We start from the raw sequence: 140,804 nt of genomic DNA on the forward strand, positions 1-140,804 counted from the left end.
CCCCTGTCACTTCCAGAAGTGGTCATTGTAGCGACAGTCTTCTGGGTCTCATCAATTGAGAAAGTGGTGCTAGTTGAAGAAGTTGTCCTGGAACAAGCCGTGGACATTCCTTCATCAACACGTCCTTCCTGCGGCATGAACCCAACGTTGTAGAGCATTGCCCCAATGGTCGCAAGTAGAGATTTGTCTGATTCCAACTGATAGCACTTCCCTGACCTCAGTGATCTCCTCCCTAGAGGGTTCAGAAACTGTACTAGATCCAGCTTCCTCTGCTGACTCTTGCCAGAAGAAGCTGCTCAAAACACTCCCCTGAGTTGTTACCCGTGTTTATGATAGATGTAAGGGAAACTAGAGCAAATACAGGAGATTAAATGTCTCACACTTATCTTACACATTGGACATCATAGTGTTATCATAGTGATACAATAAAGTAATCAAGTAGTGATTAGGCATTGGCACTGAGTCAAAGCTTGGCATAAATCCAAGTGAGCACCCAGCAGAGGACAAACCTAGGTTTCCCTGTTTTGAGACAATATTAAACTGTGTCAAATACACATTTTGGAAGGAAGCAATCAAATAACATTTGATTGCACATTGAGTTTACGAAGTATTGTAGATGATGAAATTCATCAATACATTGAGTAAAAAAGCAAGAGCTAAAAGCATTTGACGACAGTCCCATTGGCTTTTAAGGCAGGTCGGCAGGTTTTTTGTGAGAAATGCACCGATGGTAACAATAGATGAGTGTTACCTTTTGGGCTGACCCCATTTAGTCGACTTGTCGATTGTTTGGTCGATAGTCTGTTGGTCGACCAAGATTTTTTTAGTCGAGCAGTTGCAAATACACTACATGACCAAAAGTATGTGGACACCTGCTTGTCGAACATCTCATTCCAAAATCATGGGCATTAATATGGAGTTGGTCCCCCCTTTCCTGCTATAACAGTCTCCACTCTTCTGGGAAGGCTTTCCACTAGATGTTGGAACATTGCTGCGGGGACTTGCTTCCATTCAGCATTAGTGAGGTCGGACACTGATGTTGGGCGATTAGGCCTGGTTCGCAGTTGGAGTTCTAATTCATCCCAAAGGTGTCCGATGGGGTTGAGGTCAGGGCTCTGAGCAGGCCAGTCAAGTTCTTCCACAACGATCTCGACAAACCATTTCTGTATGGACCTCGCTTTGTGCACGTGGGCATTGTCATGCTGAAACAGGAAAAGGCCTTCCCCAAACTGTTGCCACAAAGTTGGAAGCACAGAATCGTCTAGAATGTCATTGTTTGCTGTAGCGTTAAGCTTTCCCTTCACTGGAACTAAGGGGCCTAGCCCGAACCATGTAAAACAGCCCCAGACCATTATTCCTCCTCTACCAAACTTTAAAGTTGGCACTATGCTTTCGGGCAGGTAGTGTTCTCCTGGCATCTGCCAAAACCAGATTCTTCCGTCGGACTGCCAGATGGTGAAGCATGATTCATCACTCCAGAGAACACGTTTCCACTGCTCCAGAGTCCAATGGTGGCAAGCTTTACACCACTCCAGCCAACACTTTGCATTGCACATGGTGATCTTAGGCTTGTATGTGGCTGCTTGGCCATGGAAACCCATTTCATGAAGCTCTCGACGAACGGTTCTTGTGCTGACGTTGCTTCCAGAGGCAGTTTGGAACTCGATAGTGAGTGTTGCAACCGAGGACAGACGATTTGTACGTGCTACGCACTTCAGCATTCGGCGGTCCCGTTCTGTGAGCTTGTGTGGCCTACCACTTCACGGCTGAGCCGTTGTTCCTCCTAGACGTTTCCACTTCACAATAACAGCACTTACAGTTGACTGGGGAAGCTCTAGCAGGATATACATTTGGTGTAATATTAGCAATTATTGGTACCATGATTGTCTTCGAAATGTGTATTTATTTACACAAAGCTTGGACACACCTACTCATTCCAGGGTTTTTCTTTAATTTTACTATTTTCTACATTGTAGAATAATAGTGAAGACATCAAAAATATGAAATAACACATATGGAATCATGCAGTAACCAAAAAAATGTTAAACAAAACAAAATATATTTTATATTTGAGATTTTTTAAATAGCCACCCTTTGTCTTGTAGACAGCTTTGCACACTCTTGGCATTCTCTCAACCTGCTTCATGAGGTAGTCACCTGGAATGCATTTCAATTAACAGGTGTGCCTTCTTAAAAGTTAATTTGTGGAATTTCTTTCCTTCTTAATGCGTTTGAGCCAATCAGTTGTGTTCTGACAAGGTAGGGGGGGTATACAGAATATAGCCCTATTTGGTAAAAGACCAAGTCCATATTATGGCAAGAACTGCTCAAATAAGCAAAGAGAAACAACATTACTTTAAGACATGAAGGTCAGTCAATATGGAAAATTTCTAGAACTTTTGAAAGTTTCTTCAAGTGCAGTCGCAAAAACCATCAAGCGCTATGATGAAACTGGCTCTCATGAGGACCGCCACAGGAATGGAAGACCCAGAGTTACCTCTGCTGCAGAGGATAAGTTCATTAGAGTTACCAGCCTCAGAAATTGTAGCCCAAATAAATGCTTCACAGAGTTCAAGTAACAGACACATCTCAACATCAACTGTTGAGAGGAGACTGTATGAATCAGGCCTTCATGGTCGAATTGCTGCAAAGAAACCACTACTAAAGGACACCAATAAGAAGAGACTTGCTTGGGCCAAGAAACATTAGACCAGTGGAAATTTGTCCTTTGGTCTGGAGTCCAAATTTGACATTTTTGGTTCCAACCGCCATGTCTTTGTGAGACGAGGTGTGGGTGAATGGATGATCTCTGCATGTGTATTTCCAACCGTAAAGCATGGAGGAGGAGGTGTTATGGTGAGGGGGTGCTTTGCTGGTGACACTGTCAGTGATTTATTTAGAATTCAAAGCACACTTAACCAGCATGGCTACCACAGCATTCTGCAGCGATACGCCATCACATCTGGTTTGGGCTTAGTGGGACTATCATTTGTTTTTCATCAGGACAATGACCCAACACACCTCCAGGCTGTGTAAGGGCTATTTTACTAAGAAGGAGAGTGATGAGTGCTGCATCAGATGAGCTGGCCTCCAAAATCCCCCGACCTCAACCCAAATGAGATGGTTTGGGATGAGTCGGACCGCAGAGTGAAGGAAAAGCAGCCAACAAGTGCTCAGCATATGTGGGAACTCCTTCAAGACTGTTGGAAAAGCATTCCAGATTAAGCTAGTTGAGAGAATGCCAAGAGTGTGCAAAGCTGTCACCAAGGCAAAGGGTGGATATTTGAATAATCTCAAATATAAAATAAATGTTGATTTGTTTAACACTTTTTTGGTTACTGCATGATTCCATATGTGTTATTTCATAGTTTTGATGTCTTCACTATTATTCTACAATGTAGAAAATAGTAAAATTAAAGAAAAACCCTGGAATGAGTAGGTGTGTCCAAACTTTTGACTGGTACTGTATATATTTTTAAGGAACTCAGTCCGGCTTTAAAAACGTACTCTTGAAAGGTGTAATAGTAGAATGCACGAGGTGCACATTGGGTAGTGCATAATCAGTTCCTCTTGTCATGTTAGTCATTGCATACCTTAGACAGCTATTTATAACTTGTCAGAAATGTCCAGATCAACTAGCCCATTTCAGCTAACGTTTTTGTATTGAGGTTTTTTTGCCCATAGATATTGTTGTAATTTTTTTGTCACTCAAATATCACATGAATACACATTAGACACGGCAAAATGTATAGAATTGCAAGACAATTTGCATTAAAACTGCAGAATTTTCTTTGCACCCCATGACAAAATGTGTAGAATTGCAGCAAATAAGCTTTAAACCTGTGAACAGTTTGTCATGAACAGTGCTTGTGCCCATAGAAATAGACGTGGCGCGTGTTCGCAGGGGTGGCACGGGATGTTCCCCAATGCTGGAAGTTAAGTTAAAAAGTTTGGGAACCCCTGGTCTAATGGACCGACTTGGAAAACGACAGCTCCCGCACTTCTTCCATCCCAAGAAACAGTGTTGATAACCTTACCAATAAAAGCTATGAAGTCAACTTTATTCATGATCAAATTGTCCTTTAACACCGCACATTCATGAGCGCAAGATTTCTGAACGGGCCTCGAAACCATACCAGAACCAGCAGAAGCAACTGTCCCGACAGTACAGTGAGGGAAAAAAGTATTTGATCCCCTGCTGATTTTGTACGTTTGCCCACTGACAAAGAAATGATCAGTCTATCATTTTAATGCTAGGTTTATTTGAATAGTGAGAGACAGAATAACAACAAAAAAATCCAGAAAAACGCATGTCAAAAATGTTATAAATTGATTTGCATTTTAATGAGGGAAAGAAGTATTTGACCCCCTCTCAATCAGAAGGATTTCTGGCTCCCAGGTCTCTTTTATACAGGTAACGAGCTGAGATTAGGAGCACACTCTTAAAGGGAGTGCTCCTAATCTCAGTTTGTTACCTGTATAAAAGACACCAGTCCACAGAAGCAATTAATCAATCAGATTCCAAACTCTCCACCATGGCCAAGACCAAAGAGCTCTCCAAGGATGTCAGAGACAAGATTGTAGACCTCCACAAGGCTGGAATGGGCTACAAGACCATCGCCAAGCAGCTTGGTGAGAAGGTGACAACAGTTGGTGCGATTATTGGCAAATGGAAGAAACACAAAATAACTGTCAATCTCCCTCGGCCTGGGGCTCCATGCAAGATCTCACCTCGTGGAGTTGCAATGATCATGACAACGGTGAGGAAAAAGCCCAGAACTACATGGGAGGATCTTGTCAATGATCTCAAGGCAGCTGGGACCATAGTCACCAAGAAAACAATTGGTAAGACACTACGCCGTGAAGGACTGAAATCCTGCAGCGCCCGCAAGGTCCCCCTGCTCAAGAAAGCACATATACATGCCCGTCTGAAGTTTGCCAATGAACATCTGAATAATTCAGAGGAGAACTGGGTGAAAGTGTTGTGGTCAGATGAGACCAAAATGGAGCTCTTTGGCATCAACTCAACTCGCCGTGTTTGGAGGAGGAGGAATGCTGCCTATGACCCCAAGAACACCATCCACACCGTCAAACATGGAGGTGGAAACATTATGCTTTGGGGGTGTTTTTCTGCTAAGGGGACAGGACAACTTCACCGCATCAAAGGGACAATGGACGGGGCCATGTACTGTCAAATCTTGGGTGTGAACTTCCTTCCCTCAGCCAGGGCATTGAAAATGGGTCGTGGATGGGTATTCCAGCATGACAATGACCCAAAACACACGGCCAAGGCAACAAAGGAGTGGCTCAAGAAGAAGCACATTAAGGTCCTGGAGTGGCCTAGCCAGTCTCCAGACCTTAATCCCATAGAAAATCTGTGGAGGGAGCTGAAGGTTCGAGTTGCCAAACGTCAGCCTCGAAACCTTAATGACGGAGAAGATCTGCAAAGAGGAGTGGGACAAAATCCCTCCTGAGATGTGTGCAAACCTGGTGGCCAACTACAAGAAATGTCTGACCTCTGTGATTGCCAACAAGGGGTCAAATACTTATTTCCCTCATTAAAATGCAAATCAATTCATAATATTTTTGACATGCGTTTTTCTGGATTTTGTTGTTGTTTTTCTGTCTCTCACTGTTCACATAAACCTACCATTAAAATTATAGACTGATCATGTCTTTGTCGGTGGGAAAACGTACAAAATCAGCAGGGGATCAAATACTTTTTTCCCTCACTGTAGGTCCACTTACTACAGGAACATCCATGTAAGCTCCATCAGTCCGCACTGTAGTTCTACCAATCTGTTTTACAGCCTCTGAATATGATACATCATGACTGATCCTATATCTCTGAGCCTCTCTAGCCTCTCTCTGCACCTGGCATCCACCAAATGCTGCACTGTGTTTTCCCCCACAATTACAGCACTTAACCTTCACATTGCTTCCTCATTCACCGTGTTCCACTCCACACTTATTTTCCACGCACATATTTTCTTTCCTTTACACTGAGCAGCTACATGTCTCATTCTTTGGCATTTAAAACATATGGCGCAAATTCTCTAACATTGAAACTATGGAATCCTATTTGTACTTTTCCCGGCAAAACGATCTCAAACCTCAGCATCACTGATAAGCTTCCACTTCTTTGCCCCTCTTTCCTACTGATCAACCTTTTGGCCTCACTCTGCCTCCCTTCACATTTTCTTTAATATCATCTATAGACAGATATTAGGACCCCAGTGATGACTCCCCTCAACCTAGCATAATCACCAGGTACATAGCTTTTAATCTTCTTCCCATTAAGCTTTTCCATTTGCAGAATCTTCCCTTGCTGAGCCTGGCTACCACAAAATATTATCAATCTAACATTTCCAAATAACCGGGATAGTTTAACTTCACCTATCTCTATGGCATTAGTTATTCGGATAAGGTATAAATGAGGCCCTGCGGTCTCATCAAACACCATCACAACTTTCCACCAACATTTTACTCTTGCTTCCTACCATGAGCCTCTTTTTGCTTTCTACACCAGAAGCTCCACTGATTTCAGTATCATGATCTCTCTTCTTCCTGTCTTTCCACTACAGACCATTCAGATCCTTGACCGTCATCCTCCCGCTCCATATCTTCAGAACGGTCACCCATATTGATCGCATTCCAGCATAGCTGTTGCTTCTTCAACGTTCTCTCCATTTCGTCCACACTACTCGCTGCCATTTCAAGGCGATGCTGCGTATCTCCTCAGCATCATTAATTATTTGTGTACCTCTTCTCTATCTCGAGCGCTTCTTTTCTCGCACTCTCAACGCTTTCCCGGGAGTGACGTCACCAGAGGTGTGCGCGCGCAGAATTGTGATCCTATGAATAGGTCAAGGGACACAAAGATTTTTATTCCAAAAAGTGACTTTTCACAATGTTGTGTCTGTGTAATTATAGTCTACCGAATACACGATTGATCAGATCTATGCATACATACAATAAGAGAGAAATGCGCGCTTTTCTATCAAATTATACAACAAATTATACATATTGAACTTCCATCCTCTCAGGCCAGGAGCACAACAATGTAATTATTTTGCACTATGGCCTATTTATTGCCTTACCTCCATAACTTGCTACATTTGCACACTGTATATATATTTTCTGTGGTATTTTTGACTTTTATGTTTTGTTTTACCCCATATGTAACTCTGTGTTGTTGTTTTTATCGCACTGCTTTGCTTTATCTTGGCCAGGTCGCAGTTGTAAATGAGAACTTGTTTTCAACTGGCTTACCTGGTTAAATAAAGGTGAAATAAAATAAAAAACAATGGATGAATGAATGGTGTATCAGAATCGCCGTTATAATCATTGGCCAGTACTGAGAATTAAGTAAAACCACAAGTACAAATCCCTATACAGAGAATTAAGTAAAACCACAAGTACAAATCCCTATCTCCATCCATGGCTAATTTAGGAAAGGGCCAACTTTAGCTAGCTAGCCACCAGAGGACAACAACACAACAAGATGCAACAATTCAAGTTCTCAATGAGATTTGATAGGAGTGACGCCAAAATCCAAGCTGGCTTCCGTTGACTTTTTTTTGGTGCGCCAGGACCATTCACAGTTGAGCTTGTTCAGTTTAGCTCAACGCTGATTGGCTTATTTTTTATCCTTTCTTTATCAAAGGAGGCCAAAAGCTCCATTCAATGCTACGGGCGGCAACAATGTCATACTCGTTTGGATCAAACAGCATCAGATAGATGGCTACACGTAGAGAGACAGAGGGGCGCTGTTTCGCTTTCTCCGGTGAGATACATTCAGTCTCTTGCGAATTGAAGGGAAATTATGAAACAGAGAGACGAAAGATACAATTATTTTATTGGTGAATTTTTGGGGGAAGCTCGGCTTCCCTTGACTCCATGAATACACGCAACTACCCCCTCCCACCATTGCTGTTGGCAGTTGCCTTGTTGGTGAGGTCGCTCATCATCACCAAACAGGTGATTAAATACAAGCTGCATTTTAATTAGGCAACCGTTCAACAATTGACCCAAAAACATGGACGAGGAGTTAGCCAGTGCTGGTAAGACATTTCTATCTTGCCATAGGCTAAATTTATTCTAATTCCTATAAAGAACTAATTATAATTCCAATAAAGAACAACCAATATAAAATCAATCAATCGTATTTATAAAGCCCTTTTTACATCAGATGTGCTATACAGAAACCCAGCCTAAAAACCCAAACAGCAAGCAATGCAGATGTAGAAGCACAATTCCTTTTTAAATCATCATGTTTAACAATTGCTTTTTAAATCATCATGTGGTGATGAGACATTCTACCAGAGTTTAATTATTTTCTTCAAAGATGTGTCCAGGAGCTTTCAGTGCCCATCTCCCTCAGTTTGACAGAGGCTTCTTCGTAAACCAGAGTTTGTCTGCGTCTGCTCTGTCAATGGAGGGACAGTCCACATCACTTCTGCCTCCCAATGGAATTGTGGTTGAGTATTGTGACTCCAAACCATCCATCCTGGCCTCCCTCTGTCAAGTCTCCCAACCATGAGTCCCTCTCTCATGCCCTGAACCTGAACTCTTTGCTGTCTAAGGAGGCCACACAAACACCTTGGCTCACCATACCTGTGGAGAGCAAGTCCTCTACTCCCACTGAGCCAGTGCTCCTCCAGAAACCCAAACTAGCCTGCCCATTGGACCTGTCCTATGTTGATCTGACTGCCTCACAGGTTGCCTTGGAGGTCTCGCTAATCAAACCCGAGACTAACAGTCCCAAACCGATCCTTGAATCAAGCACGTTGGAGTCGACCTGGAGTCCCAAGTTCCAGTCTGCACCACTGTCCCTGGCTGAGATCTCCCTGATCTGGTCAGGAACACCCCCATATGCCAATAACACATAGGAGAACCAGAGGTCCTGGAGATAGGCCACTATGGGTTCCAGCCTGAGCCAGACCGCAAGCTGAACAAGCCAAAGTGGGCATGTGACAGTGCTGTACTGAAAAGCTGAGGTAAGGTTCTCAGGCTCAGTAACTGCTGCTGTGTCTTGGCAAGCAAAAAGTCATTTTGGTGAAAATGGACCACACCTGGCATGCTATTTCCTAATTAAAAGTGTATGTATATTTTTTTTATGGCTGGGAAACTAAGACTTCAGAGGTTGTTTAATGGCTTGTATATTGACATGTTCTCTAATTTCACCTTTACAGACAAAGGGACACAAGCAAGAAGAAGAAGTATGAAGAAAATGTTTATTTTACAATCTATTATAATAAAGTTTTGTATTTATTAAATCAACCATGCTTTGAGTATTTAGGAAATGGAACACTTTTTATTACACAGTAAATGCCTAAATGTGTCATCCTTTACCACAAAAGTAATCAATCAGATATGGAAAGCCTTATACAATATTCGTTTCACTTGTCAGATTTAGTACATGAAACAAATCTCAACTATATACATTCAGTTTGAAGGATAGGGAGTTACATTCTCTTATAGTTACTGGAAAAACTATATGGATACATCTAGATTGAGTGTGTGTATATACAAGCCCTTGAAAAATACATACAAAATTGCACACTCATTGGTTGCTAGTCATCAGAATGGGGAAAACCTGGTCTCTGTGTCAATATCATGTTCCTGTATGGGAGCGATGGGATAAATCATTTAAATATATTAATCACAATGTCAATCATTGCCTAGATCAACAAATCTTGTGTGCATATATCAGAGGGTCTGATGTTCATATGGCTCACCTGATTGAGCTTCTTGAACTCCACGACCTGGAAGAAGATGTGCTCCAGGATGTGTTTGGCATCCCTCTGGTCTTTATCCAACTTCCCCGTCACCCCCAAGATGTCCCCACACTTCCTCACGTAGAACTCTAGATCATCGTCTGTGCCTGCAGGGAGAATAAATTAAACACTTCATTAATTCAAATAAAACCTGGGGTTATCACTGACATTGTAGGAGATCAGCTAAAACAAGAATAGGATGTGGTTGAACACTTACATTTGTTGGAGAGCTGTGCCAAACGCACTTTCTCAGAAGAGAAGGTTTCATCCAGGTCAAATAGGTCAAGCATGGGGGGAGGCAGATCCCTAAAGGCAGGCGGGAAGACCTGCTCAAAGCAACCCATAGGAAAACAGACAGCTCTTGGAGGGATGGCAAATTGGTAATTTTCTACAATGATCAAGTGTGTATAGTCACATCACGAAATCCCAGTCAATAAGCTCGATTTGAATACAATCACTAATGCACATGCCATTCTCAGTTGAGTGTATAGAACCCACACAATGGTTGAGCTAGAGGAGATTGTGTAGAGCTAGAGAGGGGTGCTGAGGGGAAACTTACAGCAGGCTCCAGCTGGGGAAGGGGAGTCTCAAACTGAGGTGTGATCAGCTGGAGAGGCTCATGTTTGACATTCATCTGCTTGTAGGAACTGCAGGAGGACAAGTCAAACACGTTGTCAACAAACATACCGTACGATCAAGGACCTCAGCCACCCGAGCCACGGCCTGTTCACCCCGCTACCATCTAGAAGGCAGGTGCATCTAAGCTGGGACCGAGAGACTGAAAAACAGCTTCTATCTCCAGGCCATCAGACTGTCCTAAACTTAGTCACTCTTACTTGCCGGCTACCACCCGGTACTCAACCCTGCACCATAAAGACTGCTGCCCTATGTTCATAGTCGAACATAGGGCACTTCAATAATCTTTACATACTGTTTTACTCACTTCATTTGTATATACTGTATTCTAGTCAAGGCTCTTCCTATATAACTAATGCTGTACACACCTTTTTTATTCATATACTGTCTATACACAGCATCATATACATATATATTTATATTCCGGACTCTGACATTGCTCGTTCTGATATTTCTTCATTCCTTTCTTTTATTTTGGGATTTGTGTGTATTATTAGGTATTACTGCACTGTTGGAGCTACATTTACATTTACGTCATTTAGCAGACGCTCTTATCCAGAGCGACTTACAGTTAGTGAGTGCATACATTATTTATTTATTTCATACTGGCCCCCCGTGGGAATCGAACCCACAACCCTGGCGTTGCAAACGCCATGCTCTACCAACTGAGCTACATCCCTGCTGGCCATTCCCTCCCCTACCCTGGGCGACGCTGGGCCAATTGTGCGCCGCCCCATGGGTCTCCCGGTCACGGCCAGCTACGACAGAGCCTGGATACGAACCAGGATCTCTAGTGGCACAGCTAGCACTGCGATGCAGTGCCTTAGACCACTGCGCCACTCGGGAGACACAAACATAAGCATTTTGCTGCACCTGTGATAACATCTGGAAATTATGTGTACGCGACCAATACAATTTTATTTTATTCATGATTTGAACATGCAGGCATGGCAGACAAAACAACCTGTAGCCACTTCAACTATGGCCTACTGTAGTGAAAACTGATGTCTCCAGTTTATAAAGCAGTATGTGTTCTCACCTGATGACTTGGGGTAACGTGTTTGTTGATAGTTTGAGTAGAGACATGTCAAACAGGGAGGTAAAGTCTCTTGGGTTTTCCTCTCCCTCTTGCAAGCATACTCGCAGTCGCTCAGACAGGCAGCCTGTGTCTGGTAGCATGGTGTAATCTGTGATCTGAGCCAAACAGAATGAGAAGTGTCACTTCTAGTACTCAAAGGTAAAACTGCAGATCCTAAAACATGCCTTGGCTTCTCACCTCGGGGTCCTCTGCATCTATCTGGTTCAGATTAATGTTATCACCCATGAGCCACTGGAAAACAACATCCTGTATAACAAAAAGAGAAAGGGAACATTACAACCAAATGGAGTCAGTAGGGGATCAAATAGTGGATCACCAAACATTACACCATTACCATTACAGTGCTATAGGGATAACACTTTCACAACTCTTCTTGTGTTACTGTGAAGCCTCCCATCAGGAAGTCGTCAAATACCCTTTTCACACAACTGAGCAAAGCCAAAATATGCCCAGCGATGCTGTACTGCCCTGGCCTGGTTATGCACCCATTATAGTTGCTGGAACCATTCTGGAAAGGACAAAAATCTCCAAACCAGCACATTACAGTTGGGTTGGCATGATCATGTGAAAAGGGTAAAATAGCCTACATTATTGGCTCTCAAACATAACAAGGCTGAGTGTTTATAGACAGACACTCCACTCACCATTATTTTACTGTTCTCCTCTTTGTCTAGGTACTGGTCACTGAACATGTGACAGGAACCCATCACTGCCAGTTTGCCTGCCTCCTGAATTACAAAAAAAAAAACAGTTGACACAACTAGTAAATAACTGACATACTGTATCTTTTAAATACAATGTATAATCATGTTGTGGTGTTTGCAGGTCAACGGGAGCTACTCACCTTGACCTGATAGAAGGCGAGGACAGGCCTGTTGAGGGGGAAGCAGACAGACCCAGTGGAGAGAACAGCCACAGCAGGCTTCATCACACTCAGTGTAGCTCCATACGGGTACACAAATGTGAGGGCCCTGTTCAAGTACACATTAAGAATACAGGTTCAATATTTTACCAGGGGGGCACTGACAAGCCAAACTACAATCACTGTTTCATTCATTTGTTTGTTTAACAAGGACCAACTCCTTTAGGCCAATCTGCCTGTTTGTTTAGGTTTGGCATATGATGTGATTAGACATGAAACTGTGATCATCTTTCTGTTCTCTGGTGAGACTGTTGACAGTTATGAAAATGAAAACAAACATACACTTGACAATGATGACATGAAAACAGAGAAGACCTACTGTGCATTGTTCCCGGCACTTTCATCTTCGATGATCCCTGTCACCACCTTGCCTGCAGCCCGACTGATCTCTCTAAAGGATTAAAAGCAAGATGCTTGCACAGTAGCGCATGTGTCTTTCATAGCTTGTGGAACTATCAACCCCATTATCCTTTTCTGGTACATTTACTTCATTGGCATTGACAAGAACGCAATGATAAAAGCACTATTACATTGGGACAAACCAAATATCAAAATGTCTAAATGGTTAATCAACTAACCTGTTCAGAACACCATTGGACACAAGTGCTTCTTTTGGATGGAAATACTTGTAGTAAACATTCCTCACGACAGCATCTTCAGTAAAAATGAGAATGAAGACAAAACACTCATCGTCAATAAAACTGACAGTGAAATATCTGGATGACAACAATCTGAGTCACAAGGTCTATTCCACTCATATAATACTCACCATTGTTGACCATTATCCCAAACTCCTCAAGGAGGAAGTTGATATTGGTGTCATACTTCATCTCCCCTCCTTCACCCAGCATCACAAGGACATCTCCTCCCCCATCCAAGTACTGCTTCAGGACCTCCAACTGAACATGACAGAGTTAATCAATGTCTGACTCAAAACATAAACCAACCAACATACCTAACAGTGTTTAGGTTGTCACAAACATTTTCTATATTAGTGGAGTGTGTTGCTTCAGAATCGCAATGCATGGACACATCAAACTTTGATATTAAACTTTTAAATCTGTTATTTTAATATCCTGATTACTCTGCCCAAAACTCAATTCAAAGGCATGTTATTTGACCTCCTACAACTGACCAGCAACACACCTCAGCAGCAGTGAACTTTTCCCTGGGGCCAGCAGTAATCCACAACTTCACACCATTCAACTTCTCCAAGGAGAGCTCCTCTTTTATGCTGTGTATGAACAAACATAAAACCACATATATGAAGAGGTTACCTTATTATGATGACAAATACGTGACTACAATGTATTGTTCTTATGTAGTTACAGCAAGCAATATAGCCAGCTAGCTAGCTTCCTAACGTTACCTCTGAATCTTCCATTGTGCCCTGAGTCTCTTCTGCAGGGACTTGTAACCATTGTTGGCAGTGAACAGTTCTCTCTTGGATGCGTTAAAAACAACACTGTTGCGCTGCTCCTTCTCCATTGTATGTTAACTTCTATTTAAAGACATGTGACAAACACGTTGTTACATTATTGCATTGCGTAGCTATATGATGATCTACTCAACGTTAGCTAGCTAGCAGCTAAGTTAGCTAGCTACCTTACACAAATCGTTACTGGCGAGCAAAATGTTGAAGGACCAATGATTTGCTGTTTCTTTGTATATTTGAACAAACTAGCTAGATCCCTAATACATATTAAAATGTTCGCGGATTTATATAAATATGATAATAATCGTTGTACGCGAAGTTAGCTGGCGAGCTAAATACCTCTAGAAACCATCTTCCAGTGGCTCAAAATGGCGCATTGTGGGTACAAAACTGATCCACAAGAGTAACCATGGGCGCTACCTGCATAGCAACGGGAGAGGGGATCACAGACATAGGTATAAAACATATCGATAGTGAAGTGTTATATGATTTAAGCAGAAAGGGTAGAAACCCATAGCAACCTTTCCCACTTTTGTTGCCGATTTACACGTAAACATTATGGACATTGTTGAATTCGATGTTCATAATGGCAAGCTAAGACTGATGGTTTGGCTAGCTAAACTAGCAAGTCTGTTTGTAGCTATCTAGTAAACGTGCTAGGTACTTCAGTGGATGTTGAACACATTTATACCGGAAAATGAACTCATTTCTAACGTTAAATGTGTTATAGACATGGTATAAAAGGAATAATCAAGGTGGGGCTCTATGCGTTCTCTGGAAAATAATGCAACTCCGCTAGCGCGTCGTTCAACACACCTTCCACGTCGAATGTTTTTTCTTCTTCTAAAAGTTGCCGGGATGTCACATGTTCTACTTATATCAGTACACTCCTAACAACTCAAGCATTACGAAACGTATATTTCTATTCTATCAAATAAACCTCACGTAGCAAATAAGCCATTCGTCTTTTTGTTGCCCAAATTCGAAACTCTCATTGCCCTCCATAAAAAAACGAATTGCTTGGTGGGCGAAACAACGAAAAAACGCCACCTGCTGGAGGGATACATGTTCCACCGAGTTCTTCTTCGGTGGGGTTTATCGGCGGTTGGCATCCAACGTTATGGTGCATTACCGCCACCTACTGTACTGGAGTGTGGGCCAGAGACAGGGAGAAACTAAATCCCCCGCTGCCAGCCCTGTTGCTCTTAAAAAATATAAGAAAATATGATGACATTCTACTCAATATACTATTTAAACTCATTTCCTGTATCCCCTTCTCCCTCATACTAGATCTCAGCCTCTCTCTTTCCCTCTGATACTGCCCACTCTGTAGCAATACATGCTCCACTGTCTCTTTTTCCTGGCAATAATCACACTTTCCGGTTGGATGCTTTCCTTTTATTAAAATCCATATTAATCACATTTAAAGTCTTATTTAACCAGCTGTGTCCCATCTTTCTGCCTAGTTGGGCCTCTCTCTTCTTCTTATTTTATTGGCAAATCACAACCAACTGGCAGGTGCATACACAGCCACCTACTGTACTGGAGTGTGAGGCTGGTCACGACCTATCTATACCACTATATTCTCTTAATTAACCCTGAATTTCTAATAAAATAAAATAATTCCCTACAAACTTCACTACTCCCATCACCCAAAATACCACCCACTCCCCAATCCCGTTCAACCTATCTGACTCTGTCAAACAACCTCTCCCTGTCTACATCATACATTCCACAAAATAATAATACATTCAACCATTTCCTCAACCATACAGCCATTACACATTCCAGTACCATGTTTCCCTATCAATTTCAAAGAGGAATTCAATCGTGTATGCCCTAATCTCATCCTACTCAACATAACTTCCTCCCCTCTGTTCCCATCATATGACACTATCTCCCATATAGATTTCCTTGTGCTATAAATGGGGGTGCCACAGGGTTCAATTCTTGGGCCGACACTTTTCTCCGTGTATATCAATGATGTCGCTCTTGCTGCTGGTGACTCTCAGATCCACCTCTACGCAGACAACACCATTTTGTATACATCTGGCCCTTCATTGGACACTGTGTTAACAAACCTCCAAACGAGCTTCAATGCCATACAACACTCCTTCAGTAGCCTCCAACTGCTCTTAAACACTAGTAAAACTAAATGCATGCTTTTCAATCGAACGCTGCTGGCATCCGCCCACCCGACTAGAATCACCACTCTCGACGGGTCTGACCTAGAGTATGTGGACAACTACAAATACCTAGGTGTCTGGTTAGACTGTAAACTCTCCTTCCAGACTCACATTAAGAATCTCCAATCCAAAGTTAAATCTAGAATTTGCTTCCTATTTCGCAACAAAGCCTCCTTCACTCATGCTGCCAAACATGCCCTCGTAAAACTGACTATCCTACCGATCCTTGACTTCGGCGATGTCATTTACAAAATAGCCTCCAACACTCTACTCAGCAAATTGGATGTAGTCTATCACAGTGCCATCCGTTTTGTCTCCAAAGCCCCATACACTACCCACCACTGTGACCTGTATGCTCTTGTTGGCTGGTCCTCACTACATGTTCGTCGTCAAACCCACTGGCTCCAGGCCATCTATAAATCACTGCTAGGCAAATCCCTGCCTTATCTTAGCTCCTTGGTCACCATAGCAGCACCCACCCGTAGTCTGCGCTCCAGCAGGTATATCTCACTGGTCATTCCCAAAGCCAACACCTACTTTGGCCGCCATTCCTTCCAGTTCTCTGCTGCCAATGATTGGAACGAATTGCAAAAATCTCTGAAGCTGGAGACTCTTATCTCCCTCACTAACTTTAAGCATCAGTTGTCAGAGCACCTTACCGATCACTGCACCTGTACACAGCCCATCTGAAATTAGCCCACCCAACTACCTCATCCCTATATTGTTATTTATTTTGCTCTTTTGCACCCCAGTATCTCTATTTGCACATAATCTCTTGCACATCTAGCATTCCAGTGTTAATACTAATTGTAATTAATTTGCACTATAGCCTATTTATTGCCTTACCTCCATAACTTGCTACATTTGCACACACTGTATATATATTTTCTGTAGTATTTTTGACTTTATGTTTTTTTTTTACCCCATATGTAACTCTGTGTTGTTGTTTTTATCGCACTGCTTTGCTTTATCTTTGCCAGGTCGCAGTTGTAAATGAGAACTTGTTCTCAACTGGCTTACCTGGTTAAATAAAGGTGAAATAAATAAAAAATTATTTAAAAAATGTCTGCCCTTAGTACTTTCATCCCAGTGTCTCTGCCAGCAACCTAACCCATTTTTCCAAATCAATGTTTTAATTTCCCCTCTACCCAACTGCACCTGTATATCCACAATATTATTTTTCACTGCTTTTTTTGCTATTATATCTACTACATCATTTCCATAAACTCCTGTATGAGCCTGAATCCAACAGAACTGAATTTCAATACCATTTCTTTGTAAGCCCAACAACAGCATCATTATTTCAAACCATAAATCCTGACGTTCTGACTTTCCAGATCTTAAACTACACAAAACTGATGCAGTGTCCGAACATATTACTACTCTTCTTGGTTGTACCTCCTCTATCCATTGAAATCCAATAATTATCGCAACCATTTCTGTTGAATATACAGATAAATCATGTGTTAGTCTCTTGCATAGATTAACATCGAACTCAGGAATAAACACACCTGCTCCTGTCTTCCCATTCATGGGATCCCTTGAACCATCTGTATACACTGCAAGGCAAGAATAAAACGAATTACTAATATATTGATCCACTATTGTTTCTACATTATCTTCTTCACACCACTGTTTCTTTTCTTTGATCAGGCTAAGACCAACATGTGGTCTTGTATAAAACCACGCCTCTTCCTCTCTGTAAGCAGTCAGTCTGTAACATCAGCCAGGAAAGGACACCGGCTCATGCCGTGTTCAAAACAACTGGGAACTCGGAACTCTCCAACTTTGAACGGTCATCCAACTCGGAATTCAAACTTGTGAATTCGGGCCTTTTTGTAGAGCTCCGACTTTCTGACCTGAAAATCACTGACGTCATGATTTGACCTCATATTTTTCAAAGTTACCAGTTGTCTTGAATGCACCAGTAGCCTAATCCACCAGGTACATTTATGTCAGGGGAGAACAACTGCTCCCTCTCATTGAAGCCACGAAGATCAAGGTTGACCGCGGTCCTGCAGGCAATGTTTGCAGAAAACAGGATCCCCCATTATAGTGGAGGGGGAAATGGCAATCTTCGTGGTCAAGCTTTGTGTAAATAAATACACATTTCGAAGACAATCATGGTACCAATAATTGCTAATATTACACCTAATGAATATCCTGCTAGAGCTGCCCCAGTCAACTGTAAGTGCTGTTATTGTGAAGTGGAAACGTCTAGGAGGAACAACGGCTCAGCCGTAAAGCTTGCCACCATTGGACTCTGGAGCAGTGGAAACGTGTTCTCTGGAGTGATGAATCACGCTTCACCATCTGGCAGTCCGACAGAAGAATCTGGTTTTGGCAGATGCCAGGAGAACGCTACCTGCCCGAAAGCATAGTGCCAACTTTAAAGTTTGGTAGAGGAGGAATAATGGTCTGGGGCTGTTTTTCATGGTTCGGGCTAGGCCCCTTAGTTCCAGTGAAGGGAAAGCTTAACGCTACAGCAAACAATGACATTCTAGACGATTCTGAATGTCAACAGTTTGGGGAAGTCCCTTTCCTGTTCCAGCATGACAATGCCCACGTGGACAAAGCGAGGTCCATACAGAAATGGTTTGTCGAGATCGGTGTGGAAGAACTTGACTGGCCTGCACAGAGCCCTGACCTCAACCCCATCGAACACCTTTGGGATGAATTAGAACTCCAACTGCGAACCAGGCCTAATCGCCCAACATCAGTGTCCGACCTCACTAATGCTGAATGGAAGCAAGTCCCCGCAGCAATGTTCCAACATCTAGTGGAAAGCCTTCCCAGAAGAGTGGAGACTGTTATAGCAGGAAAGGGGGGACCAACTCCATATTAATGCCCATGATTTTGGAATGAGATGTTCGACAAGCAGGTGTCCACATACTTTTGGTCATGTAGTGTATTTGCAACTGCTCGACTAAAAAAATCTTGGTCGACCAACAGCCTATCGACCAAACAATCGACAAGTCGACTAAATGGGGTCAGCCCAAAAGGTAACAATCATCTATTGTTACCATCGGTGCATTTCTCTCAAAAAACCTGCCGACCTGCCTTAAAAGCCAATGGGACTGTCGTCAAATGCTTTTAGCTCTTGCTTTTTTACTCAATGTATTGATGAATTTCATCATCTACAATACTTCGTAAACTCAATGTGCAATCAATTGTTATTTGATTGCTTCCTTCCAAAATGTGTATTTGACACAGTTTAATATTGTCTCAAAACAGGGAAACCTAGGTTTGTCCTCTGCTGGGTGCTCACTTGGATTTATGCCAAGCTTTGACTCAGTGCCAATGCCTAATCACTACTTGATGACTTTATTGTATCACTATGATAACACTATGATGTCCAATGTGTAAGATAAGTGTGAGACATTTAATCTCCTGTATTTGCTCTAGTTTCCCTTACATCTATCATAAACACGGGTAACAACTCAGGGGAGTGTTTTGAGCAGCTTCTTCTGGCAAGAGTCAGCAGAGGAAGCTGGATCTAGTACAGTTTCTGAACCCTCTAGGGAGGAGATCACTGAGGTCAGGGAAGCGCTATCAGTTGGAATCAGACGAATCTCTACTTGCGACCATTGGGGCAATGCTCTACAACGTTGGGTTCATGCCGCAGGAAGGACGTGTTGATGAAGGAATGTCCACGGCTTGTTCCAGGACAACTTCTTCAACTAGCACCACTTTCTCAATTGATGAGACCCAGAAGACTGTCGCTACTATGACCACTTCTGGAAGTGACAGGGGTATTAGCATTATCACTACCCCAGAAACCCCACTGCAGAGTCTGCACCACCAGGAAGGTGGACTGGACAGCCCTGTCTCCTCAGAGAAAAGAGTGGCTGAAAGTGGCAGAAACAGCCCTGCAACTTGGTCAGATGCAGAAGGATTAAGTACTACAGAAAAGGCTGTGTTGGAGCTAATGGAGAGGATGGTGCTTAGCCGGGAGGATACAGCATCGGCAGAGAGGAGCCTGGAGATCCTCCTCTCCTGTGGCATTCTCCGTCCTCACACTGACAATTTAGTCGACCAACTGCGCAACCTTTTGATGGTGAACAGCACCATCTGTTTCCGGCAGGTTAAAATCTGAATCTGCTCTGATGAAGTCCAAAGTAACAGGGGGAACTCCAAAAGAAGATCTCAATGGAGGGTTTTCTAGAGATGGCATATGCTCTCACCGAGAGATCTACACTGAATTAAAATATAAATGCAACATGTAAAGTGTTGGTCCCATGTTTCATGAGCTGAAATAAAAGATCCCAGAAATGTTCCATATGCACAAAAAGCTTATTTCTCTCAAATGTTATGCACAAATTAGTTTACGTCCCTGTTAGTGAGCATTGCTTGTATACTCTAAAATATGCAGTTTTGTCACACAACACAATCCCACAGATGTCTCAAGTTTTGAGGGAGTGTGCAATTGGCATGCTGACTGCAGGAATGTCCACCAGAGCTGTTGCCAACATCGTTTTAGAGAATTTGGCAGTACGTCCAACCGGCCTGACAACCGCAGACCATGTGTAACCACTCCAGCCCAGGACCTCCACATCCGGCTTCTTCACCTGAGGAGTATTTCTGTCTGTAATAAAGCTCTTTTGTGGGTAAAAATGTATTCTGATTGGCTGGGCCTGGCTCCCCAGTGGGTAGGCCTGGCTGCCAAGTGGGTGTGCCCCTCCCAGGCCCACCCATGGCTGCACCCCTGCCCAGTCATGTGAAATCCATAGATTATGGCCTAATTTATGTATTTCAATTGACTGATTTCCTTATATGAACTGTAACTCAGTAAAATCTTTGAAATTATTGCATGTTGCATTCATATTTTTGTTCAGTATATAAGGCTCAAATATTAATGTGTCGGGGAGATCTATGCATAGCTAGTTATTTGTCAATTAAGCTATTCTTATAATATTTTTTAACGTTGTCGCAATTACATGGCTACTGTTTAATAGAAGGGAATTCCAGCTTTCCAATGGTGCAGATTTATTTAGGCGCCACAGTGGAGGTGGAAAGCTAACAACGTAGAAGTTAGTAGGGATTTATTTGATTTTGAATTTGATTTTCACGGTAGTACAGAATTGGGAAGATCATGACTGGTCGTACATTCCAGCACAGTAGGTGGCGGCATGCACTTTAAACGTTTGTTTGCGGACCGCCATGCTATTAAAGAAGAAGAAGCAGAAGGGGGGAAAAGAAAAAAAAAGAACCGCGCGAGATAGAAACTTGAGCGCGGACTAACGTTGGTGTTGTCAGCAACCCAGAAGTGGAGTACCCAGCTCGGCGACAAATATAGTTTCATGAACGTGGATTATATACGACAAACACAGATTTGCTCGTGGTATATAGTTTGTGAATGTATGCACGACGTGGGTGTCAAATATATACAATTGTATTTTAGCTAAGGGTTTTGGTGGTAAAACAAAGGGAAATGTCCTGGTGGTTGCGCGGGTAAGTAATCGGATTCTAACCTTGTTATTGTTAAGGTTACAGCAACTGTTGGACAAATATCAATGTCGACTCCACATCCTATATTTTCAATAGAACAGGGATTTATGCAGCATTAATAATTTATGAGATTACTGGATGTCACTGATTATTTTTTGCACGTTTACGTGATTTGAAAGTGTTTTTGTAACGCTACCACGGGTGATGTCAGATGTTTTTAACGTCAGCTAGCCAAACGTCATCAAACAATAAATGTATCTAACGAATTTTCTCATACCGGAGTAAACGGAAAGCACCGAAATGTCCGCCACAAACGTTAGTTCCCTGAATCTGTTTGTAGTATATAGCTATTGAGTCAAAATGTAATGTGTGACAATTTAGGCATGCGACCCACCCATGCCAGCAACTTTTCAGGGAATAGAATGCATGCATACTAGATGTGCGGGCTGGTCAGTTTCTGTTTCAGAAAGAATGCTCTAGATAATCTCTTTGCATGGGTTTGATCTCTACCACACCCTGTTGACTGGTTGCTTGTCTTTTCAGAGAGGATGGGGAGGAGGCTATGTATCAGGACACAGACTCAGATGTGGCTGAACAGAGAGACTGTGGAAAGGTCAAAGTGAAATGGACACAAGAGGAGGTCAGTTCATGTCCCCCTGATCTATAAATGGTTGGTTATTTGCAACAAGTGGGGGTGAGTTGGCTACATTGCTCATCATAAAATGGCTGTCCTTTTTTCTCAGGATGACAATCTGAAAGCATTGGTCCAAAACCTGGGACCAAATGACTGGAAACACATAGCCAGTTTTTTACTGGTGAGTTATATCGACAGATTACAGGATTTATTCTGTAATATCCAGTTGACAATACAAATAATACAACTGAAGCGTTAAAATAGGAAAGACTCCAATTTGCTGTCTGAAGGCATGTGTGGTTTCAATTGCATTAAATCATTAACTGTAAGGTAACCCTTTTGCACAGAATCATTCAGAACAACAGTGCCAGCACCGCTGGTTGAAGGTTCTGGATCCAGATCTGGTTAAAGGGCCCTGGACCAAAGAGGAGGACGAGAAGGTTAGTGGTGTGATGGCGATCATTTTACAATCACAGGGTTCGCACAAGGTGCTTAAAGTTCTTGAATTTGGCACTCTGAAATTCAAGTACTGGAATACCTTGAAAATCAGACATTTTCTCAAGTTGGTACTTGAAAAGTACTTGAATTAAAATAAGAGGAGAACAGAAAATGATCAAATGTGTTTATGAAAAATATTATAAAAATGTGCTGGTCTTGCAAATTGATTTCCAGGCAGACTACCCAGTTTTATTTCCTCACGTGTTTCGCACTCTGGTTGCCCGGCGAGCTCGCTCATTCCAGCCACTCAGCCAGGCAGGTACAGAACTGACTGATTAGGCGCCACCAAACGTCACATCGACAGCTAAAATGTTGGGCAAATGAAGATTCAACCCTGCCTGTTGTGCGTATGGAGAATTTCTGGGATCTTTTATTTCAGCTCATGAAACATGTTTTACATGTTGTGTTTTATATTTTTGTTCATTATAGTTTACCCACCTTTTTTGTACCACTACATCACTGGACCCAATCAACCCACATCGTGTAAGGTGCAAAAAAGCGCCAGACATTGACATTGTGATCATGGCCCTGAAGAGCCACATGAAGGGAGGAAAACAACGCTGCTTCCTGCGCTGGCGCCAGTTCTACATTATATGGCTTTTTCTCTGCAACAACCTCCAGAGCTTTTTTTACCAATCGCCTCATTCACAGGGCGCCCGCGATATTCTGCTTTAACAAGCGGCAGCCATGCTCCTGCCGTTCTGGTGGCCGTTCACATGCTGTTTTCCTCACACAGCCCACCCGCCCTTCTCCCGACTGGCCACACTAAAGATGCCAGTTGGAAGCAGGACACTTTTTCATAGCTATTAAGTAGTAGATTCCCAAATGCCCAATAAAAATACAATACAGTCATTAAGCTGGAATTGTGTAGTAATGCGAATAGGAAATGTGTGTTCACCAGTAGGCATGTCCCAAAACTGCTCATCACTACTCAAATTACAAAATCATTAGTACTGACTTACCATTCATGTATGTAGTGAAAATATTGAGTAGAACCTGTAAGGTAGTGATGAATAGTAAGTTGATTTTTTTCATGAGGTTGTGGCAATATACTGTCATCTGGTGGTGACTAGAAACAATTGCATAATAGGAACTATTACAAATTGATGGAAAAAGTACTTGAAAGACCTTGAATTTGACTTGCCACTGTCTGTACGAACCCTGCAATCAGTTCTACTAGACTTCTTCGTAACAGCAAACTTGTTGAGTTTTACCAACCGTCGTCCAGTCAGTTCTCAGAATCATGTTTATTGTCCTACAAGAGGAAAATATACCTTCCACTGGCTGCTTTGACTCCTATCTTGTACTGCAGACATGGAGCCACTCAGCTGAGCCACATTTTCAGACAACCCTCAACCCTGCATTCCTCTCCACAGGTGATACAACTGGTGAAAAGGTATGGCAACAAGCAATGGGCCATAGTGGCTAAGCACCTGAAGGGCCGGCTGGGGAAGCAGTGCAGGGAACGCTGGCACAACCACCTCAACCCGGATGTGAAGAAGTCCTCCTGGACAACAGAGGAAGATCTCGTTATCTACAAGGCCCACTGCATGCTGGGAAACCGCTGGGCTGAGATTGCCAAGCTGCTCCCCGGAAGGTAACTGTCTTGACTGGTACTCCAGCTAAGAGAATCCCTCTATCATGTCTGTGCTGAAATATCAGGATCACTCAGAACAGCTTATTGGTCTCCACATATTTTGTGATAAATGCAATTTTTATGGATTGGAGACATTTAGGGACAGCATTTTGTTCCACGTCATTAGTTCACCTTCATACTCTACATCTTGATTACTACAACATTATGTTCAAATTTCCCCTTACAGGACAGATAATGCTGTGAAGAACCGCTGGAACTCAACCATCAAGCGTAGGGTTGAGATGGGCTTCTTTAGTGGGGTGGATCCTACTCTGAAGCATCATCGTGTGGAAGCAGAGGAGGGCATGAACCACCACAGTAAAGATCAGCAGGTAGGTTCTGCTTGAAATCAGTTTGACAACATCTGTGCAATGCTCACCGTAATCCTCAATTGAATGTTGTGCTGTGAAACATGATTTATTATGTCTCTACAGATGGACTATGATGGTTCTATGGAGAGGGATCCAGACCAAGACACCACACTGCTGGTAAGAATTCAAACACTGGATGCCGGCCACCTTCTATGTGGGGAAAAAGCAGATAAACTGTAGTGTTTTTTGTGATAAATATATAGTGCAGTAGATACAGAGCATGTTAAAATATCACCAACCTATACTATTCTTCAAGGTAGAACACATTGTTCTGCTAGCTGTTTGTGTTCATTCAAATTCAGTTCATCTATACTTCTCTCTCATACTGATTTTCAAACTTATGTTGACCCCTACAGGAGAATTCCAGTACATCCACTGTGAGAGGCGGACCAAGGGAAGCAGGCTCCCACAAGGCTCTCTCTCCTCAACAGTCAAAGACCCCCAAAAGTGAGCCAAACACCCCAGGAGGTGAACTGAATACCAATAGCTGGGTGGTGGACAGCTCAGGCTTCCTCTCTCCCAATGGCCCAGGCTTAAAGGAGGTGATGGAAATGGTGGTTGGGGTAAGAGTTCTGGATGGGTTGTAATACCTCAGTCTTCTTAGTTTTACCACGTTCATCTTCTACTTTGCATACATCACCAAAGAGGTTACATTTGAACAGATATGTAAAACAAGAGTAAGAGTGGATTTGGGGCAGACCTAGCTTGGAAACTTATATTACATAAACTCTTCCTTCATTTCTGTTTCTTGCCCTCCACCAGGACCAAGATGGCTGGTGCAACATGTCTGTCTTTGATCTGCCTGAGGAGAGCCAGAGCCCAGAGCGGACCCAGTTCCGTCTGGAGGGCAGCGCCCTGCAGGAGCTGAGCAAGGGCAACCGGGGAGAGCTGATCCCCATCTCCCCTGGAGGAATCACCCCACCCTTCATACTGACCCGGCGCAGCCGCCGTCGCATCGCTCTGTCCCCTGACTCCAACAACTCCAGGACCCCCAAGAGCACCCCGGTCAAGATCCTGCCCTTCTCTCCCTCACAGGTAATGGCTCGACCACCATGAACTAACACACAGTGAGATGACTCGTCAGTGCCTTTGCTTTGTACAGAATGATGTATAAAAAAATTATTAGGGGGTGGATCTGTTTTAATATTGCAAATAGATTGTGGCTTCTATCAATGTAATTGTCTACCTCATTTCCAATCCCCCATATATTTTTGGATAAATATATACAGTACCAGTCAAAAGTTGATACACCTACTCATTCAAGGGTTTTTCTTTATTTTTACTATTTTCTACATTGTAGAATAATAGTGAAGACATCATGTCGTAACCCAAAAAGTGTTAAACAAATCAAAATATATTTTATATTTGAGATTCTTCAAATAGCCACCCTTTGCTTTGATGACAGCTTTGCACACTGTGCATTCTCTCAACCAGCTTCATGAGGTAGTCACCTAGAATGCATTTCAATTAACAGGTGTGCCTTCTTAAAAGTTAATTTCCTTCTTAATGCGTTTGAGCCAATCAGTTGTGTTGTGACAAGGTAGGGGGGTATACAGAAGATAGCCCTATTTGGTAAAATACCAAGTCCACATTATGGCAAGAACAGCTCAAATAAGCAAAGAGAAACGACAGTCCATCATTACTTTAATACATGAAGGTCAGTCAATACGGAACATTTGAACTAATACACAGTGAGAACTTTGAAAGTTTCTTCAAGTGCAGTCGCAAAAACCATCAAGCGCTATGATGAAACTGGCTCTCATGAGGACCGCCACAGGAAAGGAAGACCCAGAGTTACCTCTGCTGCAGAGGATAAGTTCATTAGAGTTACCAGCCTCAGAAATTGCAGCCCAAATAAATGCTTCAGAGTTCAAGTAACACACACCTCAACATCAACTGTTCAGAGGACACAGTGAATCAGGCCTTCATGGTCGAATTGCTGGAAAGAAACCACTACTAAAGGACACCAATAAGAAGAAGAGACTTGCTTGGGCCAAGAAACACGAGCAATGGACATTAGACCGGTGGAAATGTGTCCTTTGTGTCTGGAGTCCAAATTTGAGATTTTGAGTGAGAGACAGAATAACAACAACAAAATCCAGAAAAATGCATGTCAAAAATGTTATAAATTGATTTGCATTTTAATGAGGGAAATAAGTATTTGACCCCCTCTCAATCAGAAAGATTTCTGGCTCCCAGGTGTCTTTTATACAGGTAACGAGCTGAGATTAGGAGCACACTCTTAAAGGGAGTGCTCCTAATCTCAGCTTGTTACCTGTATAAAAGACACCTGTCCACAGAAGCAATCAATCAATCAGATTCCAAACTCTCCACCATGGCCAAGACCAAAGAGCTCTCCAAGGATGTCAGGGACAAGATTGTAGACCTACACAAGGCTGGAATGGGCTACAAGACCATCACCAAGCAGCTTGGTGAGAAGGTGACAACAGTTGGTGCGATTATTCGCAAATGGAAGAAACACAAAAGAACTGTCAATCTCCCTCGGCCTGGGGCTCCATGCAAGATCTCACCTCGTGGAGTTGCAATGATCATGAGAACGGTGAGGAATCAGCCCAGAACTACACGGGAGGATCTTGTCAATGATCTCAAGGCAGCTGGGACCATAGTCACCAAGAAAACAATTGGTAACACACTACGCCGTGAAGGACTGAAATCCTGCAGCGCCCGCAAGGTCCCCCTGCTCAAGAAAGCACATATACAGGGCCATCTGAAGTTTGCCAATGAACATCTGAATGATTCAGAGGAGAACTGGGTGAAAGTGTTGTGGTCAGATGAGACCAAAATTGAGCTCTTTGGCATCAACTCAACTCGCTGTGTTTGGAGGAGGAGGAATGCTGCCTATGACCCCAAGAACACCATCCACACCGTCAAACATGGAGGTGGAAACATTATGCTTTGGGGGTGTTTTTCTGCTAAGGGGACAGGACAACTTCACTGCATCAAAGGGACAATGGACGGGGCCATGTACTGTCAAATCTTGGGTGTGAACCTCCTTCCCTCAGCCAGGGCATTGAAAATGGGTTGTGGATGGGTATTCCAGCATGACAATGACCCAAAACACACGGCCAAGGCAACAAAGGAGTGGCTCAAGAAGAAGCACATTAAGGTCCTGGAGTGGCCTAGCCAGTCTCCAGACCTTAATCCCATAGAAATTCTGTGGAGGGAGCTGAAGGTTTGAGTTGCCAAACGTCAGCCTCGAAACCTTAATGACTTGGAGAAGATCTGCAAAGAGGAGTGGAACAAAATCCCTCTGGAGATGTGTACAAACCTGGTGGCCAACTACAAGAAACGTCTGATCTCTGTGATTGCCAACAAGGGTTTTGCCACCAAGTACTAAGTCATGTTTTGCAGAGGGGTCAAATACTTATTTCCCTCATTAAAATGCAAAACAAATTTATAACCGTTTTGACATGTGTTTTTCTGGATTTTCTTGTTGTTATTCTGTCTCTCACTGTTCAAATAAACTTATAGACTGATCATTTCTTTGTCAGTGGGAAAACGTACAAAATCAGCAGGGGATCAAATACTTTTTTCCCTCACTGTATATTATTTTTTCCTTTTATTATTTTCCCCTAACCCTACGACCCCTCTCCTAATTGGAGTAAACTAATGGACAGCAACACTTAGGCTTCTACTTCCAGTTTATACATACTATGTACATTTTACGGACACAGTATATAATATAATAATATGCCATTTAGCAGACGCTTTTATCCAAAGCGACTAACAGTCATGCGTGCATACATTTTTGTGTATGGGTGGTCCCGGGGATCGAACCCACTACCTTGGCGTTAAAAGCGCCGTGCTCTACCAGCTGAGCTACAGAGGACCACCATATGTTACATTAGTTATCTTTTTGTTTGGTTTTTAGTCCCATTCTTCAGCTACCCCCAACCCCTCCCATCTATCTCTGAAGACCATCCAGTTTGGATTTCCATTTGCCATATATTACAGAATGATGTTGCCAAAAACACATTCTACCAATTTGTTATATCCTTCACATGAAATACCATATTTGTATTTATATGGTATGATTGCAAGTGGATGTTAGGGGTCACATTACTCTGAATATGTTTCCAGTTCCTCAACATGTGGACCAAACAGGATAACTTTGAACTGGAGAATCCATCCCTCACCTCGACCCCAGTCTGCAGTCAGAAGTCTGCGGGTACCACACCACTACACCGTGACAAGACTCCACTCACACAGAAGGAAAACTCTGTGTTTGCATCCAAGCTTTACCCAAATTCAGGGTATGTAATAAGTCATTATTGACAGACACATTTCTTGTATGTAATAAGTGATTATTAGCATGCAATATGATGACTCTTGTGGCAAAATATAATGATATTTAGTTTATTTTCATAAAGGTTCATCACACCCAACCACAAGTCAAATCTTTACACCATCCCGCGTACTCCAACTCCATTCAAAAATGCCATGGAGAGGTATGGTCCTTTGCGACCTCTGGTGAGTCCCTCATTCGCTACAAATGTCAACGAAAGCAACTTAATTGTCTGTGTGGATAATCTATTCAATATCCCACTGAAAGCATTTTCTTTCTTCATGTCTAAGCCTCAGACTCCGAACGAGGAGGACTTGAAAGAAGTCCTCTTGAAAGAGACTGGGATTGAGCTGATTGTGACGGATGAGAGTCCACTTGAGCAACGACGCAAGCAGGTGGTGAGTATGACGAAAGATGGCAGGAGGAAGTTTACATCTAAGAAGAACCATCATTTACGTCAACCAATGCTGCTTCTTATGAAATGGTCTGAATATGTGGTCCATTCCTTTGGTCCCAGCATCGACCTCCAATGAAGAAAGTGCGTAAATCTCTGGCCTTGGATGTCATGGACTGCAAAGAGACGGTCACTGCCAGGCATCAGTCCATTAAGTTTGAGCCCCAACCCTGTCCTAAGGTACATTCATTAGACATGGATGGAATTCTGATGTTATTTTTGATAGTGTTGTCATTGATTTGTATTTTGTCTTGTCTTTGTTATAGGCTGAGACGTCTCTCAACTCCTCGTCCTTTTGCATGAAGTGGGAATATAAAGAGGAGAATGTTCTGGATCAGGGCTTCTGTTTAAGACCCGGTGAGAGTTGTGCATATTCCAACCCAGTGCCACCAACCCCAGTAAGATATCCGTCTGTCTTGTATCATATTTTATAATATGTATTTCCCTCATTTGTCTGTTTGTATCTGAAGTTATTGATATGCGTTGTTGTGTCCTAAGATGTCCCAGGCATGGGAAGCAGTGGTATGTGGACGGACTAAGGACCAACTTATAATGACAGAGAAAGCAAGATATTACCTCCGCTCACTAAAATCCCACGCTCCCAACCGGGCCCTCATCCTGTCCTGAGCCCTCCCTCACTACCAAGTTCTCACTAATGCCGTGTTCACATGCTATCAGAGTTGGGAAAATTCCTAGTTGTGTCTGGGAAGTTTCACTTAAACGACCCTCTAAGTTGAATTACAAGTGGGAAACTGAGAAAATGTTGTGATGTTTCACCAGTGCCCATTTACCTTTTCAACCAAAAGATGACAACAAATCAGTTGACAACTACAACCTTATCAATATGGAGAATGTAGCTAGTTTGACTATATTGTCAATGTTAAGCAAGCTAGCTAAGGTTATTATTAGCAACGTAGCTAGCTTATCAAGCTTTGGTTGAATAATTGTCCTGACCAAAAAGTACATGAATGAAGTCGTATTTCCGTCATCACAAGTAAGAAATAGGAAGTTCTGACCAGCACGTGAATGTGGCTTAACGCTCTGCTGTGCAGACATTTTCATTGTGTTAAACATGCTTAACATGTTTAATGTGACTATTCCAAACTTTATTGTGTTGGTATTCTTTCATAGCAAGGTTATATGTTTGTTATATGTTTATAAAAGGTGTTGTAAAAAAATAATAATAATAATGATGTCGTGCTATGTTGAGCAAGCTCAACTGAACTGAAGTAGTGTTTTCTCAGTCCTGGATACTTGTAAATATGGGAAAAAATTTTTATTGTAGGGCAACTGTATAATGTTATTTCAAGTTTTTCGAATGTAAAACTGTTTGAATCTACACACACCATTTCCTAGTAAATTTTACCACAGTCCATCAACAATTGAATAATCCACACTTGCATCACGTTTGTCTTACTCAAAAGTAATGTGAAGGTCTATCTTAATGTTTTCATTTTGATATCTCAAGCCCCCACGGGGGGTCAGTATGAAAAATAATATATGCACTAACTGTAAGTCGCTCTGGATAAGAGCGTCTGCTAAATGACTAAAATGTAAAAAATAAATATACATGTCATTTTGCACTTACATCTCAGTATTGAGTTTTGGTTGTAATTGTCTCATGCATTTGATTACCTGATCAATAATGAATGGAAACAAGTTGACTCACACAAGTGAACAGTTGTTGAGTGGTTGCTGAAATGTTTGTTTCCTATTATCTATTTTTACGTTATGTAGTCTACAAGACACTAAGGTTTATTATAGGCTACTATTTTAAGAATAAGTATTTGATGTGAATATGCATCACTGTAGAATAATCATCATACACTCAGGTTGCCCTATTCCCATGTCCAAAATTGTATAATTTTGATAAGATTATGGTGCTTTGAAATACAGGATTTTTCTGCTGAAAACAGCTAATGTTCTGCATGCAGATAACAAGATGTATGAGTAAATCATCTGTTGACTAATGTAAAAAAATAAATAAATGTATGGTGCCATCTTAGAAGTTGCCTTTTATTGACCTAGTAGGTTGGGTGAACTATTGATTTTCTGATAAATTATAGATGGGGCCAGATTAGGATTTTGAGAGACTGGTTTGTTTCTTGTTGAGGACCAATGAAAAACGGACACAATGCACTTTTTGTTTTGAGGGGCGGGCACAGGAGCCCGGTAACGTTTGAAAGGTACTGAAATAAAATGTGAATTTGTATGTAAATGTACAATATTTGCGGATATTATACGAGATTATTTTATATTTAAAACGCAAATTATTCTCACCCACATTTCAAATGGTCCAACAAACCTCTTGTTCTGATTCCGAACAAGTTCATTCATTTGCAGGAGTTGGTTGTAACCAATTAAACGAATAGGAGTAACGACACTAGCTGTTAGATTTAACATGGAATAAAACAAAGCATCTGAGGATATGCGATTTAAACATTTTAATGTATTGTAGTGTAGTTGCACATAATACGTTATGTGAAAGGTGTTTGTCATAATAATACATACCAAATCTGAAAATGCAATTACCACCCCATGTCTTTGAAATGGTAGTGTCCAAGGCTTGGATCCCGGAAGCAAATCCGGCTGTTTGGTGACGCTGCATTAGACGACAAGATATGGCCCAACCTCGTAAGTATTTTAGGGTTTTGTTTGCCCTAAATACCATATAAGTAAACTTCGTATTAATGGTTGCTATCATAATTTAGTAATATAATATATCAGTGATTTTACATTGCCAGAGTTTTCGTAGTCTACAAATGGCGCGTGCAGGTATGTAATAGAGTTAGCTTCCATTGGCATTGGTGATGTCACTAACGTTAGCTAGCTAACATTTACATTTTACATTTTAGTCATTTAGCAGACGCTCTTATCCAGAGCGACTTACAGTTAGTGAGTGCATACATTATTTTTTGTATTTTTTTATACTGGCCCCCCGTGGGAATCAAACCCACAACCCTGGCGTTGCAAACGCCATGCTCTACCAACTGAGCTACATCCCTGACAAGGTTGTATCTAGCTAGCAAGATCTTGCTAGACATGTATTTTACAGGTACATCATCATGAAGACCATTGGATTGTATACAAACTAGCGTTGTCTGTAATATGTCTAGTGAGTTTGAAATATCTCGCTTACGTTAGCTGATTAGCTAGCTTGTTAAATTAGTTAGCTAAGTTAGTTAGCTAGCTAACCAGGTGGTTCCTCTAGTTAAGGAATGGGATGTTCTGCATGGGTTTCTGTGCAATGGCTGCATGATTGAGTCTACGAACTACTTCACTAGTCTACACGTATAAGATGGGGAATTAAATGGTTGCAATATTTCCTGTAACCATTATGTATGTGCCCACAGGTTTGTTCAGCTTGGTCCTCCTCACAGTGGCTCTCGGAGCCCAGGCTCTGACCCCGTCCCATCACCTCTCCCTGTCAGACGTTGCGAGACTTCAAGCCCTCCTGAGCCAACCCTTCACAGACCTGGCATCAGCATACTACTCGATTGTTGGTCTGAGCAAGCTTGGAGCCTCAGTTGCTGATGAAAATGTAAGTATTGAAGGAAAGGGGCTTGACTGGAGTACCCAAAACATGTATCCTATGGCATGTTTAGTGTTTGCACCAGTGTTAAGTTTGCACCTTAGGCTATTCACTTCCACAATGACCACAATATTTTCCACTGCAGAAAAAAATCCTAGGGAGATACTAGTACAGTTTGTTGCCACATCAAATCCTTGTTTTTCCTTTTGCAGGATGCCTGTCATTTCCTGAAGGCCCAACTGGACCCCATGAGTGTCGACTCCCTCTTCTTCGCTGCTGAGGCCAGTCAGGCCATCTCAGACTGCGAGGTAGGTACTCATATAGGGTGCTTGATTCTATATTACCAAAACATGTAATTTGCTCCCACAGCAAGATGAACCAGCGAACAACATTTATGTTTGTGGTTTTGGATGCTCTGCCAGTGAATTCTTGAGTAATAGATTGGTTCTGTTGTCTTCTTTATTCATCCTCTTTTAGATCCCGGTGTCCAATGAGACCCGTGACATCCTTCTGGCAGCAGTCAGCGAGGACTCTACAGTCACACAGATCTTCAGAGCTGTCAGCGCCCTCAGTTCCCTAGGGCTTCCTCTGGCTTCACAGGAAGTTGTCGGTGCCCTGGTCGCGCGTATTGCCAAGGAGGACAACGTCTTGGCGTGAGTAATACCTGCTGGCCTGGCAGGTGGAACAGACTTGCTGCTGGATCATTTCTTTGATCGTTTGGGAGATCTGCCATGTTTTCCTGGTAGAAATGGGTTTCTGAACTTCATTGTTACTTTGAATCCTTTCAAACAAGGTCTACTTTTGAACAGAAGGTATTCCTATGGACATGGATCTAAAGCTATGACACCGTTTTGTCATTGTATAGTGACTGTTATTTTCTTGTCTCTCTGTACAGGATCACCACGGCACTCCAGACTGCCACCCGTCTCTCCCAGCAGGCTGAGCTCGGAGGAATCCTGGAGGAGATTGAGGTACGTTTCACAAGTCCACCAGGTGGTGCTGTGCAACAGGTTTTGTCGGGTAAATTACTTTGCAAAGTTACTAATTCCTCACATGCAAACTGGTTTCTCAAGCAGAGGTGTTGCATTTTAACCTTTCTCTCCCTCTTAAGGATCTTGCAGCACGATTGGATGACTTGGGTGGAGTGTACCTCCAGTTCGAGGAGGGACTTGAGGCAACTGCCCTGTTTGTGACAGCAGCCTACACTCTCTCAGACCATGTGGACACAGAGCCTCCTCTGAAAGAGGTAAACTGCTCTCACCATTTATGTGGGTGGTAGATTGATGCAGGGGAGTTGCAGGCTGCATGAGTAGGGACAGGGATTTTTCCTGAACATGTCCTGTATTAGACCTCTATATAATAATTGGTCATAGAAATCTAGAAAAACAACTCCCACCTACCTCTTTTTTTTTTTCAAAGATAACTACGCATTTGGAACTAATGTGAGCTGTTTTCCACACAGGACCAGGTGATCCAGTTGGTGAACTCTGTGTTCAGTAAGAAGTCCTGGCACTCCCTGTCTGAGGCGTTCAGCGTAGCATGTGCTGCTGCCGCCCTCTCCAACAACCGCTTTCAGGTGCCAGTCATCGTCAGCGCCCAGGGGCCTGCCACCGTCTCCCACAGTCAGCCAATCCTGCAGGTACGCTGCACTAAATGTTTTTATGACTTGGTTGTCATCAATTTGAGACACATTTGAAGGTTTTCGCATGGATCTTGAAGTGGAAAAGAGTGAGTGCCCCTACTCTAGTCGAGGGTTTACCAAACTCGGACCCGGGTGCATGTTTTTGTTTTTGCCCAAGCTCTAGACAGCTGATTCAAATAACCAACTCATCAAGCTTTAAATGTTTTAATCAGCTGTAATCGTCAAAAACCAAAACGTGCACCCTGGGGGGGCCCCAGGACCGAGTTTGGGAAACCCTGCTCTAGTCAACCACTGAGCTATGGTCTTCTCTCACACATTATGCTTTTCTTTTCACTGACCATCTTTCTGCCTCCTTGTCTTTACCACAGCTTCTAGTGACTGACGTCCTCTCCAATCCTCTTGTATCAGCCAGTGTGGTGGTGGAATCTGCTCAAGATGTGGCCTCTAAGAGCGTCATACTCAACCAGGCACCTTTCTCCCTCAGAGAGTAAGTGTGAAAGAAAGATTATAATTTGTCTGTGCAATAATGTTGCTAGTTGTGTTGATTTTTAATATGGATGATTTGTGTATGTCATTTGTTTGTCAGTGTTGCAGTGTTTGTAGTGTGTAATAATTATTTCTACCTGTTCTACAGTGGCATTTTTGAACTGAACTTCATGGCCAGCCAGCCAGCAAGTGGATATTACCAGTTCTCTGTGGCTGTCACCGGGGACACCCGATTGGTTGCCAATCAGGTTGAGGTGAGCTGGCCTTCTTTTCAAGAGAATGTATTAGGAACCATTTTGTACCTACTGACATGGAAGATAAACAGAATTTTCCATACTATTTGGAAGTTTATGCCAGTTTTCCAAAATGGTTCACTCATCACCAAGTATGGAAGGTACAGTGCATTCGGAAAGTATTCTGACCCCTCGACTTTCTACAAATTTTGTTACGTTACAGCCATATTCTAAAATTGATGAGATAAACGTTTTTTTTAGTTTTTTTATCCATCTACACACAATACCCCATAATGACAAAGCAAAAACAGGTTTTTAGAAATGTTGGCAAATAACAGAAATACCTAATTTACGTAAGTATTCAGACCCTTGAGACTTGGTAAGGCATACACCTGTCTATAAGGTCCCACAGTTGACAGTGCATGTCAGAGGAAAAACCAAGCCATGAGGTCGAAAGAATTCTCTGTAGAGCTCCGAGACAGGATTGTGTCGAGGCACAGATCTGGGGAAGTACCAAAACATTTCTGCAGCATTGAAGGTCCCCAAGAACACCGTGGCCTCCATTCTTAAATGCAAGACGTTTGGAACCACCAAGACTCTTCCTAGAGCTGGCCACCCGGCTAAACTGAGCAATCGGGGGAGAAGGGCCTTGGTCAGGGAGGTGACCAAGAACCCGATGGGCACTCTGACAGAGCTCCGGAGTACCTCTGTGGAGATGGAAGAACCTTCCAGAAGGACAACCATCTCTGCATCACTCCATCAATCAGGCCTTTATGGTAGAGTGGCCAGACAAAAGCCACTCCTCAGTAAAAGGCACATGACAGCCTGCTTGGAGTTAGCTAAAAGGCACCTAAAGGACTCTCGGACCATGAGAAACAAGATTCTCTGGTCTGATGAAACCAAGATTGAACACTTTGCCCTGAATGCCAAGCGTAATGTCTGGAGAAGTGTGGTGGCATCATCATGCTGTGGGGTTGAACAGAGAAAAGTACAGAGAGATCCTTGAAGAAAATCTGCTCCAGAGCGCTCAGGACCTCACACTGGGGCGAAGGTTCACCTTCCAACAGGACAACGACCCTAAGCACACAGCCAAGACAACGCAGGAGTGGCTCCGGGACAAGTTTCTGAATGTCCTTGGGTGGCCCAGCCAGAGCCCGGACTAAAACCAGATCGAACATCTCTGGAGAGACCTGAAAATAGCTGTGCAGCGAGGCTCCCCATCCAACCTGACAGCTTGAGAGTGTCTGCAGAGAAGAATGGGAGAAACTCCCCAAATACAGGTGTGCCAAGCTTGTAGCATCATAGCGAAGAAGACTCGAGGCTGTAATCCCTGCCAAAGGTATTTCAACAAAGTACTGAGTAAAGGGTCTGAAAACTTATGTAAATGTTATATTTCAGTGTTTTGTTTTTAATACAATTGCCAACATTTCTAAAACCTGTTTGCTTTGTCATTATGGGGTATTGTGTGTAGATTGGTGAGGGGGGAAAAACTAATCCACTTTAGAATAAGGCTGTAATGTAACAAAATGTGGAAAAAGTGAAGTGGTCTGAATACTTTCCGAATGCACTGTATATTGTTTTGGATTTGTAATTCGGAGAAAATGGAAATAAATTAAATGTTCTTATAAGTTAAGTCAGTTCCCTTTGGCTGTTACCAAAAGGTTAGCAGTTCATTGTGTTCAGCAAGGAGGATTCTTACTTAGTAGCCGCTTTCATTAGCTTGCAAACCTTTTTGTATTACTTGACCATGTGTCAAAGCTATTAACCTCTAGCATTTATTTTTACTTTCTCTGACCCCAATTCCCCATAAATGTGACACTAATCACCCAGGAATTTGCATGTGAATTTCATCATATGAATTCCATTTAATTTATAATTTTCCTTCATCTCTCTCTCCTTCTCCCCACCTGCCTTCAGCTAAAAGTGAAGGTGTCCACTGAGGTGGCCATCACAAATATGGACCTGTCTGTAGTGGATAAGGACCAGAGCATCGGCACCAAGACATCCAGGTTAGAGAGCCCAACCTCGTATATGAAGCCCTTTTAATACTGCCCTTGTGAGACCCATAACTAAGATCCATAGTTTTTCCTGCAGGTTATATGGTCAGGGAAAACTCATGGCTCTACCCATTAGCTACACAAAATAATGTATGTCTTTTTTCATTTCCAGGGTGGACTATCCCTTCAAGGCAAAGGGTTCCTTTACTGCAGACAGCCACCAGAACTTTGCCATGACTTTCCAGTTAGTGGATGTCAACACTGGAGTAGAGCTCACCCCCCACCAGGTATTTAGCTGTTCCTGTGTGTCTACATTTTTATATTCATACACTCATTCTGTCAACATAGCATTGTGCTATTATATCTCTGAGTGTTGTTATTTTGTCTTTCTCTCCAGACCTTTGTGAGGTTGCACAATCCGAAAACTGGCCAGGAGGTTGTGTTTGTTGCTGAGCCTGACAGTAAGAACCTTTACAAGTTTGAGCTGGACACAGCAGAGCGGAAGTCTGAGTTTGATTCGATGTCTGGAACATATGCCCTCCACCTCATCGTGGGAGATGCCACCTTGGAGAACCCCATTCTGTGGAACGTGGCTGATGTTGTCCTGAAGTTCCTTGATGAGGAGGCCCCAGCAGCCATTCAGTCTAAGACCCTTTACATGCCCAAACCAGATATCCAGGTAAACAACAAGTTTTGAATATAAATCTAACACGTTAATGTGTTTCTCTACTCTTCTGGTTGCTAGTCATAGCTTGAAATGACATGATGGAAATTAGCTATATAGCTAAGCTACCTTTGGTGCAATATCCGTGTTGTGCGTGGTCGTTTACACAAATAAATAGATGAATAGCTGTGGTGTATTCACTAGGAACCAAACGTAACTAATCAAAACTGTGAGGGACCTACCTGAATTTGTCCAATTGAAACTCTTGTTTTCGTTGCAAAATGTTTTCAGTTTGCTACGGTTTGGACTAATGATTACACCAATGTCCATGTTGTGCGTGGTCGCTGAAACAAATAGATGAATAGCTGGACTTGACTGATGTTCTTGTCGTGTGTAGCACTTGTTCCGGGAGCCTGAGAAGAAGCCACCCACAGTGGTGTCCAACGCCTTCACAGCCCTCGTCCTTTCACCATTCCTGCTGCTGCTTATTCTGGTGAGACACTTTACTTCTCAAAGTTTAAAGGTCAAAGATCACTTTTTAGAACATTTTCAAATCTGCCTCTTCAGTGTGACTGTTTTTCTGTTTAACCAGGCCCTTTAGAATAAAACCTTGATAATTCCTGAATGAACCTTGGTTTTTGATTAAAAACACTTGTTTTGATTTTAAATGACAATAGCGATGCTGTATGTAATTTGTGTTTTCTATGACATTTACAGTTTTGGGTGATGACATTGTCCATACTGCGAAAGGCTTGCATCAGTGCATTGTAAATTAATCCATTTTCAGACCTTTTGTACTGCCGTGGTCCATGAACAATATTCTCTTCTTCTCTCCCCCTCTCTGTTAAGTGGTTCAAACTCGGGGCCAACATCTCAAACTTTAGCTTCTCCCCCAGCTCTGTCCTCTTCCATGTGGGCCACGCATGTGAGTACGGAGTTCTGAGTCATGGATTACAATGGAAATACTGGCATTGTCACTTCACCGATATCTATTTTTCCTAGTTTATCACTTTTACTCTGTTATTGTGATGTTTCAGGCATGCTGGGACTGATGTACGTCTACTGGACTCACCTCAACATGTTCCAGACCCTCAAGTACCTGGCCATCATCGGCAGTCTCACCTTCCTGGCTGGAAACCGCATGCTAGCCCAGAAAGCAGTCAAGAGGTATGGCTTCTGTTAGCATTTGCAACACAGACTGACTGTCAGAGATTTTCTGCCTAGAGAGCTCTTGACCACAGGGAGAAGGTTTGACCTCTTTCATATGAGAAGGACTCTGGGGCTTTGGGACCTCTTGGTGCTTCTCAGAGATTGTGGCTGCCGGACGTTCACTCAGGGCCCTTGAGATCGTGTGTAAGGGCCTACTGTGACGCGCGGCCCCCTCAGTGTGTGTCTCCAAGGGGCCCCTCACCTTGCCAGGCTAGCAGAAGAGTGGAGCCTCTGCTGTAGAGCGTATGTCCACTGGGACCATGAGAGGGCCTGGCCAGATTGAACTGTGTGGGTAGTGAACTGTGTGGGTGATTTCCCCTCAAGCCTTCCACATGTAGAGCTCTCCAAAGGCCATAGAGAGACAGCGGTAATAGGTATGTCACTGGCTGAAGACGTCAAGCTCTAATTGCCCAGTGTTACTGTGGAATTACTGCACCTTGCTCCTGTCCTTTCTGTCCTAGTCTCATGATCCTTTTGGTTGATGTGGAGTCAGTGAATTTAATTTCACAATTGATGAAACTTGACTAGGTTCTGCTTGCCTGACTTTCTGTCTTTAGCCACTGTCTCCTATAGTGCCACCTGTCTCCTTAACTCTCCTGTCTGCTCCTTGCTACATTTCTCTCTTTCAGGATTGCCGCAGAACAAAGTAGTAGGTTGGCAAAGTATAGGAGCCTGCGGTAAAGGCCTGTTTTCTAATAACAAAGGGCCAGTCTTCCAGGCTAAAGTAAGGGCATCCCTATGGACTGCATCCCCATTGCCCTGTATAATGCATGGCTGTGTGGTGCAGTGCTCACTCACTCGGTCTAGCGTTTTGGCCAGCATCTTGCTCATCCCACCACAAAATCATCTTTGCTCACCTTTTCCATCCTGTCCATGTCACCATTTTATTAATCTTAATATTGCCTGCCATTGTACATGGTTATTCTAAAGATGCAACGTGTGTGGTGTTTCCTCATTGGCTAAGCTCTGCATTGTCCTATCATCCTCATTGTTCTGTTGCGGAGAAATCCTTTACACTTCCTCTTTATGCTGCAAAGAAATGCATGAAGAAGTTTCACACATCAGATGTGTTTTAATGTATCCAGGACTTGTCATGCAGGCTTTAAATTAGTGATCTTATTTCAGATTATTTTGTGCCCAATAGAAATGAATAGTAAATAATGTATTGTCATTGTGGAGTCACTTTTTTAATGTAAATAAGAATAGACTGTGTTTAATATGGACGCTACCATGATTACGGATAATCCTGAATGAATCGTGAATAATTATGAGTGAGAAAGTTAGAGGCATAAATATCATACCCCCCCCCCAAAATGATAATCTCCTGTGTTAATGTAATGGTGAGAAGTTAGCATGTCTTTGGGGGTATGATATTTGTGCGTGTAACTTTCTCACTCATCATTATTCACAATTCATTCAGGACTATCCATAATCATGGTATCATCCACAACATGAACGTAGACGTGTTTAGAAACATTCTATTCTGATTCACAATAAAAGTGACAGCAAAATGACATAATACACTATTTCTATTGGGCACAAAATAATCTGAAACGCAACCAAAACAAACAGAATGCTACAAGTTTGTAGAGTCACAAGATTGATGTAATCATTGCGTTCTAGGAATATGGGACCAAATACTAAACATTTGACTACTTTTTAATACGCATAAGTGAATTTGTCCCAGTACTTTTGGTTCCCTGAAATGGGGTGGAGGGGAGAGAGACTATGTACAAAAAGTGCTGTAATTTCTAACGGGTCACCAGATTTATAGATGAAAATACCCTCAAATTATAGCTGACAGTCTGCACTTTAACCTCCTAGTCATAGTATCATTTCAAATCCAAAGTGCTGGAGTACAGAGCCAAAACAACAACAAATGTCACTGTCCCAATACTTTTGGAGCTCACTGTGGATGATTGTTTAAAGGTCTTTGTCTGATAATTTAACATGTACAACAAATATACTAATGTCTGTATTTTCTTCTCTGGCAGAATTGCAAGTAAATGATGACAGAAGATTGAAGAAGACTAAAGATGCTTAGTTTAAGGATTCATTTAAAGACACATCATCAACCATCAGACTGTCATCAAAGGCATGTTATTCCATGAATCCAATAGAAATTTTGAAATGCAGTTTGACTGATTTTTTTCACTTGAAAGTAAATGTTAAAGTCAAATGTCTCAATAGAGTGATTGGACAGATGCTTACTGACACAGATACTCCTAAGGGGTGTAACGCTAACCATCCTTGCACTTCATTTTTCTGTGACTTTGTTTTGCAAATGACATTTTCTTTCACAATTGGCTTGGGGATATCATTTTGTGGTTTCATAATGAAATGTGGATGGATTTTCTTTTTGTACATTCCTGTTTCTCAAGGCCCATCTTACCACTGCATCATAAAAATTTGCGTCAAGAAGTTAGCCTTCGAGTTTATAAGGCCTTTTGATACAAGTTGATTGAGGTGGCTTCACTGACATGTTCATCATCAGTCTGTAATATTTGCTTGTCTCCTCACTGAATTACAATAAAGACCCCCCCCCCCCAGAACAAAATTGTGGATGGGCAATCTTGGAAAATCTGATGTTTTTGTAATTAAAGAAATGGGGATTCATTTGAGTGTACTGCTTTTTGTTATCGGTGCAATACACACTGTAATTCTATCATATTCTAAAGCCCTTGAAATAATAGTGCCTATACTAAGCATTTGTTTCAGTTGGATGAAGGAAGCTAAATGAATGCACTGGACTCATATCAAATCTCTTTGCTTTATTGTGAAAACTGCGGTTACATATTATTTAGTATAATTCTGTTTGCCAGTGTATGAACTGAGCAACGTGTTGATTTTCTTGACTCAAAGCTTTGATAGGAAAATAGCATTTTTTCCCTCTGAAAACAAAAACAGTATCTTATGACATACTTTCAGGTCATTAAAGAGTGTGTTTAGAGTCGGAGACACTTCTTGTCTTCACTTTGTCCTCGCTTACATTCACTACATAGAAGTCTGGAAGAGAACATTAAGTAGGAATGTCAGTTAAATCACAACTAAGCATTTCCACATGACACACTTCACAGATTACAATTTGGCAATGTACGTGTATGCCCTGAATGCTTACAAATAACTTGTTTTAACTTGTCTGCAGTAAGATCATGAGATTTCCAAACCGTGCACTGGGTGGGGACTGTACCTTGGCTTCTTGACATTGTTTTGCTGTCCCCTGTAACTCTGTTTTCTCTGAACAGATGTCAGATCCTGTTTGTAGGTGCCCTCGTAAATGTCTGACTGGCATTTCACATTATAGCTCCGGCCTTCTACTCTGGGTTTGAAAAGATTGAAAACAGAAAGAATATAATAAGTACAGTATACACATTTGCAGTGCTTCTATACTTAATGATCACTTAATATATACTTAAATATAGTATATCATTAACTGACAGAGTGCCTAAACATCCAATACTCACTGTAGCCTTTTTCCCATGATGCTCTGTAGGAACTTCCTGGCTGAGATTTGACCTAGAACTTTCCTGTAGCTGTTGGTGAAGATAGCATCAGCATGTCTTCCTGATCTGAGATGTATAGAATTTGAAAGTTCAGTTAACCTTATTGCCTTGATACAATTATTTAGTACTGAAGCTTTTGTGGTGGCACTGACCGTAGTTCGGGTTTTTGTCTCAGGGGAGTGCTGTTCTCTTCCTCTATAGAGGAGGTCATCAGGATGGACGTGTCCCTCTGACCAAACCTAGAAGAAAAACATCACAGAAACATGGTATGATGTTTATTATGATGTCCACCCACTGGGCAAAAACTGAATCAAAGTTGTTTCCACATTTCAACCCCCCAAAAACCTATGTGATGACGTTGAATGAACTTATTGGAAGTCATTTCGTCAAAAGGAAATTTTCCAAACTTTTAACCTACATCCAATTAAATGGTGACATTTTTGGTGATTTAATGTTGAATTCACGTTAGTTGACAACTCAACCAAATGTAAATCAAAACTAGACGTTGAACTGTGCCCAGTGTGCAGAGTCAGACACTTTTTGTGCGACTTCACTTGGATAAAGTTCAGCATGACAATTTCATGAGTATAACATCTAAAGACATGCATCACTATACCGAGAGCGTTTCCGTTTCTAAAAGGACATATTTGGGTTTTATCAAAACGAAGTGAAATCGCAACAAAAAAAAGTGTCTTGACACCTCTATTTTATTTGTATTTATCCCGGTAAACCAGTTGAGAACAAGTTCTCATTTACAACTGCGACCTGGCCAAGATAAAGCAAAGCAGTGCGATAAAAACAACAACACAGAGTTACATATGGGGTAAAACAAAACATAAAGTCAAAAAAATACAACAGAAAATATATATACAGTGTGGCAATAAATAGGCCATAGTGCAAAATAATTACAATTAGTATTAACACTGGAATGGTAGATGTGCAAGATATGATGTGCAAATAGAGATACTGGGGTGCAAATGAGCAAAATAAATAACAATATGGGGATGAGGTAGTTGGGTGGGCTAATTACAGATGGGCTGTGTACAGGTGCAGTGATCGGTAAGGTGCTCTGACAACTGATGCTTAAAGTTAGTGAGGGAGATAAGAGTCTCCAGTTTCAGAGATTTTTGCAGTTCGTTCCAGTCATTGGCAGCAGAGAACTGGAAGGAATGGCGGCCAAAGGAGGTGTTGGCTTTGGGGATGACCAGTGAGATATACCTGCTGGAGCGCATACTACGGGTGGGTGTTGCTATGGTGACCAATGAGCTAAGATAAGGCGGGGATTTGCCTAGCAGTGATTTATAGATGGCCTGGAGCCAGTGGGTTTGGCGACGAATATGTAGTGAGGACCAGCCAACAAGAGCGTACAGGTCACAGTGGTGGGTAGTATATGGGGCTTTGGTGACAAAATGGATGGCACTGTGATAGACTACATCCAATTTGCTGAGTAGAGTGTTGGAGGCTATTTTGTAAATGACATCGCCGAAGTCAAGGATCGGTAGGATAGTCAGTTCTATAACAATGATAAAGTAAATTATAAAGATTTTAAAAAATTGACAGTTTGTTTTGCATGCTATCTAAAACAACTATATTTCAAATGCCATTATCTCAATTGTAGTTAGGTCAAGTGACCATTATCAGTAGATGTGTTTTTCCGCATATGCATAACAATGGTCTCATACTTTGCCCCCGAATGCTGTGATTAATGTGCTGTGCAAACGTTACACATTTTAGTGACTAATCCAGACATCTTGACCCTTGTTAGCATAACAAGAAGACAGGGCACACTTTGACAGGTAGAGTGACCCCTGATAGATTTAGTGCATCATGTTCAGACAGACTGCTGGCTGCAGTTATTCTCTGTTTCTTTCTGCCCTCTCTTGGCAGTCCAGTCTTTGTCTGTTACTAACCACACCTCGTGTTCATCCCATTGTTACACCGCCCATCACTGGGATGAAGCATACATTTTTTTCAGCAGCAGCACAGTGTGAAAATTGAATTCTTGAAAAGGGAGCTAGCGGAGAGTATTGTGTATAACTGGCCCCTGGTCAAGGAGACTGGGGGCAGAGTAGGGGGGATAACTGCAGTTCAGGTGTGGATCATTCCACTCAACAAGCTCTGTGTCATTAGCCTGTTTAACAAGAGGGTTAGTAACATATTTTACTGGGGAGGTTTAGTTGCTGTTCCCCAGAGATTGGTATTAGAACACTTACACATTTGAGTGTTGTAAATGTCACTCAAAAGGCAATGCACACCACTACTGACATAGCTACTAGGGGTTCATGAAAAGCTAATTGATTCAAAATGTAATTTAATTAGATGACATCATCAGATGACAGATGACAGCATTGTTTTTGATGCTCTAGCAGTAATCAATTAGAATCATAAATCACTCTTTCGTATTCAATTTCATTATGGTTAGTGAGCTTTAACAGTTGCACTCATATTCATATTTAATTGTTTAACATAAATAGTATCAGAATGCTTTTTTAGATAGCAAACTTAAAAAATGTATTATCAGAAAAATTTTCTAAATAATAATTCAATAATAATTCAATTTAAGACAATTTCTAAGATTTTAGTTTTTTAAAGTCACATTGGGAAAGTAAAATAAGCAATATTTTGTCATATGTCATATAACGCCTGTTAGATACAGTATTTGTCAAATTAACATGTTTATATTTTTGCCAAACATTTTAATGCTATTAAAATGACATTAAATGTTTAAACAAAATTGTTCTCATGCAGATTGATTGGATTCTTACCTAATAGATGGGTAGAGTGGGGCGCCTGATACAGACATCACCAGACAGCAGAACACCAGCAGTGCAGCTCTATCCATCATCATGGCTAGTTCTGGAAAACAATGGACAGCAAGAAGAAATGGCAGTGTTAAAATTACATTAGAAAAAACGCTGAAGCCAGTTTTCCTCACTTGGCCCCTGATCTGATACCACTGCAGTAGACATTGAGTTCTCTAGGAGAGGTAGACTTGAAGACTTGCTAAATTGTTCTGATGATTACTTTGACCAAGATAAAGTATGGATTATTCAGTGTTGCAATATGTAACCAAATATATGTAAATATTTGCTATTATGTGAAATTAGTCTTTATCCACGAAATGGGTAACTTTACTCAGGTAATATTTTTTGATTGACATTCCAACCAATATATAATTAAAGCACAAACGTGTAGTGATTGCATTTGAAAACTAAACATCCATGTATGATTGATGTTAACAATGGAAATGTATTCTTTACCAAAATGTGATTGACATATACTTGAAAGGGTAACAATATCAATGTATGTAACCATATCATCAAATGGTATTCTTGACACACAAAAACTATAACATCTGAAACATAAAGTTAGTTACCTGGATTAATCCTTTGTGTGTTAATTCTATTGGGTTCTTCTCCTGCAGTCCTTGATGCCAGTTCAGGTCATCATCTCAGAAGAAATCCTGGAACAGCTTTGTGTGGATATCACTCTCCTCTCTGAATAAACCTTTTAAACCAACCAATCAAAGACTCCAGTGACATCACCTCTGATGTTGCTCTCTTTCTCCCTTTCACCATACTTGTTGAGGTATGCTTTAGATTTCTCTCCATCTCCCTTCTCTTTCATTGGTCATCTATCTATATATTCTCCTCACACAGTCCTTTCATTAAATTATTTATGTTTCTACAACATAGCACAACTTTCTTTGTAGGTTTCATATGTTTTATTTGTTTAAATACATCTGCAATATATAGAATATAATTTATATTTATGGTACAGTTTTTCTGTAGTTTTGTACAGATTCCTTCCGAAGTGCACAACGATGGCACGGTCACAGTGGAACCTTTTGTAAATGAAGTGGTTCAAGACGGACCGCAATATTGGACGTCCTTGAGGACGCGTTTGATAGACGGGCAGTTGTTTACACATGATACGTGAAGGATCATGCTAGCAAATTACTTTGTTCGGAATGAAAACTTGAGGATTAAAACGACTTCAATACGGCAAATGTAGTCTTCAACCGACAGTTAATGTGCAGAAAGAAGAATGATGACATACGAAAGCTGCATCACCTGCTGAATACAAATTCAGAGGGCTCTTTTTCTGATGATGTCAAGCCACTAACAGTAGCTGACTAACGTTAGCTATTTTGAACATTGTTTTCTAATTTTCACCCATTGCAAAATGTCGCAGTAATTTACGTTATAGGCGTATTTGACAAATATGAGAAACACCAACCGTTTAAGACCTATTTTTCTTACTTTTCAACAATGGTTACCTAGATGGAGCTTGCAACACAGGTTGTGTTGTTCAAAGCCAGTCAGCGTTCATTCTAACGAGGAGAGCAGGGTAGATAAATTCAAAACTCAAATAGCCACAGGTCCAAAATTTCATGAATTTGTCAAGGGAGCTTCCTTCAACAAACAACAACCAGTTATCACTGATGATTTGATAAACACTGACAAGCATGCCTATCTTCCTGAGGACTCAGAAATTGGGAATTCTAGGACAGGTTTGCACACTGCACTTTCACATCACTAATAAAAAAACAAATCGTCTTCTATTAATGACTGTTGAAATAATGCATGTTGATTTTTTTACAGTATGTTTTGAAACCTATGGCTGTCAGATGAACGTCAACGACACAGAAATTGCCTGGTCAATATTGCAGAAGAAGGGGTATCAACGCACAAGTGATGTCGATGAGGTACAGATGACATTCACTTTTTAGTAGGATTAAAATGTGTATTACCAAATATTTGTATTGACAGAAGCCTGTGATTAAATATACAGTTGATCTCTTTCAGGCTGATGTTGTCCTCCTTGTTACATGCTCTATAAGGTAAAGTTCAAGTCTTTTTGGGACAGAGGGAGGCATTTTCACTTAAGTTTAACATACTCAAGCAAGGTTTTCCCTGCTCTGCTTCGCACAGAGAAAAAGCAGAACAAACCATCTGGAACCGACTACGGCAACTCACAGCAATGAAGAAAAGACGCTTAAAGACCCGGATACCCATGAAAATTGGAGTCTTAGGTGAATGAGTTAGTCCGACCTGTGACTATGATACATGTGATGTCTCTGTCTGAACCAACAGTGTAGGATCAACACAACATTCATGCTGGCTCTGATCCCCAGTATGTTTGTGGCCCCAGGTTGCATGGCCGAGAGGCTGAAGTCTGAGCTGCTGGAGAGGGAGAAGCTGTTGGATGTTCTGGCTGGTCCAGATGCATACCGGGACCTTCCTCGCCTCCTGTCTGTGGCCCATGGTGGTCAGCAGGCTAGCAACGTGCTGCTGTCTCTAGAGGAGACATACGCTGATGTCATGCCTGTCCACCACTCACCCCAGGGTTACAGCGCTTTTGTGTGAGTGTCTCTCTGACTGTCTGTCACATCTTGTACAGCTAGGCAAGTGTTTATTCGTCACGTTGAATGTACTCTGGTGCATTCTACCATTTACAATCAGATGAGTTAGGGAATTGCATCTGAAACACAGGACCCTAGAATTACATATATAATTGAATAGGATCTCTGTGTACAGGACATTGGCCTTGATCATGCATCCTCGTGTACCTCCCTCCCTGCTCTGTAGGTCCATCATGCGAGGGTGTGATAACATGTGCAGCTACTGCATTGTCCCGTTCACTCGAGGTCGAGAGAGGAGTCGACCAGTGTCCTCTATCCTTGAGGAAGTCCGTATCCTGTCGGAGCAGGTCAGTGTTTTAAATGTCTCACAGGTGTGCAGTTACTGCTCTTGTTTGTGTCTTAATGGACTGTATGCAGGCTTAAGCTATTAGCATTACTGTGCTTTTGTTCTGTACCAGGGCGTGAAGGAGGTGACCCTGTTGGGTCAGAATGTGAACAGCTACAGGGACACATCAGAGGAACAGTTCTGTAGTTCAGAGCCAGGCCAGCTGAGCCGGGGCTTTAGGACGGTGTACCGAGCCCGGCCCGGGGGCCTGCGCTTTGCTGACCTGTTGGACAGAGTGTCCCTCATAGACCCGGACATGAGAATCAGGTTCACCTCCCCTCATCCCAAGGACTTCCCTGATGAGGTACAAATGGAGTCCAAAAGGCAAACTGATGTTAATAGTATTGTGAATATATATTGTTGTTCTAATAGTCTGTAAGATTGTAAAGAAGGCACTTTTTTCTTATTCTGTTCACTGCTACACACACACTAATCTCAAGCATAAATGTAAGGTAAACATTTGACCATTGACGGATATACAGTAGATTGTTCTCTGCATTGAAAGTTGTTGTGGACATTGTGAACCTGGTGTTTGTGTGTAGGTGTTGCAGCTGATAAAAGAGAGGGGGAACATCTGTAAGCAGATCCACCTCCCGGCTCAGAGTGGCAGCAGCACAGTCCTACAGGCCATGCGCCGGGGGTAACACACTCCTCTAGTTCAGCTTTTACTTGGGTCTCAAATAGAAATGTAAGCAGGTTCATGGAACAGATTCAAATATGTTAATTGTCTTGTGTCCATTTGGAAAATTTCAGCTATACTAGGGAGGCTTACCTGGAGCTTGTGGATAACATCAAGAGAATAATCCCAGGTAGACCACCACAATTTGTTTATACGTTTCTTTGTGATTAATAGTTGCTGTGAATTCAGGTAACAGTTGCAGACCGGTTCTGCTATGCACATTGGCTGCATGCCAACAGCATGTTGTGTAATGGACTTTTGAAAGGACTGACTGTCTTATTGCCAGTGGCAGTGGGTCAGTGATGGTTCAATCCTGTGTCTGTCTGTGTCAGTGGTGAGCCTGAGCAGTGACTTCATCTCGGGGTTCTGTGGGGAGACAGAGGAGGACCACCTGCAGACCCTGTCTCTGATCAGGGAGGTGCGCTACAACGTGGGCTTCCTGTTTGCCTACAGTATGCGGAAGGTCAGTTGAACTCGATTAACATACTGGAAATGATTCCACATTTGCAACTGTTTTTTTTCGGAGGCCCATACAGTTTGTGTTACGAAATCCAGGCCCCTCTAAATTAGACAATATTTTCAAGAGTAAATTAAATGTCATTTATTGTGTTAATGCCGTATATCCTGTGTACACTGTGCTGTGTCCTCTCTCCCAGAAAACCCATGCGTTCCATCGTCTTCAGGACGACGTGCCAGCGGAGGTGAAGCAGCGGCGGCTAGAGGAGCTCATCACTGTGTTCAGAGAGGAGGCCACCAAGGTCAACGCTGCCCTCATCGGCAGTACACAGCTTGTCCTAGTGGAGGGAGTGAGTACCATTTCTTCTGTTCTTGAAATAGAATGCTCTCCCCATATCTTGGGCCCAATGCTTGGCATTTCCACCTGACCTGATGGGGAGAAACTCCTATCCCTACTCATATGGTTACTAGTAGCATAGTGTACATCTCTAAATACAAATGTATTGAGCCATGAGCCCCTGCTCCCAACACCTCAGACTTACCCTGCATGGGCAGACTAGCAATTTAGACTGGACCGATTCAACTTTACCCGTGGCGTGCAAACATAGCATTATAGCAGGTCGAGCCAACGAGGATTCAATATTCACCGGGCGAATCGGGTAAAACCCGCTCTAATTCACATATAGGCAATGGTACTTAATCGTCCCAATATAAATTGACCTTGTTTTCACGTCCCCTCAGGAGAGTAAGAGATCAGCTCAGGACCTGTGTGGGAGGAACGATGGGAACGTGAAGGTGATCTTCCCTCGGCAGGAAGTGGCTGGTCAGCCCACTGACACACGCACTGACACACACACTGCCCCCATCAACCCGGGAGACTATGTCCTGGTCAAGGTACACTTTCATTCTGCCATAGCTGTTTCAACTGCTCTGTTCCTGCCCTGTGACTGACTGGCCTGTCTCCCATACAGATAACATCAGCCAACTCCCAGAGCCTGAGAGGACACGCCCTCAGCCACACCTCTCTGAGTGACACAGCAACACGTTTACCTGACCACTGCCATGACAGACAACTGGCTTCAGTCTCTAGACACGGTGTCTAGTCCTCTGTCCTCTGGTCCTTCGTCCTCTGTACCCTGAAAGTGAGTGTGGAGTGGACGTCCTCTGTGGCACCACAACGCAGAGGTAACATCGACAAAGATGTTAGCTCAAACCAGAGACAACTGACTGAAGAAGACTTTTGTCAACAACAAAAAAATAAAGCTTTATTGTTATTTGTTTTAATTATACAAATATACAGTGAGGGAAAAAAGTATTTGATCCCCTGCTGATTCTGTACGTTTGCCCACTGACAAAGAAATGATCAGTCTATAATTTTAATGGTAGGTTTATTTGAACAGTGAGAGACAGAATAACAACAAAAAAATCCAGAAAAACGCATGTAAAAAATGTTATAAATTGATTTGCATTTTAATGAGGGAAATAAGTATTTGACCCCCTCTCAATCAGAAAGATTTCTGGCTCCCAGGTGTCTTTTATACAGGTAACGAGCTGAGATTAGGAGCTCATAAAGGGAGTGCTCCTAATCTCAGCTTGTTACCTGTATAAAAGACACCGGTCCACAGAACAATCAATCAATCAGATTCCAAACTCTCCACCATGGCCAAGACCAAAGAGCTCTCCAAGGATGTCAGGGACAAGATTGTAGACCTACACAAGGCTGGAATGGGCTACAAGACCATCGCCAAGCAGCTTGGTGAGAAGGTGACAACAGTTGGTGCGATTATTCGCAAATGGATGAAACACAAAAGAACTGTCAATCTCCCTCGGCCTGGGGCTCCATGCAAGATCTCACCTCGTGGAGTTGCAATGATCATGAGAACGGTGAGGAATCAGCCCAGAACTACACGGGAGGATCTTGTCAATGATCTCAAGGCAGCTGGGACCATAGTCACCAAGAAAACAATTGGTAACACACTACGCCGTGAAGGACTGAAATCCTGCAGCGCCCGCAAGGTCCCCCTGCTCAAGAAAGCACATATACAGGGCCGTCTGAAGTATGCCAATTAACATCTGAATGATTCAGAGGAGAACTGGGTGAAAGTGTTGTGGTCAGATGAGACCAAAATCGAGCTCTTTCGCATCAACTCAACTCGCCGTGTTTGGAGGAGGAGGAATGCTGCCTATGACCCCAAGAACACCATCCCCACCGTCAAACATGGAGGTGGAAACATTATGCTTTGGGGGTGTTTTTCTGCTAAGGGGACAGGACAACTTCACCGCATCAAAGGGACGATGGACGGGGCCATGTACCGTCAAATCTTGGGTGAGAACCTCCTTCCCTCAGCCAGGGCATTGAAAATGGGTTGTGGAAGGGTATTCCAGCATGACAATGACCCAAAACACACGGCCAAGGCAACAAAGGAGTGGCTCAAGAAGAAGCACATTAATGTCATGGAGTGGCCTAGCCAGTCTCCAGACCTTAATCCCATAGAAAATCTGTGGAGGGAGCTGAAGGTTCGAGTTGCCAAACGTCAGGCTCGAAACCTTAACGACTTGGAGAAGATCTGCAAAGAGGAGTGGGACAAAATCCCTCCCGAGATGTGTGCAAACCTGGTGGCCAACTACAAGAAACGTCTGACCTCTGTGATTGCCAACAAGGGTTTTGCCACCAAGTACTAAGTCATGTTTTGCAGAGGGGTCAAATACTTATTTCCCTCATTAAAATGCAAATCAATTTATAACATTTTTGACAAATGCGTTTTTCTGGATGTTTTTGTTGTTGTTCTGTCTCTCACTGTTCAAATAAACGTACCATTAAAATTATAGACTGATCATGTCTTTGTCAGTGGGCAAACGTACAAAATCAGCAGGGGATCAAATACTTTTTTCCCTCACTGTATTCATTATAAATTGGATGAAAGTGGAATACTGAAACGATTGGAAGATAATTAAGCATTTAAGAATGTGGTGTATTGATTGAAAGTGTATATGTATAATACATTTAGATTTTCAAACATTAATTGCATGTCTCGTTGGTTTGATTTGATTGTTGATTTGTAGTGGGATTTACATGGCACTTATCCTGTGAACTGAACATCTGTCCCAATCAGCATGTAGTCCTGGAGAGAGAAAAGGAACAGTAGTTTGTCAAATATAGGACACATACACACTGTTTATAGTATAGGAGATATTGTAAATGATAGATGTTGGTAGCACTGAGCTCTTAGATATATTGTAATGTACCTTCAGGACCTGTAGCTGAGTGTTAACAAGGTTCATCTTTCCAATAGAGGGAAGAGGAAAACCCTTCTCTAGGCGAGCTATAGGATAAAAACACAGTGGTCAATCAGTGCAGAAACAATGAATGTGTCCTTCCACCAATTCGGTGCCTTTTGAGAAGTGTAACTTGGTCCAAAAATACTTTCGATTTAAACTAATTTTAACATTCTGTCATAAAGAGCACATGTTCAACAAAAAAACAAACATGTTTTACAACCTCAAGATTAAATAAAAAAATTAAGTGCCAACTAAAGTAACAGGGTTGACTGTAACAGGGTTGAGGACTTCATCTTAAATAAGCCATGAACCCCCTAGTGACAGGGGGATTAGAAGCTTGTTGTGTGCAACATGGAGGGGCAATTGAATGCAAGCTTCACAAAAAAAATGAAATTGTTAAAAACTCTTGCCTGTCTATGGGTAACAGGGTTGACATGTTATGCTCGACCCACTCAGTTTTCCACCGTAAAACACCAGAAAATGGCCACAAAGTGTAGAACCAGCTCACCTGCTTTTACTCTATGATTTTACTATTAGATGTTCAATGTTTCTTTTAAAATATTTAAAAAGGAGTAGTTTCACCATATTAAAATGAGAATTCAGTTCACGTAACACGGTTGACCTTAAAATGAGAGACAGATGTAGATGAATCACTACTCACAAATAAATAATAATATTCAAAAATGACTTTGTCAAAGCAACAAAATACAGTGCCTTGCAAAAGTATTCATCCCCCTTGGTGTTTTTCCTATTTTGTTGCATTACAACCTGTAAATTAAATGGATTTTTATTTGGATTTCATGTAATAGACACACAAAATAGTCCAAATTGGTGAAGTGAAATGAAAATAATAATAATAAATAATAAATATTTTAAATAAAAAATAAATAACGGAAAAGTGGTGCGTGCATTTGTATTCACCCCATTTGCTATGAAGCTCCTAAATAAGATCTGGTGCAACCAATTACCTTCAGAAGTCACATAACGAGTTAAATACAGTGGGGAAAATAAGTATTTAGTCAGCCACCAATTGTGCAAGTTCTCCCACTTAAAAAGATGAGAGAGGCCTGTAATTTTCATCATAGGTACAGGTCAACTATGACAGACAAATTGAGGAAAAAAAATCCAGAAAATCACATTGTAGGATTTTTAATGAATTTATTTGCAAATTATGGTGGAAAATAAGTATTTGGTCACCTACAAACAAGCAAGATTTCTGGCTCTCACAGACCTGTAACTTCTTCTTTAAGAGGTTCCTCTGTCCTCCACTCGTTACCTGTATTAATGGCACCTGTTTGAACTTGTTATCAGTATAAAAGACACCTGTCCACAACCTCAAACAGTCACACTCCAAACTCCACTATGGCCAAGACCAAAGAGCTGTCAAAGGACACCAGAAACAAAATTGTAGACCTGCACCAGGCTGGGAAGACTGAATCTGCAATAGGTAAGCAGCTTGGTTTGAAGAAATCAACTGTGGGAGCAATTTTTAGGAAATGGAAGACATACAAGACCACTGATAATCTCCCTCGATCTGGGGCTCCACGCAAGATCTCACCCCGTGGGGTCAAAATGATCACAAGAACGGTGAGCAAAAATCCCAGAACCACACGGGGGGACCTAGTGAATGACCTGCAGAGAGCTGGGACCAAAGTAACAAAGCCTACCATCAGTAACACACTACGCCGCCAGGGTTTCAAATCCTGCAGTGCCAGACGTGTCCCCCTGCTTAAGCCAGTACATGTCCAGGCCCGTCTGAAGTTTGCTAGAGTGCATTTGGATGATCCAGAAGAGGATTGGGAGAATGTCATATGGTCAGATGAAACCAAAATAGAACTTTTTGGTAAAAACTCAACTACGTCGTGTTTGGAGGACAAAGAATGCTGAGTTGCATCCAAAGAACACCATACCTACTGTGAAGCATGGGGGTGGAAACATCATGCTTTGGGGCTGTTTTTCTGCAAAGGGACCAGGACGACTGATCCGTGTAAAGGAAAGAATGAATGGGGCCATGTATCGTGAGATTTTGAGTGAAAACCTCCTTCCATCAGCAAGGGCATTGAAGATGAAACGTGGCTGGGTCTTTCAGCATGACAATGATCCCAAACACACCGCCCGGGCAACGAAGGAGTGGCTTCGGAAGAAGCATTTCAAGGTCCTGGAGTGGCCTAGCCAGTCTCCAGATCTCAACCCCATAGAAAATATTTGGAGGGAGTTGAAAGTCCGTGTTGCCCAGCGACAGCCCCAAAACATCACTGCTCTAGAGGAGATCTGCATGGAGGAATGGGCCAAAATACCAGGAACAGTGTGTGAAAACCCTGTGAAGACTTACAGAAAACGTTTGACCTGTGTCATTGCCAACAAAGGGTATATAACAAAGTATTGAGAAACTTTTGTTATTGACCAAATACTTATTTTCCACCATAATTTGCAAATAAATTCATTAAAAATCCTACAATGTGATTTTCTGGAATTTTTTTCCTCATTTTGTCTATCATAGTTGACGTGTACCTATGATGAAAATTACAGGCCTCTCTCATCTTTTTAAGTGGGAGAACATGCACAATTGGTGGCTGACTAAATACTTTTTTCCCCCACTGTAAGTCCACCTGTGTGCAATCTAAGTGTCACATGATCTGTCACATGATCTCAGAATATATACACCTGTTCTGAAAGGCCCCAGAGTGCAACACCACTAAGCAAGGGGCACCACCAAGAAAGAAGCACCATGAAGACCAAGGAGCTCTCCAAACAGGTCAGGGACAAAGTTGTGGAGAAGTACAGATCAGCGTTGGGTTATAAAAAAAATATCAGAAACTTTGAACATCCCACGGAGCACCATTAAATCCATTATTAAAAAATTGAAAGAATATGGCACCACAACAAACCTGCCAAGAGATGGCTGCCCACCAGGCGAGGAAGGCATTAATCAGAGAGGCAACAAAGAGACCAACGATAACCCTGAAGGAGCTGCAAAGCTCCACAGTGGAGATTAGAGTGTCTGTCCATAGGACCACTTTAAGCTGTACACTCCACAGAGCTGAGCTTTACGGAAGAGTGGAGAGAAAAAAGCCATTGCTTAAAGAATAAAATAAGCAAACATGTTTGGTGTTCGCCAAAAGCCATGTGGGAGACTCCCCAAACATATGGAAGAAGGTACTCTGGTCAGATTAGACTAAAATTTAGTTTTTGGCCATCAAGGAAAACGCTATGTCTGGCGCAAACCCAACACGTCTCATCACCCCGAGAACACCACAGCATATGATGCTGCCACCACCATGCTTCACTGTGGGGATGTTTTTCATCGGCAGGGACTGGGAAACTGGTCAGAATTGAAAGAATGATGATGGATGGCGCTAAATACAGGGAAATTCTTGAGGGAAACCTGTTTCAGTCTTCCAGAGATTTGAGACTGGGACGGAGGTTCACCTTTCAGCAGGACAATGACCCTAAGCATACTGCTAAAGCAACACTCGAGTGGTTTAAGGGGAAACATTTAAATGTTTTGGAATGGCCAAGTCAAAGCCCAGACCTCAATCCAATTGAGAATCTGTGGTATGACTTAAAGATTGCTGTACACCAGCGGAACCCATCCAACTTGAAGGAGCTGGAGCAGTTTTGCCTTGAAGAATGGGCAAAAATCGCAGTGGCTTGATGTGCCAAGCTTATAGAGACATACCCCAATAGACTTGCAGCTGTCATTTCTGCAGAAGGTGGCTCTACAAAGTATTGACTTTCTTGTTTGTTTCACAATAACAAATATTTTGCATCTTCAAAGTGGTAGGCATGTTGTGTAAATCAAATGATACAAACCCCCCCAAAATCCATTTTAATTCCAGGTTGTAAGGCAACAAAATAGGAAAAATGCCAAGGGGGGTGAATACTTTCGCAAGCCACTATTTTCATGGAACGACCCAAATATTAATAATCAAGGAAAGAAAGCACTCACCATTGACCTTTGGTATCACAGCCACTTTCAGAACCATCAGGAAGATGTTGTCAAGAGATCGAACCTGTTTTAGTGTTTAGATTCAGTGTGTTTAAGTGTTTAAAAAGCAAGTTATATGCAAGTTATAAGCTCTGAATATGTCATTCTTACCTGAAACTGTCCCACATAAGTAGTTTCCAGAGTCATCTCAATTCTGTGAAAAGTAGACCGCATTCATTTCCTTTGGTCAGTTTCTGAAAAATACTTTCTTCCCCTTTTGCACCCGTGTAGACAATCATACTCACTTGTTCAGAGTGACAGCCCCAGCCAACTTCATCCCGGTCACGTACAGTCGAGCGCTGACACTACCCTCCTGTAGTGAGAACGGAGAGCTTGTAGAGTTATGTATCACTCTTACAGTCTGACCTACAGCATTCTACCTCCTCCTGATTGAGTGACTGACAAACTGACTGACCATGTTGAGGACGAAGAGGGGAGAGAGGGTGGTGTTGGTCTGGATGGCGTAAGCCGTCACAGTGCCGCTGGCCTGGACAGTCACGTTGTTGGGCTCAAAGAAGATGGTGGGCTCTTTCACCGTCTTCACCAGCAGCTTCATCATCATGCCAGGGAAACGCTTGGCTATCTGAAAGCACAGAATAACATATTCACTCTTCTGACCTGAGGAGAACACTCATGGTATCCTCTATCTTAGATACAAATACAGAGTAAATATTTGAACAAAGGCAGGTTTCCATCTCCTGAGTGGCGCAGTGGTCTAAGGCACTGCATCGCAGTGCTAACTGTGCCACTAGAGATCCTGGTTCGAATCCAGGCTCTGTCGCAGCCGGCCGCGACCGGGAGACTCATGGGCGGCGCACAATTGGCCCAGCGTCGTCCAGGTTAGGGGAGGGAATGGCCGGCAGGGATGTAGCTCAGTTGATAGAGCATGGCGTTTGCAACGCCAGGGTTGTGGGTTCGATTCCCACGGGGGGCCAGTATAAAAAAAATAATATATGTATTCACTAACTGTAAGTCGCTCTGGATAAGAGCGTCTGCTAAATGACTAAAATGTAATGTAAATGTAATCTCTAGAGGGACAGTAATGTCATATTCTGTACTACTCTGAATATCGTGAGGTAAAATGAAGACAATGGTGTGTTGTTTATCACCTCTGGAATGAGGGCCCCAAACGTTCTGGTGTTCAGCCGGATGGGAGAGCTTGGAGGGATCTGTCAGGAGAAAATGGAGAGGAGGACTGTGTCACTCTGTGGATGAGCCTGTCTAGAACAAACACGTTTGCAGTTGTGAAGGGATCCTCACCATATCATCAGTGATATAGAAGCTAAGTGCGCCAGCATTGTTGTACACGAATCCTGCAGAGTTGATGGTGAAGGCAGAGATCCCGATGTAGAGAATGTTGTTGACCTGAGGAGGCAGTGAGAAGGGTGTGGGGGAGAATGGAGGCTCCTGGTGCTTCCCAATGTTGTAGAACTCACCCTGCAGAGAGAGATGGGGGGGGGGGAGGGAGAGAAATAGAGAGAGGTTTGACCTTTATGCCTCTTCCTTGTTTACATCTTTGAACAGATACATTGGTAGTTTGAAATCTGGAGTTCTCACCTTCAAGCTGAAATCAATGGAGGAATTTGAAATGGTGGGTGATGTCACCATGGAATATTGAACTTCAGCATACTTGTCCACTTTGGCTAGAACTTGACAAGATGGCAGAAAACATATATTTTTTAGTATCAATAATGAACTAATCAATTCATTATCGTACATTCTTATGTACAAGTTGTGTTTTACCATTGAGAGTTTTGAGGTGTGGGTTCATGTCAGTAATAGCATCAGCCACTAGGGGACAGATCTGTAACAATGAACAGAGCGATTGTTATTGTCAAGAGAACAGAAGAAGAATAACCTGTTGTGATTGTTGAAGTGTTGAGTCAGAGAGGAAGTGAGTCTTTGGTTGAGTTTGTAGTCTGGCATTACACTGTCTCTCACCTGTTTCTGCAGAGCACTGCGCAGGGCCTTGTCAATGTAGGCACTGAAAAGGTTGTACAGCCAGCTGGGAAACAGGAACCAAAGCACGATAAATCCACATTGTAATCATTTTATAACATTATGGTTTGATTAGGCTTCCTTAGTCGGTAACATGCATACTCACAACGTTTTTAGTGGACTATAGTGTTTCGTGCAACTTTATAGTCTAGTTACCTGGCTCCACCATGGAACTTGATGCTAGCACTGCCCACGTTGGCCACACAGTTGACACTGCTGACCGTTGGCCTGCCAGTCTCATCACTCTTCATTGTAATACTGTCAGTGATGGTGAGTCCATTCACCTCCAGGTCGAAGGATCCACTATCTTTTCTAGATTGTTAATGAGAAAATAAGGATTGTTGATTGAGTCCTTTGTTTTATGTACAGACCCAAGAGAACATTGTGCAGTGTTGTCCTGGGGATGTACTGGGTGTGCAGCAGTGGAAGCTGCTGAGGGGAGGATGGCTCATAATAATGGCTGGAATGGAGTCAATGGAATGGTATCGACCATATGGAAACCACGTCTTTGATGTGTTTGATACCTTTCCATTGACTCCATTCCAGCCATTATTATGAACCGTCCTCCCCTCAGCAGCCTCCACTGGTGTGCAGTCTTTAGTTCCAGCTTGCTTGGAACAATCCAGCTGGTCCCGAGGATGCACTTACATGAAGCTAAGGTATCGGATCTTCCAGTTCCCATGCAGGCTGATGAAGGCATTAGTAATGGTCAGGCTGATTGCAGTACTTGGCACCAGTGCCAGAGCAGACTTCGGCAGTCCCAGATTCACTATCGTCATTCTGGAGGATAAAACCGAGTACTCAGAGACAGAGTTGGTTGATAGGGGAGTGTTGTGAACACTAGCATTTGTAAGCACAGTTTACTATATCAACAACAATTTACATGAGATATGCAGATCATTGCAAATGTATTTGACTGCAATGTATTTTTGGGGAAAATATATTGGATTTTCTCCCTTACCCTGTCAAACTGTACTTGACCTTGCCAATGGGAGCCACTCTCTCAGTCCCAGAGAGGTCTGGGACCTTCATGGTCTTGAGTTTCTGCTGCAGAGATGCCATCCCAATCTGTTTGCCTGTGGACAAGACAGGATAGCGGGGGATTGGGACAGAATGATCTCAACACACAGACAGACTCATTTAGCTCTATTGCCCTTTCTTACACTTACCATATTCAATGCCCTTCTCTGTGAGTTTGACCTTGACTCCAGGGTTGGTGGCCAGAGTTAAGGGGACAAGAGCCAACAGAGCCAGCCAACAGCATGGAGACATCTTGACTGCAGTCACCTGTATGGAGCACAAACCAACAATAATATATCTATTCTACAATGAAGGTGAATTGTTTGGCATAATAGAAATGGGAACATCCTTCAGACATTTGGGCTTCCCCTTTCAAAGTCGGAACGTGGGTTTTAATATGGTCATTTCATGGATCATTTAGCTATTTGATTTTGAATTTTAGGACCCCTTTAGGTATAAAATAAAATAAAAATAAATGTATTTGATCAAATATAGAATTTGGCCTTTACTATATATTATAGCCCATAGAAACAGTCAAAAAAATGTATCATAAGGAATAATGTTTTGAAGTGTCTCCTATGTCTAGGAGATAAAAATAAGCTCAGGAAAAATATGTATTTACAAAAGTATGTGGACACCCCTTCAAATTAGTGGATTCGGCTATTTCAGCCAACAGCATGGAGACATCTTGACTGCAGTCACCTGTATGGAGCACAAACCAACAATAATATATCTATTCTACAATGAAGGTGAATTGTTTGGCATAATAGAAATGGGAACATCCTTCAGACATTTGGGCTTCCCCTTTCAAAGTCGGAACGTGGGTTTTAATATGGTCATTTCATGGATCATTTAGCTATTTGATTTTGAATTTTAGGACCCCTTTAGGTATAAAATAAAATAAAAATAAATGTATTTGATCAAATATAGAATTTGGCCTTAACTATATATTATAGCCCATAGAAACAGTCAAAAAATTTTATCATAAGGAATAATGTTTTGAAGTGTCTCCCTGCCGACCTGGCATCTTTTCACTCCCTCCTCTCTACATTTTCTTCATCTGTTTCTGCTGCTAAGGCCACTTTCTACCACTCTAAATTCCAAGCATCTGCCTCTAACCCTAGGAAGCTCTTTGCCACATTCTCCTCACTGCTGAATCCCCCCCTCCTCCCTCTCTGTGGATGACTTTGTCAACCACTTTGAAAAGAAGGTTGACGACATCCGATCCTCGTTTGTTAAGTCTAATGACACTGCTGGTCCTGCTCACACTGCCCTACCCTATGCTTTGACTTCTTTCTCCCCTCTCTCTCCAGATAAAATCTTGCGACTAGTGACTGCAGGCCGCCCAACAACCTGCCCGCTTGACCCCATCCCCTCCTCTCTTCTCCAGACCATCTCCGGTGACCTTCTCCCCTACCTCACCTCGCTGATCAACTCATCCTTGACCGCTGGCCATGTCCCTTCCGTCTTCAAGAGAGCGAGAGTTGCACCCCTTCTCAAAAAACCAACACTCGATCCCACTGATGTCAACAACTACAGACCAGTATCCCTTCTTTCGTTTCTTTCCAAAACGATTGAGCGTGCCGTCTTTAGCCAACTCTCTTGCTATCTCTCTCAGAATGACCTTCTTGATCCAAACCAGTCAGGTTTCAGGACTGGTCATTCAACTGAGACTGCTCTTCTCTGTGTCACGGAGGCTCTCCGCACTGCTAAAGCTAACTCTCTCTCCTCTGCTCTTGTCCTTCTAGACCTGTCTGCTGCCTTTGATACAGTGAACCATCAGATCCTCCTCTCCACCCTCTCCGAGCTGGGCATCTCCGGCGTGGCTCACTCCTGGATTGCGTCCTACCTGACCGGTCGCTCCTACCAAGTGGCGTGGCGAGAAGCTGTCTCCGCACCACGTGCTCTCACCACTGGTGTCCCCCAGGGCTCAGTTCTAGGCCCTCTCCTTTTCTCCCTATACACCAAGTCACTTGGCTCTGTCATATCCTCACATGGCCTCTCCTATCATTGCTACGCTGACGATACACAACTAATCTTCTCCTTTCCCCCTTCTGATAACCAGGTGGCGAATCGCATCTCTGCATGTCTGGCCGACATATCAGTATGGATGACGGATCACCACCTCAAGCTGAACCCTGGCAAGACGGAGCTGCTCTTCCTCCCGGGGAAGGACTGCCCGTTCCATGATCTCGCCATCACGGTTGACAACTCCGTTGTGTCCTCCTCCCAGAGTGCGAAGAGCCTTGGCGTGACCCTGGACAACACCCTGTCGTTCTCCGCCAACATCAAGGCGGTGACCCGATCCTGCAGGTTCATGCTCTACAACATTCGGAGAGTACGACCCTGCCTTACACAGGAAGCGGCACAGGTCCTAATCCAGGCACTTGTCATCTCCCGTCTGGATTACTGCAACTCGCTGTTGGCTGGGCTCCCTGCCTGTGCCATTAAACCCCTACAACTCATCCAGAATGCCGCAGCCCGTCTGGTGTTCAACCTTCCCAAGTTCTCTCACGTCACCCCCCTCCTCCGCACACTCCACTGGCTTCCAGTTGAAGCTCGCATCCGTTACAAGACCATGGTGCTTGCCTATGGAGCAGTGAGGGGAACGGCACCTCCGTACCTTCAGGCTCTGATCAGTCCCTACACCCAGGCGAGGGCATTGCGTTCATCCACCTCTGGCCTGCTGGCTCCCTTCCTCTGCGGAAGCATAGTTCCCGCTCAGCCCAGTCAAAGCTGTTCTCTGCTCTGGCACCCCAATGGTGGAACAAGCTCCCTCACGACGCCAGGACAGCGGAGTCACTCACCACCTTCCGGAGACATTTGAAACCCCACCTCTTTAAGGAACACCTGGGATAGGATAAAGTAATCCTTCTACCCCCCCCCCAAAAAAAAAAAAGTATAATTGTAAAGTGGTTATCCCACTGGCTATAGGGTGAATGCACCAATTTGTAGTCGCTCTGGATAAGAGCGTCTGCTAAATGACGTAAATGTGCCCTTGAGCAAGGCACTTAACCCTAATTGCTCCTGTAAGTCGCTCTGGATAAGAGCGTCTGCTAAATGACTAAAATGTAAATGTAAATGTATGTCTAGGAGATAAAAATAAGCTCAGGAAAAATATGTATTTACAAAAGTATGTGGACACCCTTTCAAATTAGTGGATTCGGCTATTTCAGCCACACCCGTTGCTGACAGGTGTATAAAATCGAGCACACCGCCATGCAATCTCCATAGACAAACATTGGCAGTAGAATGGCCTTACTGAAGAGCTCAGTGACTTTCAACATGGCACCGTCAAAGGATGCCACCTTTCCAACAAGTCAGTTTGTCAAATTTCTGCCCTGCTAGAGCTGCCCCTGTCAACTGTAAGTGCTGTTTAAGTGGAAAAGTCTAGGAGCAACAACGGCTCAGCTGCAAAGTGGTAGGCCACACAAGCTCACAGAACGGGACCGGTGAGTGCTGAAGTGCATAGCGTATAAAAATCGTCTGTCCTCGGTTGCAGCACTCACTACCGAGTTCCAAACTGCCTCTGGAAGCAACGTCAGTGGGAGCTGTCGTCGGGAGCTTCATGAAATGGGTTTCCATGGCCAAGCAGCTGCACACAAGCTTAAGATCACCATGCGCAATGCCAAGCATCGGCTGGAGTGTTGTAAAGCTCACCGCCATTGGACTCTGGAGCATTGGAAACGCGTTCTCTGGAGTGATGAATTACGCTTCACCATCTGGCATTCCGACGGCCGAATCTTGGTTTGGTGGATGCCAGTAGAATGCTACCTGCCCCAATGCATAGTGCCAACTGTAAAGTTTGGTGGATGAGGAGTAATGGTCTGGGGCTGTTTTTTATGGTTCGGGCTAGGCCCCTTAATTCCAGTGGAGGGAAATCTTAACGCTACAGCAAACAATGACATTCTAGACGATTCTGTGCTTCCAACTTTGGGGAAGGCCCTTTCCTCTTTCAGCATGACAATGCCCTCGTGCACAAAGCGAGGTCCATACAGAAATGGTTTGTTGAGATCGGTGTGGAAGAACTTGACTGGCCTGCACAGAGCCCTGACCTCAACCCCATCGAACACCTTTGAGATTAATTGGAACACCGACTGCGAGCCAGGCCTAATCGCCCAACATCAGTGCCCGACCTCACTAATGCTCTTGTGGCTGAATGGAAAAGCAAGTCCCCGCAGTAATGTTCCAACATCTAGCAGAAAGCCTTCCCAGAAGAGTGGAGGCTGTTATAGCAGCAAAGGGGGGACCAACTCCATATTAATGCCCATGATTTTGAAATGAGATGTTCGACGAGCAGGTGTCCACATACTTTACATATTTAATATTTTATTAAAGTTTTTTTTGGGTAGCCACAAAACTACCTCCATACTTCCATTCATTTACCTTCAGACGAGTCCCGTGACACGGACAACACCATTCTATAGTGGTCATATTAGTTTGTAGGCCAAACCGTTTTCGTTAGAAGACCAATTTTCGGGATGTCTCATGGTCTGACAACACCCTAGCTAGGCCACCTTCCACCGCAGATTTTGATGGGGATTTTTTTCATGTTACTTAGATTGCACCGGTGCGTCAATAGACTATAGGGGGTTTTAACCTACGTCTGGCTTAGTTTCTATTTACCAATAATGAGAAGGTTAGCGTTTTTCGTCATGAATCTTGTTCTGGAGGCAGCTCTGCAGAGTGGTCACTAGCACAGCCACAAAGCCATCAAATCTGATTGTAACCCTAACATTAACCACACTGATAACCAAAATGCCTAACCCTAACCTTAAATTAAGACCAAAAAGCAAATGTTTGTTTTCATGAATTTTTACAATACAGTTAATTTTGACTTTGCAGATGACCTATCTAAGGGGAAAACGCTCAGTTCTGCCTCCAGGACAAGACTCAATAAACATTAACCTGCCAATAATGAATCCATAATTTGCCACGATCTCATGACTGATCTGACAAATACTTGCTGTTTTGTTGCACACAGCTTCCCTGACACCATCAACACTTGGGGAAACAAAGTCCCATATTTCAAATCCTTTTAAAGAGGAATTGCACATTCTTGGGCTTGCCAGTCAGAAGGGCAAAAAATGAAACGAACCTGAACTGCTATCATTATCTGATCATCATAATTGATTCTAAAAACACACTTTTAACAGACCAACAGATGCTAATGCTTAGTACCCCAGTGATCATCACTTTGGAAATGATAACCTCTTTCTGTTGACTGGCAACTGATTCTGAATATCAGACAAGGTAATTAGCCACGACTGTGGCCTAACAGGTCCCGATTGGAGCCCTGGGGGATGGGGAAGAAACCCAAATGGTACAATCCAGACTTGATTCACTTTAGAGCTCTGAAAGAGCTGAGTGTTTCTGTCAGTGCTGCAGATAAAGCCACATGACCTGTGAGGAGTTAGCGTGAGCTGGGCATATATTGAATTATGCTTTGCCTGACATTAACAGAGGCAAGGAAAATAAAGTAGACAGAGCTGGCTTGCTAAATCACAGACATGTGACTAGTGCGTTTGAAGGAACTCTCTGTAGAGAGTTGGCTGTTTATTGAAGGTCCTCCCCTCTGGAATCAGTTTTAGGTGGTTTTTCAAATTGAGAATGTTGAAGAAATTCTCATCACTCCTCATATAGACAGTTCCTCAACTACCCAGAGACAAAGAGAGCACTTTTGACCAGTGTTGGGGAAGCTACTTGGAAAATATAAGTTAATGGAAAACGTTTTCAAGATGTAACTTTCAAAATACAGAAATCATCCCCATATGATGCTGTGTTTTGCTAAATGCATTATATGGGGAGGAGTTCTGTATTTTGAAAACTTGATTGCTGACAAGCAAAACAGTTTGGGACTATGTCAACAATGGACTAATGAAACAAATATGAAAATATCGTTTTTTGGGTGAAATTTTCCTTTACGCTATGCTAAAGCTACCCTTAAGAAAAATATAGTTTGCTTAACTGAAGTTACTTTGAGAAAGTAGTTCACTACATCCAAACTACTTTGTGGAAAATTATCATATCTAAATCTGAAATTTCATAGAAATCAAATTGCAAGAACCGATCACTCTGGAGTCAGATGCTAACAGAATGTGTAATTTAGCCTATTAAACACAAAAACAATGTTTCAAGTGAAAGTTAAGCAGGTCTGATGCCAAAAATGAAAGGACATTATTGCCAACTTCACCTATATTTTATTTTTGCAAAAAAATATTGTGTAGTTCCAGTAGTTAGCTACACCACTACATGGCAGAAAAGTTATTAACTACTGAAAACAATACCTAGATTTTAATTTAGTTAAACTACCACCAAGCTACTGCAAAATGTAGTTTAATTACTTGTAGTTCACTACTCCCCAACACTGCTTTTGACATACTGTATAATATACCACACTGTATGTCACTCACCATCTAGCTTGCTTACTCAGTGGTGATTGAGGAGTGACAACTTTCATAAAATAACCCCACGGCACTCTGCAATACATTTTCCATAAAAACCTGCAAAACACACCAACATGGGTTCTCTCATACCCTGACACTTCTCTAAAAGAGAGAGCACTTTTAAAATGAGAGAAACATAGGTCAGTCTATTTGGTATTCAGTACCATTCATTACATATATGAGTTACATTGTATTAGAAAACGCATTATTAGTCATGCACAACTCTGTAGTTACCTACCTTATGCACTGGTAAGAAAGTGGTGAAGAACTTCTGTTGTTGTTGCACCCTGGCTGGCGGAAGGGCAAAGTGAAAGGGGAAGAGAGGCACATGGCCTTTAATTCACTTCTCTGAACCAGGAAGAGTTGCTTGAGAAGGAATTACTGATACTACCCATTCTGTAGATAATGGAGAGCATGGAGCGAATATTGTGCAAAGAAGGACAATCTAGTGAATGTTAGCTGTTCCCTTAGTTATGTTAACAGACTATAATTCATACCATTCAGGGCGTGATTTGTTCAGGATATACAGTAAAGAGAGTGTAAATAATGGAATGTTTATGAGTGCCAATGAAAAATTGGTCACATGGTTTGATGCAAATCCAACCAATAATTGCAGTAGTAATGTTTTGTAGTGTATCATTCGGTCATCGACTCTTATCAAGAACATAAGAATTACTGTGGTCTGGCTTTTTGAAGGAAGACTGGTATTTTTGCAATACCCTAAGCTTTTGATTGTGATAATGAATAACCATCCAAGCAACCAAAACTGGCTTGTGGAAATTAGATATTTTCAGGATGTAAAAATGGCTTATTTTGGTTACAGTAGATGACAGTCTAACACTATCTGCCCATCATTTCTGAGTCCATCTCTGGTGTCCGGAGTACCATTTGTAAAACAATTAAACCATTAGGTATATGTGCTCTTAATCACACATGATTGCTTTAGCCTAATAGATAATAGAATACGTTATTTGTAAATATTAATCTTGACTTTCTTGTTACCTCACTAATGTGCCCACCAGGTACATCAGCACATTTAAGGACTGGTGGTCTGGGTGACAATGGTAACAATATGTATGGTATGAGATTATTTCAGAGTATCAGGTTTTAATTCAATGAAAATATCATACTAAGCAAACATCAAGATGACCGAAATGATGACTGAAAATACACTGCTCAAAAAAATAAAGGGAACACTTAAACAACACATCCTAGATCTGAATGAATGAAATAATCTTATTAAATACTTTTTATAGTTGAATGAGCTGACAACAAAATCACACAAAAATTATCAATGGAAATCAAATGTATGGAGGTCTGGATTTGGAGTCACCCTCAAAATTAAAGTGGAAAACCACACTACAGGCTGATCCAACTTTGATGTAATGTCCTTAAAACAAGTCAAAATGAGGCGCAGTAGTGTGTGTGGCCTCCACGTGCCTGTATGACCTCCCTACAACGCCTGGGCATGCTCCTGATGAGGTGGCGGATGGTCTCCTGAGGAATCTCCTCCCAGACCTGGACTAAAGCATCCGCCAACTCCTGGACAGTCTGTGGTGCAACGTGGCGTTGGTGGATGGAGCGAGACATGATGTCCCAGATGTGCTCAATTGGATTCAGGTCTGGGGAACGGGCGGGCCAGTCCATAGCATCAATGCCTTCCTCTTGCAGGAACTGCTGACACACTCCAGCCACATGAGGTCTAGCATTGTCTTGCATTAGGAGGAACCCAGGGCCAACCGCACCAGCATATGGTCTCACAAGGGGTCTGAGGATGTCATCTCGGTACCTAATGGCAGTCAGGCTACCTCTGGCGAGTACATGGAGGGCTGTGCGGCCCCCCAATGAAATGCCACCCCACACCATGACTGACCCACCGCCAAACCGGTCATGCTGGAGGATGTTGCAGGCAGCAGAATGTTCTCCACGGCGTCTCCAGACTCTGTCACGTCTGTCACATGTGCTCAGTGTGAACCTGCTTTCATCTGTGAAGAGCACAGGGCGCCGGTGGCGAATTTGCCAATCTTGGTGTTCTCTGGCAAATGCCAAATGTCCTGCACGGTGTTGGGCTGTAATCACAACCCCCACCTGTGGACGTCGGGCCCTCATACCACCCTCATGGAGTCTGTTTCTGACCGTTTGAGCAGACACATGCACATTTGTGGCCTGCTGGAGGTCATTTTGCAGGACTCTGGCAGTGCTCCTCCTGCTCCTCCTTGCACAAAGGCGGAGGTAGCGGTCCTGCTGCTGGGTTGTTGCCCTCCTACGGCCTCCTTCACGTCTGCTGATGTACTGGCCTGTCTCCTGGTAGCGCCTCCATGCTCTGGAAACTACGCTGACAGACACAGCAAACCTTCTTGCCACAGCTCGCATTGATGTGCCATCCTGGATGATCTGCACTACCTGAGCCACTTGTGTGGGTTGTAGACTCCGTCTCATGCTACCACTAGAGTGAAAGCACCGCCAGCATTCAAAAGTGACCAAAGCATCAGCCAGGAAGCATAGGAACTGAGAAGTGGTCTATGGTCACCACCTGCAGAACCACTTCTTTATTGGGGGTGTCTTGCTAATTGCCTATAATTTCCACCTGTTGTCTATTCCATTTGCACAACAGCATGTGAAATGTATTGTCAATCAGTGTTGCTTCCTAAGTGGACAGTTTGATTTCACAGAAGTGTGATTGACTTGGAGTTACATTGTGTTGTTTAAGTGTTCCCTTTATTTTTTTGAGCAGTGTATATGTAAAATAGGGATATCAGCAACAAACTAAAAGACAGTCATGTCTCCAGGGAAACTCATAATTAGGAATAATTATCGCTCTATAATTAATTTCACAGTACTAAAGTACTAAAACTTTTACTTTTACTCCACTACATTCCTAAAGAAATATGTACTTTTTACTCCCATACATTTTCCCTGACATCCAAAGTACTAGTAACATTTTGAATGCTCAGGCAGGACAGCAATATGGTCCAATTCAAGCACCTATCAATATAACACGTTGTCATCCCTACTGCCTCTGATCTGGCGGACTCACTAAACACATACTGTGTTTGTAAATTATGTCTGAGTGTTGGAGTGTGCCCGTCTGTCCATAATTTAAAAAACAAGAACATCGTTCCTTATGGTTTGCTTAATATAACGAATGTGATGTATAGCATTTACTTGGAGTACTTTTTTCCACAACTGTACTTAAGTATATTTAAAACCAGATACTTTTAGACTTTTACTCAAGTAGGATTTTACTGGGTGACTTTCACTTTTACTTGAGTCATTTCCTATTAAGGTATCTTTACTTTTACTCAAATATGACAATTTTGTACTTTTTCCAACACTGCTTACTTGGAAGATTTTGAATGAAGCACCCAGAGGTATGCTTTCTAGATCATTGTGTACAGTTTTGGGTCAAAATAGGCTTTTTTGCTTCTACATGTGGAATTTCATAAATCAGTATTGTATCCATGTTGGAAACTCTTCTCTGAAATATTGTGTATTTATTCAGACACTCACTGAGTAACATCATTGAATACCTTAATTTAAGGTTAATATTTCAACAGAAATGAAGTGATTAAACATCACAACAAGAACTTGAACAAGTCTCCAAGACATGATACTCTATCAGAGTATAGGATACACAGGTACTGTCTTTATAAAAGACAACATAATTGTTTAAAATAAACAAGGGTTTTTCAATGCAATATACAAAATATTCAACTAATGTGAGCAACATTTTCTGAAATAAAGTCTGATCTTAAAACAGATCAAATATTACTAATCACAGAGTGATGATAACAGGTATAATACCCAGTTTGGGTAAATAATCCTCCTGGAGGAACATTGATGCTGTAGCACAGGTTGATCCATATCAAATATATAACTGATACATGCTTCACAGAAGATGCTCAATACAATGTTAATATGACTATATCACTACACAAATGTGGTGGTTAAAAGAAAATACTCATATTTTGACCTTAAAAACAGATCAATCATAGACAATCACAAACCGATTGATGATATAACACCTATTTTGGTTAAACGGTTGTCATGAAGGACAATTCAAGTTATATAAACACATTATCAATATAATCAACATGTTTCACAAAACATTAATGTTATTATTTCAATTATCGATTTGATCATTTTCTTAGAAAAACGTTTTAACTTGTTCATTACAACTTTAATTAAACGGCTCACTGCAAGACTTTAAAAACCTTCTGCAAAAGAAGAAGAAGAATAAAATATCTTCCTATTCTCATTACTGTCCATGACATTCATGTCAGACAATAATTGTCCATTGTGATTGTCTTAGAGTGAAGCTCCAGTATGTAGGACTCTACCAGGGCCTCCAGAGGGCAATGTTGACTGGACCTTTCTCTTTGCTGATGCTGTGCTGGGCTGGGGAGCTCAGCTGAGGAAGGTCACTCTCCCTCCTGTTCTTATCAGAGGATGGCTGCAGGCTCTGGAAGTGGCTCAGCATTCTTCTCTGGGACTGTGTATTCAGCTCATCTTTAGACAGGAAGTAAACAATCTCTTGGACACACCTGGAGTAACCCTGATTGACAGGTGCTGAGCAGGAGGAGGAGCTCACTGGCTGGTTCTGTTGCTGTCATCTCAGGAAGCAAACTGTCATCTCCAGGATGTCGGCTTTGTCCAGCTTGGAGTCAGGCTGCTGGTTGAGGATCTCTGGACCCAGGAGAGACTTGAGCTGCTCAATGCTGTTGCTGATACGATATCTGCGTAACTTCTTCACCACTGGCTTTCTTAGCTGCAAGAAGAGACGAGGAGAGGCATTAATAACCTTATTCTGGTGTTTGACATTACTGAAACAGATAAACAATCAATCAAATGTAATACATTTCCATTGAATCTTCAATTTACCTTGTTTGTCAGAGTCAGGTGCTCCTTAGAGTAGATCATAGCTGAAGTGATAGTAGGTGCCATGGCTGGATCTCTGTGCTGTAGAGGTCTCAGTGTTGAGAGAATCTGATCTCTACTGGCTTCATTTCTCCTATATATAGTCCCAAATCTGCATATGAATGTGTGGGTCTTGGGCTTGTTGGAGTTTCTCACAGTCTGTAGCCAATGGGTGAGCTTGGGAGGACAATGAAGAGTGTGAAGCTGCCACATCCTCAGTGTTCTTAATGCTGGGGGACAATGGTCACGTATCAGGGGAACAGGTGGAGGGGTGGGGGGTGATGGAGAGAGACTCACAGAGCGCTGTGTGAATCTGGGAAAGTGGTGACCCCCAGATCTGCTGCCTGATGTTGGGATCAATGACACTGACAGAGCACACGCTCAACATTACTACTTACACGTGTGAGACGGACAGTAATCCTCTAAAGTAAAACAGATGCTGTTGCCCAAGTCCTTTTGATTGTTGTTGTTGAATACCATTGTTTCTGTTACATTGCAGGTTCAGTCACATTTAAACACTTGAAGATGAGTTTGACCTCTCTGATTGCACTGTTAATAATGTGTTGTGGTCTGCTCCAGTTTCATTTCAAGGTAGGGGTGCTTATCAAATCCTGTTTGAATCACAGTTCACAGGCTATCCTTGGTCAAATTGGCTTCATTCCTTTTACAAATGTGTGTTAAATACAAAATCCCCCCCAATCATAGTACTCCGACTATTGAAGATAAATTATAAGACCATTTAAGTGGCTTCCAATTGATAAGGATTGAACTGATCGATTATTGGCTTTCTGCACAGGAGGTTGGTGGAACCTTAATTGGGGAGGACGGGCTCATGGTAATGACAGGAGCGGAATCAGTGGAATGGTATCAAATACATCCAACACATGGTTTCCAGGTGTTTGATGCCATTCCATTTGCTCTGTTCTGGCCATTATTATGAGCCGTTCTCCCCTCAGCAGCCTCCTGTGATTTTCTCATTAGAGAGAACAAGTATCAGCACACATTCACTACTTCTGTATTTTGAGAGTGGAGGGAGTCCAGAGGTAACAGATGTGTCCTCTGTCTTAAGGCTACTGGTCAGTGTGAGTACAAAGCTGATCTGAGTTTCCCACACTGAGTCCTGTGTGCTGTGATCAATGCATTACAAAAGCTGCTCAGTGGACCATTACTGACAGCTATTGGCTCTGTTTTGAATTATAGACAGAGGCTGACATCACAGACCATCTGGATTCTGGAGGGAAACACCATAACACTGGCTTTAATCTTTAAAATGTGCTGCAAAACATATACTGTATCTGTGTACATTTAGAACATGTTTTATTTAATTTACAATGATTTTGGCTTTTATGTTCATGTTTATGTTCAACTTGCTTTATATGTTTACTTTCAGATTGTGATTTTGCAGAAGCTTCATATTCAAATTACAACATTTTTGGTTATATGCACAGTTCCACACAAATGTGGTTATAGATATGTCTTCATTCAGCTATCACATCATAGGAAGACAGAATAGATGGAAGAAGAAAGATACCTTTTATATCCTGGGAAAACTGATGTATTCAGCTATTTTTTAATTCCCTTCTATTAGTGTGCCTATTCCCCAGTGGCTCTGGCTGTTCCCCAGACAGTCAGGTGCTGGTGGGACTGATGATGATGACACTCAACTGTGACTCTGCTCTCCAGAGCTTTCCCACACTTTGCCCATTGAGAGAGTTTCCACTAAACAATCGAAGTGTGCCTTGTTAAATGATCATTAATCTTCCCATCAAGCCCTTGGGGGTAAAAAGGGAATGACTTAAATATATCTCATAAGAAACAGATAGACTCACTGTTACAGAGAATCAATTCAACCTGTAAGTGTGTTTATGTACACAAACAAATTAATAAAAACTGGATTACAACAAGTAAGTAAGAACAACTTCTCATTTACAACTGCGACCTGGCCAAGATAAAGCAAAGCAGTGCGATAAAAATAACAACACAGAGTTACATATGGGGTAAACAAAACATAATGTCAAAAATACAAACAGAATATATATATACAGTGTGTGCGAATGTAGTAAGTTATGGAGGTAAGGCAATAAATAGGCCATAGTGCAAAATAGTTACAATTTCGTATTAACACTGGAATGATAGATGTGCAAAAGATGATGTGCAAATAGAGATACTGGGGTGCAAATTAGCAAAAATAAATAACAATATGGGAATGAGGTAGTTGGGTGGGCTAATTTCAGAATGGCTGTGTACAGGTGCAGTGATCGGTAAGCTGCTCTGACAACTGACGCTTAAAGTTAGTGAGGGAGATAAGAGTCTCCAGCTTCAGAGATTTTTGCAGTTCGTTCCAGTCATTGGCAGCAGAGAACTGGAAGGAATGGCGGCCAAATGAGGTGTTGGTACTGCTCAAATGTGCTCCAAAAAAGCTAATGATCAAAATATGATGTCTTGAACCTTTTGGGAAAATGTATACATTGTATATTTGATCAGATATCTTCCTGCAAGAAACAAAATGCAGGGCATTTATGGGATCATTAGAGAGAGATCCATTTATTTCCCTATAGAGACCCAGACTCTAACCTCTGACAGTCCAGGGTAGAGGTCCCAGTCTATTGTCCCAAAGGGGCTCTGTGAGTGAGTTCTCCTCGGTTTCCCACACTCTCTCTCCATTCACTGCTTTCAATAGAGGAACAATAGAAGTGTGTCTTATTACACATCACATTAGCTATTGAGTTTGAGGGGCACAGCTGCCCTAAACGTTTAAAGCACTGAAATGACAGTACTAGTTTTGGCCCAACACCTGGAATCACTGGTATATCATGTACAAACTAAAAATCATGGAATGCAAATGCTGTTGCAATACGTTCTGATATACTTAAAATGAATTTATGTAAAACAGGTGTTTCAGTTAAAACAACACAGCCATGTCTCTGGGAACTCATATGACCAATTATAAACAGCCAAATCGTTAGTTAGTCATTTCTGACTCCATCAAACTAATCATGTGAATTAATAAATTATGGCTAGAAATGTATTTTATTTTACTCTGTAGATTTTGAACGAAGCACCAAGAGGTGAATGATATACCTGTATAGTGTCATTCTTTCAAGATCATTTTTTACAGTCTTGGCTCAAAGTAGGCTTTTTCTTATTTTTCCCTATATACTGTAGTCTAGCTAGTAGCTATATGTGGAATATCATAAGTCAGCAATGTAACTCTATTGGAAGCGTATTTCAGTGGAGAAAAGAGTGAAGTAACAGACAATAATATTTCATTTGATGATTTGTGTATTTATTTTGACTGACTCAATGAGTCACACCATCAATACCTTAACGTAAGGTAAATATTTCAAGAGAAATAGTGATTAAACATCACAACAAGAACTTGAACAAATCTCCAAGACATGATACTCTATCAGAGAATAGGATACAAAGTTACTGTCTTTATAAAAGAAAACATAATTGTTTAAAATAAACAAGGGTTTTTCAATTAGACATTTGTTCTCCCATTTGCAATAAACACATTATTCAAATAATGTAAGTGACAATTTCACAAATTAGGTATAATCTTAAAACAGATCAAATATTGCTAATCACAGAGTGATGATAACAGGTATAATACCCAGTTTGGGTAAATAATCCTCCTGGAGGAACATTGATGCTGTAGCTCAAGTTGATCCATATCAAATATATAACTGATACATGCTTCACAGAAGATGCTCAATACAATGTTAATATGACTATATCACTACACAAATGTAGTGGTAAAACAAATGACTGATATTTTGACCTTAAAAACAGATCAATCATAGACAATCACAAACCGATTGATGATATAACACCCATTTTGGTTTAAAGGATCTCATGGAGGACAATTAAAGTTATTGTTGATCATGAATATAAACACATGATCAATATAATCAACACGTTTCACAAAACATAAAGGTTATGATGATTTCAATTAACACTACAAAAATGTAGTTTTCATAGATCCAATTGTTTTCTTGGAAAACCTTTTTAACTTCAGTTCAACTGAAATGAAGTGTCTCAATCACAGCAAGACTTTTAAAAACTCCTGCATAAGCAGAGGATGAAGAAGACATTTTTCTTATACTCATTACTGTCCATTAAATTAATCATAGACCAACATGGTCTATCCATTGTGTTTTGAGTGGAGCTCCAGTCTGTAGGACTCTACCAGGGCCTCCAGAGGGCGCTGTTGACAGGACTCTTCTCTTTGCTGATGCTGTGCTGGGCTGGGGAGCTCAGCGGAGGCAGGTCACCCTCCCTGCTGTTCTTATCAGAGGATGGCTGCAGGCTCTGGAAGTGGCTCAGCAGTCTTCTCTGGGACTGTGTCTTCAACTCATCCTTAGACAGGAAGTGAACAATCTCTTGGACACACCTGGAGTAACCCTGATTGACAGGTGCTGAGCTGGAAGAGGAGCTCACTGGCTGGTTCTGTTGCTGTTGTCTCAGGAAGCTAACTGTCATCTCCAGGATGTCGGCTTTGTCCAGCTTGGAGTCGGGCTGCTGGTTGAGGATCTCTGGAACCAGGAGAGACTTGAGTTGCTCAATGCTGTTGTTGATACGATCTCTGCGTAACTTCTCCACCACTGGCTTTCTTAGCTGCAAGAAGAGACGAGGAGAGGCATTAATAACCTTATTCTGGTGTATGACATTATTGAAACAAATAAGCAATCAATCAATGCAATTGAATAAATGTCATTGAATTTGAATCTTCAATTTACCTTGTTTGTCAGAGTCAGGTGCTCCTTAGAGTAGATCATATCTGAAGTGATTGTAGGTGCCATGGCTGGATCTCTGTGCTGTAGAGGTCTCAGTGTTGAGAGAATCTGATCTCTACTGGCTTCATCTCTCCTATATATAGTCCCAAATCTGCATATGAATGTGTGGGTCTTGGGCTTGTTGGAGTTTCTCACAGTCTTTAGCCAATGGGTGAGCTTGGGAGGACAATGAAGAGTGTGAAGCTGCCACATGCTCAGTATTCTTATTGCTGGGGGACAATGGTCACGTCTCAGGGGAACAGGTGGAGGGGTGGGGGTGATGGAGAGAGACTCACAGAGCGCTGTGTGAATCTGGGAAAGTGGTGACCCACAGATCTGCTGCCTGATGTTGGGATCAATGACATTGACAGAGCACACGCTCATCATTACAACTTACACGTGTGAGACGGACACAGATTCTCGAATAAAACGAACAGTGTTATTAATCCCCACCTATAAGGACATTGTTGAATGTAGTATTCTGTATCCACGCTTCATCACTGATTTAGGCATATTTTATTATTTCACTATTTATATTAACTCTGATATTAATGAATGACTCTGCAATATGGTTTTACATTGCACATACCGGTAGTTATATTTAACAATATGATGATATATGACAATGTGTCACCATTTTCATTCCTGTTTAATTTCATGCATGTTTGTCCTTTCAGTTAGTCAGAATGTTTTGGAATATATACGATTTTATTCAACATTAACATGTGAGTGGATAATGAATATCTTTATTTTCAGTATTTTAGAGGTAATCCATATCAATAGCAAGGGGTCTCTTAACTCAATAGTAGAAGTTATATGGTCAAGCATTCTGGAGTTCAAATGTAGCAGATGTGTTTTCTGTCTTGAGGCTACTGGTCAGTGTGAGTAGAGAGCTGATCTGAGTTTCCCACACTGAGTCCTGTGTGCTGTGATCAATGCACTACAAAAGCTGCTCAGTGGACCATTAGTGACGATTGTTGGCTCTGTGTTGTACTATAGACAGAGGCTGACATCACAGACCTTCTGGGTTTTGGAGGGAAAGATCAGCCCTGGCAAGAATATACTAACAAGACACACCTTTATACATACAAATTCATCCTACAATGGCATAGAACACATAATAATATGCCATTTAGCAGACACTTTTATCCAAAGCACCTTACCGATCCAGAGCACCTTACCAGAGCACCTTACCGATCACTGCACCTGTACACAGCCCATCTGAAATTAGCCCACCCAACTACCTCATCCCTATATTGTTATTTATTTTGCTCTTTTGCACCCCAGTATCTCTATTTGCACATAATCTCTTGCACATCTAGCATTCTAGTGTTAATACTATTGTAATTATTTTGCACTATAGCCTATTTATTGCCTTACCTCCATAACTTGCTACATTTGCACACACTGTATATATATTTTCTGTTTTATTTTTGACTTTATGTTTTTTTACCCCATATGTAACTCTGTGTTGTTTTTATCGCACTGCTTTGCTTTATCTTGGCCAGGTCGCAGTTGTAAATGAGAACTTGTTCTCAACTGGCTTACCTGGTTAAATAAAGGTGAAAAAAAAAAAAAAAAAAAAGCATCTTACAGTCATGCGTGCATACATATTTTTTTTTGTGTGTGGGTGGTCCTGGGGATCAAACCCACTACCTTGGCGTTACAAGAACCGTGCTCTACCAGCTGAGCTACAGAGGACCACATGATTATGAGAACTCTTTGAAAATTATTGTCTGTGATTTGTTACGTTATAAATCGACACAGGGTTATCTTTTGTATGCCTAAGTGGAATTGAGAGCTGTTCACTGTTTATCACACAAACAACTGAACTACATGAATGTACTGAATAAAACTCTGTCCATCACCAAGATAGAAAAAGCCTATCATAACTTGGGTATTTAATAATTATTGAATTTCCCTCATAAGAAAGTGTAAGAAATAACCCTAAATACCCCTCCCACCCATTCTATCCACTGAACAATAGAAGTGTGCATATTACCCATAGAGACTCACAGGTGCTGGTGGGATTGATGATCCTGATGACACTAAACTGTGAATCTTCTCTCCAGAGGTTTCACACACTTTGCCCATTGAGAGAGTTTCCACTAAACAATAGAAGTGTGCCTTGTTAAATGATCATTAATCTCTACACAAGCAGTTCCTATCAAGCAGTTGGGGGTGAAGCTCATTACAAAAATATTTATCTTAAGCAACAGATAAATACTCATTGTTACAGCGAATCAATTGAAGCTCTATGTGTTTGTGCACACAAACAAATAGCATGTTTTCAACCATGCCCCACAAACAAACAGAATAAAAACTGCATTAATTGCATTAATCTTGAAGAAGATGCAAGTACTGCCTAAAAGTGCATTAAAAATGCAAGTACAAAAAAATTGATATCTTGAACTTTTATTAGAAAAATATGCTTTAGCAGATTTCTAATTTCAAGATCCAAATACTGAACATTAAATGTTGTGGGATTATCAGAAATATATTGATTAAATTCTCCATAGAGACCCAGACCCCCTCTCTAACCTCTGACAGTCCAGGGTAGAGGTCCCAGTCTATTGTCCCAAAGGGGCTCTGTGAGTGAGTTCTCCTCGGTTTCCCACACTCTCCCTCCATTCACTGCTTTCAATAGAGGAACAATAGAAGTGTGTCTTATTACACATAATATTATGCGGCACGGCAGCCCTAAACTTTTAGAGCACTAAGATGACGGCAGCAGTTTTGGCCTAACACCTTGAATCACTGGTATATCATGTACAAACTAAAAATCATGGAATGCAAATGCTTTTGCAATACGTTCTGATATACCTAAAATGAATTAATGTAAATCAGGTGTTTCAGTAAAAACAACACAGCCATGTCTCTGGGAACTCATATGACCAATTATAAACAGCCAAATCGTTAGTTAGTCATTTCTGACTCCATCAAACTAATCATGTGAATTAATAAATTATGGCTAGAAATGTATTTTATTTTACTCTGTAGATTTTTAACGAAGCACCAAGAGGTGAATGATATACCTGTATAGTGTCATTCTTTCAAGATCATTTTTTACAGTCTTGGCTCAAAGTAGGCTTTTTTCTTATTTTTCCCTATATACTGTAGTCTAGCTAGTAGCTATATGTGGAATATCATAAGTCAGCAATGTAACTCTATTGGAAGCGTATTTCAGTGGAGAAAAGAGTGAAGTAACAGACAATAATATTTCATTTGATGATTTGTGTATTTATTTTGACTGACTCAATGAGTCACACCATCAATACCTTAACGTAAAGTAAATATTTCAAGAGGAATAGTGATTAAACATCACAACAAGAACTTGAACAAATGTCCAAGACATGATACTCTATCAGAGAATAGGATACAAAGTTACTGTCTTTATAAAAGAAAACATAATTGTTTAAAATAAACGAGGGTTTTTCAATTAGACATTTGTTCTCCCATTTGCAATAAACACATTATTCAAATAATGTAAGTGACAATTTCACAAATTAGGTATAATCTTAAAACAGATCAAATATTGCTAATCACAGAGTGATGATAACAGGTATAATACCCAGTTTGGGTAAATAATCCTCCTGGAGGAACATTGATGCTGTAGCTCAAGTTGATCCATATCAAATATATAACTGATACATGCTTCACAGAAGATGCTCAATACAATGTTAATATGACTATATCACTACACAAATGTAGTGGTAAAACAAATGACTGATATTTTGACCTTAAAAACAGATCAATCATAGACAATCACAAACCGATTGATGATATAACACCCATTTTGGTTTAAAGGATCTCATGGAGGACAATTAAAGTTATTGTTGATCATGAATATAAACACATGATCAATATAATCAACACGTTTCACAAAACATAAAGGTTATGATGATTTCAATTAACACTACAAAAATGTAGTTTTCATAGATCCAATTGTTTTCTTGGAAAACCTTTTTAACTTCAGTTCAACTGAAATGAAGTGTCTCAATCACAGCAAGACTTTTAAAAACTCCTGCATAAGCAGAGGATGAAGAAGACATTTTTCTTATACTCATTACTGTCCATTAAATTAATCTTAGACCAACATGGTCTATCCATTGTGTTTTGAGTGGAGCTCCAGTCTGTAGGACTCTACCAGGGCCTCCAGAGGGCGCTGTTGACAGGACTCTTCTCTTTGCTGATGCTGTGCTGGGCTGGGGAGCTCAGCGGAGGCAGGTCAATCTCCCTCCTGTTCTTATCAGAGGATGGCTGCAGGCTCTGGAAGTGGCTCAGCAGTCTTCTCTGGGACTGTGTATTCAGCTCATCTTTAGACAGGAAGTGAACAATCTCTTGGACACACCTGGAGTAACCCTGATTGACAGGTGCTGAGCTGGAGGAGGAGCTCACTGGCTGGTTCTGTTGCTGTTGTCTCAGGAAGCAAACTGTCATCTCCAGGATGTCGGCTTTGTCCAGCTTGGAGTCGGGCTGCTGGTTGAGGATCTCTGGAACCAGGAGAGACTTGAGTTGCTCAATGCTGTTGTTGATACGATCTCTGCGTAACTTCTCCACCACTGGCTTTCTTAGCTGCAAGAAGAGACGAGGAGAGGCATTAATAACCTTATTCTGGTGTTTGACATTACTGAAACAGATAAACAATCAATCAAATGTAATACATTTCCATTGAATCTTCAATTTACCTTGTTTGTCAGAGTCAGGTGCTCCTTAGAGTAGATCATATCTGAAGTGATTGTAGGTGCCATGGCTGGATCTCTGTGCTGTAGAGGTCTCAGTGTTGAGAGAATCTGATCTCTACTGGCTTCATCTCTCCTATATATAGTCCAAAATCTGCATATGAATGTGTGGGTCTTGGGCTTGTTGGAGTTTCTCACAGTCTTTAGCCAATGGGTGAGCTTGGGAGGACAATGGGGAGTGTGGAGCTGCCACATGCTCAGTGTTCTTATTGCTGGGGGACAATGGTCACGTCTCAGGGGAACAGGTGGAGGGGTGGGGGTGATGGAGAGAGACTCACAGAGCGCTGTGTGAATCTGGGAAAGTGGTGACCCACAGATCTGCTGCCTGATGTTGGGATCAATGACACTGACAGAGCACACGCTCATCATTACAACTTACACGTGTGAGACGGACACAGATTCTCGAATAAAACGAACAGTGTTATTAATCCCCACCTATAAGGACATTGTTGAATGTAGTATTCTGTATCCACGCTTCATCACTGATTTAGGCATATTTTATTCTTTCACCATTTATATTAACTCTGATATTAATGAATGACTCTGTAATATGGTTTTACATTGCACATACCGGTAGTTATATTTAACAATATGATGATATATGACAATGTGTCACCATTTTCATTGCTGTTTAATTTCATGCATGTTTGTCTTTTCAGTTAGTCAGAATGTTTTGGAATATATACGATTTTAGTCAACATTAACACGTGAGTGGATAATGAATATCTTTGTTTTCAGTATTTTAGAGGTAATCCATATCAATAGCAAGGGGTCTCTTAACTCAGTAGTAGAAGTTATATGGTCAAGCATTCTGGAGTTCAAAGGTAGCAGATGTGTCCTCTGTCTTGAGTCTACTGGTCAGTGTGAGTAGAGAGCTGATCTGAGTTTCCCACACTGAGTCCTGTGTGCTGTGATCAATGCACTACAAAAGCTGCTCAGTGGACCATTAGTGACGGCTGTTGGCTCTGTGTTGTACTATAGATAGAGGCTGACATCACAGACCTTCTGGGTTTTGGAGGGAAAGATCAGCCCTGGCAAGACTATACTAACAAGACACACCTTTATAAATACAAATTCATCCTATATTGGCATAGAACACATGATTATGAGAACTCTTTGAAAATTATTGTCTGTGATTTATTTCATTATAAATCAGGGTTATCTTTTGTATGCCTAACTGGAATTGAGAGCTGTTCGCTGTTTATCACACAAACAACTGACCTACATGAATGTACTGAATAAAACTCTGTCCATCATCAAGATAGAAAAAGCCTATCATAACTTGGGTATTTAATAATTATAGAATTTCCCTCATACGAAAGTGTAAGAAATAACCTCAAATACCCCCTCCCACCCATTCTATCCACTGAACAATAGAAGTGTGCATATTACCCATAGAGACTCACAGGTGCTGGTGGGACTGATGATCCTGATGACACTAAACTGTGAATCTTCTCTTCAGAGCTTTCCCACACTTTGCCCATTGAGAGAGTTTCCACTAAACAATAGAAGTGTGCCTTTTTGAATGCTAATTCATCTCTACACAAGCAGTTCCTATCAAGCCGTTGGGGTTGAAGCTCATTACAAAAATATTTATCTTAAGCAACAGATAAATACTAATTGTTACCGAGAATCAATTGAAGCTCTATGTGTTTGTGCACACAAACAAATAGCATGTTTTCAACCATGCCCCACAAACAAACAGAATAAAAAATGCATTAATTGCATTAATCTTGAAGAAGATGCAAGTACTGCCTAAAAGTGCAATAAAAATGCAAGTACAAAAAAAATGATATCTTTAACTTTTATTAGAAACATATGTTTTAGCAGATTTCTAATTTCAAGACCCAAATACTGAACATTAAATGTTGATGATCAGAAATATATTGATTAAATTCCCCATAGAGACCCAGACTCCCTCTCTAACCTCTGACAGTCCAGGGTAGAGGTCCCAGTCTATTGTCCCAAAGGGGCTCTGTGAGTGAGTTCTCCTCGGTTTCCCACACTCTCTCTCCATTCACTGCTTTCAATAGAGGAACAATAGAAGTGTGTCTTATTACACATCACATTAGCTATTGAGTTTGAGGGGCACAGCTGCCCTAAACGTTTAAAGCACTGAAATGACAGTACTAGTTTTGGCCCAACACCTGGAATCACTGATATATTATGACCGAACTAAAATAATTTAATACATTCTGAAACACTGAAAATACATTTATTTAAAACAGGTGCCTCAGTAAAAAAAACATCCGTCATGCCTCCAAAGGAACTCAGATTGATGATCACTTATCTCTCTATGGTTCATCACACCTTTACTCCATCAAGATATAATAATAAAATATATAATATGAATGTTATGTTTTACATAAAAACAATTACTGTAAAATAATAATGTTTGACTTGAAATGTCTCTTAACATTTATCTTACTCTGTAGATTTAGTTTGAAGCACCCAGATGTACAAATGAATATATTAATTAAGTTGAGTGTTGCATTCTAATGCAGTCAATATCATTCTGTATAGTCTTGGGACATAATTTGTTTTGTTTTTGCATCAGCCACTTAATCTATGTGGAATTTCATAAATACGTCATTTAACCATGTAATGTTGTTGGCAGACAAGAATATTTAATTTGATGATTTGTGTATTTATTCAGACTGTCTTAATGAGTCACATCATTTAATACCTTAATTTAAGGTAAATATTTCAAGAGAAATAAAGTGATTAAACATAACAGCAAGAACTTGAACAAATCTCCAAGACATACATTTACATTTACATTTTAGTCATTTAGCAGACGCTCTTATCCAGAGCGACTTACATGAATAATACTCTATCAGAGTATATACAGTGAGGGAAAAAGTATTTGATCCCCTGCTGATTTTGTACGTTTGCCCACTGACAAAGAAATGATCAGTCTATAATTTTAATGGTAGGTTTATTTGAACAGTGAGAGACAGAATAACAACAAAAAAATCCAGAAAAATGCATGTCAAAAATGTTATAAATTGATTTGCATTTTAATGAGGGAAATAAGTATTTGACCCCTCTGCAAAACATGACTTAGTACTTGGTGGCAAAACCCTTGTTGGCAATCACAGAGGTCAGACGTTTCTTGTAGTTGGCCACCAGGTTTGCACACATCTCAGGAGGGATTTTGTCCCACTCCTCTTTGCAGATCTTCTCCAAGTCATTAAGGTTACGAGGCTGACGTTTGGCAACTCGAACCTTCAGCTCCCTCCAAAGATGTTCTATGGGATTAAGGTCTGGAGACTGGCTAGGCCACTCCAGGACCTTAATGTGCTTCTTCTTGAGCCAATCCTTTGTTGCCTTGGCCATGCGTTTTGGGTCATTGTCATGCTGGAATACCCATCCACGACCCATTTTCAATGCCCTGGCTAGTGGAGGTTCTCACCCAAGATTTGACGGTACATGGCCCCTTAGCAGAAAAACACCCCCAAAGCATAATGTTTCCACCTCCATGTTTGAAGGTGGGGATGGTGTTCTTGGGGTCATAGGCAGCATTCCTCCTCCTCCAAACACAAGTCTGATCTTAAAACGGATCAAATATTGCTAATCACAGAGTGATGATAACAGGTATAATACCCAGTTTGGGTAAATAATCCTCATGGAGGAACATTGATGCTGTAGCTCAAGTTGATCAATACCAAATATATAACTGATACATGCTTCACAGAAGATGCTCAATACAATGTCAATATGACTATATCACTACACAAATGTAGTGGGGAAAAAAAATAACTCTCAAATGTTGACCTTAAAAACAGATCAGTCATAGACAATCACAAACAGATTGATGATATAACACCCAATTTGGTTTAAAGGTTCTGATGAAGGACAATTCAACTTATTGCTGATCATGAATACAAACACATGATCAATATAATCAACCTATTTCACAAAACATAAAGGTTATCATGATTTAAATTAACACTACAAAAATGTAGCATTCATCAATCAGATTGTTTTCTTGGAACAACTTTTTAATTTCAGTACAACTGAAATGAAATGTCTCAATCACACCAAACTTTTAAAAACTACTGCAGAAGCAGAAGAAGATCTCTTATTATTCTTATTACTGTCCATGAAATTAATCATAGACCAACATGGTCTATCCATTGTGTTTTGAGTGGAGCTCCAGTCTGTAGGACTCTACCAGGGCCTCCAGAGGGCGCTGTTGACAGGACTCTTCTCTTTGCTGATGCTGTGCTGGGCTGGGGAGCTCAGCGGAGGCAGGTCAATCTCCCTGCTGTTCTTATCAGAGGATGGCTGCAGGCTCTGGAAGTGGCTCAGCAGTCTTCTCTGGGACTGTGTATTCAGCTCATCTTTAGACAGGAAGTGAACAATCTCTTGGACACACCTGGAGTAACCCTGATTGACAGGTGCTGAGCTGGAAGAGGAGCTCACTGGCTGGTTCTGTTGCTGTTGTCTCAGGAAGCTAACTGTCATCTCCAGGATGTCGGCTTTGTCCAGCTTGGAGTCGGGCTGCTGGTTGAGGATCTCTGGAACCAGGAGAGACTTGAGTTGCTCAATGCTGTTGTTGATACGATCTCTGCGTAACTTCTCCACCACTGGCTTTCTTAGCTGCAAGAAGAGACGAGGAGAGGCATTAATAACCTTATTCTGGTGTATGACATTATTGAAACAAATAAGCAATCAATCAATGCAATTGAATAAATGTCATTGAATTTGAATCTTCAATTTACCTTGTTTGTCAGAGTCAGGTGCTCCTTAGAGTAGATCATATCTGAAGTGATTGTAGGTGCCATGGCTGGATCTCTGTGCTGTAGAGGTCTCAGTGTTGAGAGAATCTGATCTCTACTGGCTTCATCTCTCCTATATATAGTCCCAAATCTGCATATGAATGTGTGGGTCTTGGGCTTGTTGGAGTTTCTCACAGTCTTTAGCCAATGGGTGAGCTTGGGAGGACAATGAAGAGTGTGAAGCTGCCACATGCTCAGTATTCTTATTGCTGGGGGACAATGGTCACGTCTCAGGGGAACAGGTGGAGGGGTGGGGGTGATGGAGAGAGACTCACAGAGCGCTGTGTGAATCTGGGAAAGTGGTGACCCACAGATCTGCTGCCTGATGTTGGGATCAATGACATTGACAGAGCACACGCTCATCATTACAACTTACACGTGTGAGACGGACACAGATTCTCGAATAAAACGAACAGTGTTATTAATCCCCACCTATAAGGACATTGTTGAATGTAGTATTCTGTATCCACGCTTCATCACTGATTTAGGCATATTTTATTATTTCACTATTTATATTAACTCTGATATTAATGAATGACTCTGCAATATGGTTTTACATTGCACATACCGGTAGTTATATTTAACAATATGATGATATATGACAATGTGTCACCATTTTCATTCCTGTTTAATTTCATGCATGTTTGTCCTTTCAGTTAGTCAGAATGTTTTGGAATATATACGATTTTATTCAACATTAACATGTGAGTGGATAATGAATATCTTTATTTTCAGTATTTTAGAGGTAATCCATATCAATAGCAAGGGGTCTCTTAACTCAATAGTAGAAGTTATATGGTCAAGCATTCTGGAGTTCAAATGTAGCAGATGTGTTTTCTGTCTTGAGGCTACTGGTCAGTGTGAGTAGAGAGCTGATCTGAGTTTCCCACACTGAGTCCTGTGTGCTGTGATCAATGCACTACAAAAAGCTGCTCAGTGGACCATTAGTGACGATTGTTGGCTCTGTGTTGTACTATAGACAGAGGCTGACATCACAGACCTTCTGGGTTTTGGAGGGAAAGATCAGCCCTGGCAAGAATATACTAACAAGACACACCTTTATACATACAAATTCATCCTACAATGGCATAGAACACATAATAATATGCCATTTAGCAGACACTTTTATCCAAAGCACCTTACCGATCCAGAGCACCTTACCAGAGCACCTTACCGATCACTGCACCTGTACACAGCCCATCTGAAATTAGCCCACCCAACTACCTCATCCCTATATTGTTATTTATTTTGCTATTTTGCACCCCAGTATCTCTATTTGCACATAATCTCTTGCACATCTAGCATTCTAGTGTTAATACTATTGTAATTATTTTGCACTATAGCCTATTTATTGCCTTACCTCCATAACTTGCTACATTTGCACACACTGTATATATATTTTCTGTTTTATTTTTGACTTTATGTTTTTTTACCCCATATGTAACTCTGTGTTGTTTTTATCGCACTGCTTTGCTTTATCTTGGCCAGGTCGCAGTTGTAAATGAGAACTTGTTCTCAACTGGCTTACCTGGTTAAATAAAGGTGAAATAAAAAAATAAAAATAAAAAAAAGCATCTTACAGTCATGCGTGCATACATAATTTTTTTTGTGTGTGGGTGGTCCTGGGGATCGAACCCACTACCTTGGCGTTACAAGAACCGTGCTCTACCAGCTGAGCTACAGAGGACCACATGATTATGAGAACTCTTTGAAAATTATTGTCTGTGATTTGTTACGTTATAAATCGACACAGGGTTATCTTTTGTATGCCTAAGTGGAATTGAGAGCTGTTCACTGTTTATCACACAAACAACTGAACTACATGAATGTACTGAATAAAACTCTGTCCATCACCAAGATAGAAAAAGCCTATCATAACTTGGGTATTTAATAATTATTGAATTTCCCTCATAAGAAAGTGTAAGAAATAACCCTAAATACCCCCTCCCACCCATTCTATCCACTGAACAATAGAAGTGTGCATATTACCCATAGAGACTCACAGGTGCTGGTGGGATTGATGATCCTGATGACACTAAACTGTGAATCTTCTCTCCAGAGGTTTCACACACTTTGCCCATTGAGAGAGTTTCCACTAAACAATAGAAGTGTGCCTTGTTAAATGATCATTAATCTCTACACAAGCAGTTCCTATCAAGCAGTTGGGGGTGAAGCTCATTACAAAAATATTTATCTTAAGCAACAGATAAATACTCATTGTTACAGCGAATCAATTGAAGCTCTATGTGTTTGTGCACACAAACAAATAGCATGTTTTCAACCATGCCCCACAAACAAACAGAATAAAAACTGCATTAATTGCATTAATCTTGAAGAAGATGCAAGTACTGCCTAAAAGTGCATTAAAAATGCAAGTACAAAAAAATTGATATCTTTAACTTTTATTAGAAAAATATGCTTTAGCAGATTTCTAATTTCAAGATCCAAATACTGAACATTAAATGTTGTGGGATTATCAGAAATATATTGATTAAATTCTCCATAGAGACCCAGACCCCTCTCTAACCTCTGACAGTCCAGGGTAGAGGTCCCAGTCTATTGTCCCAAAGGGGCTCTGTGAGTGAGTTCTCCTCGGTTTCCCACACTCTCCCTCCATTCACTGCTTTCAATAGAGGAACAATAGAAGTGTGTCTTATTACACATAATATTATGCGGCACGGCAGCCCTAAACTTTTAGAGCACTAAGATGACGGCAGCAGTTTTGGCCTAACACCTTGAATCACTGGTATATCATGTACAAACTAAAAATCATGGAATGCAAATGCTTTTGCAATACGTTCTGATATACCTAAAATGAATTAATGTAAATCAGGTGTTTCAGTAAAAACAACACAGCCATGTCTCTGGGAACTCATATGACCAATTATAAACAGCCAAATCGTTAGTTAGTCATTTCTGACTCCATCAAACTAATCATGTGAATTAATAAATTATGGCTAGAAATGTATTTTATTTTACTCTGTAGATTTTTAACGAAGCACCAAGAGGTGAATGATATACCTGTATAGTGTCATTCTTTCAAGATCATTTTTTACAGTCTTGGCTCAAAGTAGGCTTTTTCTTATTTTTCCCTATATACTGTAGTCTAGCTAGTAGCTATATGTGGAATATCATAAGTCAGCAATGTAACTCTATTGGAAGCGTATTTCAGTGGAGAAAAGAGTGAAGTAACAGACAATAATATTTCATTTGATGATTTGTGTATTTATTTTGACTGACTCAATGAGTCACACCATCAATACCTTAACGTAAAGTAAATATTTCAAGAGGAATAGTGATTAAACATCACAACAAGAACTTGAACAAATGTCCAAGACATGATACTCTATCAGAGAATAGGATACAAAGTTACTGTCTTTATAAAAGAAAACATAATTGTTTAAAATAAACGAGGGTTTTTCAATTAGACATTTGTTCTCCCATTTGCAATAAACACATTATTCAAATAATGTAAGTGACAATTTCACAAATTAGGTATAATCTTAAAACAGATCAAATATTGCTAATCACAGAGTGATGATAACAGGTATAATACCCAGTTTGGGTAAATAATCCTCCTGGAGGAACATTGATGCTGTAGCTCAAGTTGATCCATATCAAATATATAACTGATACATGCTTCACAGAAGATGCTCAATACAATGTTAATATGACTATATCACTACACAAATGTAGTGGTAAAACAAATGACTGATATTTTGACCTTAAAAACAGATCAATCATAGACAATCACAAACCGATTGATGATATAACACCCATTTTGGTTTAAAGGATCTCATGGAGGACAATTAAAGTTATTGTTGATCATGAATATAAACACATGATCAATATAATCAACACGTTTCACAAAACATAAAGGTTATGATGATTTCAATTAACACTACAAAAATGTAGTTTTCATAGATCCAATTGTTTTCTTGGAAAACCTTTTTAACTTCAGTTCAACTGAAATGAAGTGTCTCAATCACAGCAAGACTTTTAAAAACTCCTGCATAAGCAGAGGATGAAGAAGACATTTTTCTTATACTCATTACTGTCCATTAAATTAATCTTAGACCAACATGGTCTATCCATTGTGTTGAGTGGAGCTCCAGTCTGTAGGACTCTACCAGGGCCTCCAGAGGGCGCTGTTGACAGGACTCTTCTCTTTGCTGATGCTGTGCTGGGCTGGGGAGCTCAGCGGAGGCAGGTCAATCTCCCTCCTGTTCTTATCAGAGGATGGCTGCAGGCTCTGGAAGTGGCTCAGCAGTCTTCTCTGGGACTGTGTATTCAGCTCATCTTCAGACAGGAAGTGAACAATCTCTTGGACACACCTGGAGTAACCCTGATTGACAGGTGCTGAGCAGGAGGAGGAGCTCACTGGCTGGTTCTGATGCTGTTGTCTCAGGAAGCAAACTGTCATCTCCAGGATGTCGGCTTTGTCCAGCTTGGAGTCGGGCTGCTGGTTGAGGATCTCTGGAACCAGGAGAGACTTGAGCTGCTCAATGCTGTTGTTGATACGATCTCTGCGGAACCTTTCCACCACTGGCTTTCTTAGCTGCAAGAAGAGACGAGGAGAGGCATTAATAACCTTATTCTGGAATACGGAATTACTGAAGCAAATAAACAATTAATTAATCAAATTGAATAAATGTCATTGAATCTGAATCTTCAGTTTACCTTGTTGATCAGAGTAAATTTCTCCTTAGAGTAGATCATAACTGAAGTGATAGTAGGTGCCATGGCTGGATCTCTGTGCTGTAAAGGTCTCTGTATAGAGAGTATCTGATCTCTACTGGCTTCATCTCCCCTATATACAGTCCCAAATCTGCATATGAGTGTGTGGGTCTTGGGCTTGTTGGAGTTTCTCACAGTCTGTAGCCAATGGGTGAGCTTGGGAGGACAATGAAGAGTGTGAAGCTGCCACATGCTCAGTATGCTGGGGGACAATGGTCACGTCTCAGGGGAACAGGTGGAGGGGTAGGGGGTGATGGAGAGAGACTCACAGAGCGCTGTGTGAATCTGGGAAAGTGGTGACCCACAGATCTGCTGCCTGATGTTGGGATCAATGACACTGACAGAGCACACGCTCAACATTACAATTTACACGTGTGAGACGGACCCAGATTCTCTACATGAGAATGTTGTGACACTTAATCCCTTTTGATTGTTGCATTGCTTAGTGAATTAACGCTTCAGTATTATTTGACAGTAAAATCTTTTAATATATATTTTTAATATAACATTCTATCTATAATAAACAGAGACTTTAAGAACATTGTCACCTTTGAAACCTAATATTGTATAGTAGTAAGCAAACTGACATTATACAGTCCTGTGATCCAGAGATGGGGGGAGGTGATCATGGAGGGCCGTCCCCATGCGTCCCCTAGGGCCTCTATCTCCTGGCGGAGAGGGGGAGAGTTTCTGAAGGACAGCAAGAGGTACAGTAACAGTCGTAGTAACCGTACGCATCACTGCTCATGCCATTGATGGCACGTGTAAAAGGGCCCTTCTCCTGGGGCCGTGCTAGTCTCTAAGACTCAACGCTATGTCTGTACTTAAGGGGACTGACATTGCTGTGGTGAGGGGGCTTTTTGCTAACACCCTCTCTTTTGCTTGAAGTTCAATAGAGATGTCAAATACCTTGCCTTTATCGCTCTCTGTATGTCTCTGCATTCAGGGTTGTTCTGTACAACACCATGACAGTTATGGTAGGGGCTTTATGTTGATTATGACCTTGGTCTTTCAATGTTGTATTCAGCAGTGGCTATAGATGCTTCCTTGTAACCGCTCATGCAAGCCTCACAGCTACACAGGTTCACAGCTCACAAGTTAATTTGAGGTACTGGTCATAGCCCCAGAAGGGTTGTGTGGACAGTGTCACTGCTGCATGGCCCTGCAGCTGAAGATACGCTAACCTAATGTGAATTACTGTACTGTATGTGGTCCTGCAGTCGTCTGGGAGAAAGGCTCCGCCAAGAGTACGCTGTGGACCAATGGCTGGAGCAGGCCTCTACAACCCTGTTCCTGGAGAGCTACCGTCCTGTAGGTTTTCGCTCCAACCCTAATCTAGCGCACCTGATTGTAGTAATTAGCTGGTTGATAAGCTGAGCCAGGTTAGTTGCAACTGGGTTTGAAGTGAGGACCTGCAGGAGGGTAGCTCTCCAGGAACAGGGTTGGAGAGGCCTGGGCTGGAGAATAATACACTGAGTATACAAAACATCAAGAACACCTGCTCTTTCCATGACAAAGACTGACCAGGTGAATTCAGGTGAAAGCTATGATCCCTTAATTGATTTCACTTGTTCAATCCACTTCAATCAGTGTAGATGAAGGGGAGGAGACAGATTAAATAAGGATTTTCAAGCCTTGTGTATGTGTGCCATTCAGAGGGTGAATGGGCAAGACAAAATATTTTAAGTGCCTTTGAACGGGGTATGGTAGTAGGTGCCAGGCACACCGGTTTGTGTCAAGAACTGCAACGCTGCTGGATTTTTCACGCTCAAAAGTTTCCCGTGTGTATCAATAATGGTTCACCACCCAAAGGACACACAGCCAACTTGACACAACTGTGGGAAGTGTAGTATCGAGTAAATGTTGCTAGTCATTGCTGATAAACAAAGGAGTCCGCTCATACTGAACCTTGATCATAAGTTTATTCATATCACAAGCTTTCAGCATAAGTTTTACAGGTGTCATGCCCACCCGGAGAGCGACGTCCCAGATTGCAATGGTCGCTCTAACCTCTTCTTCGCTTTTTACCCAATATATATAATCTTCCCAAGATAGGGGTGGCTCCCTCTACTGTCCAATCCCCTGTCTACAACACACAGACTTCTCTGTCCTATCCGGGGTGTCACATTAAAACCATTCCCTCTGACACTAAAATAAACGTCCTCTCCGGTTCCACTTAAAAACATTAACAACGTCATAATCTTCATATACGACAGAAGCATTGGAATCAACATGGGCCAGCATCCCTGTGGAACGCTTTCGACAACTTGTAGAGTCCATGCCCCGACGAATTGAGGCTGTTCCGGGGGCAACTCAATATTAGGAAGGTGTTTTTAATGTTTGGTATACTCAGTGTATGTCCAGTATACTACCGCCTACCTTATGAGTCACCCATGTTATGATTTACTCTCTAATCTCAGTCAGCCGCTATACAGTGGCTTCTGTATGTGTGTGTGTTTGTTCGTTTGTGTGTTCGTTTGTGTGTGCGCGTGTGTGTGTGAGTGAGGGTGAGTGGGTGTGAGTTAGTGGATGAGAGAAGGAGAGGGGGAAAAGGTGAGAGCTTATTATCACCAGCAGTATTCTGTTTAGTGTACTCCTCTCACACCCTGGAATATACTCCCTCCAATTCTGCATCTTTAATTTGGGTGGTGTGGTTGAGTCAGACAGATTGTGAACAGGAGCCTTGGTGATACTGCTATGTTATTCCCCTTAGTGTCCTGCTTTAGGGCTGTGGCCCGAATCAATATGTGCTGCCACATTTCCATAGTATTTCCGTAACTCAGTGGACCTGCCTCAACATGTGAGCAGAGCGATTGATTAGTTACTGTATCATATTCTACGGAGCGGTCATAGGGAAAAGGAGAAAGAAGTGATTATACAGGCTGTGCATCTGGACGAGAATAGAAAATGCACGGCGTGGAACGGCGTTTCTTTCTTAAAGCAGATAGTTCTTTACGTTTGTATTTGTTTTGCAGCTCATTGCCCCTCAGGTCATGTTCTCAGCGCGCCTCCATCACTCAATGTTTGATATTTTTGTCAATAAATCAGCGCAAAGCACCCTGTGTCAGACATGCTCTCTGGGTCTCAGCTCAGCTGGAGTGAATACATATTTATTTTTAAGAGCTGCAGTGAAATTGTTTGATTTCTGAGCTTGCAGCTCACAGCCTTTGTGTTTGATTTGCTGAAACAGAAGGTCATGATAGCTAGGAGTTCTCAGCATCATTTATGCATGTGTTTACATTTTGTTAGATTAGAAAATAACGTAGAAGCATTAGACACCCCGTGGCCTCTGGTGTTTGTGGAATATGGCAAACAATGAATAGAAACCACTGCTGTGTTATGAGGTTGCTTTTGTGATGTACAGTTGAAGTCTGAAGTTTACATACACTTAGGTTGGAGTCATTAAAACTTGTTTTTCAACCACTCCACAAATTTCATGTTAACAAACTATAGTTTTGGCAAGTCGGTTAGGACATCTACATTGTGCACGACACAAGTACTTTTTCCAACAATTGTTTACAGACAGATTATTTCACTTATAATTCACTGTATCACAATTCCAGTGGGTCAGAAGTTTACATACACTAAGTTGACTGTGCCTTTAAACAGCTTGGAAAATTCCAGAAAATGATGTCATGTCTTTAGAAGCTTCAGATAGGCTAATTGACATAATTTGAGTCAATTGGAGGTGTACCTGTGGATGTATTTCAAGGCCTACCTTCAAACTCAGTGCCTCTTTGACATCATGGGAAAATCAAAAGAAATCAGCCAATACCTCAGAAAAAAATGGTAGACCTCCACAAGTCTGGTTCATCCTTGGGAGCAATTTCCAAACGCCTGAAGGTACCACGTTCATCTGTACAAACAATAGTACGCAAGTATAAATACCATGGGACCGTCATACCGCTCAGGAAGTTCTGTCTCCTAGAGATTAACGTACTTTGGTGCGAAAAGTGCAAATCAATCCCAGAACAACAGGAAAGGACCTTGTGAAGATGCTGGAGGAAACAGGTACAAAAGCATCTATATCCACAGTAAAACAAGTCCTATATCGACAAAACCTGAAAGGCCGCTCAGCAAGGAAGAAGCCACTGCTACAAAACCACCATAAGAAAGCCAGACTACGGTTTGCAACTGCACATGGGGACAAAGATTGTACTTTTTGGGAGAAATGTCCTCTGGTCTGATGAAACAAAAATAGAACTGTTTGGCCATAATGACCATCGTTATGTTTGGAGGAAAAAGGGGGTAGCTTGCAGCCCGAAGAACACCATCCCAACCGTGAAGAACGGGTTGGCAGCATCATGCTGTGTGGGTGCTTTTCTGCAGGAGGGACTGGTGCACTTCACAAAATAGATGGCATCATGAGGAAGGGAAATGATGTGGATATATTGAAGCAACATCTCAAGACATCAGTCAGGAACTTTAAAGCTTGGTTGCAAATGGGTCTTCCAAATGGACAATGACCCCAAGCATACTTCCAAAGTTGTGGGAAAATGGCTTAAGGACAACAAAGTCAAGGTATTGGAGTGGCCATCACAAATCCCTGACCTCAATCCTATAGAAAAGTTGTGGGCAGAACTGAAAAAGCGTGTGCGAGCAAGGAGGCCTACAAACCTGACTCAGTTACACCAGCTCTGTCAGGAGGAATGGGCCAAAATTCACCCAACTTATTGTGGGAAGCTTGTGGAAGGCTACCCGAATCGTTTGACCCAAGTTAAACAATTTAAAGGCAATGCTACCAAATACTAATTGAGTGTATGTAAACTTCTGGCCCACTGGGAATGTGATGAAAGAAATAAAAGCTGAAATAAATCATTCTCTCTACTATTATTCTGATATTTCACATTCTTAAAATAAAGTGGTGATCCTAACTGACCTAAGACAGGGAATTTTTACTAGGATTAAATGTCAGGAATTGTGAAATACTGAGCTTAAATGTATTTGGCTAAGGTGTATGTAAACTTCCGACTTCAACTGTATAAAGTAAACCACTTTTTAATCTAGTTTGTTTGTGAAACTTCCACTTTACATATTTGGGGAGTATGGAAAATGTATGCACTCACTAACTGTAAGTCGCTCTGGATAAGAGCGTCTGCTAAATGACTAAAATGTAAAATGTATATATACATGTAACTGCCAAAATAAAGGAAACACCAACACAAAGTGTCTTAATAGGGCGTTGGGCCACCACGAGCCAGAACAGCTTCAATGCACCTTGGCATAGATTCTACAAGTGTCTGGAACTCTATTGGAGGGATGTGACACCCTTCTTCCACAAGAAATTCCATCATTTGGTGTTTTGTTGATGCTGGTGGAAAACGCTGTTTCAGTCACCGCCCCAGAATCTCCCATAAGTGTTCAATTGGGTTGAGATCTGGTGACTGAGACACCCATGGCTTATGGTTTACATCGTTTTTATGCTCACCAAACCATTCAGTGACCACTCGTGCCCTGCAGACGGGGGCATTGTCATCCTTTGAGGCCATAGCCATGGTAGCCAAAATAATGGCCTGCCCAGCATTTCTATACATGACCCTAAGCATGATGAGATGTTAATTGCGTAATTAACTCAATTAACTGCTTTCAATATGTATCCCTCATTTACTCAAGTGTTTCCATTATTTTGGCAGTTACCTGTATGTTGCATTGCAATACTGCTCTTGTGTCTGTGTATTCAAATATTTGACAGACGAATGCCAGAGTAGAGTTCAAAGGTAGCAGATGTGTCCTCTGTCTTGAGGCTACTGGTCAGTGTAAGTAGAGAACTGATCTGAGTTTCCCACACTGAGTCCTGTGTGCTGTGATCAATGCACTACAAAAGCTGCTCAGTGGACCTTTAGTGACGGCTGTTGGCTCTGTGTTGTACTATAGACAGAGGCTGACGTCACAGACCATCTGGATTCTGAAGGGAAACTACCACTGGCTCCTTACATACTGTTTCATATATTTAGTTCATTTTATTCAGGTATTAACATTTTTCAGACTACATTACTGAATATCATACCCTATCTTTTTTCGTGGACAATTATATTGTTATTAATGGTTATATTGATGTAAAGAATGAAGCTGCCAATGACTCTAAACTATGAATCTGCTCTCCAGAGCTTTCCCACACTTTGTCCATTGACGGAAATACCTTTGAACAATAGAAGTGTGCCTTGTTAAATGCTAATTTATCTCTTTATACAACCAATTCCCCAAAAGTGCCTGGTGAGTGGCTTGTTAGTTAAATATGACTCCATTTCAATATGACTGAACTGCAAGTGTGCTAGGCATAAGAGTGAAACAACAGCCATGCAACAACCATGATCAATTATCACCTAATTTTTTAATCAGAAAACCAATTACTGCAATGTTGTGATTTATCAGAAGTTGAGCATGTTACTGACTTGACTTTAGCCACGACAACATCTGGTAAATCTGATACACATCTTAACAGTAGTTGTATTGCAGTAAGTCAGGACTAAATGTTTCCTTATGGGGATATAATGGTTTTAGCCTTATACTGTCATTGATGCTTGAACACATTCCACTAACAAGCTTGCTAGACAGTAAAAGGTTTTCTGTGGCATGTGGAACTGTTCAAGGTGTATAACATTCTAAGTACAGCATGTTGTGTGTTTATTCATGCATTATCTGAGTAAGTTATTCACTTATGTCATGTACAAGTTATACGTTCTGCATTTTAAGTGTTTACACCCGAAAATCTTTTTTATAAATTAATATGAGGTTTTCAGATAAGCCCATGTCAGTTTTTCTTTAACACGCGTGGCCTGTACTGTACATGTATTCACTTTTTGATTTCTTACCTTCCATTTTATGCTTTCTTGTGCGATATAATTGACCAAATGTTGGCTTGTTGACTGTCCAAGTTCACAAGCTACTGTAGAGGTATGAATGGCCCTTTAGTGTATATTCATCAGTTCTGTATCAATCAGGTTTTCTGTAATTTCATGTCAGGAGCATAAAACTGAGAGAATAAATAATTTCTCCATGAGATAATACATAAAGTATGCATCTAATGATTTCAAGGATAATGCCATATTCCTCCTCCCTCTGGGGTTTGCCAATGGAGAGCTGTGTTTTGAATACAATACGAAAAGATAAGTGAAATATATTATGAAAATATTTATTTAGTCTTTGAATGAAACACTTTAGGCACATTTAAAAGCACATTAGGCACATTTGTGTATTAGGCACATTTGTCTTTGTGTGAAGCCATTCATTAGTAATTGAAAACAAAATAAACAATATGATTTAAGATAACAATCATAACATTTCCTCTTAGTATAAAGGACAGCAGGGTTCAAATTATACATTGACTCACATACCCTAAGAAAGTGGGATGAACCAATGGTCACATTTTCAATACTTCTACATTGTAACAAGAGTGGCCAGCACTCGTTAATTCAAACTCTGAGGACAAGTGTTTACAATCAGAGTAACCGGCTCTGCTCTCTTTCAGGTAACATAGATCAACAGACACATCCAAAGTTGACTTAGGATAGAGCAGTACAACTGCTTATAACAATGCATGCAATGCATTTCCAAATAATTTCTACAGAATTTATAATATACACAAACTAAGCTGCACACAATCATTGTAATTTTAGACAACACATATTTTATACTTATTATTAATTTAACTATGTCTCTCTGTCAGTTGCAATCCAGTGTCGGCCAATCAGTTGCAGTCTACGTCTATAGCAGCATCACAAGGGAATACATTAAGCCAACGCCACAGTAAATGTCAGCAGGGTCCTTGACCTCTGAACTGTAACCTCCACGTCCATTATTTTTCCGTTCATTGTTCAAAGCAGAGTGGTACAATGTCCTCCTCTGGAGCGGGAAAGAGACGTAGTATGTCCCTGGAATATTTGGAATAGCCGGTGGGTGACAGCAAGGCTTTCTTCGGAGTGAAAAAGGACACCGTTTTCTCCAGAATAGGAGATATGGGAGATGTAGGGATCCCGTTCTGGAGGTGTTCTCCAATAACTATCTTCAGTTTCTCCACACCACTGCTGCACTTCCTCTCCAACAGAGAGAGTTTACACCTGAAAAACAAGACAATCATGAACACCTCTTCTCACGCACAGAGTTTATATTAATTTATAACACTTATGACCTGAAGTATTTCTATATAATTTATCATGAGCTTACCTAATGTGCTGATCTTTCACGTTCATGCTGTCCTGAAGAGCGATGTCCAAGTAGGCAGGCATTTTCAGATGTTGGCCTTGAGTTTGCAGCTCGTCAATAAAGTAGAGATGTTGTTGTTGGCAGGTCTTGGTTAGGGTCTAGAGTTTGTGTTATGGTAGCTCCTCTGTTCTGCTGGTCTTGGGTCAGCTGATGCTTAGAGAGTCTACATAAGTGAGCTCTGCATCTCCACATTGTATTTATGTGCCTCCTTCTGCGCTGTCTCATGCTCTGCAGCCAATCAGAGGGCTCCGATGGTGGGACAATAGTCAGTGGGAATAATAGCTGATTCCTCACAGGACAGGTGGGATGTTTTTTTTTTACGCCATATGCCAAAGAGGTCGGCCACATTAGTCCCTGGGAACATGTCTATGCCCATGAGTACTCCGAAAAATCCTGTTCCCATGTCAAGTTGTGATACAAATCAACAAAATGCAAATATGACACAAATGCTAGTTTCACAAGTCTTTCTGCTCCTAGCCAATAGATTACAATGATATACTTGTGTACTATATTTCCGATATGGCCTTTTTACAGTAACTTGGTCATGGCAAGAGTCTAATAGATAACGTAGTATTATATTAATCTGGAAATCTTTGTTCGCTGACGGTTGAGATACATAAGCAACTTTCCATAATATGGGGTCAATTTGTAAACTTTCTCTTCAATATATATTTTAAGAGTTTCTTTGGTAAAGATCTTGTCAAAATATTGTGCAATTCCTTAAAGTGTTCCCAAATTAAGTAATATGGGATCCAGATGGTAGATCCAGATCCCTGTAGGCAGTGGTGGAAAATGTACCCATTGTCATATTTGAGTAAAAGTAAAGATACCTTAATAGAAAATGACTCAAGTAAAAGTGAAAGTCACCCAGTTAAATACTACTTGAGTAAAAATCTAAAAGTATTTCACTTTAAAATATACTTAAGTATCAAAAGTAAAAGTATAAATAATTTCAAATTCCTTATATTAGGCAAACTTGTTTTTTAAATGTACGTATAGTCAGGGGCACACTCCAACACTTAGATATCATTTACAAATTAAGCATTTGTGTTTAGTGAGTCCGCCAAATCAGAGGCAGTAGGAATGAGCAGGGATGTTCTCTTGAGAAGTGCGTGAATTTGACAATTTTCCTGTGCTGTTAAGCATTCAAAATGTAACGAGTACTTTGGGTGTCAGGGAAAATGTATGGAGTAAAAAGTACATTATTTTCTTTAGGAATAAGTAAAAGTAGTCAAAAATATAAATAGTAAAGTAAAGTACAGATACCCCCAAAAAACAACTTAGTACTTTAAAGTATTTTTACTTAAGTATTTACACTACTGCCTATAGGTACTAGCCTACCCTATAAACCAATCCCTCTCCCTGCATGGCTTGCTGTGCATGGGCACAGCCAGTCGGGCTTTGTGAGTCAGGGCTCAGCAGACTGCATGCAGAAGTGTGGGAAGCCGTGTGTCCCTTTGGCTCCCAGCTCCAGGAAGAGGAGGGTGTGTGACTGGGGCACGCTCAGCATTGTGCAGGGAGCCAGCTGTGCTGTGGAGCTCAGAGGAGGGAAGTTTGCTAACTGGGGCTTCAATGAAACCTGAGCCTGTAGACAGACTGAAGATCATCATCATCATCTCAGAGCTGCTGCACTTTGAGGGAGTCACATTACCTCGGAGGTCATCTGCTAGAGACAGATCAGTCTGAAATGACTCAAATCTGATTAATACCATTTCTGTCTGTAAAAACTTTTAGAAAAATGAAATACAATTTTAGAATCCTAACAGCAATTTATATAATGTGCTGTCGTCATTTTAGAGACGTGTCAGTCCCACACGTGTAAGTAGTAATGTTGAGCGTGTGCTCTGTCAGTGTCATTGATCCCAACATCAGGCAGCAGATCTGGGGGTCACCACTTTCCCAGATTCACACAGCGCTCTGTGAGTCTCTCTCCATCACCCCCCACCCCTCCACCTGTTCCCCTGAGACGTGACCATTGTCCCCCAGCAATAAGAACACTGAGCATGTGGCAGCTTCACACTCCTCATTGTCCTCCCAAGCTCACCCATTGGCTACAGACTGTGAGAAACTCCAACAAGCCCAAGACCCACACATTCATATGCAGATTTGGGACTGTATATAGGAGAAATGAAGCCAGTAGAGATCAGATTCTCTCAACACTGAGACCTCTACAGCACAGAGATCCAGCCATGGTACCTACTATCACTTCAGCTATGATCTACTCTAAGGAGCACCTGTCTCTGAAAAACAAGGTAAATTGAAGATTCAAATTCAATGACATTTATTCAGTTGTCTTTTTAATTTTACATTTTTTATTTCACCTTTATTTAACCAGGTAAGCCAGTTGAGAACAAGTTCTCATTTACAACTGCGACCTGGCCAAGATAAAGCAAAGCAGTGCGATTAAAAACAACAACACAGAGTTATGTGGGGTAAAACAAAACATAAAGTCAAAAAAGACAACAGAAAATATATATACAGTGTGTGCAAATGTAGCAAGTTATGGAGGTAAGGCAATAAATAGGCTATAGTGCAAAATAATTACAATTAGTATTAACACTGGAATGATAGATGCGCAAGAGATTATGTGCAAATAGAGATACTGGGGTACAAATTAGCAAAATAAATAACAATATAGGGATGAGGTAGTTGGGTGGGCTAATTTCAGATGGGCTGTGTACAGGTGCAGTGATCGGTAAGGTGCTCTGACAACTGATGCTTAAAGTTAGTGAGGGAGATAAGAGTCTCCAGCTTCAGAGATTTTTGCAATTTTCTTATTTTTTTTTTGTATTGATTGATTGTTTATTTGTTTCAATAATGTCATACACCAGAATAAGGTTATTAATGACTCTTCGTCTCTTCTTGCAGCTAAGAAAGCCAGTGGTGAAGAAGTTACGCAGATATCGTATCAACAACAGCATTGAGCATCTCAAGTCTCTCCTGGTTCCAGAGATCCTCAAACAGCAGCCCGACTCCAAGCTGGACAAAGCCGACATCCTGGAGATGACAGTTTGCTTCCTGAGACGACAGCAACAGAACCAGCCAGTGAGCTCCTCCTCCTGCTGCTCAGCACCTGTCAATCAGGGTTACTCCAGGTGTGTCCAAGAGATTGTTCACTTCCTGTCTAAGGATGAGGTGAAGACACAGTCCCAGAGAAGACTGCTGAGCCACTTCCAGAGCCTGCAGCCATCCTCTGATAAGAACAGCAGGGAGGGTGACCTGCCTCCGCTGAGCTCCCCAGCCCAGCACAGCATCAGCAAAGAGAAGTGTCCTGTCAACAGCGCCCTCTGGAGGCCCTGGTAGAGTCCTACAGACTGGAGCTCCAATCAGACAAACACAATGGATGGACCATATTGGTCCAAGATTAATTTCATGGAAAGTAATGAGAATAAGAAGATATCATCTTCATCTATGTTTAAAAGTCTTGCTGGGATTGAGACATTCCATTTCAGTTGTACTGAAGTTAAAAGGTTTTTCCAAGAAAACAATCTTATCTATGAAAACTACGTTTTTGTAGTGTTAATTGAAATCATCATAACCTTTATGTTTTGTGAAACAGGTTGATTATATTGATCATGTGTTTATATTCATGATCAACAATAACTTGAATTGTCCTTCATCAGAACCTTAAAACCAAAATGGGTGTTATATCATCAATCTTTTTGTGATTGTCTATGATTAATCTGTTTATAAGGTCAAAATATCAATAATTTTTTCCCACTACATTTGTGTAGTGATATAGTCATATTGACATTGTATTGAGCATCTTCTGTGAAGCATGTATTAGTTGTATATTTGATATTAATCAACTTGAGCTACAGCATCAATGTTCCTCCAGGAGGATTATTTACCTAAACTGGGTAAAGTGGGCGGCAGGTATCTTAGTAGTTAAGAGCGTTGTGCCAGTAACCGAAAGGTCGCTGGTTCTAATCCCTGAGCCGACTAGGTGAAAAATCTGTCTGTGCCTTTAAACAAGGCACTTAACCCTAATTGCTCCTGTAAGTCGCTCTTGATAAGAGCGTCTGCTAAATGACTAAAATGTATACCTGTTATCATCACTCTGTGACTAGCAATATTTGATCTGTTTTAAGATGATACCTTATTTGTGAAATTGTCATTTACATTATTTGAATAATGTTTTTATTGCAAATGGGAGGACAAATGTCTAATTGAAAAACCCTTGTTTATTTTAAACAATTCTGTTGGCTTTTACAAAGACAGTAACTGTGTATCCTATACTCTGATAGAGTATCATGTCTTGGAGATTTGTTCAAGTTCTTGTTGTGATGTTTAATCACTTTATTTCTCTTGAAATATTTACCTTAAATTAAGGTATTGATGGTGTGACTCATTGAGTCAGTATGAATAAATACACAAATCATTAAATGAAATATTCTTGTCTGTTGCTTTATTCTTTTCTTGACAAAGACAATCCTCCAACAACATTACATTAAGAAATTACTGATTAATGAAATCCACATAGATTGTGGCTGATAAAAAAAATTAATAATAAATCCCAAGAATGTACAGAATGATATTGACTGCATTAGAATGCAACACTCAATCGAATCAATATATTTATTTGCACCTCTGGGTGCTTTATTCAAAATCTACAGAGTCAGATAAATGTTAAGAGACATTTGTAGTCATACATTATTATTTTACGATAATTGTTTTTGTGTAAAACATAACATTCATATCATATATTGATTGAGCAAAGGTGTAGTGAACCATGTAGAGATAAGTGAACATCAATCTGAGTTCTTTAGGAGGCATGACGGATGTTTTTTTTTTTTACTGATGCACCTGTTTTAAATAAATCTATTTTCAGCGTTTCAGAATCTATTCAATGACTTTAGTTTGGTCATAATATATCAGTGATTCCAGGTGTTGGGCCAAAACTAGTACTGTCATTTCAGTGCTTTAAACGTTTAGGGCAGCTGTGCCCCTCAAACTCAATAGCTAATGTGATGTGTAATAAGACACACTTCTATTGTTCCTCTATTGAAAGCAGTGAATGGAGAGAGAGTGTGGGAAACCGAGGAGAACTCACTCACAGAGCCCCTTTGGGACAATAGACTGGGACCTCTACCTGGACTGTCAGAGGTTAGAGAGGGGGTTTGGGTCCCTATGGGGAAATCAACCGATATATTTCTGATAATCCCACAACATTTCATGTTTAGTATTTGGGTCTTGAATTTAGAAATCTGCTAAAACATATGTTTCTAATAAAAGTTCAAGATATCATTTTCTTGCATTTTAAATGCACTTTTAGGCAGTACTTGCACCTTCTTCAAGATTAATGCAATTAATGCAGTTTTTATTCTGTTTGTATGTGGGGCATGGTTGAAAACATTATATTTGTTTGTGTACACATACACAAACAGCTTGAATTGATTCTCTGTAACAGTGAGTCTTTATCTGTGCCTTAAGATAAATATTTCTGGAATGAACTTCACCCCCAAGGGCTTGATAGGAACTGCTTGTGTAGAGATTAATTATCATTTAACAAGGCACACTTCTATTGTTTAGTGGAAACTCTCTCAATGGGCAAAGTGTGTGAAAGCTCTGGAGAGAAGATTCACAGTTTAGTGTCATCAGGATCATCAGTCCCACCAGCACCTGTGAGTCTCTATGGGTAATATGCACACTTCTATTGTTCAGTGGATAGAATGGGTGGGAGGGGGTATTTTGGGTTATTTCTTACACTTTCTTATGAGGTAAATACAATAAATATTAAATAAAGAAAACTAATTTACTTACCCAAGTTATTAATGGCTTTTTCTATCTTAATGATGGACAGAGTTTTATTCAGTACATTCATGTAGTTCAGTTGTTTTTGTGATAAACAGTGAACAGCTCTCAATTCCACTTAGGCATACAAAAGTTAACCCTTTGTTGATTATAATGAAACAAATCACAGACAACATTTTTAAAAGAGTTCTCATAATCATGTGTTTTATGCCATTCTAGGATGAATTTGTATTTATAAAGGTGTGTCTTGTTAGTATAATCTTGCCAGGGCTGATCTTTCCCTCCAAAACCCAGAAGGTCTGTGATGTCAGCCTCTATCTATAGTACAACACAGAGCCAACAGCCGTCACTAATGGTCCACTGAGCAGCTTTTGTAGTGCATTGATCACAGACACAGGACTCAGTGTGGGAAACTCAGATCAGCTCTCTACTCACACTGACCAGTAGACTCAAGACAGAGGACACATCTGCTACATTTGAACTCCCGAATGCTTGACCATATAACTTCTACTACTGAGTTAAGAGACCCCTTGCTATTGATATGGATTTTCTCTAAAATACTGAAAATAAAGATATTCATTATCCACTCACGTGTTAATGTTGACTAAAATCGTATATATTCCAAAACATTCTGACTAACTGAAAAGACAAACATGCATGAAATTAAACAGCAATAAAAATGGTGACACATTGTCATATATCATCATATTGTTAAATATAACTACCGGTATGTGCAATGTAAAACCATATTGCAGAGTCATTCATTAATATCAGAGTTAATATAAATGGTGAAATAATAAAATATGCCTAAATCAGTGATGAGGAGTGGATACAGAATACTACATTCAACAATGTCCTTATAGGTAGGGATTAATAACACTGTACGTTTTATTCAAGAATCTGGGTCCGTCTCACACGTGTAAGTAGTAATGATGAGCGTGTGCTCTGTCAGTGTCATTGATCCCAACATCAGGCAGCAGATCTGTGGGTCACCACTTTCCCAGATTCACACAGCGCTCTGTGAGTCTCTCTCCATCACCCCCACCCCTCCACCTGTTCCCCTGAGACGTGACCATTGTCCCCCAGCAATAAGAACACTGAGCATGTGGCAGCTCCACACTCCTCATTGTCCTCCCGAGCTCACCCATTGGCTAAAGACTGTGAGAAACTCCAACAAGCCCAAGACCCACACATTCATATGCAGATTTGGGACTATATATAGGGGAGATGAAGCCAGTAGAGATCAGATTCTCTCAACACTGAGACCTCTACAGCACAGAGATCCAGCCATGGCACCTACAATCACTTCAGATATGATCTACTCTAAGGAGAACCTGACTCTGAAAAACAAGGTAAATTGAAGATTCAAATTCAATGACATTTATTCAATTGCATTGATTGATTGCTTATTTGTTTCAATAATGTCATACACCAGAATAAGGTTATTAATGCCTCTCCTCGTCTCTTCTTGCAGCTAAGAAAGCCAGTAGTGGAGAAGTTACGCAGAGATCGTATCAACAACAGCATTGAGCAACTCAAGTCTCTCCTGGTTCAAGAGATCCTCAACCAGCAGCCCGACTCCAAGCTGGACAAAGCCGACATCCTGGAGATGACAGTTACCTTCCTGAGACAACAGCAACAGAACCAGCCAGTGAGCTCCTCCTCCTGCTCAGCACCTGTCAATCAGGGTTACTCCAGGTGTGTCCAAGAGATTGTTCACTTCCTGTCTAAAGATGAGCTGAATACACAGTTCCAGAGAAGAATGCTGAGCCACTTCCAGAGCCTGCAGCCATCCTCTGATAAGAACAGCAGGGAGGGTGACCTGCCTCCGCTGAGCTCCCCAGCCCAGCACAGCATCAGCAAAGAGAAGAGTCCTGTCAACAGCGCCCTCTGGAGGCCCTGGTAGAGTCCTACAGACTGGAGCTCCACTCAAAACACAATGGATAGACCATGTTGGTCTATGATTAATTTAATGGACAGTAATGAGTATAAGAAAAATGTCTTCTTCATCCTCTGCTTATGCAGGAGTTTTTAAAAGTCTTGCTGTGATTGAGACACTTCATTTCAGTTGAACTGAAGTTAAAAGGTTTTCCAAGAAAACAATTGGATCTATGAAAACTACATTTTTGTAGTGTTAATTGAAATCATCATAACCTTTATGTTTTGTGAAACGTGTTGATTATATTGATCATGTGTTTATATTCATGATCAACAATAACTTTAATTGTCCTCCATGAGATCCTTTAAACCAAAATGGGTGTTATATCATCAATCGGTTTGTGATTGTCTATGATTGATCTGTTTTTAAGGTCAAAATATCAGTCATTTGTTTTACCACTACATTTGTGTAGTGATATAGTCATATTAACATTGTATTGAGCATCTTCTGTGAAGCATGTATCAGTTATATATTTGATATGGATCAACTTGAGCTACAGCATCAATGTTCCTCCAGGAGGATTATTTACCCAAACTGGGTATTATACCTGTTATCATCACTCTGTGATTAGCAATATTTGATCTGTTTTAAGATTATACCTAATTTGTGAAATTTTCACTTACATTATTTGAATGATGTGTTTATTGCAAATGGGAGAACAAACGTCTAATTGAAAAACCCTCGTTTATTTTAAACAATTATGTTTTCTTTTATAAAGACAGTAACTTTGTATACTATTCTCTGATAGAGTATCATGTCTTGGACATTTGTTCAAGTTCTTGTTGTGATGTTTAATCACTATTCCTCTTGAAATATTTACCTTACGTTAAGGTATTGATGGTGTGACTCATTGAGTCAGTCAAAATAAATACACAAATCATCAAATGAAATATTATTGTCTGTTACTTCACTCTTTTCTCCACTGAAATACGCTTCCAATAGAGTTACATTGCTGACTTATGATATTCCACATATAGCTACTAGCTAGACTACAGTATATAGGGAAAAATAAGAAAAAGCCTACTTTGAGCCAAGACTGTAAAAAATTATCTTGAAAGAATGACACTATACAGGTATATCATTCACCTCTTGGTGCTTCGTTCAAAATCTACAGAGTAAAATAAAATACCTTTCTAGCCATAATTTATTAATTCACATGATTAGTTTGATGGAGTCAGAAATGACTAACTAACGATTTGGCTGTTTATAATTGGTCATATGAGTTCCCAGAGACATGGCTGTGTTGTTTTTACTGAAACACCTGATTTACATTCATTCATTTTAGGTATATCAGAACGTATTGCAATAGCATTTGCATTCCATGATTTTTAGTTTGTACATGATATACCAGTGATTCAAGGTGTTAGGCCAAAACTGCTGCCGTCATCTTAGTGCTCTAAAAGTTTAGGGCTGCCGTGCCGCATAATATTATGTGTAATAAGACACACTTCTATTGTTCCTCTATTGAAAGCAGTGAATGGAGGGAGAGTGTGGGAAACCGAGGAGAACTCACTCACAGAGCCCCTTTGGGACAATAGACTGGGACCTCTACCTGGACTGTCAGAGGTTAGAGCGGGGGTCTGGGTCTCTATGGAGAATTTAATCAATATCTTTCTGATAATCCCACAACATTTAATGTTCAGTATTTGGATCTTGAAATTAGAAATCTGCTAAAACATATTTTTCTAATAAAAGTTAAAGATATCAATTTTTTTGTACTTGCATTTTTAAATCACTTTTAGGCAGTACTTGCATCTTCTTCAAGATTAATGCAATTAATGCAGTTTTTATTCTGTTTGTTTGTGGGGCATGGTTGAAAACATGCTATTTGTTTGTGTGCACAAACACATAGAGCTTCAATTGATTCGCTGTAACAATGAGTATTTATCTGTTGCTTAAGATAAATATTTTTGTAATGAGCTTCACCCCCAACTGCTTGATAGGAACTGCTTGTGTAGAGATTAATGATCATTTAACAAGGCACACTTCTATTGTTTAGTGGAAACTCTCTCAATGGGCAAAGTGTGTGAAACCTCTGGAGAGAAGATTCACAGTTTAGTGTCATCAGGATCATCAGTCCCACCAGCACCTGTGAGTCTCTATGGGTAATATGCACACTTCTATTGTTCAGTGGATAGAATGGGTGGGAGGGGGTATTTTGGGTTATTTCTTACACTTTCTTATGAGGGAAATTCAATAATTATTAAATACCCAAGTTATGATAGGCTTTTTCTATCTTGGTGATGGACAGAGTTTTATTCAGTACATTCATGTAGTTCAGTTGTTTGTGTGATAAACAGTGAACAGCTCTCAATTCCACTTAGGCATACAAAAGATAACCCTGTGTCGATTTATAACGTAACAAATCACAGACAATAATTTTCAAAGAGTTCTCATAATCATGTGGTCCTCTGTAGCTCAGCTGGTAGAGCACGGTTCTTGTAAAGCCAAGGTAGTGGGTTCGATCCCCAGGACCACCCACACACAAAAAAAATAATGTATGCACGCATGTCTGTAAGATGCTTTGGATAAAAGTTTCTGCTAAATGGCATATTATTATGTGTTCTATGCCGTTATAGGATGAATTTGTATGTATAAAGGTGTATCTTGTTAGTATAGTCTTGCCAGGGCTGATCTTTCCCTCCAAAACCCAGAAGGTCTGTGATGTCAGCCTCTGTCTATAGTACAACACAGAGCCAACAGTCATCACTAATGGTCCACTGAGCAGCTTTTGTAGTGCATTGATCACAGCACACAGGACTCAGTGTGGGAAACTCAGATCAGCTCTCTACTCACACTGACCAGTAGCCTCAAGACAGAGGACACATCTGCTACCTTTGAACCAGAATGCTTGACCATATAACTTCTACTACTGAGTTAAGAGACCTGTTTCTATTGATGTGGATTTTCTCTAAAATACTGAAAATAAAGATATTCATTATCCACTCACGTGTTAATGTTGACTAAAATCGTATATATTCCAAAACATTCTGACTAACTGAAAAGACAAACATGCATGAAATTAAACAGGAATGAAAATGGTGACACATTGTCATATATCATCATATTGTTAAATATAACTACCGGTATGTGCAATGTAAAACCATATTGCAGAGTCATTCATTAATATCAGAGGTCATATCCATGGTGAAATAATAAAATATGCCTAAATCAGTGATGAAGAGTGGATACAGAATACTACATTCAACTATGTCCTTAAAGGTGGGGATTAATAACGCTGTACGTTTAATTAGAGAATCTGTGTCAGTCTGACACGTGTAAGTTGTAATAATGAGCGTGTGCTCTGTCAGTGTCATTGATCCCAACATCAGGCAGCAGATCTGTGGGTCACCACTTTCCCAGATTCACACAGCGCTCTGTGAGTCTCTCTCCATCACCCCCCACCCCTCCACCTGTTCCCCTGAGACGTGACCATTGTCCCCCAGCAATAAGAACACTGAGCATGTGGCAGCTCCACACTCCCCATTGTCCTCCCAAGCTCACCCATTGGCTACAGACTGTGAGAAACTCCAACAAGCCCAAGACCCACACACTCATATAATAATAATATGCCATTTAGCAGACGCTTTTATCCAAAGCGACTTACAGTCATGCGTGCATACATTTTTGTGTATGGGTGGTCCCGGGGATCAAACCCACTACCTTGGCGTTACAAGCGCCGTGCTCTACCAGCTGAGCTACAGAGGACCACACCATATGCAGATTTGGGACTATATATAGGGGAGATGAAGCCAGTAGAGATCAGATTCTCTCTACACAGACCTTTACAGCACAGAGATCCAGCCATGGCACCTACAATCACTTCAGAGATTAATAACTGTAAGGAGCACCTGACTCTGACAAACAAGGTAAATTGAAGATTCAAATTCAATGACATTTATTCAGTAGTATTGATTGATTATTTATTTGCTTCAATAATGTCATACACCAGAATAAGGTTATTAATGCCTCTCCTCGTCTCTTCTTGCAGCTAAGAAAGCCAGTGGTGGAGAAGTTTCGCAGAGATCGTATCAACAACAGCATTGAGCAACTCAAGTCTCTCCTGGTTCCAGAGATCCTCAACCAGCAGCCCGACTCCAAGCTAGACAAAGCCGACATTCTGCAGATGACAGTGTGCTTAATGCAACAACAGCAACAGAACCAGCCAGTGAGCTTATCCTCCTCCTGCTCAGCACCTGTCAATTATGTTTACTCCAGGTGTGTCCAAGAGATTGTTCACTTCCTGTCAAAGGATGAGGTGACGACATAGTCCCAGAGAAGACTGCTATGCCACTTCCAGAGCCTGCAGCCATCCTCTGATAAGAACAGCAGGGAGATTGACCTGCCTCCGCTGAGCTCCCCAGCCCAGCACAGCATCAGCAAAGAGAAGAGTCCTGTCAACAGCGCCCTCTGGAGGCCCTGGTAGAGTCCTACAGACTGGAGCTCCACTCAGACAAACACAATGGACCATGTTGGTCTAAGATTATTTTCATGGACAGTAATAAGAATAATAAGAGATCTTCTTCTGCTTCTGCAGGAGTTTTTAAAGGTTTGGTGTGATTGAGACATTTCATTTCAGTTGTAGTACGTTTTTCCAAGAAAACAATCTGATCGATAAAAACAATATTTTTGTAGTGTTAATTAAAATCATGATAACCTTTGTTTTGTGAAACGTGTTGGTTACATTGGTCATGTCTTTATATTCATGATCAACAATAACTTTAATGGTCCTCCATGAGAAACGTTAACCCAAAATTGATGTTATATCATCAATCTGTTTGTGATTATCTATGACTGATCTGTTTTTAAGGTCAAAATATGAGAGTTATTTTTGTTACCACTACATTTGTGTAGTGATATCGTCATATTGATATTGTATTGAGCATCTTCTGTGAAGCATGTATTAGTTGTATATTTGATATTAATCAACTTGAGCTACAGCATCAATGTTCCTCCAGGAGGATTATTTACCCAAACTGGGTACTATACCTGTTTTCATCACTCTGTGGTTAGCAATATTTAATATGTTTTAAGATCAGACTTTATTTGTGAAATTGTTGCTCACATTATTTGAATAATGTGTTTATTGTAAATGGGAGAAAAACATTTATAATTGAAAAACCCTTGTTTATTTTAAACAATTATGTTTTATTTTATAAAAACAGTAACTGTGTATCCTATACTCTGATAGAGTATCATGTCGTGGAGATTTGTTCAAGTTCTTGTTGTGATGTTTAATCACTTTATTTCTCTTGAAATATTTACCTTAAATTACGGTATTGATGGTGTGACTCATTGAGTCAGTCTGAATGAATACACAAATCATCAAATTAATTATTATTGTCTGTTGCTTTATTATTTTATTGACAAAGACAATCCTCCAACAACATTACATGGTTAAATGACTGATTAATGAAATTCCACATAGATTGTGGCTGATGCAAAAACAAAACAAAATTATAAAGTGTTGTGGTCAGATGAGACCAAAACGGAGCTCTTTGGCATCAACTCAACTCGCCGTGTTTGGAGGAGGTGGAATGCTGCCTATGACCCCAAGAACACCATCCCCATCGTCAAACATGGAGGTGGAAACATTATGCTTTGGGGGTGTTTTTCTGCTAAGGGGACAGGACAACTTCACCACATCAAAGGGATGATGGATGGGGCCATGTACCGTCAAATCTAGGGTGAGAACCTCCTTCCCTCAGCCAGGGCATTGAAAATGGGTCGTGGATGGGTATTCCAGCATGACAATGACCCAAAACACACGGCCAAGGCAACAAAGGAGTGGCTCAAGAAGAAGCACATTAAGGTCCTGGAGTGGCCTAGCCAGTCTCCAGACCTTAATCCCATAGAAAATCTGTGGAGGGAGCTGAAGGTTCGAGTTGCCAAACGTCAGCCTCGAAACCTTGACTTGGAGAAGATCTGCAAAGAGGAGTGGGAAAAAATCCCTCCTGAGATGTGTGCAAACCTGGTGGCCAACTACAAGAAACGTCTGACCTCTGTGATTGCCAACAAGGGTTTTGCCACCAAGTACTAAGTCATGTTTTGCAGAGGGGTCAAATACTTATTTCCCTCATTAAAATACAAATCAATTTATAACATTTTTGACATGTGTTTTTCTGGATTTTTTTGTTGTTATTCTGTCTCTCACTGTTCAAATAAACCTACCATTAAAATTATAGACTGATAATTTCTTTGTCAGTGGGCAAACATACAAAATCAGCAGGGGATCAAATACTTTTTTCCCTCACTGTATTACATGTGGTCCTCTGTAGCTCAGCTGGTAGAGCACGGCGCTTGTAACGCCAAGGTAGTGGGTTCGATCCCCGCGACCACCCATACACAAAAATGTATGCACGCATGACTGTAAGTCGCTTTGGATAAAAGCGTCTGCTAAATGGCATATTATTATTATTATTATTATCACTTCCACGCGCCTGGTGATGATTCTGCGTGATAAGCTAATTTTCTCGAATTGGCTTTTACTCTCAGGACAAAGTTTTCCAACCGGTCTCCACAATACACTCTTTCACAAACTCCCCTTCAGCAAAAGGCTTGCTATGCTTTGTGATTTTATGTGCCACTAGTAGCTTGCCGTAGTTATGGAGTCTTGAGTAGAGCACCGTTTAGTAAACATATTCTGTTGGGCTTTTAAGTTTGTGGCAAGTTTTGAGGCCTTCCTTGCCTTTTCCTGAGAGGATAGATTGCTAGCGTAGTTAGCATTCTTGCTTGAAAAATGATGATTGAGATTATATTCCTTAAAAACGGCAACACTTTCTTGGCATATCAGCCTTATGTCCAATATCAGGAAAAAAGTATTTTGCTGTCCATTTTTCTTTAAACACACGACATTCAGAGTCCACTTTTCTCATTTTCATAGCACTCATTTTTCACATCAAAAGTTGTCAAGCAATGAAGTGGCTATGATGACTGAGCGCATTCTGAATCTGAATGTAGGCCCAAATACAGAGCGTGCTGCCAGGCTACAGCGCCATCTATTGGAGGTTGTTTGTATATCATGGAATTAGTAATTTTATGCCAAAAATCGTAACTCAAATATAATAATATTTAAAACATTTAAAAAATGTCTCGCGAGCCGGATTGAAGTGCCAGGCGGGTCGTACTTTGCCCCCCTTTGCCTAGGTGCTTCATAAAAAATCTACAGAGTAAGATAAATGTTGAGACATTTCTAGTCACATACTATTATTTTACAATAATTGTTTTTAAGTAAAACATAACATTCATATTATATCTTGATGGAGTAAAGGTGTGATGAACCATAGAGAGATAAGTGATCATCAATCTGAGTTCCTTTGGAGGCATGACGGATGTTTTTTTTACTGAGGCACCTGTTTTAAATAAATGTATTTTCAGTGTTCAGAATCTATTAAATTATTTTAGTTTGGTCATAATATATCAGTGATTCCAGGTGTTGGGCCAAAACTAGTACTGTCATTTCAGTGCTTTAAACGTTTAGGGCAGCTGTGCCCCTCAAACTCAATAGCTAATGTGATGTGTAATAAGACACACTTCTATTGTTCCTCTATTGAAAGCAGTGAATGGAGAGAGAGTGTGGGAAACCGAGGAGAACTCACTCACATAGCCCCTTTGGGACAATAGACTGGGAGGTTAGAGAGGGGGTCTGGGTCTCTATGGGGAATTTAATCAATATATTTCTGATAATCCCACAACATTTAATGCTCAGAATTTGGGTCTTGAATTTAGAAATCTGCATATGTTTCTAATAAAAGTTCAAGATATCATTTTTTTGCATTTGCATTTTTATAGGACTTTTAGGCAGTACTTGCACCTTCTTCAAGATTAATGCAATTAATGCAGTTTTTATTCTGTTTGTATGTGGGGCATGGTTGACAACATTATATTTGTTTGTGTACACATACACAAACAGCTTGAATTGATTCTCTGTAACAGTGAGTCTTTATCAGTGGCTTAAGATAAATATTTTTTGTAATGAGCTTCACCCCCAAGGGCTTGATAGGAACTGCTTGTGTAGAGATGAATTATCATTTAACAAGGCACACTTCTATTGTTTAGTGGAAACTCTCTCAATGGGCAAAGTGTGGGAAAGCTCTGGAGAGAAGATTCACAGTTTAGTGTCATCAGGATCATCAGTCCCACCAGCACCTGTGAGTCTCTATGGGTAATATGCAGACTTCTATTGTTCAGTGGATAGAATGGGTGGGAGGGAGTATTTTGGGTTATTTCTTACACTATCTTATGAGGAAAATACAATAAATATTAAATAAAGAAAACTAATTTACTTACCCAAGTTATGAATGGCTTTTTCTATCTTAATGATGGACAGAGTTTTATTCAGTACATTCATGTAGTTCACTTGTTTTTGTGATAAACAGTGAACAGCTATCAATTCTAGTTAGGCATACAAAAGTTAACCCTTGGTCGATTTATAACGTAACAAATCACAGACAATAATTTTTAAAGAGTACTCAACATCATGTGTTCTATGCCATTCTAGGATGAATTTGTATTTATAAAGGTGTGTCTTGTTAGTATAATCTTGCCAGGGCTGATCTTTCCCTCCAAAACCCAGAAGGTCTGTGATGTCAGCCTCTGTCTATAGTACAACACAGAGCCAACAGCCGTCACTAATGGTCCACTGAGCAGCTTTTGTAGTGCATTGATCACAGCACACAGGACTCAGTGTGGGAAACTCAAAACAGCTCTCTACTCACACTGACCAGTAGCCTCAAGACAGAGGACACATCTGCTACCTTTGAACTCCAGAAGAAACCCCTTGATATTGATATGGATTACCCCTAAAATACTGAAACCAAGCTGTACATTATCCTGGTATCTATCCACTCACCTGTTAATGTTGACTAAAATCGTATATATTACAAAACATTCGGACTAATTGAAAAGACACGTATGAAATTAAACAGGATTTAAAATTATGACACATTGTCATACATCATCATATTGTTAAATGTAACTACCGGTACCAGTATGGGCAATGCAAAACCATATTGCAGAGTCATTCATTGCTATCAGAGGTCATATCCATAGTGAGAGAATAAAATTTATCTAAATCAGCGATGAAGAGTGGATACAGAATACTACATTCAACAATGTCCTTATAGGTAGGGATTAATAACACTGTACGTTTTATTCAAGAATCTGGGTCCGTCTCACACGTGTAAGTAGTAATGTTGAGCGTGTGCTCTGTCAGTGTCATTGATCCCAACATCAGGCAGCAGATCTGTGGGTCACCACTTTCCCAGATTCACACAGCGCTCTGTGAGTCTCTCTCCATCACCCCCCACCCCTCCACCTGTTCCCCTGATACGTGACCATTGTCCCCCAGCAATAAGAATACTGAGCATGTGGCAGCTCCACACTCCTCATTGTCCTCCCAAGCTCACCCATTGGCTACAAACTGTGAGAAACTCCAACAAGCCCAAGACCCACACATTCATATGCAGATTTGGGACTATATATAGGAGTGATGAAGTCAGTAGAAATCAGATTCTCTCAACACTGAGACCTCTACAGCACAGAGATCCAGCCATGGCACATGCAATCACTTCAGCTATGATCTATTCTAAGCAGCACCTGACTTTGACAAACAAGGTAAATTGAAAATTCAAATTCAATGACATTCATTCATTCAATTGTTTTGATTGATTGTTTATTTGTTTCAATAATGTCATACACCAGTATAAGGTTATTAATGCCTCTCCTCGTCTCTTCTTGCAGCTAAGAAAGCCAGTGGTGGAGAAGTTTCGCAGAGATCGTATCAACAACAGCATTGAGCAGCTCAAGTCTCTCCTGGTTCCAGAGATCCTCAACCAGCAGCCCGACTCCAAGCTGGACAAAGCCGACATCGTGGAGATGACAGTTAGCTTCCTGAGACAACAGCATCAGAACCAGCCAGTGAGCTCCTCCTCCAGCTCAGCACCTGTCAATCAGGGTTACTCCAGGTGTGTCCAAGAGATTGTTCACTTCCTGTCTAAAGATGAGCTGAATACACAGTCCCAGAGAAGACTACTGAGCCACTTCCAGAGCCTGCAGCCATCCTCTGATAAGAACAGCAGGGAGATTGACCTGCCTCCGCTGAGCTCCCCAGCCCAGCACAGCATCAGCAAAGAGAAGAGTCCTGTCAACAGCGCCCTCTGGAGGCCCTGGTAGAGTCCTACAGACTGGAGCTCCACTCAAAACACAATGGATAGACCATGTTGGTCTAAGATTAATTTAATTGACAGTAATGAGTATAAGAAAAACATGTTCTTCATCTTCTGCTTATGCAGGAGTTTTTAAAAGTCTTGCTGTGATTGAGACACTTCATTTCAGTTGTTAAAGTGAAGTTAAAAAGTTTTTCCAAGAAAACAATCTGATCTATGAAAACTACATTTTTGTAGTGTTAATTGAAATCATCACAACCTTTATGTTTTGTGAAACGTGTTGATTATATTGATCATGTGTTCATATTCATGATCAACAATAACTTTAATTGTCCTCCATGAGAACCTTTAAACCAAAATGGATGTTGTATCATCAATCTTTTTGTGATAATCTATGACTGATCTGTTTTTAAGGTCAAAATATTATATCTATTTTTTTACCACTACATTTATGTAGTGATATAGTCATATTGACATTGTATTGAGGATCTTCTGTGAAGCATGTATCAGTTATATAGTTGATATTGATCAACGAGCTACAGCATCAATGTTCCTCCAGGAGGATTATTTACCCAAACTGGGTATTATACCTGTTATCATCACTCTGTGATTAGCTATATTTGATCTGTTTTAAGATTAGACTTTATTTGTGAAATTGTCACTCACATTATTTGAATAATGTGTTTATTGCAAATAGGAGAAAAAATGTCTAATAGAAAAACCCTCGTTAATTTTAAATAATTCTGTTGTCTTTTATAAAGACAGTAACTTTGTATCCTATACTCTGATAGATTATCATGTCTTGGAGATTTGTTGAAGTTCTTTTTGTGATGTTTAATCACTTTTTTTCTCTTGAAATATTTACCTTAAATTAAGGTATTGATTGTGACTCATTGAGTCAGTCTGAATAAATACACAAATCATCAAATGAAATATTCTTGTCTGTTGCTTTATTCTTTTCTTGACAAAGACAATCCTCCAACAACATTACATGGTTAAATGACTGATTTATGAAATTCCACATAGATTAAGTGGCTGATGCAAAAACAAAACAAATTATGTCCCAAGACTATACAGAATGATTTTGGTTGCATTAGAAAATAACACTCAATTCAATCAATAATTTAATTTATACCTCTAAGTGCTTTATTCAAAATCTACAATGTAAGAAAAATGTTAAGAGAATTTTCTACTTAAATGTTATTATTCTACAGTAATTGTTTTTGTGTAAAGTTATTACATGCTTTCTCTACGTTGATGATGGACAGAGTTTTATTCAGTACATTCATGTAGTTCAGTTGTTTGTGTGATAAACAGTGAACAGCTCTCAATTCCAGTTAGGCATACAAAAGACAACCCTTTGTCGATTTATAATGAAACTCACACACAACAATTTTCAAAAGAGTACTCAAAATCATGTGTTCTATGCCATTATAGTGGGGTGAACAAATATTTGATACACTGCCGATTTTGCAGGTTTTCCTACTTACAAAGCATGTAGAGGTCTGTAATTTTTTATCATAGGTACACTTCAACTGTGAGAGACGGAATCTAAAACAAAAATCCAGAAAATCACATTGTATGATTTTTAAGTAATTAATGTGCATTTTATTGCATGACATAAGTATTTGATCACTTACCAACCAGTAAGAATTCCGGCTCTCACAGACCTGTTAGTTTTTCTTTAAGAAGCCCTCCTGTTCTCCACTCATTACCTGTATTAACTGCACCTGTTTTAACTCGTTACCTGTATAAAAGACACCTGTCCACACACTCAATGAGACTCCAACCTCTCCACAATGACCAGAGAGCTGTGTAAGGACATCAGGGATACAATTATAGACCTGCACAAGGCTGGGATGGGCTACAGGACAATAGGCAAGCAGCTTGGTGAGAAGGCAACAACTGTTGGCGCAATTATTAGAAAATGGAAGAAGTTCAAGATGACGGTCAATCACCCTCGGTCTGGGGCTCCATGCAAGATCTCACCTCGTGGGGCATCAATGATCATGAGGAAGGTGAGGGATCAGCCCAGAACTACACGGCAGGACCTGGTCAATGACCTGAAGAGAGCTGGGACCACAGTCTCAAAGAAAACCATTAGTAACACACTACGCCGTCATGGATTAAAATTCTGCAGCGCATGCAAGGTCCCCCTGCTCAAGCCAGCGCATGTCCAGGCCCGTCTGAAGTTTGCCAATGACCATCTGGATGACCCAGAGGAGGAATGGGAGAAGGTCATGTTGTCTGATGAGACAAAAATAGAGCTTTTTGGTCTAAACTCCACTCGCCGTGTTTGGAGGAAGAAGAAGGATGAGTACAACCCCAAGAACACCATCCCAACCGTGAAGCATGGAGGTGGAAACATCATTTTTGGGGATGCTTTTCTGCAAAGGGGACAGGACGACTGCACCGTATTGAGGGGAGGATGGATGGGGCCATGTATCGCGAGATCTTGGCCAACAACCTCCTTCCCTCAGTAAGAGCATTGAAGATGGGTCGTGGCTGGGTCTTCCAGCAAGACAACGACCCGAAACACACAGCCAGGGCAACTAAGGAGTGGCTCCGTAAGAAGCATCTCAAGGTCCTGGAGTGGCCTAGCCAGTCTCCAGACCTGAACCCAATAGAAGATCTTTGGAGGGAGCTGAAAGTCCGTATTGCCCAGCGACAGCCCCGAAACCTGAAGGATCTGGAGAAGGTCTGTATGGAGGAGTGGGCCAAAATCCCTGCTGCAGTGTGTGCAAACCTGGTCAAGACCTACAGGAAACGTATGATCTTTGTAATTGCAAACAAAGGCTTCTGTACCAAATATTAAGTTCTGCTTTTCTGATGTATCAAATACTCATGTCATGCAATAAAATGCAAATTAATTACTTAAAAATCATACAATGTGATTTTCTGGATTTTTGTTTTAGATTCCGTCTCTCACAGTTGAATTGTACCTATGATAAAAATTACAGACCTCTAAATGCTTTGGAAGTAGGAAAACCTGCAAAATCGGCAGTGTATCAAATACTTGTTCTCCCCACTGTATATGTATAAAGGTGTGTCTTGTTAGTATAATCTTGCCAGTGCTGATCTTTCCCTCCAAAACCCAGAAGGTCTGTGATGTCAGCCTCTATCTATAGTACAACACAGAGCCAACAGTCGTCACTAATGGTCCACTGAGCAGCTTTTGTAGTGCATTGATCACAGACACAGGACTCAGTGTGGGAAACTCAGATCAGCTCTCTACTCACACTGACCAGTAGCCTCAAGACAGAGGACACATCTGCTACCTTTGAACTCCAGAATGCTTGACCATATAACTACTGCTACTGAGTTAAGAGACCCCTTGCTATTGATGGATTACCTCTAAAATACTGAAAACCAAGCTATACATTATCCTGGTATCTATCCACTTTAATGGAAGCCTCTCAAACATAATTCAGGTAGAATCAGGAATTCCCCAGGGCAGCTGTCTAGGCCCCTTGCTTTTTTCCATCTTTACTAACGACATGCCACTGGCTTTGAGTAAAGCCAGTGTGTCTATGTATGCGGATGACTCAACACTATACACGTCAGCTACTACAGCAACTGAAATAACTGCAACACTTAACAAAGAGTTGCAGTTAGTTTCAGAATTGGTGGCAAGGAATAAGTTAGTCCTGAATATTTCCAAAACTAAAAGCATTGTATTTGGGTCAAATCATTCACTAAACCCTAAACCTCAACTATATCTCATAATTAATAATGTGGAAATTGAGCAAGTTGAGGTGACTAAACTGCTTTGAGTAACCCTGGATTGTAGACTGTCATGGTCAAAGCATATTGATACAACAGTAGCTTGTGGGTTCGATTCCCACGGGGGGCCCGTATGAAAATGTATGCACTCACTAACTGTAAGTGGCTCTGGATAAGAGCGTCTGCTAAATGACTAAAATGTAAATGTAAAAATGAGAAGTATGTCCATAATTAAGCGCTGCTCTGCCTTCTTAACAACACTATCAACAAGGCAGGTCCTACAGGCCCTAATTTTGATGCACCTAGACTACTGTTCAGTAGTGTGGTCAGGTGCCACAAAGAGGGACTTGGGAAAATTGCAGTTAAAAGTACATGGAGAGCTAACATTGATGACATGCATGTCAGTCTCTCCTGGCTCAGAGTGGTAGAGAGATTGACTTCATCACTGCTTGTTTTTGTGAGAGGTGTCGACGAGCTGAATGTACCGAGCTGTCTGTTTGGAATACTGGCACACAGCTCGGACACCCATGCATACCCCACAAGACATGCCGTCAGAGGTCTCTTCACAGTCCCTAAGTCCAGAACGGACTATGGGAGGCGCACAAAACTACATAGAGCCATGACTACATGGAACTCTATTCCACATCAGGTAACTGATGCAAGCAGTAGAATCAGATTGAGAAAACAGGTAAAAATACACCTTGTGGAACAGCGGGGACTATGAAGAGACACACACACAGGCACATACACACATCCATATAGACTCTCACTCTACACACACGTACACATGGATGTTGTATTGTAAATATGTGATAGTGGAGTAGTGGCTTGAGGGAACACACTAAATGTATTGGGTAAAGTGTAATGAAATATAATGTCATGTAATATTTTAAATTGTATTGCCTTAATGTTGCAGGACCCCAGGAAGAGTAGCTGTTCCCTTGGCAGCAGCTAATGGGGATCCTTAATAAATACAAATACAAATACACTCACCTGTTAATGTTGACTAAAATTGTATATATTCCAAAACATTCTGACTAACTGAAAAGACAAACATGCATGAAACTAAACAGGAATTAAAATGACGACACATTGTCATATATCATCATATTGTTAAATATAACTACCGGTATGTGCAATGTAAAAGCATATTGCAGAGTCATTCATTAATATCAGAGGTCATATCCATGGTGAAATAATAAAATGTGTCTAAATTGTGATACAGCATGGGTACAGGTCCTCCCGAGTGGCGCAGCGGTTTTAGGCACTGCATCGCAGTGCTTGAGGTGACCCTACAGACCCGGGTTCAATCCCAGGCTGTGACCGGGAGTTCCATAGGGCACAAGTTGTCCGGGTTAGGGGAAGGAGGGTTTGGCCGGGGGGGAGGGGCTTTACCCAGCTCATTGTGCTCTTGTGGCGGGCTGCAGGCTGACTTCAGTTGCCTGTTGAACAGTGTTTCCTGCGACACATTGGTGCAGCTGGCTTCCGGGTTAAGCGGGAGGGTGTTAAGAAGTGTGGTTTGGTGGATACATTTTCGGAGGACGCATGACTCGACCTTCGCCTCTCCTGAGCCCGTTGTGGAGTTGCAGCGATGAGACTGGATCGCATTTGGATATCACAAAATTGGGGGTAAAATACAAAAACATAACATGAATACTACATTCAACAATGTCCTTATAGGTGGGGATTAATAACAATCTACATTTTATTAGAGAATCTATGTCAGTCTCACACATGTAAGTTGTAATAATGAGCGTGTGCTCTGTCATTGATCCCAACATCAGGCAGCAGATCTGGGGGTCACCACTTTCCCAGATTCCCACAGTGTTCTGTGAGTCACTCTCCATCACCTCCCACCCCACCACCTGTTCCCCTGAGACGTTACCATTGTCGCCCAGCAATAAGAACACTGAGCATGTAGCAGCTCCACACTCTTCATTGTCCTCCAAGCTCACCCATTGGCTACAGACTGTGAGAAACTCCAACAAGCCCAAGACCCACATATTAATATGCAGATTTGGGACTATATATAGGAGAGATGAAGCCAGTAGAGATCAGATTATCTCTACACAGACCTCTACAGCACAGAGATCCAGCCATGGCACCTACAATCGCTTAATGTATGATCTACTCTAAGTAGCACCTGTCTGACAAACAAGGTAAATTGAATATTCAAATTCAATGACATTTATTCAATTATATTGATTGATTGTTTATTTGCTTCAATAATGTCATACTCCAGAATGAGGTTATTAATGCCTCTCCTCGTCTCTTCTTGCAGCTAAGAAAGCCAGTGGTGGAGAAGTTATGCAGAGATCGTATCAGCAACAGCATTGAGCAGTCTTTTCTGGTTCCAGAGATCCTCAACCAGCAGCCTGCCTCCAAGCTGGAGAATGTCGACATCCTGGAGATGACAGTTTGCTTCCTGAGATGACAATAGAACCAGCCAATCAGCTCCTCCTCCTGCTCAGCACCTGTCAATCAGGGTTACTCCAGGTGTGTTCAAGAGATTGTTCACTTCCTGTCTAAAAATGAGGTGAGGACACAGTCCCAGAGAAGACTGCTGAGCCACTTCCAGAGCCTGCAGCCATCCTCTGATAAGAACAGCAGGGAGATTGACCTGCCTCCGCTGAGCTCCCCAGCCCAGCACAGCATCAGCAAAGAGAAGTGTCCTGTCAACAGCGCCCTCTGGAGGCCCTGGTAGAGTCCTACAGACTGGAGCTCCACTCAGACAAACACAATGGACAATTGTCGTCTAACATTAATGTAATGTAATAAGAATACATATTTTGCTCATGCAGGATGTTTAAAAATTCTTACTGAGATTGAGACTTTTTATTTCAGTTATACTGAAGTTGAAGCATTTTTCTGAGAAAATGATCTGATCTATAAAAACAAAATATTTGTAGTGTTAAAATGTAAATCATAATCATTTATGTTTTGTGAAACGTGTTGATTATGTTGATCATGTGTTTATTCATGATCAACATCAGCTGCAATGGTCCTCTTAGAGGACTTTTAACCCAAATGGGTATTATATCATCAATATACTTGTGATTGTCTTTGATTGATCTGTTTTAAAGTCAAACTGTATAAGATACAAATGTTTTACCACTACATTTGTGTAGTGATATAGTCATATTAACATTGTATTGAGCATCTTCTGTGAAGCATGTATCAGTTATATATTTGATATTGATCAACTTGAGCTACAGCATGAATGTTCCTCCAGGAGGATTATTTACCCAAACTGGGTATTATACCTGTTATCATCACTCTGTGGTTAGCAATATTTGATATGTTTTAAGATCAGACTTTATGTGTGAAAATGTTGCTTACATTACCTGAACAACATGTAAACTGCAGATGGGAGAACACATTTTTCTCATTCTAAAACCCATGTTTATTTCAGACAATTCTTTGAGTCTTTTATAAATCCAATACTCTTGTTAGATTTTACAGACGCTCTTATCCAGAGCAACTTACAGTAGCAAGTGCATATCTTTTCATACTGTGCATCTATGGGGATTGAATCCATAACCCTGGCATTGCAAGCACCATGCTCTACCAAATGAGCTAAGCCAGACTGTTGGAATATCATAAAGTATATATTGGTTGTTGTGGTTGTGCTGTTTACTCTCTCTATTTGCACCATAAGCTAAGGTGACTCATTGAGTCAATTTGAATAAATAAATTACTTTGCCCTTTCCTCTCATTACTATGATAACATTCCAGCTCAACAACATGTCAAATGCTTAAAATGTTACATTTTGGTCTATGATCAATATATTGAGCAGTAATTATCAAGACTGTGTGAAGATATATTCATCATCAGCATGTGCAGGGGATTTATGATGTTATTTAAGTACTATCTCATAATGTGTAGGCCTACCTGAAATATAACTACACCATCACAATTACCATGTATGTTATGGTAACATCATATGTGATGTTAGTGAAAGTGAATGCCAATTGAGACATATTTTCTCATTCGAATGAAGCTATGGTAGTACATCTCCATTTACACTGGTGTGGGCACAAAAACACATTTTTCTTAAGAACTAGTGCCATTTAAAGAACAAATTGCTTAGTAACTGATCTTGAACAATGAGATAAAACCAAACATGGCTGCTACTTGTTGTTGGACGTGGCAGAAAACAATCATTTTGCAAGTTAAAAGTAACCAAAATTATTAGCACAGGGCACTATGTTGAAGAAACATGTAGTAGGCCTATGCATGCATATTTGGAAGTCTGAGTTACCTGTAAATAAGATATAAAAAAGGAAGAAAATAAGATCCAGAGCATTTTGCTTAATTTCATGATTTATTCAAATTTACTTCAGGAGTCAAGGAATGTCCTTCATTTAAGGTAAACATTTCAAGACAAATAAAGTGATTAAACATCACAACAAGAACATATCACTGCACAAATGTAGTCGTAAAACATTTTTTCTCTCTTAGAAATGTTGTTGGTAATAGACAATCACAAACAGATTGATTATATAATACCTATTTTAGGTTAAAAGTCCTCATGGCAGATCATTAAATGTATTGTTGATCATGAATAAACACATGATCAACATAATCAACACGTTTCACAAGATTCCGAGTTGAATTATAACACTACAAAAATGTAGATTTCATAGATACAAATATTTTCTTAGAAACATTTATTCAGCACAACTGAAAATAATAGTCTCAGTCACAAACAGACTTTGAAAACCTCCTGCAAAAACAAAAGATGGAGAAGATATCTTCCTATTCTCATTAATGTCCTTCACATTAATGTAAGACCAACATGGTCCATTGTGTTTGTCTGAGAGTGGAGCTCCAGTCTGTAGGACTCTACCAGGGCCTCCAGAGGGCGATGTTGACTCGACTCCTCTCTTTGCTAATACTCTGCTGGGCTGTTCACATAGTTCTGAAAAAAGGCTTTATGAAGTGAGATTGATATTTTGGTTATAAGCTTTTGATTGTAATAACGAATAACATCAAATTAAAGGTTATTACATTTCTAATTATAATTTTTTATTTGCAACATCGGTCCATAATTTCTGAGCCTACCTCCACATCAAGTCCATCTCTGGTGTCCGGAGTACCATTTGTAAAACAATTAAACCATTAGGTATATGTGCTCTTAATCACACATGATTGCTTTAGCCTAATAGATAATAGAATACGTTATTTGTAAATATTAATCTTGACTTTCTTGTTACCTCACTCATTCCAGGGTTTTCCTTTATTTTTACTATTTTCTACATTGTAGAGTAATAGTGAAGACATCAAAACTATGAAATAACACATATGGAATCATGTAGTAACCAACAAAGTGTTAAACAAATCAAAATATATTTTATATTTGAGATTCTTCAAAGTAGCCACCCTTTGCCTTGATGACAGCTTTGCACACTCTTGGCATTCTCTCAACCAGCTTCATGAGGTAGTCACATGGAATGCATTTCAATTAACAGGTGTGCCTTGTTAAAAGTTAATTTGTGGATTTTCTTTCCTTCTTAATGCGTTTGAACCAATCAGTTGTGTTGTGACAAGGTAGGGGTGGTATACAGAAGATAGCCCTGTTTGGTAAAAGACCAGGTCCATATTATGGCAAGAACAGCTCAAATAAGCAAAGAGAAACGACAGTCCATCATTACTTAAAATTTCAAGAACTTTGACAGTTTCTTCAAGTGCGTCGCAAAAACCACCAAGCGCTATGATGAAACTAGCTCTCATGAGGACCGCCACAAGAAAGGAAGACCCAGAGTTACCTCTGCTGCAGAGGATAAGATCATTAGAGTTACCGGCCTCAGAAATTGCAGCCCAAATAAATGCTTCACAGAGTTCAAGTAACAGACACATCTCAACATCAACTGTTCAGAGGAGACTGCATGAATCAGGCCTTCATGGTTGAATTGCTGCAAATAAACCACTACTAAAGGACACCAATAATAAGAAGAGACTTGCTTGGGCCAAGAAACACGAGCAATGGACATTAGACTGGTGGAAATCTGTCCTTTGGTCTGATGAGTCCAAATTTGCGATTTTTGGTTCCAACCGCCGTGTCTTTGTGAGACGCCGAGTAGGGGAACGGATGATCTCTGCATGTGTGGTTCCCACCGTGAAGCTTGGAGGAGGAGGTGTGATGGTGTGGGGGTGCTTTGCAGGTGACACTGTCAGTGATTCATTTAGAATTCAAGGCACACTTAACCAGCATGGCTACCACAGCATTCCGCAGCGATACGCCATCCCATCTGGTTTGCGCTTAGTGGGACTATCATTTGTTTTTCAACAGGACAATGACCCATAACACACCTCCAGGCTGTGTAAGGGTTATTTGACCAAGAAGGAGAGTGATGGAGTGCTGCATCAGATGACCTGGCCTCCACAATCACCCGACCTCAACCCAATTGAGATGGTTTGGGACGAGTTGGACCGCAGAGTGAAGGAAAAACAGCCAACAAGTGCTCAGAATATGTGGGAACTCCTTCAAGACTGTTGGAAAAGCATTCCTTGTGTAGCTGGTTGAGAGAATGCCAATTGTGTGCAAAGCTGTCATCAAGGCAAAGGGTGGCTACTATGAAGAATCTAAAATATAAAATATATTTTGATTTGTTTAACACTTTTTTAGTTACTACATGATTCCATATGTGTTATTTCATAGTTTTGATGTCTTCACTATTATTCTACAATGTAGAAAATAGTGAAAATAAAGAAAAACCCTTGAATGAGTAGGTGTGTCCAAACTTTTGACCGGTAGTGTATATGTATAAATATTTTTTAAATCCAGTTGGATAAACACTCCAAACAGCGTAACCGACTGCTCGGAGGCGTCCGCATGGTCCTAAAGCACACCGTTGCCTTGTTTTGTATCACATTCCAATGATAAAACTGTGGGGGGACAAAAATGCTTTCATTGCAGTGCCTCAAAATGACTGATGAATATTTAAGTAAATAGTTACAAATACAAATTGAGCCAGGGGAAACCAAGGGCACTGAAGTCATAGGAAACAGGATGCTTTCAAATGGTTTGGCAGTCCTGTGATGGTTGAGATGGCCTCAACTACCCGTGGTCAGATTGGTCATGCCAGATCCCAAACCGATCTGGCACGACCAGGCTACGGCCTCACATAGACGTTCCCTCATCTCTCTCAGAGTGCAAACTGGGCACTGGGCAGTGCTTCAGCGACAGGACAGGACAGGAGGAGTGCAGTGAATATCAAGCAGGCAGAACTGGGCTGATAGTGATAACTGGCCGAAGCCCCAGAGTGACTGAGAGAGCTAGAAGAGGCTCCCTGTTCACTCTCACTCTTAGACTCTGTTACAATATACCACTATATACACAACACAATCCCACCAGTGTCATTACAGCCTCACTGCTGGAGACATAGCCCACTGCTGGAGACATAGCCCACTGCTGGAGACATAGCCCACTGATGGAAAGAGCAGGCCTAAACTAGTGCTCCATCCAAACTCCACTGCGCCTGCAGGGAACTTCCTGACTGGAATTGCCAAGTGTCTAGGGCTAAAACAGTGGTTTCAAAGACACATTGGAGAAATGGGAACATTGTGTAATTTCCCCCCAATATTTTCATACTTTGTGCCTAGTGATTGTCTGCTGATGGATACTTAAGAATAGAATATTCTCTACATTATGTTGACATTATTCATTTGTATTATGCAAATGTCTTTGTAAGAGATATTTTGCTAATCTAAAAGTATAGCAGTAAGTCCATACAGATCTGCGTTGCTGAGACAGGCACCCTAGATCAATTCTTTAGTGTGTGGTATAAAAGGAGAAATGTGCCTGAGAGAAGGCATGTCTGTTTGTGCCCCTTCTCCATGCAGATGGCTGGGGGACCCACCACCGGGCACAGATCCACAGCCCCTGCTACATCCACTACAGTCAAGGGTGACACTCTTTCAGACATCCTGTATCCCTGCACTTGCAGATATGAACAGGCACAAGAGGTTTACTGAATACGCGACTTGACTAGGAATAACTAGCGTCACTGGTTCTTCCTGTTCTGGTCACATAGTCAGGAAAGAATCCTCCTGTCCCCTGGGATATCCAGGCCCCAGGGTGTGGAGTTGAAGAGGAGGAGCTGGTCTGTAGTTCTCCCTCTCTGGACCAGCTGTCATGGACTAGTTGGGAGGAGGGGCATCATCGGTTTGACCACTGTGGTGAGTGCATAAAGTACAATTGTCACATAGTCCTGAAACAAAGCCAGTGACTTAATTGCACACATTCCTGTAAAGCAATGTTGGATTATTTTAGACAGTTCTCAGGGAACAACAAATATGAATGTACATGTTATGCTGGAATCTGTGGAACTCTCGCCCACCCCTGTCAGACATGAGACAATTTGATACCAGTGTGGAAAAGTTGGCATGGAAAAGTAGCCACCAATCCCAAGCATCATCTCCACCCTTGGGTAGACCGTACAGGGATGGACTCTGTTGCATCAGCATGTAAAACTTAACAGAAAATAGCTGCTATGATTAAAAGGATGGGATTCTACCAATGGTCAGTAATAATTCATGGTAAAGCTGATATCTTTCCCAATTACTGCAGTGAGTAGTGCAAACTATTGATCCTCCATGGCTGGAGAGGAATGCATAGGCCTCAGTGTTTTAGATCTTTTAAAATTTTTCATCCACACATTTTTTGATATCATTGTATTTTTTTCCTTATCTCTGTATCTGAAAACATCAAAGCTCTTTAAATTATGTTTCCCGCAGTTAAGGTATGACTCGCTATAACAAATCATTTCAAACATTATGCAAATCAAATAGCTCACCCATACACTATGCACTGCAGGTTTATTGAACATTAAGAAAAGTGAGATACAATGGTGGTCGTCTATAAGGATCCTAGTCAAATTGCTATGACCAAATCCTTTTGATATTCTATTTTAGATTCTAAGAACAAACACCAACAACGCTGCAGTAGGAATTCCATTTACAGACCACATGAGACAGTGGACTGAGGAGGCGAAGGAGGAGAAAGAGGTCTTAATAAGAACCCAAGCAGTCTAGGCGTTGCTGTTGTTGTTGTTGTTGTGGGCCAGATGTGGGACACTGTCTCCCTCCTGCTGGGGCTCACTTCCTGTGCAGCTGTGAGGAGGCGGTGAGGAGGCCACTGGTTCTGCCATGTGACAACTGAACAGCATCCAGGGCCGGATGGACACACATGCCTGGTGGAGCTTGACAGGGCGTGTCCCCTCTGACCCTCCCCCCTAGTCTCTTCCTCCATTCGTCTCTCTCTCTGTTGAACTGGTAGCAATGAGCCTGGGTACGAGGTTACTACTCCCCTGACGGGCACCTTGGGGCTGACATGCTCTGACTGATGGAGAGCTGTCTGTTCTGTTGGCTTAGTCATACGCCTAGGGGTGGATCTAGGAGTTCTAATGTTGACCGAGTGAAGCTTGTAAACTACTGTACCTTTCCCTTTCCTCTTTGTCAATTGTCATGGGTATGGCCAGGGGTTTTCCTGACCGGACCAGGGGAAAAATCTAGGCCTTAGTGTTTCCTTGCTAGGTCACATGTACGGGAAACACTCCTGGCTGTAGTCATGGAGGATATCAAGCTGCCATGGAACAAATTAAGAAAGGGAAATACTCCTGCCCCGGCCTACAAATATGAGTGGGAGAGGAGAGCACAGGGATCAGACAGTAAAGAGAGAGGATACTGGAGGTCTCCTTTAAGTCTCTTCAAAACACTGTAAATCATTTGGCAAAGCTCTCCTTATCGTTTACACCAAGGCTTTGACACAGTGGGAGGAACATGGTTCTGGGTATGATCGGCCTTACATCAGCAGATGAGCCTGCATCTGAAATGGTTTTCTGAAATGGTCTAAGCACAATTTACGTGGTTTCAGCAGATCCGTGGTCTGCAGTGCACCCACCTGCCTGCCAATCAGGTCTTTGCTCAGAGCAACATGCAGGCAGCCCTCAGGGTGTCATATCTCACTGTGGGTTTGACTGATGCTCCCCTCTCTGCTCCACCCTGGGGTCTGGGGGCTGGAGGGATAGGTGCTGGGGGCTGAGGCCTGGGCTCTGCTTTGGTCCTGCTGAGACCTCACAGCACCAGGAGGAGGGAGAGTTGTGATTCTGACCTACAGAAAGCTGACTTGACTTATGGTGCTGCTCAGAGGATTGGTGTAATGATGTTCACAGGTGAGGTTAGGATTATTAGTGTTACTGGAGATGCCTGCTCCATTAAGACGGGTGATGAAGAATTAAAGCAATTTGATTATTTTCTAAAGTATAGCAACCTTGCCAGCAGGCATGCCAGCTAAGATAGTTAGACAAGCTACTCTAACTAGATTGATAGCCTGAAATGGCTTGGCATCAAATTCAAACACCACCCCTAATAAAAAAAGGTAGATTTGCCCTTTATTTCAGTCAGACATTCCAACCTCTCTTGCCGTCACGTTGTGTTTATGAAAAGATATACAGTATATCGTAAGGATGTGGTAGCATAAGCCAACTGGTGATGATAAACACTTCTTCAATCGTTGTTGAGATCTGATATTATGAGCAGCGCAAGACGAGGCGTAGGCCAATGTCATAGGCCTATCGTCAACCAATCATAATTCTGAAATCCTTTCGGACTAAATTGAGTACCACAGTATGAGTCATAAAACACGGAAATGGTTCCAAACGTTTTTTCACCATTCATTTTTCCATCTGGGATTTTAGAACTGCATCATAACGTCTGTGTTTCGTGTAGGCTTACCTTGGCGTGATGTTTTGATAACTGTGCAAATCTCTCTCGGACAAGGTAACTTTTATCAAAAATTAGCATTGCGAACTCTTGATAGTAAATTGAGGCGAATATATTGATAAAACTCACCTTGTCCGAGAGAGAATTACACAGCTAACAAAATGTCACGCCAAGGTAAGCCTACACCAAATGCACAATTAATTCAATTTGTTTTATGTGAAAAATGAATGGCGGAAAAACCATTGGAACCATTTCCATGTTTTTATGGCTATTATGACCCGTCCACTGTGGCGGAATATTCCAGATAAACTTGGAGAGGATAATAAGGCGTAACTACTTACAAAAAGTGTGCTTCTGATGAAGAGTTACAAAGTAAATAGCAGTTTTAGAATGAAGCCCAAAGCCAGTAGGGGGCTCCGGGGGCATTCTCCCCTGGCAAAAAAAGAAGGAATTTCTACAGCTAGATGCATGAATTTGGTGCACTTTGAGATGAACATCGAGAGATTAGATATTTTTCAGGTAGCTTGCACCTTCCCACAGCAGACACTGCCAATACTCAAATACAGTGGCTATTGTGGGTCTTTCTACTTGGGAACACCCTTTATTCTCTACTCTGGAACACATACAGTGGGGAGAACATGTATTTGATACACTGCCGATTTTGCAGGTTTTCCTACTTACAAAGCATATAGAGGTCTGTCATTTTTATCATAGGTACACTTCAACTGTGAGAGACGGAATCTAAAACAAAAATCCAGAAAATCACATTGTATGATTTTTATGTAATTAATTTGCATTTTATTGCATGACATAAGTATTTGGTCACCTACCAACCAATAAGAATTCCGGCTCTCACAGACCTGTTAGTTTTTCTTTAAGAAGCCCTCCTGTTCTCCACTCATTACCTGTATTAACTGCACCTGTTTGAACTCGTTACCTGTATAAAAAACACCTATCCACACACTCAATCAAACAGACACCAACCTCTCCACAATGGCCAAGACCAGAGAGCTGTGTAAGGAACTACACGGCAGGACCTGGTCAATGACCTGAAGAGAGCTGGGACCACAGTCTCAAAGAAAACCATTAGTAACACACTACGCCGTCATGGATTAAAATCCTGCAGCGCACGCAAGGTCCCCATGCTCAAGCCAGCGCATGTCCAGGCCCATCTGAAGTTTGCCAATGACCATCTGTATGATCCAGAGGAGGAATGGGAGAAGGTCATGTGGTCTCATGAGACAAAAATAGAGCTTTTTGGTCTAAACTCCACTCACCGTGTTTGGAGGAAGAAGAAGGATGAGTACAACCCCAAGAACACCATCCCAACCGTGAAGCATGGAGGTGGAAACATCATTCTTTGGGGATGCTTTTCTGCAAAGGGGACAGGACGACTGCACCGTATTGAGGGGAGGATGGATGGGGCAAGATCTTGGCCAACAACCTCCTTCCCTCAGTAAGAGCATTGAAGATGGGTCGTGGCTGGGTATTCCAGCATGACAACGACCCGAAACACACAGCCAGGGCAACTAAGGAGTGGCTCCGTAAGAAGCATCTCAAGGTCCTGGAGTGGCCTAGCCAGTCTCCAGACCTGAACCCAATAGAAAATCTTTGGAGGGAGCTGAAAGTCTGTATTGCCCAGCGACAGCCCCGAAACCTGAAGGATCTGGAGAAGGTCTGTATGGAGGAGTGGGCCAAAATCCCTGCTGCAGTGTGTGCAAACCTGGTCAAGACCTACAGGAAACGTATGATCTCTGTAATTGCAAACAAAGGTTTCTGTACCAAATATTAAGTTCTGCTTTTCTGATGTATCAAATACTTATGTCATGCAATAAAATGCAAATGAATTACTTAAAAATCATACAATGTGTTTTTCTGGATTTTTGTTTTAGATTCCGTCTCTCACAGGTGAAGTGTACCTATGATAAAAATTACAGACCTCTACATGCTTTGTAAGTAGGAAAACCTGCAAAATCGGCAGTGTATCAAATACTTGTTCTCCCCACTGTACATCTACAGTGTATTGCCAAAAACCACTCAACAACTTCAAACATAGACTTTGACCTGTCCAATGAACCAAACTGATTAAACAATCCAACAGTACCCAAACACTATGTTGCTGTCTCTTGTCTACCCTCCTCTCTCAACCTGTCCTGGTTGTAAAAAGTGTAAAAGTAAACAATTGTTTTAATAGTAATTTCACAGCCTTTTTCACCTCACCTGCAAGTTCTTTGTAACCATGTTTTACTTTTCACTGTCTGTATTTCACCTCTTATAATTTGTGCAAATAAACAGTGGTGGAAAAAGTACCCAATTGTCATACTTGAGTAAAAGTAAAGATACCTTAATAGAAAATGACTCAAGTAAAAGTGAAAGTCACCCAGTGAAATTCTACTTGAGTAAAAGTATTTGGTTTTAAATATACTTAAGTATCAAAAGTAAATGTAATTGCTAAAATATACTTAACTATCAAAAGTAAAAGTAGAAGTATAAATATTTTCAAATTCCGTATATAAAGCAAACCAGGCGGCACCATTTTATTTTTTTATTTACCAATAGCCAGGGTCATGCTCCAACACTCAGACATAATTTACAAACAAAGAATGTGTTTAGTGAGTCCACCAGATCAGAGGCAGTAGAGATGACCAGGGATGTTTTCTTGATAAGTGTGTGAATTAGAAAATATTTCTGTCCTGCTTACTATTCAAAATGCAATGAGTACTTTTGAGTGTCAGGAAAAATGTATGGAGTAAAAAGTACATAATTTTCTTTACGAATGTAGTGAAGTAAAAGTAAAAGTAGTCAAAAATAGAAATAGTAAAGATACCCCATAAAACTACTCAAATAGTACTTTCAAGTATTTTTACTTAAGTACTTTACACCACTGGAAATAAATCAATCTAATTGGAATCTATAAGCAGCTTGTTGTGATAGTCTATTGTGTGCTCAATCTGACTCTGTTCTCTCTCCATCTGCAGTCTTCTGTCACTTTCTGTTTCTTGTCTGTTGCAGGTTCTTGTTTGTTTACGGTCTCCTTTGTCTATCCTCTTATGTTATGGCCTGTTCTGTTCTTCTGGTGTCTCTCTCCATCATATCCTATTCTTCTGTTGCTGTCTCTGTGTCTTGTCTGGTGTGTCGCTTTAGTTTTTCAATCCAAAACGGTCCAGGGGATACTGGGGTAGGTTAACTTGTTTTGGGCCTGTGTCGGGGTCACCAAAACCTCCTCTTCCCTACCATTTGCCCCTGGCTGCTGCTGTTCTAAGTACTCCACTGGCCTGCTGTTCTCATCTTTCCTCCTCCTTGGCTCATCTGAGAGGTAGCAAGGTAGAGGTGCAACATGCCATTAGTTTTAAAGAGTGATTGTGTAAAGAGGTGGAAAGGTGACAGGTTCTAGGTGTGGTACTGAGCAGGCAGCATGAGGCAGAGGCAGAAGACAAAATACAGTTTAACACATTTTAAGGCATGGTTTTCCATCGTACCATTTCAACACACTCCAGTTTCTCCTTTGCAGTCATTTGCTTTGTTTCCAAACATTTCATAAATATAATTTAATTCTAAAAACCATGCTAGTTAAAATCAGACATGCAAACCAAAGAAACAAAAAGGGCCACAGAAAGCAATGCAGCCCAGCAGGCAGGCATCCAGTTTCTTAAAGATCTCACTTCAGCTCAAACAACTCCATTAGCCACATGCTTTTACCAAAAAAAGTAATCACATGCGCTGGCAAAACCTAGACTGCACCATGCCTCCAGACTGCATTCTCTTCTTGTTGGCAGCCACCAAGAAACACAAAACAGGGGGGTTTAAATATATGCAGCTCAAGTCACATGACCAGGCAATTAACCAATAGAAATGCTTGTTAGGTTGAACATGCAATTCAGTCACAGCTGTGACAACTGCACTTTCTGATTTGGATTTGTTTAAGAAATGCTAGTGGCCATGACTGAAATTAAACGTGAGTTATTTTCAGGGTGTGGTTTGATGTGGGCAGCTCATGTGTTCACAGGTGCGAAGAGTTAGCCAAATTATTTAACCAATAAGCTTCAGCCGGCTGGTGTGCAACCTGACTTTGACTTTGGATAGCCTATCTCTGGGGCTAGTTAGGGCCCGTCAATAAATTACACAATGTAAATGAGACAATATTTTCATGTTGTATACCTTTTATTTCTCATTAAATGCTTTCAATATTTGTATATGAATTGTTACATATTGTAATTTACCGATGGTCCCTAACTAGCCCCATAGGGATATCCAAAGTTAACCCACATTTATCAGACGCATTACGCTCAGGTCGTGTGCAGCTGCACTCCGAATTGCGGATTACTTGTGTGCTGTGGGCAGGATTGAAACAAACCCAACCTTGATTTACGTTTGATGCAGTCACGACCACAAGTCTCACAAAACTGAGTTCTGGACGAAACTGAATTTATGACTAAATTATCCTATTTACACTTTGTTGTCAATTTTGACAGTAGAATAAATGTTTCTGACTTATATTGATGCTACATAGGCTGTTTTCTAAACGAGAAGTTGGTTATTAGGGGCAGTTGCTCTTTAACGTTACTGTATACTGACACGACTAGGGCAACTCAACTGTAAAGAAAAATTCAAGTGTCCGCATAACAGCGCAACACAACTCCAAACATGACAGATAAGAAGCTCCCTAGGATATATGAATATAAGAGACATGAGCTCAAAAACATAACTGTAGAACGTAATAAGTTATAAGACGTCTATGATTCATTTAATCAGTTCTACCAGCTAATGTGAGATTTGTACATTACATAACATTTGAGGACACCTAACTTCAGGGCCTATGTATTTTCAATGTTTTGTTCACCTACAATCTTAACACAAACCTGGACATCTTTTCCCCTCTCTTTGTGGCTGCCCTCCCACTTCCCTTCTAAGTTCAAGTTTGTTTATTTGTCATATACACATGATATACATGGAGTAAACAGTGCAATGATATGCTTACTTGCAGGTTAAGCTCCCAACAATGCAACCACAATAGAACAAGTAAGTAGCTAAGTGAATAAAAAGAGTAATAAGAAATAAAAGCTCAATTAAATAATTTCACCAATTTAATAATGGGCATTTTTTTTATTTTTTTTTACAAATAGTTACATAGGAAATAACAGACATGAGCCAATGATGTTTACCTGTAGAATGGAATAGCTTATAAGAATAATTTCATTTAGTCCGTTTTACCACCTCAACATTGCTAATTTTAAACAGGGTTAAATATAATGTTGTAGCAAAGTTCAGCTTCAGTCCACAGGGGAGCACTTTGTCACTGTCAGAAGATAAGTGCTTCAGTCAGAAAAACTTTCTCTCATCTCTTCAGTCTCAGCTAGCTAGCCAGCCAGTAGCTAATGAAGTGGCTAGCCAGCCAAGCTAGCTACAGAAACGAAACCCATCAAATACACTCACTGGAAATAAACACTTTTCCTAATATCATGACTTATATCAACATCCTTAGCTTGCATATTCACAAAATACAATGTTAAATAACTCTTGTCTGTCACCCAATAGATTAAGGATGCTGAGTGCTAATGCTAGCTTATTAGCATTAGCCAACCCTTATGCTGCTGCTGCTGCACTTTGACTTTCTGGCTGTTCTGCCCTCTCCACCTCATTCCCTGCTGCCTCAACTTGCTAGCTTTTTTTGACACTCTTTTGGAAAAAGTTCTGAATATCCATATTTGCTCTGTGCTATGCTGCAGACTGACTGAATGACAGGCGTTTTTCTGAGTGACGGCATTGACATCTAACCGGTGCTGTAAGGCGTGAGGAAGCGGTCAAGTGACGTGAGCGGTCCACTGCGTTATGAAATCTCAACAAATCACAGCATCCCGTGTCACTCCAGTGGATTATTGCCTTGCGCTGTATATTGTTTTGTTTCTTTTTTTCATAGAAATGTGTCAGTAAAAAAATATATTAATACTGCACAGCAGAAGTGATGTGTGGTTATGGAAACTCATAGACCATCAAAAGGTTCGGGGCTGGATCAAAAACATCCGGGGCTGACGCGCCGGAAGTCCAGGACTAATGACACCACTGCCCCAAACAACCCAAAACAACACCAAACCCAAACCCAAAACCCAAAAGTACCCGAAATAACCCCAAATTACCCAAAACAACCCAAAAGTATGCGAAACAACCCAAAACAACCACAAACAACAGCAAACAGCCACAAACATGTACCCCAAAAAACTCAGAAGAACCCAAAAGTTCCCAAAACAACCCCAAAGTACCCAAAACAACCCAAAAGTACCCAGAACAACCCCATACAACCCCAAACATGTGCCCCCAAAACCCCAAAGTACTCAAAACAACCCTGAACAACCTCAAACAACCTCACACATGTACACAAAACAACCCAAAAGTACCCATTGCAACCCAAAACAACCACAAACAGGTACTCAAAACAACCCTGGATATGTCCGTGTGCAAACACCCACATACACATCTACCAGAGTAGGCACATAATTATATCCACACGTACATACAGTATATGCATGCACATATGGGTGCAAATACATACAAAGATGCACACACACAGTGAGCATTCAGATGCGGCCAAATATATTGGCACCCTTGTACTTTTTTTTATAATTCCCTATTTCTTCTCAAATAAGTTGGGGGAAAAAAAGGTCACCACACCTTGTTAGGCTTTTGGATTTTCAACATTGCAGAACCAATTTTATATATTTGTAAACTAATTTAGGAAAAAAAGTGGCATGGACAACATTATTGTCACCCCGGAGCTAGTACTTGGTTGCACAGCCTTTGGCCAAGATAACTGCAGACACGCGCTTCTTGTAGCCATCAATGAGCGTGCTGCACATTTCTACTGACAATTTGGCCCACTTTTCAGCAGCAAACGGCTCTAATTCTTCTATATTTAAGGGGTGCCCCCCACCAATTACTGTATTCAGATCTCGCGTTTTGGATGTGATTCAGATCTGGATTCTTCACTGGTCACTCCAGAACAGTCCAGCATATCTTAACCCTTCCTGTGTGCTTTTTTATGTGTGTTTGGGGTTGTTGTCCTGCTGGAAGTCCCACAACCTTCAATGGAGGCCCAATTTTCAGACACTGGGTTGAACAATGGACTACAAAACACCTGATAATCTGCTGATTTCATGATACCTTGTGCACATACAAGGTCCCCAGTACTATAGGCAGCAAAGCAACCCCACAGTGTCACGGTTTCGGCCGAGGCTGCTCCTCCTCCTTGTTCGGGCAGGCTTCGGCGGTCGTCATCCCCGGAGTACTAGCTATCACCGTTTGATGTTTTCGCTGTCTGTTGGTTTTGTCTGATTGTGTACACCTGTGTCCTGTTTAGTTGATTATGTCCTCTATAAGTTTCCCGTTTGGTTAGTTTTGTGTTGTGTGTTATTGTTCGCCTGTCATCAGGTCAGCTCGTTGTTTGTTTGCTGTTTTTCCCTGTCGTCGCACTGTACTGTTTTCGTGCGCCTTGGAATACTAGCCTTTTGCGCATTGTTTGCGCATCGTCCGCCTCTTGTTTGTTTTGAGGCCAGTGTTTTGTATATTTTTGGTTGTGTTCAGTAAAGTATTGGACTGAGCTTCTGTGTCTGCGTTTGACTCCTTCACCACATCTACATCAGCCGTTGTGACAGAATAACACACCACTATGGAGTCAGCAGAAGCAGCGGCGGCACCCAAGTCGCTGGAGGAATGGATCAGCCATCAAGACACCATGATCTGGCGACTTGAGGCCGCCATGAACGAGGTGGCGAACACTCTGCACCGTTTGGTCACCAGAGAGGTGCCCACACCTCCGCACACCTTACCATCAACATCGACCAGTCCTCCTCTTCCAGCACCGGAACTCAGCGGTATTCAGCTCTCGCTCCCGAGGGCATATGATGGTACCGCAGCCGGATGTCAGGGGTTCCTCCTGCAGGTGGAACTCTACCTGGCCACCATACACCCGGCGCCCTCGGGATACGAGAGCGTCTCCGCCCTCATCTCCTGTCTCACCGGCAAGGCGTTAGAGTGGGCTAACGCCGAATGGAGGGGAATAGACGCCGCTACCATCACCTACGCGGAGTTCTCCCGCCGCTTCAGGGCCGTGTTCGACCATCCACCAGAGGGGAAGGCGGCGGGGGAGCGTCTGTTCCACCTTCGACAGGAGAGGAGGAGCGCACTGGAGTTCGCCCTGGAGTTCCGGACTCTAGCAGCGGATGCAGGGTGGAATGAGCGGGCCGTCATCGACCACTACCAATGTAGTCTACGGGAGGACGTCCGTCGAGAGTTGGCCTGCAGGGATTCCCATCTTACCTTCGACCAGCTGGTGGACATGTCCATCCGGCTTGACACCCTGCTGGCTACCCGCGGACGCACCGAGTGGGGGTCGTCCATTCCACCCTCCAGCACCTCCGAGCCGAGCCCTATGGAGCTCGGAGGTGCTGGCGCTAGAGAGAGGAGGAGGAGGAGCCCAAGGGGGGCTGTTCCCTGCACCAACTGTGGCCGTGGAGGGCACACTGCGGCTCGGTGCTGGGGAGGGTCTCCTAGGGGAGAGGACGACAGGCCACGCACTGGGGAGTCATTCCAGGTGAGTAGGCGTCCCACTTACCCAGAGCTCTCTGTTGTGCACGTCTGTTTACCTGTACATTTTCCACAGGTTGCACCTCATTCCCAGCATAAGGCGCTTGTCGATTCAGGCGCAGCTGGGAATTTTGTTGATCGACATTTTTGTTTAAAACTAGGGATTCCCCTTCTTCCGGTCGACGCCCCATTTCCTGTCCATGCTTTAGATAGCCGTCCCTTGGGATCGGGGTTGATTAGGGAGGTCACTGCGCCACTTAGGATGAGGACGCAGGGGGGTCATGAGGAAACTATTCAGCTATATCTGATTGACTCTCCTGCGTATCCGGTGGTGTTGGGGCTCCCCTGGTTGATTACCCATAATCCGTCTATTTCGTGGCAAGAGAGGGCTCTTAAGGAGTGGTCTGCCCAGTGTGTGGGGCGATGTCTAGGTGTTTCCGTGGGGGCGACCTCGGTGGAGAGTCCAAACCAGGTGCCCGCACTGCACATTCCCCCCGAGTATGAGGATTCAGCAATCGTGTTCAGTAAACCCGTTCCACAACGACCATGGTCTCACCTCTCGGTGGATTTCGTCACAGACCTTCCCCCCTCACAGGGGAAGACTACATTACTGGTCGTTGTGGATCGGTTCTCCGAGGCCGGGGTCGGCGCACGGCTGGAGCCGCGCGTCAAGGGGGGGTACTGTCACGGTTTCGGCCGAGGCTGCTCCTCCTCCTTGTTCGGGCAGGCTTCGGCGGTCGTCGTCCCCGGAGTACTAGCTATCACCGTTTGATGTTTTCGCTGTCTGTTGGTTTTGTCTGATTGTGTACACCTGTGTCCTGTTTAGTTGATTATGTCCTCTATAAGTTTCCCGTTTGGTTAGTTTTGTGTTGTGTGTTATTGTTCGCCTGTCATCAGGTCGGCTCGTTTGTTTGTTGTTTTTCCCTGTCGTCGCACTGTACTGTTTTCGTGCGCCTTGGAATACTAGCCTTTTGCGCATTGTTTGCGCATCGTCCGCCTCTTGTTTGTTTTGAGGCCAGTGTTTTGTATATTTTTGGTCATGTTCAGTAAAGTATTGGACTGAGCTTCTGTGTCTGCGTTTGACTCCTTCACCACATCTACATCAGCCGTTGTGACACACAGCATTAACAAACCTCCCCCATCTTTGATTTTAGGGAGGGTGTTATTTTCATTAATTTGGTCGTCAGTAAACACAGCGCTGATCTGTCTTTCCAAAGAGCTCTAATTGTGTTTTGTTGGTCCACAAAATATTTCCCCCCAGGATTTAAGCTTGTTTAGGTGGGTTTTTGAGAAGTTCAATCAGGGGTTCTTGTGTCTCCTTTAGCACTGGGGTCTTCCTGTGTTTGCCAATGACCAAATTAAGCTTTCAAAGAAAATACTTATAGGGGAGGTTCGATAATGCTGTGGGCTTACCCGGCTCCACGAGGGGTCAAAACTGAAACTTGTGCCCCCTCAGTTTTAGTTTTATGTCCC

The 140,804-nt window shown here is 41.4% G+C and overlaps 14 protein-coding genes, 1 long non-coding RNA gene and 2 pseudogenes across 22 annotated transcripts; 9 read left to right on the forward strand and 8 right to left on the reverse strand.

Moving 5' to 3' along the window:
- Window positions 1-7,775: 7,775 nt before the first annotated feature.
- LOC123492091 lies at window positions 7,776-9,282 on the forward strand. The gene is made up of 3 exons (XR_006661623.1): window positions 7,776-7,980; window positions 8,348-8,999; window positions 9,195-9,282. It is a non-coding gene; the product is annotated as an uncharacterized LOC123492091 (long non-coding RNA).
- LOC121578294 (intraflagellar transport protein 52 homolog) lies at window positions 9,220-14,902 on the reverse strand. 3 transcript variants are annotated; one of them, XM_041892577.2, is made up of 14 exons: window positions 14,688-14,902; window positions 13,806-13,937; window positions 13,583-13,670; window positions 13,206-13,335; window positions 13,015-13,090; window positions 12,756-12,827; window positions 12,359-12,485; window positions 12,159-12,242; window positions 11,692-11,760; window positions 11,455-11,609; window positions 10,339-10,426; window positions 9,997-10,105; window positions 9,741-9,886; window positions 9,220-9,624 (listed from the first exon to the last, which is right to left on the reverse strand). In XM_041892577.2, exons 2-14 carry the CDS (start codon window positions 13,922-13,924, stop codon window positions 9,583-9,585), a joined length of 1,305 nt encoding a protein of 434 aa, XP_041748511.1. In that variant the 5' UTR covers window positions 13,925-13,937; window positions 14,688-14,902; the 3' UTR covers window positions 9,220-9,582. The 3 variants fall into 3 exon arrangements, with proteins under 3 accessions (XP_041748511.1, XP_041748509.1, XP_041748510.1); XM_041892575.1 differs by lacking the exon at window positions 14,688-14,902 and adding an exon at window positions 14,211-14,291; XM_041892576.2 differs by lacking the exon at window positions 14,688-14,902 and adding an exon at window positions 14,047-14,260.
- Window positions 14,903-21,294: 6,392 nt separating this feature from the next.
- On the forward strand, window positions 21,295-30,665 carry LOC121578290 (myb-related protein B-like). Of its 2 annotated transcripts, none has more exons than XM_041892568.2 (15): window positions 21,295-21,508; window positions 22,049-22,145; window positions 22,249-22,320; window positions 22,487-22,579; window positions 24,014-24,234; window positions 24,461-24,605; window positions 24,708-24,761; window positions 25,001-25,207; window positions 25,407-25,679; window positions 28,746-28,918; window positions 29,036-29,135; window positions 29,241-29,348; window positions 29,468-29,584; window positions 29,671-29,802; window positions 29,903-30,665. In XM_041892568.2, the coding sequence occupies exons 1-15, from the start codon at window positions 21,489-21,491 to the stop codon at window positions 30,029-30,031; spliced, it is 1,941 nt and encodes a 646-aa protein (XP_041748502.1). In that variant the 5' UTR covers window positions 21,295-21,488; the 3' UTR covers window positions 30,032-30,665. The 2 variants fall into 2 exon arrangements, with proteins under 2 accessions (XP_041748502.1, XP_041748503.1); XM_041892569.2 differs by having other exon boundaries at window positions 29,671-29,761; window positions 29,903-30,041.
- A 1,278-nt stretch (window positions 30,666-31,943) lies between these two features.
- On the forward strand, window positions 31,944-41,783 carry rpn2 (ribophorin II). 2 transcript variants are annotated; one of them, XM_041892570.2, is made up of 17 exons: window positions 31,944-32,038; window positions 32,758-32,945; window positions 33,149-33,244; window positions 33,414-33,589; window positions 33,832-33,907; window positions 34,048-34,182; window positions 34,399-34,575; window positions 34,947-35,065; window positions 35,213-35,318; window positions 37,215-37,306; window positions 37,467-37,581; window positions 37,692-37,973; window positions 38,356-38,451; window positions 38,808-38,883; window positions 38,996-39,125; window positions 39,797-39,891; window positions 41,162-41,783. In XM_041892570.2, exons 1-16 carry the CDS (start codon window positions 32,026-32,028, stop codon window positions 39,846-39,848), a joined length of 1,929 nt encoding a protein of 642 aa, XP_041748504.1. In that variant the 5' UTR covers window positions 31,944-32,025; the 3' UTR covers window positions 39,849-39,891; window positions 41,162-41,783. The 2 variants fall into 2 exon arrangements, with proteins under 2 accessions (XP_041748504.1, XP_041748505.1); XM_041892571.2 differs by lacking the exon at window positions 39,797-39,891 and having other exon boundaries at window positions 31,961-32,038.
- Window positions 41,682-46,132, reverse strand: LOC121578293 (VIP peptides). Its single transcript, XM_041892572.2, has 6 exons — window positions 46,047-46,132; window positions 45,436-45,526; window positions 42,823-42,909; window positions 42,632-42,736; window positions 42,358-42,486; window positions 41,682-42,173 (listed from the first exon to the last, which is right to left on the reverse strand). Exons 2-6 carry the CDS (start codon window positions 45,516-45,518, stop codon window positions 42,113-42,115), a joined length of 465 nt encoding a protein of 154 aa, XP_041748506.1. The 5' UTR covers window positions 45,519-45,526; window positions 46,047-46,132; the 3' UTR covers window positions 41,682-42,112.
- Window positions 46,133-46,563: 431 nt separating this feature from the next.
- cdk5rap1 (CDK5 regulatory subunit associated protein 1) lies at window positions 46,564-50,870 on the forward strand. Its single transcript, XM_041893077.1, has 13 exons — window positions 46,564-47,183; window positions 47,275-47,378; window positions 47,479-47,513; window positions 47,605-47,705; window positions 47,825-48,035; window positions 48,262-48,382; window positions 48,494-48,724; window positions 48,963-49,060; window positions 49,174-49,229; window positions 49,432-49,562; window positions 49,756-49,905; window positions 50,297-50,449; window positions 50,527-50,870. Exons 1-13 carry the CDS (start codon window positions 46,895-46,897, stop codon window positions 50,656-50,658), a joined length of 1,812 nt encoding a protein of 603 aa, XP_041749011.1. The 5' UTR covers window positions 46,564-46,894; the 3' UTR covers window positions 50,659-50,870.
- A 1,521-nt stretch (window positions 50,871-52,391) lies between these two features.
- On the reverse strand, window positions 52,392-66,584 carry LOC121578688 (bactericidal permeability-increasing protein). 4 transcript variants are annotated; one of them, XM_041893071.1, is made up of 17 exons: window positions 66,525-66,584; window positions 60,463-60,542; window positions 59,990-60,107; window positions 59,782-59,896; window positions 59,469-59,600; window positions 58,977-59,132; window positions 58,764-58,827; window positions 58,566-58,626; window positions 58,380-58,471; window positions 58,083-58,259; window positions 57,932-57,991; window positions 57,238-57,405; window positions 57,068-57,135; window positions 56,934-56,976; window positions 56,784-56,847; window positions 52,802-52,878; window positions 52,392-52,677 (listed from the first exon to the last, which is right to left on the reverse strand). In XM_041893071.1, the coding sequence occupies exons 2-17, from the start codon at window positions 60,517-60,519 to the stop codon at window positions 52,636-52,638; spliced, it is 1,494 nt and encodes a 497-aa protein (XP_041749005.1). In that variant the 5' UTR covers window positions 60,520-60,542; window positions 66,525-66,584; the 3' UTR covers window positions 52,392-52,635. The 4 variants fall into 4 exon arrangements, with proteins under 4 accessions (XP_041749005.1, XP_041749007.1, XP_041749009.1 ...); XM_041893073.1 differs by having other exon boundaries at window positions 66,521-66,578; XM_041893075.1 differs by lacking the exon at window positions 60,463-60,542 and having other exon boundaries at window positions 66,521-66,582.
- Window positions 66,585-69,607: 3,023 nt separating this feature from the next.
- On the reverse strand, window positions 69,608-71,254 carry LOC121578687 (annotated as a pseudogene).
- A 3,215-nt stretch (window positions 71,255-74,469) lies between these two features.
- On the reverse strand, window positions 74,470-76,037 carry LOC121578686 (transcription factor HES-5-like). The gene is made up of 2 exons (XM_041893070.2): window positions 75,946-76,037; window positions 74,470-75,823 (listed from the first exon to the last, which is right to left on the reverse strand). The coding sequence occupies exons 1-2, from the start codon at window positions 76,006-76,008 to the stop codon at window positions 75,392-75,394; spliced, it is 495 nt and encodes a 164-aa protein (XP_041749004.1). The 5' UTR covers window positions 76,009-76,037; the 3' UTR covers window positions 74,470-75,391.
- Window positions 76,038-79,192: 3,155 nt separating this feature from the next.
- Window positions 79,193-80,761, reverse strand: LOC121578685 (transcription factor HES-5). The gene is made up of 2 exons (XM_041893069.2): window positions 80,670-80,761; window positions 79,193-80,556 (listed from the first exon to the last, which is right to left on the reverse strand). The coding sequence occupies exons 1-2, from the start codon at window positions 80,730-80,732 to the stop codon at window positions 80,125-80,127; spliced, it is 495 nt and encodes a 164-aa protein (XP_041749003.1). The 5' UTR covers window positions 80,733-80,761; the 3' UTR covers window positions 79,193-80,124.
- A 3,430-nt stretch (window positions 80,762-84,191) lies between these two features.
- LOC121578288 (transcription factor HES-5-like) lies at window positions 84,192-85,544 on the reverse strand. The gene is made up of 2 exons (XM_041892566.2): window positions 85,451-85,544; window positions 84,192-85,328 (listed from the first exon to the last, which is right to left on the reverse strand). Exons 1-2 carry the CDS (start codon window positions 85,511-85,513, stop codon window positions 84,897-84,899), a joined length of 495 nt encoding a protein of 164 aa, XP_041748500.1. The 5' UTR covers window positions 85,514-85,544; the 3' UTR covers window positions 84,192-84,896.
- A 3,134-nt stretch (window positions 85,545-88,678) lies between these two features.
- On the reverse strand, window positions 88,679-90,272 carry LOC121578289 (transcription factor HES-5-like). Its single transcript, XM_041892567.2, has 2 exons — window positions 90,188-90,272; window positions 88,679-90,065 (listed from the first exon to the last, which is right to left on the reverse strand). The coding sequence occupies exons 1-2, from the start codon at window positions 90,248-90,250 to the stop codon at window positions 89,634-89,636; spliced, it is 495 nt and encodes a 164-aa protein (XP_041748501.1). The 5' UTR covers window positions 90,251-90,272; the 3' UTR covers window positions 88,679-89,633.
- A 10,339-nt stretch (window positions 90,273-100,611) lies between these two features.
- Window positions 100,612-102,405, forward strand: LOC121578684 (transcription factor HES-5-like). The gene is made up of 2 exons (XM_041893068.2): window positions 100,612-100,698; window positions 101,315-102,405. Exons 1-2 carry the CDS (start codon window positions 100,636-100,638, stop codon window positions 101,747-101,749), a joined length of 498 nt encoding a protein of 165 aa, XP_041749002.1. The 5' UTR covers window positions 100,612-100,635; the 3' UTR covers window positions 101,750-102,405.
- A 3,060-nt stretch (window positions 102,406-105,465) lies between these two features.
- On the forward strand, window positions 105,466-107,059 carry LOC121578683 (transcription factor HES-5-like). The gene is made up of 2 exons (XM_041893067.1): window positions 105,466-105,552; window positions 105,675-107,059. The coding sequence occupies exons 1-2, from the start codon at window positions 105,490-105,492 to the stop codon at window positions 106,104-106,106; spliced, it is 495 nt and encodes a 164-aa protein (XP_041749001.1). The 5' UTR covers window positions 105,466-105,489; the 3' UTR covers window positions 106,107-107,059.
- A 2,864-nt stretch (window positions 107,060-109,923) lies between these two features.
- LOC121578682 (transcription factor HES-5-like) lies at window positions 109,924-111,600 on the forward strand. Its single transcript, XM_045224072.1, has 2 exons — window positions 109,924-110,008; window positions 110,131-111,600. Exons 1-2 carry the CDS (start codon window positions 109,946-109,948, stop codon window positions 110,407-110,409), a joined length of 342 nt encoding a protein of 113 aa, XP_045080007.1. The 5' UTR covers window positions 109,924-109,945; the 3' UTR covers window positions 110,410-111,600.
- A 4,067-nt stretch (window positions 111,601-115,667) lies between these two features.
- LOC121578681 (transcription factor HES-5-like) lies at window positions 115,668-117,212 on the forward strand. The gene is made up of 2 exons (XM_041893065.1): window positions 115,668-115,754; window positions 115,881-117,212. Exons 1-2 carry the CDS (start codon window positions 115,692-115,694, stop codon window positions 116,310-116,312), a joined length of 495 nt encoding a protein of 164 aa, XP_041748999.1. The 5' UTR covers window positions 115,668-115,691; the 3' UTR covers window positions 116,313-117,212.
- A 4,914-nt stretch (window positions 117,213-122,126) lies between these two features.
- On the forward strand, window positions 122,127-123,674 carry LOC121578680 (annotated as a pseudogene).
- The last annotated feature ends 17,130 nt before the right edge of the window (window positions 123,675-140,804 follow it).

The sequence above is a fragment of the Coregonus clupeaformis genome, chromosome 12, assembly GCF_020615455.1.
Source record: "Coregonus clupeaformis isolate EN_2021a chromosome 12, ASM2061545v1, whole genome shotgun sequence".
Taxonomy (NCBI): Eukaryota; Metazoa; Chordata; class Actinopteri; order Salmoniformes; family Salmonidae; genus Coregonus; species Coregonus clupeaformis.

Coding starts and splice junctions, on each gene's coding strand:
- LOC121578288 (XM_041892566.2), bottom strand. CDS start 85,513: ATGGCACCTACAATCACTTCAGATATGATCTACTCTAAGGAGCACCTG. Junction 85,329..85,450: donor ACCTGACTCTGACAAACAAG/GTAAATTGAAGA, acceptor CTCTTCTTGCAG/CTAAGAAAGCCAGTGGTGGA.
- cdk5rap1 (XM_041893077.1), top strand. CDS start 46,895: ATGAGAAACACCAACCGTTTAAGACCTATTTTTCTTACTTTTCAACAA. Junction 48,383..48,493: donor TCCGTATCCTGTCGGAGCAG/GTCAGTGTTTTA, acceptor GTTCTGTACCAG/GGCGTGAAGGAGGTGACCCT. Junction 49,230..49,431: donor CATCAAGAGAATAATCCCAG/GTAGACCACCAC, acceptor TGTCTGTGTCAG/TGGTGAGCCTGAGCAGTGAC.
- LOC121578681 (XM_041893065.1), top strand. CDS start 115,692: ATGGCACATGCAATCACTTCAGCTATGATCTATTCTAAGCAGCACCTG. Junction 115,755..115,880: donor ACCTGACTTTGACAAACAAG/GTAAATTGAAAA, acceptor CTCTTCTTGCAG/CTAAGAAAGCCAGTGGTGGA.
- LOC121578289 (XM_041892567.2), bottom strand. CDS start 90,250: ATGGCACCTACTATCACTTCAGTTATGATCTACTCTAAGGAGAAATTT. Junction 90,066..90,187: donor AATTTACTCTGATCAACAAG/GTAAACTGAAGA, acceptor CTCTTCTTGCAG/CTAAGAAAGCCAGTGGTGGA.
- rpn2 (XM_041892570.2), top strand. Junction 34,183..34,398: donor CAGAGCCTCCTCTGAAAGAG/GTAAACTGCTCT, acceptor TTTTCCACACAG/GACCAGGTGATCCAGTTGGT. Junction 35,319..37,214: donor TGGTTGCCAATCAGGTTGAG/GTGAGCTGGCCT, acceptor ACCTGCCTTCAG/CTAAAAGTGAAGGTGTCCAC.
- LOC121578293 (XM_041892572.2), bottom strand. CDS start 45,518: ATGATGATGGATAGAGCTGCACTGCTGGTGTTCTGCTGTCTGGTGATG. Junction 42,910..45,435: donor CCACTCTACCCATCTATTAG/GTAAGAATCCAA, acceptor TTTTTCTTCTAG/GTTTGGTCAGAGGGACACGT. Junction 42,737..42,822: donor AGACAAAAACCCGAACTACG/GTCAGTGCCACC, acceptor TATACATCTCAG/ATCAGGAAGACATGCTGATG.
- LOC121578684 (XM_041893068.2), top strand. CDS start 100,636: ATGGTACCTACTATCACTTCAGCTATGATCTACTCTAAGGAGCACCTG. Junction 100,699..101,314: donor ACCTGTCTCTGAAAAACAAG/GTAAATTGAAGA, acceptor CTCTTCTTGCAG/CTAAGAAAGCCAGTGGTGAA.
- LOC121578683 (XM_041893067.1), top strand. CDS start 105,490: ATGGCACCTACAATCACTTCAGATATGATCTACTCTAAGGAGAACCTG. Junction 105,553..105,674: donor ACCTGACTCTGAAAAACAAG/GTAAATTGAAGA, acceptor CTCTTCTTGCAG/CTAAGAAAGCCAGTAGTGGA.
- LOC121578685 (XM_041893069.2), bottom strand. CDS start 80,732: ATGGCACCTACAATCACTTCAGATATGATCTACTCTAAGGAGCACCTG. Junction 80,557..80,669: donor ACCTGACTCTGACAAACAAG/GTAAATTGAAGA, acceptor CTCTTCTTGCAG/CTAAGAAAGCCAGTGGTGGA.
- LOC121578688 (XM_041893071.1), bottom strand. CDS start 60,519: ATGCTGTTGGCTGAAATAGCCGAATCCACTAATTTGAAGGGGTGTCCA. Junction 59,601..59,781: donor GTCAAGTACAGTTTGACAGG/GTAAGGGAGAAA, acceptor TTTATCCTCCAG/AATGACGATAGTGAATCTGG. Junction 52,879..56,783: donor TGTGATACCAAAGGTCAATG/GTGAGTGCTTTC, acceptor TTTATCCTATAG/CTCGCCTAGAGAAGGGTTTT.
- LOC121578294 (XM_041892577.2), bottom strand. CDS start 13,924: ATGGAGAAGGAGCAGCGCAACAGTGTTGTTTTTAACGCATCCAAGAGA. Junction 13,336..13,582: donor AAAAGTTCACTGCTGCTGAG/GTGTGTTGCTGG, acceptor TGTCATGTTCAG/TTGGAGGTCCTGAAGCAGTA. Junction 10,106..10,338: donor TTCCCCAGCTGGAGCCTGCT/GTAAGTTTCCCC, acceptor TGCTTTGAGCAG/GTCTTCCCGCCTGCCTTTAG.
- LOC121578290 (XM_041892568.2), top strand. CDS start 21,489: ATGTCCTGGTGGTTGCGCGG. Junction 22,580..24,013: donor CCAAAGAGGAGGACGAGAAG/GTTAGTGGTGTG, acceptor TCCTCTCCACAG/GTGATACAACTGGTGAAAAG. Junction 29,803..29,902: donor ACCCAGTGCCACCAACCCCA/GTAAGATATCCG, acceptor TTGTGTCCTAAG/ATGTCCCAGGCATGGGAAGC.
- LOC121578686 (XM_041893070.2), bottom strand. CDS start 76,008: ATGGCACCTACAATCACTTCAGATATGATCTACTCTAAGGAGCACCTG. Junction 75,824..75,945: donor ACCTGACTCTGACAAACAAG/GTAAATTGAAGA, acceptor CTCTTCTTGCAG/CTAAGAAAGCCAGTGGTGGA.
- LOC121578682 (XM_045224072.1), top strand. CDS start 109,946: ATGGCACCTACAATCACTTCAGAGATTAATAACTGTAAGGAGCACCTG. Junction 110,009..110,130: donor ACCTGACTCTGACAAACAAG/GTAAATTGAAGA, acceptor CTCTTCTTGCAG/CTAAGAAAGCCAGTGGTGGA.